Source organism: Humulus lupulus, chromosome 2 (assembly GCF_963169125.1).
Source record: "Humulus lupulus chromosome 2, drHumLupu1.1, whole genome shotgun sequence".
In the NCBI taxonomy this organism is placed as follows: Eukaryota; Viridiplantae; Streptophyta; class Magnoliopsida; order Rosales; family Cannabaceae; genus Humulus; species Humulus lupulus.
In genome coordinates this window covers 11,402,131-11,546,309 of record NC_084794.1, presented here as the reverse complement: position 1 = coordinate 11,546,309, position 144,179 = coordinate 11,402,131, and the positions used below count along the sequence as shown (strand labels likewise).

General features: G+C 36.6%; 4 protein-coding genes across 4 annotated transcripts; 2 read left to right on the top strand and 2 right to left on the bottom strand.

The window, feature by feature from the left end:
* Positions 1 to 28,985: 28,985 nt before the first annotated feature.
* LOC133817282 (callose synthase 7-like) lies at positions 28,986 to 85,198 on the top strand. Its single transcript, XM_062249754.1, has 41 exons — positions 28,986 to 29,169; positions 29,299 to 29,399; positions 30,892 to 30,983; positions 34,001 to 34,088; positions 34,827 to 34,949; positions 37,628 to 37,759; positions 39,558 to 39,647; positions 49,004 to 49,092; positions 49,502 to 49,625; positions 50,089 to 50,229; positions 50,724 to 50,794; positions 50,889 to 50,979; positions 51,672 to 51,791; positions 52,584 to 52,704; positions 55,084 to 55,355; positions 55,476 to 55,531; positions 55,766 to 55,826; positions 56,453 to 56,537; positions 56,643 to 56,692; positions 56,788 to 56,877; positions 63,135 to 63,242; positions 63,426 to 63,544; positions 63,650 to 63,731; positions 63,817 to 63,980; positions 64,107 to 64,230; positions 64,346 to 64,446; positions 64,621 to 64,705; positions 64,791 to 64,942; positions 65,321 to 65,430; positions 65,530 to 65,634; positions 65,716 to 65,787; positions 65,923 to 66,097; positions 66,212 to 66,326; positions 67,336 to 67,458; positions 67,568 to 67,686; positions 81,617 to 81,726; positions 82,481 to 82,701; positions 83,167 to 83,997; positions 84,096 to 84,146; positions 84,500 to 84,679; positions 84,810 to 85,198. The coding sequence occupies exons 1-41, from the start codon at positions 29,004 to 29,006 to the stop codon at positions 85,047 to 85,049; spliced, it is 5,550 nt and encodes a 1,849-aa protein (XP_062105738.1). The 5' UTR covers positions 28,986 to 29,003; the 3' UTR covers positions 85,050 to 85,198.
* A 29,926-nt stretch (positions 85,199 to 115,124) lies between these two features.
* LOC133813911 (secreted RxLR effector protein 161-like) lies at positions 115,125 to 116,479 on the bottom strand. The gene is made up of 2 exons (XM_062246941.1): positions 115,853 to 116,479; positions 115,125 to 115,148 (listed from the first exon to the last, which is right to left on the bottom strand). The coding sequence occupies exons 1-2, from the start codon at positions 116,477 to 116,479 to the stop codon at positions 115,125 to 115,127; spliced, it is 651 nt and encodes a 216-aa protein (XP_062102925.1).
* Positions 116,480 to 120,980: 4,501 nt separating this feature from the next.
* Positions 120,981 to 121,954, top strand: LOC133817280 (chlorophyll a-b binding protein of LHCII type 1-like). Its single transcript, XM_062249752.1, has one exon. The coding sequence runs from the start codon at positions 121,051 to 121,053 to the stop codon at positions 121,852 to 121,854; it is 804 nt and encodes a 267-aa protein (XP_062105736.1). The 5' UTR covers positions 120,981 to 121,050; the 3' UTR covers positions 121,855 to 121,954.
* Positions 121,955 to 122,905: 951 nt separating this feature from the next.
* On the bottom strand, positions 122,906 to 142,981 carry LOC133817281 (callose synthase 7-like). Its single transcript, XM_062249753.1, has 42 exons — positions 142,309 to 142,981; positions 140,748 to 140,848; positions 139,557 to 139,669; positions 139,369 to 139,456; positions 139,150 to 139,260; positions 138,889 to 139,048; positions 137,796 to 137,881; positions 137,586 to 137,677; positions 137,339 to 137,462; positions 136,543 to 136,677; positions 136,380 to 136,456; positions 136,217 to 136,304; positions 135,696 to 135,818; positions 134,609 to 134,726; positions 134,003 to 134,334; positions 133,467 to 133,519; positions 133,117 to 133,177; positions 132,220 to 132,301; positions 132,071 to 132,120; positions 131,880 to 131,966; positions 131,569 to 131,676; positions 131,303 to 131,397; positions 131,102 to 131,183; positions 130,843 to 131,006; positions 130,575 to 130,698; positions 130,360 to 130,460; positions 130,077 to 130,188; positions 129,846 to 129,997; positions 129,021 to 129,130; positions 128,827 to 128,931; positions 128,673 to 128,741; positions 128,357 to 128,546; positions 128,150 to 128,261; positions 127,291 to 127,413; positions 127,088 to 127,206; positions 126,894 to 126,977; positions 125,471 to 125,583; positions 125,153 to 125,382; positions 124,003 to 124,800; positions 123,861 to 123,911; positions 123,543 to 123,728; positions 122,906 to 123,383 (listed from the first exon to the last, which is right to left on the bottom strand). The coding sequence occupies exons 1-42, from the start codon at positions 142,520 to 142,522 to the stop codon at positions 123,144 to 123,146; spliced, it is 5,763 nt and encodes a 1,920-aa protein (XP_062105737.1). The 5' UTR covers positions 142,523 to 142,981; the 3' UTR covers positions 122,906 to 123,143.
* Positions 142,982 to 144,179: the final 1,198 nt, after the last annotated feature.

Sequence of the window (144,179 nt, the reverse complement as noted above, 5' to 3'; positions counted from 1 at the left end):
CATAAAAGTCTTTTCCAAGGGAAGAGAGAGTGTGGTGGGTAGCAAGGCTATGCTCTTGGGCTCTCAACATCCTATGACACCTACCTAGGGGAAGAGTAGGAGCCTTACCCCATTCACAAGTTAAACCATAATCATTTTTCTCTTACAATATTAATCATTTTCTCTCAAGAAAACACTATCTCTTCCATTCCCTCTCCAAAACTCAAAACCCTAAAGCCCTCTACCAATCCATTGCTGCAATCTATTCTCTCCATAAGCCAAGCACACTAATCCCCCATTGAAGAAGGGAGAAGCTCAATGTGGACGTCAAGAAATACTTCTGGGAATTCCTTTACAATGCGGACGTCTCCGACCTTTAGTGGTGTTTCCTTTACCACATATGTGACGCTGGCTAAGAATGTGTGACATCTTTTTTCTATCATCCTTTGAGCTGTGAGAGATGAAATAAGCGGCGTACGTAGTCCTGAAACTTTTCCCATAAAGCATAGTCTCTGACCGTCAGGAGTCTCAAATGTTACTTGATTACGTCTGCAGTCGATGGTTGCGCCATGTCTTGCTAGCCAACCCCTGCCCAGAATAACGTCAAAGTCTTTGATCTGTAGTTCTATCAGGTCTCCTTCTAGTTCTACGTCCTCAATATAGGACTACTTCACCTGAAGGTAATTCGGTTACAAACCTAGTTCTAAATCTTTCACAAGGTTTGTCTAATTTCTCTATCATTCCTAACGAGATATACGAGTGAGTGGCTCCCAAATGAAATAATATTGAACATACATTATTGAGGATAGTAATCTGACCTGTGACCACTTTATTGCTAGCGTCAGCTTCTCCGTGGGTTAAGGCAAAGACTCTGGCAGGAACCATCTTGTTGTCCATTTTCTCCTCTTCCTTGAGCTGGGGACATTGCCTCCTTTGGTGACCTTCCTGACCACAGTTGAAGCATCCCTTGGTGTTTGCATGACACTCACCAGGATGTTTCTTTTGGAACTTAGAGCATTGCGAATATTCTACATAACTCGACTTATTGCCTCCATTGTTTGTCTATGCTCTTTTATTGTTGTTGGACTGCTGGTTGTCAGGATGCCTTCTCTTCTGACCATTATTGATGTTATGTTGATGGCTGTTATGGTTGTTGTTCTGACCATTCTGAGGTTGACTCTGTTGCTTAGATTCTGGCTTACTGGCCTCTTCTTTACTAACATTCGCTTGAAGCCTTTCTACTTCTATTGTTGTTTCTAGAACATCGGCATAAGTAGTATTTCCCGGGTTTGTTAGCTTAACCCCTAGCTCAATCTTTGGTCTAAGTCCTCTAACGAACTTGGTAACCCTTAGAAAGTCAGTTGGAACCAACTCTGGTGCAAACTTGGCTAGTCGATCGAACTGCCAAGCATACTCTGCTACTGTTAAGTTTCCCTGCTTCAGACTAGTGAACTCCTCGACCCTTGTAGTGATGATTGCCGAGTTGTAATACTTTTAGTGGAACAGCTCCACAAATCTGGTCCATGTCATGGTGGAGACGTTGTGAGTCTGCTGAACTAAATCCCACCATATTCTAGCATCCTTCTTTAGTAGAGATGAAATGCAGGATATGCGGTCCCCGTTGCCAAGATTCATGTTCACTAGGATCGGCTCTACATTTCTGAGCCATTCTTGCGCCTCGAAGGGATCGGTTGTCCCTTCAAAGTTTGGAGCGTGTTGCTTACGAAACTGCTCATAGATTGGCTCCATGTGTTGAGCTGGGTAGGGCGCATTGTGACAGTCAGAATCCAGTGATCCATAAGGGGAAAGACCGGGTAAGCTGTGCAATCCCACACCGCCTGGGGAAGGTCAAGTGTGATGATTCTAAGACTGTGTAGGTATGAGACTACATAGTTGAAGAGGGCTTAAATGGATTGATGGGTACTACCTATATCAACAAGATGCATCTTCTTTTCGGTAGCCCATAACTTGAGAACTCCAAAGTTAAGCGTGCTTGACCTGGGGTAATCTAGGGATGGGTGACCTCCTGGGCAGTTTTCCTAGGAAGCATGTGAGTGAGGACAAAGCATGCTGAAAAGACTCGTGTTGGTTTGTAGGGCCAGTCGTCATTCCAGAAAGCATCCATAGTGACATGGGGCATTACACGCATAGTTTGCCATTTGTCATCCCCCATAAGGACCTATTTGATGGGGTGCTTGAGTCGCTTGCGGAGGCTGCGGTTGCGGCTAAGACTGAGGGTGAGTCTGAGGCTATGGTAGAGCCTGTTGTTGCTATTGCTGCAGCAATTCCTCCACTTGTTATCGTAGTCTGAAAATTTCAGTGGTGTTGTCAACCTGCGGCGGTGGCGCACTTCAATTAGCAGCAGTAGTGGTAGCACGCGTTCCCCTTCTTCGAACTTGAGGGACCTCGTTAGTATCATTGGTGGCTTTGGAGGCATTGCTAGCTGTGCGTGTGGACCTTTTGAGCGACATCTTCAGCAAAGTTGTAACAGTTGAGAACAACATGTTAGAACTTACCCTAATAGGCTCTAAGGCAAAAGCTTAGTCTAAGCAAACATTACTCGGACCTATTAGTTATGATTTCTTATGAAAAATTAGATAATCCTTCTTTATCATTAAGGTATGTTGTCATAATTAGAAAAATAGCCATCTTTATTATTTTCTAAGTCTGTTTCTAACCATCCTATATGACTTAATTCTCAGGCTCGAAACTCGTCGTCGTTCCAAAGTTAACCATATTGAGGGATGGCTGGGATCAGTAAAATCGTTCCCACTACTATGGCTCCCTAACTCTCAATATAGAACCCGGTCCAGTGATTTGTATCCACCCTCACCGAACTTTGTCATTATTTATTATGATTGTAAAAACCAAATTCAAACATGTCATTCAAAAGTAACAATAACATAAATAGAAATAAAATATGATACCATTTCTAACACCCCACGTCACTATGGTTGCTTCCTGGAATGAAGACTGGCCCTACAAACCAACACGAGTCTTTCCAGCGTGCTTTTTCCTCACTCGCACGCTTCCTGAGACTACTCCAGTTCTAGCACGCTTAACTTTGGAGTTCTCAAGTGATAGGTGTTATATTATTTTATAATATAATATAATGTAATATTATATTATTTTATAATATAATGTTTTAGATTAAATAAATGTGACATAGAGTGTCACATATTGTAACATATAATAGAGAGTTACATTATTTGGATATATGTGAAATATCCAAACATGTAACATCTTTGGTGTTACAAATTCATCACAAATTTGTAACTCCTAAATATCACCCATTATTGTGTAGATTTGTTGTTACACAATATTGAGATGAATTTCTTAAAGACATATGAGAAATGGCTGATAGGGATGTGATTTTAACTCCCATATTGTGTATGGAAGTTACAAAATCAAGTGGGAATAAATTGGAACGTTTTGGAAAAAAACTGAAAAAATGTGTTGCTGAAATTGACTGAGGGCCGCGGCGCCTGGAACTAGCGACGCGGCCCTAATGGCTGACAGCTTCTATAATTTTGGTTTTTTATCCAACTTTGAACGATTCCAACATCTTAGTAACTCCCAATTCTCTATTTTAATTCCATAAAACACCCAATTAATCATTGGTAACAGCCATGGGGGTTGGTGGAATTTGAAATTCAAAGGGTGTCTCTAAACTCTATAAATAGGAGCCTAATGCTCACTTGTAAGACACACCATTTCTATCCACTAAAGCACTTGGCTAGAAACACCTTGAGGCTTGATAATTCCATAAAGCATTTCCAAAATCTGAGAGAGATCCCTTAGTGCTTGAGTTAGGGGGAAATAAGCTTTTGGACAAAGGTTTTAAACCTTGTTCAAGTTGGTGATCCCCAATCCTCTTCACTTAGGTTGTGTAAGTGAGAGTTTGTTTGTGTTTTATGTTCTTCCTTTTATTCTATTGTTCTTCTTCTTATTCTCTTGTTTTATTTACTTGTATATTTTGTTTAAGAGTTGTAATCTCTTCATTTGGTCCAAACACTTTATTTTATTTGTAACTTTTGTTTTGAGTTGTATTTTACTATTCTCTTCTTCTTCTTCATCATCTTCTTCATTTCCTTTGTTTTATTTGTATTTTCAGTTATAGAGTTGTAACACTTTATTTAATCAATCTTGTCCATTGTAATATTTTGCATAGAGTTGTAACATTATCTTACCATTTCCATTGAGGCAATATTATTTTTCCTAACAATAGGCTGTCGAAAAGAAGATGCATCTTGTTGGCATAGGTAGTACCCATCAATCCATTTAAGCCCTCTTCAACGATGTAGTCCCATACCTACACAATCTTATAATCATCATACTTGACCTTCCCCAGGCGATGTGGGATTGCACAACTTTACCCGGTATTTCCACATATGGATCACGGGATACTGACTGTCACAATCACCCTCGCTTAGGGGTCCGATGTCCCCGTCGACCACACTTCCGGCTAGGTCAAGGCTCTAATACCAACTGTAACGACCCAACTATTTCTTAGACCTTGGACCGTTAAAACTACTAAACATAAGTACTAGTTTTTTAGAAAACTTACATAAGAGATATTCATAACTTTATTAAAAAATCCAAAGTAAATATTGAAATACATAAATGAGCGGTATGGGATCCCATAGTTTTAAAAATAAAACATAACTTTAAATTAAATAAAATTGTTTACAAGGCTAAATGCGAAAAATACATAAAAACATAATTTAAAGAGACTAAAAATAATGTCATCCTCGAATCGTTCACCCAGTCCATTGAATCCATTCATCCTTAACACACAAGCCAAACTGCCATGAATCCTTCTGCATTCCGTATTTATTTTCCTGCATCACACTAAAAGTAAAGGAGCGAGCCTAATGCCCAACAAGGAAAATCTATCAAAACATACATCATAAGACTATAACATATACTATGAAACATATGGCTATCCAAAATATATATCATATAAGACTACAATGACCATCATACTTCTTGGGGCTTGCTAGCTAGGCAAATCATATGCCCATAAATTTTCAAGGCTTGTTATCTAAACATGTTATATAAATTTGTGGGGCTTGTTATCTGAACAAATCATATGCCCAAGGGTTATAAAATATTCTTGTGGCTTGTTATCTAAACAAGTCATATGCCCAAGGACTATAAAACATACTCTATACATATACATATCATACATATACATATCATAAAATAAACATATCATATAAGCACATAAAATCTATCCTATTTTCCTTACCAACACCGGGATATTGAGGACAAGGACGGGATTTGGAACACTCCTAAAACCAACAATAAGAATGGTGAGCATCTAAATAAAAAGAGATGAAAAGAATAGAACTAAACCACGAAGAAGAAACTTACCAAAAAGAAACCTTAAGTTCAAAGAACTTAAATACCTAACCAAGAATTAAAAAAACGAGTTAGGATCTGAATAAAAACTAAAGAAACTAAAGAACCATATAGAAAGGAACTTAAGAATATGAATACCTTGGATGTACTAGAACCGATCTACACCTCGATATTGAAAACACACTATATCTTACTTCCCAAGTGTTTATGAAAGCTTAGAATGATAAAGCTTTAATCCCAAACCCAAGTGTATCTCTCTATAGTAATCCTAGCAGCTTGAAGGCTCTGAACACAGGTTGAAAAATGAAGAAAATGGTTGTGCACTAGGTCCTATTTATAGAGTTCAAGGAGTGAAACTATCTCCTTTTAGCTTGAATAAAATAATGAATATTAATTGAAAAATATTTGAATATTCGTTCAACAGGTGATCAGAACTCGGTCAAATCATTCAGAGGCAAGTCAAGAGGTTAAGGCTATTTCTAAAATCAAAAACTGAATTTTCAAAAATGGATATATGGGGCCGATATATCGCCCCCTATAGGCGATATATCGCCTCCCCCAGTATTCCCGAGGCTTATTTGATCGTTCGTGCAAAGTCGACGTGTTTTTTGTATCTTTCGTAGGCGATATATCGACCCCTATGCTGCGATATATCGACATACGTTGATATATTAAACACGTATTTACACTTTTTCAGCATAATTGAATTGGATAAATAGCTTTGACTGAGTCATAATACGACCATAACAGCTGCTGGAATGTTCTACAGTTTCTAGATCTTTCTTTTATTAAAACTATTCATCAAAATACTTAAATCCTCAAATAAACAAGATTGTGACAAGTGTCATGCTCTTAAAATTCTATCTAAAACCTTAGGTTAAAATAAATAATATTTCTATGTCCAATAATATTAATCAAACCTTATGTTATAATTAATATTTCTAAACTATAGGTTAAACTTATAAAATCCTTAACTGTTGCTATGAGTTTCCAACTAAGTCCCGACATGAATCAAAATCCATGGTAACTAACATACTACTGCTGCTGATGCTGCTACTACTGTCTAGCTAGGCTAAGTAAATATTCTGGGACTCTACATCTTAGCATCCTTATTCAGTGTATGTGCAGCACAAGAAACCTTTTCCCTGTCACTTAAGTGCATAAACTCAAAGATGTCTTCTAAAGAACTCTTCTAGTATTGTGCGTCAAGTGGGTCAGTGCTACCTTTAAATAATGGTGGGTGTTATTTTCGGAAACGTTCATATAGGGGCTTGTGGAGGTGGAACTTATGGAGATGGAGGTGGTGGTGTTGGAGTTTTAGTAGGTGGTGATGGTGCTTGTCTTTGTCGTAGTTTTGCTAACAATTTCTCAATTTGTTTAGCTTGTTTATTCACTACCGCTTGAAGTTCAGCCACTTCTTTTTCATATTTATTAGTGCAAGAGCCTTCAGTAGCCCCCACTGCATGTTCACGATCCATCTGTGTTATTATATATATCTTAAGACAAAATGTCCATAACTTGTGTCATTTAGCCAATAATGCACATGAGGCATGCAACCAGCACATAATAAATGCACACATAAAACTTACAGGTGAACTAAGCATTATCATTTCCTTAATGTGTACATATGAACGGTCTAGAAGAACATTTTAACCATAGCTCTGGTACCAACTTGTAACACCCTCACTTATTTTAGTTAAAACCATATCTGAGGTGTTACGTTTTAAAACTGTATAATAATTACTTTTAGCAGAAGTCTGGATTTTTTTTTTGAAAACTTATTTCACATTATTTACATTAAACATAAAGTGTGTCTCAAACATATTATACATAAATATTAAATAACCAAATTTGTTTTCAAAAAATAACTTCACACTTTATTACAAACATACACACTGATAAATTGAAATAACCCACAAAAGGTCGATATGTTCATATGTATAAATCAGGGTCAGGACCATACTTCACTTCTCCTTTGTCATTCACTCATTTCTTTCTCTCTACCTACAACACAAGACAACTGTGAGCCTAAAGCTTAGTAAGTAAAGTAATGCATGCAATACTAATGATTACTCCATGTCAATGGGCATACACAACTTATTTTTAAATTTTGGGCCCCTTAATATTGTGCACACTGTTTGATTAGGCCAATGCCTGCAGAGCTTGTTACACATATAATATAAAATCTCATAGGTTCTCCTCTGGCTAACCATCACCACAGTAGAGCGCATTAATAACCTTATTCTATCGTTGCCTCGCCGGGCTCAAGAGTTAAGTCGGCCACACACTGTGGTGTCAATACATATAACAATAACTCATATGAAGGAGAAATAAAAACGGGAACATGACAAACAATATAATTGGTTCACTAAAACCTAGCCCAAATTATTAGGATGCCACTATGAGCCTAACTATAGGCCTCCATTTACACTTACTTACACTTTCATTTTTCTTTTCAAAACAGTGGCATTGAACTTAAACTTCTTATTACAACTTACTTTTATGTTGCATAAAACTTGCTAAGGCGTCACATAATTAATCATCATAATATCATACATGTTCTTATATCATGCAATAATTCACCATATCACTATTATTCCATGCATACAAATTTATGATGAAGTGTCAATGTATGTTTGTAGAGTCCAAGAATTTTACTTAGCTAATTATTTAGTAGTATTATAGTATGTATAGTATTATCTTTGTAACTGTGGATTTTTGGTTCAGACCGGGAATTATTTGGACACTCATAGTAGTACTTATAGATTTTCTAAGTTTAACCTATAGTTTAAGAATATTAATGTTAGCCTAAGGTTTGATAATATGACTGATATTAAGGATAATATTTATTATACTATAAGGTTTAGATAAGGACCAATAGGATTTTAAGCACATGTTATGAATGGGTGATTAAGGATTAAGTATTTTGAGGATTAAATTTAATAAGGGTAAAAGTTTGAATGCAATAAGGTCAGTCAGCAGCTTTGAATACGTTGAGGGCTTAGTCAAGGCTGTTTACTCCATTCAAACTTAGCTAAAAATGTGTAATTTCGTGTTTAATTAATCAGCGTGTGCCAATATATCGCAGCTATAGGAGGCGATATATCGCAGCACGTAGATACGGAAAACACGAGACGATGCACGACTGCCTCGGGCATACTGGCCCAGGCGATATATCGCCTACAGGGGGCGATATATCGCCTCCTTTAGTATGTTTTGAAAGTTTTTGAATTCTTTTTCCATTCAGCCATTCAACCTCTTGATAAGTCCAGCATCTTTTTGAACGAGTCTTCAGCCTCTGCTGAACGATTATTCAAATTATTTTCACCTAAAAAGCTATTATTTTTATTCAAGTAAAATCAAGATCCTTTCATTCCTAAACTCTATAAATATGACCTAGTACCCAGCCATTATTCATCTTTTGCTCTAAGTTCAGAGGCTGCAAGTGCTAAGTGAGTGTGAGAGTGTAAACACCTGGTTTGGGGAAATCATAAGCTTGATCCTCATAAGCTTATCAAACACTTTGGGAAGTAAGGTTCTATAGTATTTTGGTTTGTGGTGTAGACTGGTCTTACAAGTCTTTAAGGTAACCCAAAACTCTAGTTCATTGGTTTTATGTTATTTTCTTTCTCATAGCCTTCTACTCAGTCTTCTAACCTCATTCTTATTTTGGTTAGGAAATTTAAGTTCTTGAGCACATAAGTTTCGGTAAGTATGTTTCTCAATGGTTTAGTCTTCCCATTCCTTTTCATCTCTTTTTCTTCATTAGACTCACTCTTTTTCATAATGGTTATTAGGAGTGTTCCAAAGTCCCAACGCTGTCCACATAACCCGGTAACTTTGGTAAGGAAAATAGGATAGAATCTATATGTTTTATGCTAGTGTTATCTTATGTGTTATGTTATGAAATATGTTATAAAATATGTTATGAATATGTATGTTTGTAGGCTTGGGCATATGACCCATATGACTAGCAAGACCCCAAATAGATTATGGGCATATGACCTACTTAGCTAGTAGGACCCCACTAATCTCATGGGCATATGACTTGTTTAGTCTATGGGACCCCAAGTAATAATGGCCATTATAGTATGTGTATGTAATAAGTGTTATGAAATGTCTTTATGTTTATTGTGAAATTTATGTTTACGAACTATATGTTAGATTTTTCCTTGCTGGGCATTAGGTTCATTCCTTTTGTTTATATGTGCAGGAAAATAGATGTAGTGGCGGTAAGATTCGTGGATGCTTCGAGATTATGTATCGGTGATGAACGGATTCAAGGAGTCGAGAGTTCGATTTCGAGGATGTAGTCGTTTATTTATGGTCTTTATATGTATTTTCCGTACTTACTATGTAATCCCTTTATTTTATAAATCATGTTATGTTTTGTTTTTCAAACAATGGGATCCCATATCCTTCTTGGTATTTATGTAAGTAACTCTTATTTCTATAAGTTTTCCAATAAAATTATGGTATTTTCGCAAATGTAAGTTTTAGTAAGAATTTGTATGTATAGTTTCGTTAATGGTCCAAGAGTCTAGAATAGTTGGGTCATTACAATGTTAATATCACTTACTCACAAAATATTCATATAATGCATACTTTCCATAACATGTAATTCTTGTGTTGCAGCTGAGTACTTTATTTACCTTCTGTCCAAAATATATTTCACCGTGTAACAAGTGGTGTCTTAGGTGTTGATGTGCTTATCCAGAAAATGGCATGCATTTCACATCATAATGAAGACAATAAGGCATTGAACTATCATTTAAAAATATCCATAAAATATCATATCAAATTTCATATCCAAATCATGCCTAAAATGCCTTAAACCACTTAGATCGAGCGTTAGATTTAGCTTAGACAGTTTGAGAAATTTTGACAGAGCTTCCCCTTAATTTTAGCTATCCCCAAATATCAAAATCAATCAGTAATCATCATCAATTAACTTGCCATAACCACATATCTCAGATATCAATATAATTCATCCCAAAGTTATCATATACCGATTTTGATAAAATTCTAATTTCCAAGATCAACACCCAAATTAAATGAGTCTCCACATATATTCAAACATTTATAAACATATCTACCCTTTTATAAACTCAATCAAATAACCAAAAATCAGTTTGTACTCCAAGAACCACAAAAACCTCATAAAAAATTTAACTTACCAAGCAGCTTTTCTAAACCTCAAACCACTTGGAAACCACCAAGAAATATCTTAAAAAAGATAAAACACCATAGATAAGCTCTCATAAAAATTCAAAAACGTGGTTTAACTTCCAAGTATAAGAACTTACCATAAAAATGCCAAAACTAAGCTTAATCCACTTCTTTGGATTTGATTTAACTTGGATCTCCTTAGAATCTCTTCAAGCCAGCCAAGAAATTGTTTTTGGTTTTCTTTTCTCTCTATTTTTCAGAGTCTTAGTCGTGGGAAAGTGATAAGGTTGATGAAAATCCTTTATTTTCAATGATTTGGCCTTATTGTATCAAAATTTGACACATTTCACCTTATCATTTCACTTTTTGACTTATGAAAACCCTATCACTTCAATAATTTCGACTTAATAATCTGCTAGGCCTATTCTCCTTATGTGTAAAACACTCACACCAAACCTTAGATCCATATGATTTCATACCCAATAGTTATGCTTACATGTTTGAGTGTAGCGCAGTTATGCTAAGCTCGTTTTGACTTTGTGTCAGCACCACTGATTATGTATACCTCCCATCAAGGCTTGATCTAATGGTTATAAAACCATTTTTACTTCATCAATGAGACCTTAATCATACCTCAATTATATTTTTAAAATCCACTGATACTCAATTTTACACCGAATTACTAGTAATCAGCATTATATTATTTTTCAGCGCTTAAGATCTTTTACCTTCTATATCTCACTTTTCTCACTTGATTACATTCCTTGTCCATATTTTTCATACTTTCTTATATCTTTAGCACATCAAACACCCATAAAAGACAACTCAAACATCAGAAGGTTAATAATTGCAATGCCCAAAATTTCCTAATAAGGTTTAGGACCTTAATTAGGAGGCCGGGAGGGCCATAATTGATTTATTATGCTATTATATGATAATATGCATGTTTAGGTGTATTAAATATGCATGTGAACCCATTTCTGAGTAATTGGATGATTTCATATTTTGGCCATTTCGGGCATATTTGGCATATATGTGATATGTGTGTAGTGCTTTATTATTGTTTGGTTATGCTAGGGTTACCCAGCACAAGACGATCCTAGGAGGTAAGCTAGTGGGAAAGCCATAACGGGATTTGTTCTCGACTCGGAGTGAGTCAAGGGGTATTTAGAGCATTACCAGGTTATTGGGTAATGGGAATAAGAATTTGATGATAAATTGGGAATTAGTAAGATCAGGGGGAAAATCTGGGGGTTTTGAATATTTTGCCCCCGGGGATATTTTCGGGACCCCGAGCGTTAGGATTTGGTTGAAGCTACTTAAGCTTTAAGTAACCTTTTAAGAAATAAAAAGAACGTTCTGTACGTTCTCTCTCCTTCAAGGTTCCATTTTTGTCTCCCGATCGCATTTTCGAAGGTAACTTGAGTTCTAGGACTCGGATTCAAGTAAGGATCGAGGCATAGCGATTCTAGGGAAGATTAGAAGCTTATTAGCCGAAGGATTTAGTTGGAAACAACTCAATTAGAAGTAATTCAAGTTTTAAGTTTTTAAGCTTGAATTGGACTTTGTGTTTTGATGAGTTTGTGATTGAATTGAAGCTTGGGTTTTATGGGTTTTGGATCATGGGGATGTTTGGGAACTTTGATTTTTGGATTTAGGAGTGTTTAGGTATGTTTTTGGAAGGTTTCGAATGAAGAAAATTGAAGTTTTGGCTGGTTTCTGGGTGGGGGCTGCGACCTAAGCTCGAAGAAGTAGTTGGTAGAGTTTGGCCTGTGCTGGGTGCCGCGGCACTGGGTAGTGGGCGTCGCGGCCCTTGCTCCTGGTGTGGCTAGGGGCCACGGCTCAAGGTGCTAGGGCCGCAGCTCAGGTAGGTTTTTAAGGCCGTTTGAGTGTTTTGATCTCGGGAACTTGGTTTTAGGCCTCGGGATCATCCCTACTACTCGGATTAGTGGGATTTGATGTCTTAGAGGCTAGGTCTTAGTTCCGGGATTGGTTTTAGAACTTGAACTCATTGGATCACCGTTTATGATTGTGACTAGGTTATCACTAGAGGCTTGAAGTAAGGATTGTGCTTGTGGCTCGTTTATTAGTAACATGTGCTTGGACCAAAGGTAAGAAAAATGCACCCCATATGTGACATGCATGGTTATTCTTGATGCATGTTGGATGTTTAAATGTGAATATTGATAGCAATCTTTCTTATTTGCGTATGGTTATTATTGAGGCATGCTGGATGATTAAGTGTGATGGATGTGATGCACGAGAAACATGTGATTAAGGCATGCCATGCATATTTACTATGAGACTGATCAGAGCTTGAGTCTCTGTGTTTGTGTGTGATCATAATTGTGCTAGCAACTGTTAAGTAAGCATGTTGAATGCCCTACGTTTGAATATTCAACATATGACATATGCTTGGTAGCATTTCTTACTTGTGTGTGGCACTGACTCATTAGTCAGAATTGGCAAAGGTGTTAGCATCAACTGTGAAGCTGTGACTCATTAGTCAAGTTCGGTAGTGGTACTGGGCACTGGTCACACAGTGTTGACTCATAAGTCAAGAACGGCCTTAGCGTATTCAATGCAAACCAACAAAGATTAGATCTAATCGACATCTGCATTAGATGACTCAACAAGAGCATTAATGCCATACCGACCTCAAGTTCGATGAAAACTAAAAGCGCTTGTGTGACTTACCCATGAGTCACTCATCTGTTTAAGCTAGTGACTACCCATCAGTCACGCATCTGTTTAAGCTAGTGACTACCCATCAGTCACTCATCTATTTAATCTAGTGACTACCCATCAGTTACTCATCGAATTAGAGCCATTGCAGGAAAGCCCAGGTAACAGCTTCGTTACACAGCTATGGGCACCGAGCCCCATAGTGGCTTGCTGGCCAGTCACTCATTATGGTTTAACAGAACCTCAAAGTGATATTCACTCATCTATTCAGGGCTATAAGCTCTGTATGATCATTCTGATCATCATTTGCATGGCTTTGGGTACTGAGCCCCGTAGTGACTTGCTTGTCGGTCACTCACTATGGTTTACTAGAACCTCAAGTGTTAAATCACTCATCTGGTTAGGATTGACTTGATAGTCATCCAATCAAGAGAGCAGGATTTCTTATCCTTGATTCCCCAGCTTTATATGAGATTAATTGCATGCTTGAATGAAGTTATATTTGCTAGGCATGCCAGATGTGATTTGATATCATGATATGATTGTTCATGAGCATATTGAGTTTTCTTGCTGGGCTTCGGCTCACGGGTGCTATGTGGTGCAGGTAAAGGAAAAAGAAAGCTGGAGCATCCTTGAGTTCGAGAGCTTAGGTGATGATGTGTACATATGCAGCTGCTCGACCGCCACAGCCGAGGTTTGAAGGAAAGAAACTAGGGTTAAACCCTGTTTTGCCGCTTAGATCGGCTGGTTGTAAATATTTTGTTGTAATAAACCTTTAAATTATATTTTTGGGATCCCAATGTATACAGTAAACATTCTAATGAAACGTTACATCTTAACCGAAATTTTTAATCCCTAAACCGCTAATCATATATAGTTACACGATTTTGGCCAAATGACTCGATTAGCGAGTTTAGCACTGTTTTCAATGTGCACCCTAACGGTCCCTAGAGTTTAGGGCATTACAATAATATTGAACATACACATAGAGATCATATACACAACTTTTATACATCTACATGAAAATACTTATAAGAATGTGCATATGCTCAAATTAGACATATTGTATGATATGTAATGCAATGAAATCATGTGATTATTGGTTATATTATATCAAAATAATGTGGGTGCTACACTCCTCATGTGTAAACCATAGTTGATAGTGCCTTTGAGGTACCTAAGCAATCGCTTGACAGTTTTCCAATGAGCCTCTAAGGGGTTTTTCATGAACTGGCATACTTAGTTTACAACATATAAGATTTCAGTTCTAGTTATAGTGACATATTATAGTGCACCAACTAGACTGCGGTATAGGTGAGGATTCTGTATTGGACACTTCCCTCTGAAGAGAGCTTTTCCCCTTATCATGGGAGTAGTGAGTCCATTAGCATACTGCATTTTAGCTCGACAAAGGAGGTCTAAAATGTACTTCTTTTGTGAGTGGAAGACCCCATCAATAGTGTGCTCAACCTGAACTCCTAAGAAGTAGTTGAGTTGTCCAAGATCTTTAAGAGCAAACTTGGAGTGAAGGGATTGAATAAGAGAAGAAATCTTAGATGGGGAAGTTCCAGTGATGATTAAATCATCAACATACACTAGAATGTATGTAATATGTTGAGAAGTGACCCTTACAAATAGTGAGTGATCTGCTTGAGCATGATGAAAGCCAAAGGAGATAAGAGCAGATCTCAATATATCAAACTAGACCCTTGGGGCCTGTTTCAATCCATATAGTGTCTTGTGTAGTTTGCATACAAGATTAGGTGAAGTAGAATCCTTAAAACCGGGTGGTTGTTGCTTATAAACCTCTTCTTGCAACACACCATTCAAAAACGCATTATTAATGTGTAGTTGATGGATCAGACAGTTCTTGGACAGAGCAATGGTTAAAATAACTCGAATAGTAGTTGGTTTTACAACAGGACTAAATGTGTCAGTGAAATCAAAACCATATCATTGTAAGAACCCTTGGCTACTAAGCGAGCTTTATGCTTGTTGACTGTGCCATCCAGGTTTTCCTTGAGTCTGAAAACCCATTTACAACCAATAACTTTTATGCTCTGTGGAAGAGGAACTAGAGTCCAAGTCTAATTAGCCTGTAAAGCTTGAAATTCATCCTTCATAGCAGCTAACCAGTTAGAATTTTTTAAAGCATCCTGCAAGGTTAGTGGTTCCATTAAAGAAATATAAACTTTGGGTTTATAAACCCCAACCTTGGACCTAGTAACCATACCATGTGTGTTGGTGATGGTGGGAACCAGAGTAGAGGAAGGAGTGGGGTGTATGGAAGCAATGGGATTGGGAATGGTAGACACAGATGAGGGTAATAAGATGTAGTAGCATCTGGAGTAGGGTCATGTTAAGAAGAATGAGAATATGAAGAAGAAAAAGGAGAAGTAGCTGAGATAGGAGGAGATGATGATGAGGAAGAAGTGGAAGGAATTGATGGAGATAAAGGGGGATCAGAAAAGATAGAGATAGTAGGAATATGTATTGTGGTAGGTGAACAGAAGTGGCTTTAGATGGGATAGAAGACTGAGAAGTGGTAGAGTAAGGGAAAGAGTGCTCATTGAATATGACATCTCTAGAGATGTATATTCTACCAGATGGTGACAAACATTTGTAACCCTTATGTTTGAGGTTGTACCCCAGAAAAATGCATTCCTCAGATCGAAATTGGAGCTTATTTTTGTTAAATGGCCGAATGTTTGGAAAGCAGGAACAACCAAACACCCCAAGTTGAGTGTAGTCAGGCTGAGTGCTAAGGAGTTTGTAGTGAGGAGAATGATTTCCTAGGACAACTGAGGGTAACCTATTGATCAAAAATACGGAGGCTCTAGCAGCCTCATCCCAGAATTTCAATGGAAGGGATGCTTGGGCTAACAAGATCAAGGCAGACTCAATTATATGTCTACGTTTGTACTCAACCACTCCATTTTGTTCATGAGTGATTGGACAGGAGACACAATGAGAAATACCACAAGAAAAAAATGTATTTTGAAAAGCTAACTCCCCTCCCCAATCTGACTGAAGAGTCTTAATCTTATAGTCGAATTCATTTTCAACCTAAAGTTTAAAATTCATAAAAGTCTGTAAGGCATCAGACCTGTTTTTGAGAAGAAACACCTAGGTATAACGTGAAAAGGCATCTATAAAATTAATATAATATCTATATCCATTTGATGAAAGCACAGGAGCTGGACCCCAGAGGTCCTAGTGTATTAGTTGGAGAAGTTGAGTATATTGTGTCTCAGAATTTGGAAATGGCAACTTATGAATTTTGCCTTGACAACAAGCATTGGAAAAATTAAATGGAGTTTTATTCATATGAGGAATATTACAATGATTAAGCACATGTCTAATAGTTTTTGCACTGGGATGACCCAGCCTATTGTGCCAAATGGAAAATGAATCAATAGCTAAAGCATTACATGCGGTAGAGTTTGAAAAATTCCAAGTATTATTTGAAACAGTGGAAACAACATTATTAGCAATTGGAGAGGAAACAAGAGACACGATAGATGGTGGAAAGAGGCAGAGACCATTAGCAAGCTTGCCCTCTATCAGAATGAGTTTGGAAACCTGATCTTTGACAAAACAAAAATCAGGGTGAAATTCAAAGAAAACCAAATTATCTTTTGTAAATTGGGAGACATTGAGAAAATTACGAGTAATTTGTGGCACATGAATAAGCTTATTAAGAACAAGAGGAATTAGAGGAATTAGAAGATTGGAAAAAGGATTTACCAACATTCTGGATGATTAACCCAGCACCATCACCAACATGGATTTGATCAGGACCAGTATACTCCTGTTTGTGCATCAGATTGCTTTCATTCAAAGTGCAGTGATTGGTGGCTCCAGAGTCTGGATACCACGAAAGATCATTAACTGTATTTACAGAGGCAACCATGGCCTGCATATTAGGCTGAGGCTTGTCAACATTCTCTGTACCAAGACCTGGAAATTCCATGTTGAAACACTGATAGTATTTAGAGGAAACATGACCAAGCTACCACACAATTGAGAAGTTGGTCTAGAACTAGTTGGAGCAGAAGATGGTCCTCGAGATGAACCAGTAGTGGAAACACCATTACGACCACTAGTGGCATAGGGATTCCAAGAAGCACTTCTGTAACGCCATGCTAATTAGGGTCCATTACCAGGTGTGTTTTGAAACCAGTGCTGGACTTGCTAACAAGTCATTTGGACTAAACATGTGATTAAGCCACTAAGGATTGGGTATTAAAACTTTTGATCAACGTATAAGTATTTTCATTAAGTTAAAAACATATTCTTTACATGGGATCCCAAAAACATTAGTTTAAAATCTTATTACAATACTCATATTACACAATAAGCCAACCTAGGCGGCAAAAGCTAGATTAAACCCTAGTTCCTCTGAGCATCTCAATCGTGGTGGTTGAGTGGACTGCATATGTACATACCACTTCTAATGCCCTCCGACTCATGGCTGGTTGAGCTTCTCTTTACCTTTACCTGCACCACAAAGCACCTGTGAGCCAGAAGACTTAGCAAGAAAACATATTCAACAGTTCACAGAATAAAACAACCATCAAACAGTAATAACTAAAACCAGTGCAATCATAAAACCCAATTGGAGACCATAAAGTCACACAAGTGCATGTCGCACTTTCTTTCAAGTTGTTGGCATCCGAGCCAGTCAAGTGCGTGTCGCACTCCCAGGGTGTCCCAGCCATGGTGGCCTGCACTCCACGTGCATTACACCAATCTTAGCTTATAAACTAAGTTCCTTAAGCCCTTGACTTATAAGTCAAACCACCACGTGCCTCCAACTTATAAGTTGAAGCCTTGGGATTCTCAACTTATGAGGCGAGTTTCCCAGAGCCCATCATATTTTTAACTAATAAGTTGATCCCCACTTAACACCCTAATAATACCCTAGTTTATAAACTAAGCTTCACAGTCATAACAGACAGTCACATGTTTCATATAGCATACTTATCAACAATCACAATGCATTATAATACATTCACATAGCAGTCATAAGCATAATCATAATTATGCACGTTACAATGTACCTAATCTGATATTCACAAACATAATTATAATCATGTTCATCACCTTGACTAAGCTCTAATCATGCCTTCACATAACAGGTACAGTTTTCTTACCTTTGGTCTGTAGTCGAGTTATTAGCGACAACCCTCCGAGTACGATCCCCGATTCAAGCCCTTAGCGAAAACCTAGTCATAACCGTAATAAGGAAGTTCCATCAACAACATGTAAATAAAAGCTTCCAGACCAAATCTTAGCCTCCGGGTCATCGAATTCCTCTTAACAAGGAAGTAGGATCGATCCCTAGCCCAAATGGTTAAGTTCCCAATCTAAAAATCCCATTTAAGCCAATTTTCCCCTTAAGGGTCGCGACCCCTCACACCCGAGCCGCAGCTCGCCTCTAAATCCAAAGGCTCGTCCTCCCTGGAATCCAATGCACGCCGCGGCGTGCCCCTGAAGTGTCGCGTCCCGCCCCTACCTCCGAGCCCTGCTGGCTCGAAATTCCCTTCGCAAGCCGCGGCTCACCACCATGAACCCAGAAATTTCTAGGTTTTTCTTCAACCGAACCCAGCCAAAACTTAACCAAATCCGTCCCACACCTCCAATTCAATTCCCACAACATATATACTCATTCTCACCAATAAAACTCAACTAATTATCACAGTAAAGTTCATGAAACTTACCAAACCCAACCTCTCAATTATCAAGCATGCATAGACATCCTTACTCTAAATATTCAGCAAAACTAACCATACAATTTCAGTTCATAATTCTTACCTCAGCTGTGATGAAACACTTGAGCCGAGCCTCTATTTTTCCCCAAGCCTAACACCTTGATTTCCCAAGCTTTCCTCTTCAATTTTCCTAAAACTACTCCAACACCCATGGAGCATAGAGAGAACGTGAGAGAGAAAGAGAGGGCTGCTGAATTCTTTTCTTTTTAATTCCTTATAATTTCTCAAACCTTCTCAACATAATTCAGCCAGCCAAGTCCTAAACCCCAAATGGAATTGAATAATTTGCCCCTTGCCCTTAGCCTATTCAACAAGTGCTCACAAGGGAAATTTTGTCCTTTGCCTCAAATCCCGCTATCCACAATTTACATCCTATAATTCCCGCTACTTCCAATATTCCCACTCGGTTACCAATAAATTCCCATTACCCACTAAATCCCAGTAATGTACTAAATTACTAAAATACCCCTAAGCTCACCCCGAGCCGGGTATTAAGACCCCGTTGTGACTTTTCCGCTAACTTGCTCATCGGAATCGCCTCTCGTTGAGTAATCCAAATATATCCACATAATAATGTGGTCTCAATCACACAAACACATATCTGCATTTATACCCCAAACGGGTTAAATTACTAATATACCCTTCTTATAAGAAACAAGCCCACGTACACATATCTAATATCTCTAACATACAAGCATGATTATATTATAATATAATCCACATAATAACTCAATTATTGCCTCCCGGCCCCCTAATCAAGGCACTAAGCCATATTAGGAAATTTGGGATATTACAACTATCCCCTCCTTATAGGAATTTCGTCCTCAAAATTTTACCTGAATAGCTCGGGATACTGATCCCGCATAGTTGACTCCAACTCCCAGGTCGCCTCCTCGACCTTGCTGTTCCTCCATAATACCTTCACTAAAGGTATAACTTTATTCCTCAGGACCTTGTCCTTCTTTTCTAATATCTGGATTAGCTGCTCCTCGAAGGACAAATCTGACTGCAGCTCCAGATCATCATAACTCAGCACATGAGTCTCGTCAGAAACATATTTCTGTAGCATCGAGATATGAAACACGTTGGGCACAGCCGACAATGCCGGAGGTAATGCCAACCTATAGGCTACCCGACCGATCCTTTCCAGGATCTCAAATGGTCCTACGAATCTAGGGCTCAGCTTGCCCTTCTTGCCAAATCTTTTTACCCCTTTGAACGGTGAGACTCTATGGAAGGCATAGTCTCCCACCTGGAACTCCACGTTCCTACGCTTTGGATTCGCATAACTTCTCTGTCTACTTTGCGATGCGAGCATTCGAGCTCTGATCTTTTCTATAGCTTCATTGGTCCTTTAAACTACCTCAGGACCCAAGTATCTGCGCTCACCCAACTCATCCCAATGAATTGGCGATCTGCATTTCCTACCATACAGCATCTCATAAGGTGCTACTCCTATGGTCGCTTGATAGCTGTTGTTGTAGGAAAACTCTATCAGGGGTAAATACTTACTCCAAGACCCCTCAAAATCCAGTACACATGCTCTCAGCATGTCCTCCAGTATCTGGAAAGTCCTCTCGGACTGACCATCGGTCTGAGGATGATACGCTATACTGAACTTTAGTTGCGTGCCCATTGCTTTCTGCAAACTTCCCCAGAATTTGGAAGTAAAAGTAGGATCTCGATCTGACACGATCAACCTTGGAGCTCCATGAAGGCGTACTATCTCTTTAACATAGAGATCCGCATATTGGTCAACGCTATAAGTTGTCCTCACTGATAGAAAGTGAGCTGATTTAGTGTATCTGTCCACTATCACCCATACTGAATCATGCTGACCCACCGTCTTAGGCAATCCCACCACAAAATCCATTGTGATGTCTTCCCACTTCCACTCCAGAATGTCTAAGGGTTGTAATTTTCCCACAGGTCTCTGATGTTCAGTTTTGATCTGCTGACACGTCAAACACTTGGCTACATATTCAGTTACATCACCCTTCATCCCCGGCCACCAATACAAAGTTCTTAAGTCCTGATACATCTTGGTGGTACCGGGATGCAAGGAATACGGGGTGGTATGAGATTCTTCCAAAATCTCTCGTCTAATAACAGCATCCATCAGAACACAGATCCGACCCTTGTATCTTAGCAGGCCCATGTCAGATATAGAATAGTCCCTACCTACCCCAACTAGAACATCCTCTCTAACCTCCACTAACTGTGGCGCTTGTAACTGACTCTCTTTTATCCTGTCTAGGAGAGTAGACTGCAGGGTAATGTTGGCTAACTGGCCCACAACTAACTCAATCCCTGCTCTGGTCATATCCTCTGCTAACTCCTTGGAAATCTATCTCACACTATACAACTGCCCTGGACCTCTCCAACTTAAGGCATCAGCCACCACATTGGTTTTCCCTGGATGATAAAGAATATCACAATCATAGTCTTTCACCAATTCCAACCAACACCTCTGTCTCATATTCAAATCCTTCTGTGTAAAGAAGTACTTGAGGCTCTTGTGGTCTGTATATATCTCACACTTCTTCCCATAAAGGTAATGCCTCCATACCTTCAATGCAAAGACCACTGCTGCCAACTCCAAATCATGAGTTGGATACCTCTGCTCATAATCCTTTAACTGTCGTGATGCATAGGCATTCACCTTCTCTGCTTGCATAAGGACACAGCCTAGCCCCTGCCTTGAGGCATCACAGTAAACCATAAATTTCCCCTGACCAGTCGGAAGACTCAAGACTGGAGCGGTAATCAAACGTCGCTTCAACTCCTGAATGTTATTCTCACGTTTATCTGACCATGTAAACTTCTGGTTCTTACGTGTTAATTCTGTCAATGGAGATGATATTCTGGAGAATCCTTCCACAAATTTCTTGTAATAGCCTGCCAACCCAAGGAAGCTTCTAATCTCTGAGGCATTCCTTGGCCTTGGCCAATTCTTAACAGCTTCAATCTTAGATGGGTCCACCTTGATCCCATCTTTACTAACAATATGACCCAAGAATGTCACCTACGGTAACCAGAACTCACACTTCTTACACTTCGCAAATAACTTGTGTTCTCTCAGTCTCTGCAAGACTAACCTGAGATGTTGCTCATGCTCCTCCTTTGACTGTTAGTAAATCTAGATATCATCAATAAAGACGATCACAAACTGGTCCAGATAGTCCTTGAACACCCTGTTCATTAGGTCCATAAAAGCTGCTAGAGCGTTAGTCAAACCAAATGACATAACGAGAAACCCATAGTGCCCATATCTAGTATGGAAAACTGTCTTGGGTATGTCTTCATCCTTAATTCTCAACTAGTGATAACCAGACCGAAGATCTATCTTTGAGAATACCATTTTACCTTGCAGTTGATCAAATAAGTCATCTATCCCTGGTAGAGGATACTTGTTCTTGATGGTCAACTTATTCAGTTCTCTATAGTCTATACACATCCTTAGCGAACCATCCTTCTTCTTTACAAATAACACCGGCGCACCCCATGGTGAGAAACTGGGTCTAATAAAACCCAGATCCAAAAACTCCTGTAACCGTACCTTGAGTTCCCTTAACTCAGCTGGGGCCATTCTGTAAGGTGCCCTAGACACTGGCTCAGTCCCTGGTGCCAGCTCAATAACAAAATCAATCTCTCGATACGACGGCAATCCCGGTAGATCCTTTAGAAACACGTCCAGAAATTCACAGACCAACCTAGTCTCTGATGGTCCCACTGGCATGACCTGCGTGGTATCCACCACACTGGCTAGGAATCCTATGCAGCCTTTCTGTAGTAGGTCCCTAGCCCTCAGTATCGAAATCATAGGCATTCGGGGTCCATGCACAGTGCCAACAAATACAAAAGGTTCCTCACCCTCAGGTTCAAAAGTTACCATCTTCTTTTTACAATCAATGGTTGCTCCATATCTAGTTAACCACTCCATCCCCAAAATCATGTCAAAATCAGTCATGGCTAACTCTATCAAGTCAATTGATAGCTCTCTACCATCTACCAACACTGGTAAAGACCTAACCCACCTCCTGGAAACCACCAACTCCCCAGTGGGTAAAATGTCCCAAATCCCCCAGCATAAAACTCACATGGTCTACACAAACTATCAACAATCCTACTAGATACATATGATTGTGTAACACCAGAATCAATCAACACAGAATAAGATATGCCAGCACTAGAAAGATGACATGTGACCACTGAAGGCCTAGCCTCAACCCCAGCTTGTGTCAATGCAAATACTCAAGCCGGAGTCGCGCTATCTGGCTTCTTAAGTCCTTCTTTCTTCAGGCTTGGGAATTCCTTCTTAAGATGCCCCACAAGTCCACATACAAAATAGGCCTTCGCCCGACACTCACCCAAATGATGTCTCCTGCATCTGGCACACTCTGGATATGTCTTCCAGTTCTCATTGCCGCCCTGGCGGCCAATCTGTGCACCATATGGCCTCCTATCAGATCTAGGAGCCAAACTAGCATTCTGGGTCTTTCTTTTCTGGTCACTGGGCCTCCGCCCCTGCCAACTCCTAAAAAGGGAGGTCACGTCCTCCTCATATCCCTCCTGGCTGTGTTATCACGCCAGATCTTATTCTCAGCACCCTCTGCAGTAAGGGCTCTCTCCACTACCTGAGCATAAGTTGTCACTCCAGGTACAGTGGTAATTCTAACATCCTGGGTTATCATAGGTTGTAGCCCCTGAAGGAATCTTTCCTTCCTTGTCCCATCAGTGGGCACCAATTCTGGAGCAAACTTGGCTAATCTATCAAATTTCAAGGCATACTCAGTCACTGACATATTCCCTTGCAAAAGTTTACTAAATTCCTCGGCCTTTGCAGCTTTAACGACCTCATTATAATACTTTTCATTGAAGAGGGTTTTAAACTCTTCCCAACCCATTGTAGTTACATTTCTAGTTTGGGACACCACCTCCCACCAGATTCGGGCATCCTCCCGAAACATTTACGTGGCACAGGCCACCCTTTCATTGCCCACAACTCTCATAAATTCCAAGATGGACGTAATCATAGCCATCCACTGCTCTACCTTAAGTGGATCTGTGCCACCCTCGAATACCGGAGGGTGTTGCTTCCTGACCGCTCATATACCAGTTCCCAACGATTCTCCAACTCTGTCTGCTGCTGTACGACCGGTACTGAAACAGCAGATGGGGCCCTTGAAGCAGCGTTCCCAGCGGGAACCTGCTGTTGCCTTAGTCGTAGTATCTCTTCATTCTGCCTCTGTAGTTGAGCTTGCAAGCCTGCAAGCACCTGTTGCCAGTTCTCAGGGGCTGGCGGAGGGTTCTGACCCTAATCATCTGATTCCTAGTGTTAGCTGGCTCATTGGATTGCCCTGGAAGCATACTTCCAAGTTTATCTGCAATCAATGACTCAACTTATCAAGCAGTAATAACAGTATATCACATCAACCCACGGTTCAAAACCGATCGAATAAGCATCCACATGCATTGACAATGCTAATAAGCATCCCAATATTTCACATTCAATAATCATGCTAATAAGCAGAGAGATTCATGGTATCACCTAAACAAGATGCTGATAAGCATATTCTTTGGCATGCATAGCCACTTAACAATGCTAATAAACATTTTCCTTAAACACACTATGGCGCTGATAAGCATCCTCTATCCAGGGTACACATATAACAGCGCTAATAAGCGTTTCTGACATTCAGCAAGTTCAATGACGCTAATAAGCAATCCTACAACATTTACAAGTATTAATCATGCTAATAAACACATTCCCAACCTACATACAGTAGTCAAGGGCCAGGCCCTATCAGAATAACTCATGCTTCTCATTTTAACTAGCAGATAAAGCACACATAATTCATTTGGAAAAATATACACATACCTATATTAATAGTTACCCAACCCTGAGTCAAGCTTGTCTTTAGCAGTGAATGTACATGCCCAGTCCAACGTCAGGAACCCTTAAACATTGGCTGCTCTGATACCACGTTGTAACGCCCTGCTAATTAGGGTATATTACCAGGTGTGTATTAAAACCAGTGCTGGACTTGCTAACAAGTCATTTGGACTAAACATGTGATTAAGCCACTAAGTTTTGGGTATTAAAACTTTTGATCAACACATAAGTATTTTCATTAAGTTAAAAACATATTCTTTACATGGGATCCCAAAAACATTAGTTTAAAATCTTATTACAATACTCATATTACACAATAAGCCAACCTAGGCGGCAAAAGCTAGATTAAACCCTAGTTCCTCTGAGCATCTCAATCGTGGTGGTTGAGCGGACTGCATATGTACATACCACTGCTAATGCCCTCCGACTCATGGCTGGTTGAGTTTCTCTTTACCTTTACCTGCACCACAAAGCACCTGTGAGCCATAAGACTCAACAAGAAAACATATTCAACAGTTCACAGAATAAAACAACCATCAAACAGTAATAACTAAAACCAGTGCAATCATTAAACCCAATTGGAGACCATAGAGGCACACAAGTGCATGTCGCACTTTCTTTCAAGTTGTTGGCATCTGAGCCAGTCAAGTGCGTGTCGCACTCCCAGGGTGGCCCAGCCATGGTGGCTTGTACTCCACGTGCATTGCGCCAATCTTAGCTTATAAACTAAGTTCCTTAAGCCCTTGACTTATAAGTCAAACCACCATGTGCCTCAAACTTATAAGTTGAAGCCTTGGGATTCTTAACTTATGAGGCGAGTCTCCCAGATCCCATCATATTTTCAACTAATAAGTTGATCCCCACTTAACACCCTAATAATACCCTAGTTTATAAACTAAGCTTCACAGTCATAACAAACAGTCACATGTTTCATATAGCATACTTATCAACAATCACAATGCATTATAATACATTCACATAGCAGTCATAAGCATAATCATAATTATGCACGTTACAATGTACCTAATCTGATATTCACAAACATAATTATAATCATGTTCATCACCTTGACTAAGCTCTAATCATGCATTCACATAACAGGCGCAGTTTTCTTACCTTTGGTCTGTAGTCGAGTTATTAGCGACAACCCTCCGAGTACGATCCCCGATTCAAGCCCTTAGCGAAAACCTAGTCATAACCGTAATAAGGAAGTTCCATCAACAACATGTAAATAAAAGCTTCCAGACCAAATCTTAGCCTCCGGGTCATCGAATTCCACTTAACAAGGAAGTAGGATCGATCCCGAGCCCAAATGGTTAAGTTCTCAATCTAAAAATCCCATTTAAGCCAATTTTGCCCTTAAGGGTCGCGGCCCCTCACACCCGAGTCGCGGCCCGCCTCTAAATCCAGAGGCTCAGCCTCCTTGGAATCCAATGCACGCCGTGGCGCACCCCTGAAGCGCCGCGGCCCGCCCTTACCTCCGAGCCTTGCTAGCTCGAAATTCCCTTCACAGGCCGCGGCTCACCACCACGAACCCATAAATTTCTGGGTTTTTCTTCAACCGAACCCAGCCAAAACTTAACCAAATCTGTCCCACACCTCCAATTCAATTCCCACAACATATATATTCATTCTCACCAATAAAACTCAACTAATTATCACAGTAAAGCTCATCAAACTTACCAAACCTAACCTCTCAATTATCAAGCATGCATAGACATCCTTACTCTAAATATTCAGCAAAACTAACCATACAATTTCAGTTCATAATTCTTACCTCAGCTGTGATGAAACACTTGAGCCTAGCCTCTGTTTTTCCCCAAGCCTAACACCTTGATTTCCCAAGCTTTCCTCTTCAATTTTCCTAAAACTACTCAAACACCCATGGAGCATAGAGAGAACGTGAGAGAGAAAGAAAGGGCTGCTAAATTCTTTTCTTTTTAATTCCCTGTAATTTCTCAAACCTTCTCAGCATAATTCAGCAAGCCAAGTCCTAAACCCCAAATGGAATTGACTAATTTGCCCATTACCCTTAGCCTATTCAACAAGTGCTCACAAGGGCAATTTTGCCCTTTGCCTCAAATCCCGCTATCCACAATTTACATCCTATAATTCCCGCTACTTCCAATATTCCCACTCAGTTACCAATAAATTCCCATTACCCACTGATTCCCGGTAATGTACTAAATTACTAAAATACCCCTAAGCTCATCTCGAGCAGGGTATTAAGACCCCGTTGTGACTTTTCCGCTAACTTGCTCATCGGAATCGCCTCTCGTCGAGTAACCCAAATATATCCACATAATAATGTGGTGTCAATCACACAAACACATATTTGCATTTATACCCCAAACGGGTCAAATTACTAATGTACCCTTCTTATAAGAAACGGGCCCACATACACATATCTAATATATCTAACATACAAGCATGATTATATTATAATATAATCCACATAATAACTCAATTATTGCCTCCCGACCCCCTAATCCAGGCACTAAGCCATTTTAGGAAATTTGGGATATTACAACTTCGATTTGATGGCTGCAAAAAACCACCACGCATAGGTCCAGATGAGTTGGTTTGAGAATTACCAGAGGCTGGATCTTGAGAAAAAGATCGATTGCGAAAGGCTCCTCGATCGTGAGCTAGATTAGCAGCTGGATTTGAATCCAGTTCTTGATTGTGCTTATCTAGTCGATGCTCCTAAGAGAGAAGTAAATATTCAATTTCTTCAACAGAGTAAGCTTCTTTGTGAGAGTTCACAGAAATGATGAAAGATATCATATTCTGGAGGTAATCCATTAAAGATTGCTACAACATGTTCTTTGACTTTGACATGATGTCCAACAGATCCAAGCTTGTCAACAAGCAATTTTAGACGAAGAAGATAATCTGAGATTGATAACGATCCTTTCTTGAAATGGCGAAGTTGAGTCTGAAATTGGTCCACCTTGGCCGAGGTCTGAGAAGAAAATTGTTGATCAAGAACCTTCCATACATGAGCAGAGGTCTCACAGCCAACAACTTGTGTAAGAAGATTTTCAGCCATTGAGGATAAAAGCCAAGCATAAAGGAGTTGATCTTGTTTCAACCAAAAGGAATATTGAGGATTGATATTACCAGATCTCTGATCTATCTCAGAGAGATACTTCACCGGAGGAGTGTAAGTTGCAGAGATGTAGTTAGAGAGATCATGGCCAACAATGGCAGCAAGAACTTGTGGCCTCCAAAGTAGATAATCTTTACCATCTAATTTGACTGAGAGTTTGTGAGAAAAAACTGATCGGAGCAGCAATAGACACCGCCGGAGATGAGGGAGTGGTAGTCGACATTGTGAAACAAACAATGAACATGAATCAAGAACAAACAGCAGAGTTGTTGTGAACGAAGAAGGTGATCGGAAAAACGAAAACCAATGAATGAACGAAGAGAGAATTAATACTATGATACCATGTTAAACATTTAAGATTAGGTAAAAGTGATTCTCATTAAGTGATTGAATTGTTGTACAAAGGGTATATATATACTGTACAAATCTAACTAACAACAGAATTAGACAGATGTACAATTAACTAATGTAACAACCATAACTAATCACTAACAATGTTTACTACATTGTAACTTGTAATAACTCTGAGTTTTGTTAGTGTATTTGTTTCACCTCTCGACAAGATCCTATGAAGTAGATTGTGAGAAATCATGACTGAATCATGTAAAAATAAATGTGTCATCTTTATTTTTCTACACATTTTCTTAAGCTAAATCTGATTTTTATGTGTTCATTAATTAAAGTGGGTAAAACAGTAGTAGTTAATCAACTTTCAAATATAAGCCAAAATAAAAAAAAAGTAATGTTTTAGCTAGCTCACGGAAGAATAATTCATATATACGTTTGGATAAAGAAAGCATGTAAAACGTGTGTTACTTGATAAGGAAGAAAGAAAAAGCAAAATATTATTCTTTCTCATCAGATTAGATCACTCCGCCTCATCAGATTTCATCCTACGGTCCATATGATCTCTTTAGATAAAGAAAAAGAGAAAGAAAAAGAAAAAGAAAAATGATGCTAATTAAGGATTTAAAATTAAGGCGTGGCATGGCAAAAGAGAGGGAGAGTGGAGATCTGGTGGCGTATGATGATGGGGAGCGGGAGGAAGGATGAGCTTGCGAAGAAGCCTATTGTCGAGAGTGATGATGATGATGAGGTGATCATCCCTTCCGCAATCGCATCTGTTGTTGGTCCTATTTTTAGGGTGGCAAATGAGATACAACACCAAAACCCCAGGGTCGCCTACCTATGTATGCCACACCACACCACACTCTTCCACTTACTCTTACAATAATTCAACAACATATAATCTTACTCACTTACTTCATCCTCTCATGCATCTATATATTTTTTTTTAATTTGAATATTATTATTATTAGGCCGTTTCGTGGCGTTTCAGAAAGCACACGAGCTGGATCCTTTATCACGTGGTGTTGGTGTTTCCCAGTTTATGAAAAATCTTTTACGCAGGCTTGAAAATGTGAGTATAAATTATAATAACTATACATACATATATATATATATATGTAAGTAAATATAATATCAACCATTAAATTGATGTTCCATATCCTGCATTATAAAAAAGGCGTGATTGATTCTCGTGTAGCCAATACTTAGAGTATTCTTGTTGGCTTCTTTACTATATTATTTAAGAGAGTCTGATTGGAAATAATTGTGTAATTACTAGGATAGTAATTATATATCTCGGGTAATAATTATATTATATTTTAAAATACAAAATATATTTGAATGTCAAGTAGTAATTATTTATGAATTTTTATATATGTTCATCATGTTTGACAAAACAGTTAATAATTACACAAAAAAAAATGTAATAAATATATTTTAAAATGAGTTTATACTGTTTTGGATCATGTGTGTTTGACAAATGATTTTTAGGACCCTGAATTTTATAAAATGGTTCAAATAGAACCATAAACTCAATTTTTATCAAAATTTTATGAGTTAAAATTACAAATAATTCACTAAACTAACAATTTAAAACAAAAACAATATTATTTTGTCTAACAACTGTGTTGTTATATTCAATTTTTTCTTTATCAAAATTGAGCTTAAGGATCTATTTGAACTATTTTACAAAACACATTGTTCAAAAAGTAATTTGTCAAAATATAGGGTCCAAACAGGTAATGAGACAAAACACAGAGTCCAAAAATATATAAATCTTTTTACAATTGATAATAATTTGTAATTACCCCCAATTCTCATTGGGTCTATGAGAATATTTGTATAAATTTATAACAAAAATATACTTAGAAAGAATTAATTAATTAATTAATTAAGAGGAGGGATAGAGAAAAAAAAGTGTAAATATAGAAGTATTGTTTAACTAAATATAGGTAAACCTTTTGTTTTATTTTATAATAATATAGGTAAAATTGTTTAATAAAATAAGTAAATTGCCTAAAATACTTCAAACTCTCTAGAAGCTGCTAACACATGAGTTTTAACATTAATTGTGAATGGCCTCACAAATGGAATGAGAATTCTTATACAAAAGCTATTCTAATGTTTGGTTTTGTTAATTAAACAATCGAATCATAATGTCAAACAATAACAATATTGTTCATTGGAAAGCTCATTCTAACTCTCTACCAATTAAGAACTTAGTCTATAAAATTAAAACAAAAAATAAATTATCAGCTCACTCTTTTATTTTTCTTATACTAAATTGTCTTGGTCTATAAAATATGAATAATTCTGCCGATATATAATACTAATTCCATTTTATTCCAACATCTAAAAAAAACAATAATTTTCATTTTAAAGTATAATTATTCTCATTATATATTCTTCTTATTATCATTCTGACTCCAATATTTTACTTTACTACACCAAAAAAATATCAAAATGGCTAGCTATTGGAAATTTGGAATGTATTGAAATTCAGTAAAAATGAAAAAATTCTGAATATTAGGAGATTAATAATTACGCTCTGTCTGTCTCCACAGGAGGAAAAGGAAACAATACCGACTAAAAGTGATCCTGTGGAAATCCTACAATTTTATTGTCACTACTGTGAATCAAATTTGGTATTGGTAGGGTAAGTACAAGTGTTGTGAGGCTTCACTTCATTTTATTATACTTTGTTCAATTTTAAGCTTCATTTCCTTTTAATTAATTATTAATGCCCTCAATTATTATTATTATTATTATTATTGGAAGAAAGGGAATTTAAATTTTTCTTTTTTTTTTGTGCTGAATAAACCTCCATTTGATTAAGCAAAAAAAAAAAGACTTTGCAACAACAAAAGAAATAATCTAATAACTTCAAAATGCAAACAAAAGCTGGGTAAACTCCCCCATTGAATGGCCACTTTCCTATTCTGAAGTGCCTTACAGTCTGAATCTGCTTTTGGTAACTCCAAAACTAGAAGGATCACCTTAAACTCAGCTTCTATCTTCGACTGAATCAATCTGCTTGAGACACATGAAAGGCCACTTCTAGATTATTGCTCAGATCTGGTTGCCTTGCCACTGCTAATTCGGGTTCAAAACCATTTAAAAATAAGGCATTTGCACGTAAAACTATTGCATCAACCTCACCCTACCCCTTCCAGATCATTGTCAATCTTTCCACAGTTGCCCTCTCAAGGTGTAGAATTCAGTATATCTTGGAACATACCCTCCCTTTTATTAGGGCCGGTTTGGTTTTGTTTTCTGTTTTCAAAGTTATGAAAATAATTTTTGTAGTTTTCAAAAAACAAGAGGTGTTTGGTTAATGTTTTCTCAAAATAATTTTTTAGTTTTTTTTAAATCTTAAATAAAAATTAACAAAGATAAAAATCTTTTAAAAGTTTGTAATAAATAATGAGATAAAATAATTTGAAAGAAAAAATGATGAAAAATAAAGAGTGAGAAATAGAGATGTAAATGGGGCAGGTCGGCCTTGCCCCGCTAAAGATCTGCCCCAACCCATCCCGCCCCATTAAGGCATTTGATACGGGTCGGGTCAAACCCGCCCTGGATGTGATGGAGCGGGTCAGACCCGACCCGGTAAGGTTTTTTTGTTTTTTTTTTTTTTGGTTTTCTTTAATAAAAGAAAGACTGAGTTTTTAAAATATGTTACAATATAAAAATAAATGGCAAAAAAATCTCATACTATACATAAATGAGCAGCTTCATTTTTTTTATAAATGGTCTTGCATACTAAAATTAAAAAAAAAAATCAATATACTTCAAAGCAAAACATCAATTTTCTCATATGCCTCTCTTAAATATATTGTCTTATATATATATATATATTTGAATCGTTGATCACTCTAAATAGTGGCAGTAATTATTTTTTAAAAAAATTATTTATTACAAAAAAAAACAACAACAACTGGGTCGGGTCGTGATCCGACCTGCTTCAATTACTAGCGGGTCGGGTCGGATCTCGACCCACCTCGTTATTTCCCCGGTTATATTCGAATCAGGGGCGTCCCGTCGGGTCGGGGCTTCGACCCGCCCCAATCCACCAGGTTTTTTTGCCATCCCTAGTGAGAAAGTAAGGAAAGAAAAGTTGAAGAAATAGAAATTGAGAAGAGAGAAATTGATCGATGCAAGAAAAAATAAGAGAGAATGTGATGAGAAAGAAAATGAAGAGAGAGAAGTAAGTAGAGAGAGAGGAAATGGCGAGGGAGAAAAAATAATGAGAGAGAAAATGAGGAAATATTAAGTGATGAGAGAGAAAATGAGGAAATAGTAAAGGATGCAAGAGAAAATAAAGAGATAAAAAATGATAAAAGAGAAAATAAAAATGCAAAAAGTGAGAAGAGAGAAAATAACAAAAGAGATAGTGGAGAGAGAAAATGTAAGAAGAGAGAAAATGTAAGAAGAGAAAATAAGGAGATAGAAATTGATGAGAGAGAAAGTGAAGAGAGAGAAATTAATTAGAGAGAAAATGATGTGACAATAAATGATATTAGATAATAATAATTAAAAAGTGATGTGAGAAAAAAAATAGACCAAAAAAATTTGAGAACAACAGAAACAATTTTTTCCTGTTCTCAAAATTTTCTATTTTTCATAACTTTATTTTTAAAAATTATTTTCTGAATACAACGTCTATTTTCAAAAAACAATTTTTAAGTTTTAAAATTAATAACAATTTTTTAGTTAAGTAATGAAACACCATCTTAATTTCTCCACCTCCGCATTTACATCCCATCTTTGTGTCCCTTCCACAAACAAGTCAGCCACTTTAGTGAACGGGTGTACTTGGGCATAATGAAAATCCTCACGAACTCCCTGAGGTTTCACCCACACGATTTGGACCATAAGTCCACATTGCCTGCAAAACTATAATACTATTTAGAGTCTGAACTCTTTGTCTCAACAATGCAGAAATCCATAATACCACAGTATTATTTGGTAGTCAAAATATTCACTCAAGGCCTAGTCTCCTTTTATATCATGGCCCATGCCAACTTTGATAATAAGGCCATATATATCCCCAAACCTCCATTCCTCTTTGGTTGACAAATATAAAGGGAATTCAAACTTATTTACTTTTGAGTAATTATTCACAGTAAAACTCTCTAATCTTTACATTTTCTGTCACACTGTAATTTTTACATTTTGTTACACTTAAACTTTCAATCTTTATTTTTGGTGGGTAACCTCCCAAACTACCATTATGATGACAAATTAACAATCTCGTTAGTTTTATTTTGTTACACACATGACCATTTAAAACCAATGTCACATCATAATTCATTAATTACTCTTAAATAGCGGCAAAATTCTTTATCTTTACAATTTCTTACACTTAATCCCCTATATGGCCACGTGTACCCATGTTAGTAGATAACTGAATGAAACTAACAAGATTGTTAATTTGCCAACGATGATTTAAGAGGTAGTACCACTAAAAATAAAGATTTGAGGATTAAGTGTAAAAAATTGTAAAACTTGGAGGGTTTTGCTGCAATTATACTCTTTTACTTTTTGTGGAGATAAGTGTAATTAGTACCACAACACTATGTCTATAATTCCGCAATTATTATGTTAAATGGTAGTTATATATATTATATGAGTTAATAATAATTATTATTAATATTTTCTCAACCCTCGAAGGGAGAAGTTGCGAAAAAGTCTTTACACAGCATCAATATTGTATGAGGTGTTGAAAGAAGTAGTACCTCCAACGAAAATAGATACAAAGGTATGTTCACAACCAAATTATTTCTTATATAATTTTTAGTAATGCAGTCATAATTAAATTTATTTATAATTTCCGAAAACACTCACAATATATACTTTTCTTGTATAATAGAATATTTTTGAAAATATAAAAAATTATTTTGAAATAGCACTTCACCAGATTTAGCATTATACAAAATTTCTTTTTATATTTTACTACAGTACTGCTCTAAATTTATAAATTACTATTGTAAGTAATTTTAATTAGTTTCTCTTTCCTCTATTTTTTTAAAAGTATGATATTTAAACTATATATAAAAAAAGTAACTTTGTAAAAATTAGTATTATTTAAAAATTAAAAAGGTGAATTTTGGGAATATATAATTTATTAAATGAGTGATTGTGAGTGTTCGTCCCTTAACACATATTTCTTAATAAGTAAATATTTAAAAACATACTACTGGAGCAAATCTAAAATCAAAAGCTTTTTTCCAAATTTTATTATATCTTTACTAAAATTAGATAATTGTTTGAATAAATTTACTTAGAGAATATTATAGTGAAGCAAGTGTAAAGAACACATAACTTGTAATTTTTCAAATGAACTAGATGATCACAAAAAATAAAAATAAAAAATACAATGTATGTTCAAGAATAGTTTATAAGACCAACTTATTAGAATATGAAAGTTTACTGTATTGCATTTTTCCGCTAATCCTTTTTTAATTTTTTGTAATTATCTTTTTATTTTTTGTTGTAGACAAAACAGAATGAAGAGTATGTACGGAAGAAAATAGAAGAGTACGAAAGTTATCATAACATTCTTCCATTGCATCTATATGGGATTACTGTGATTAAATCAGCCATAATGGAACTCCCAGAGGTGTGTATATGTAAATAATACACATTTATAGAATAAGGATAATTAAAAAAAAATTCAACTTTTTGGCTCTGACTAAATAAATTAGAATTTAAATCATTATTTTTTCCAAAAAAAATAAATCAATAATTTTAAAAATTAAAAAAATTCTCCGATATTTTAGTCATAAGATGATGGCTTTGGTTGGCATCACTTGTGTTTTTTGTTTTGGGCTTCTCAAAAAGCTCTTCTTAGAGAAGCACCAAAGAGTTGTTTCGTTGGGAAGAGATTTTCCACTAAAAATTTCCGAAAAATTTCATGCTTTAAGCATATGATAAATAGACACTAATTCTAAAGCTACAAAAAAAATCTTAGTTTTAGTCACAATAAATTTAGTCATCTGTGACTAAAAAAAATTATCATACATATGTGTTATCACTAAAAAGTCCGTAGCTAAAAGTATTAGTCACAAAAATCACAATTTGTTGTCACTAAATGTATTTTTAATCACTAAAAATAATAGGTTGTCACTAAAACTATACTTGTGATTAAGTATAATTTTTTAATCACAAATAATTTTTTGTTGTTACTAAAAGTGTCATTTAGTCATACAAAATATATATTTTGACTAAAAAGTTATCGTTAAAGGTTACATTTATTAGTAGTATATAACAAAATTATGTGGCATCACAAAAATAGACTTTTGTGATATCATTATTGTTTGAAGTTTTGTGACTATATATAGTGTCTCTCTCATTAATTCTTCTCTCTCTCCACGGCGACACCACTACCACCACAACCACCACCACTACTTCACCATTGAACCTTTTTTTCTCACTCAAAAAACATCTCTCTCTCTCTATCCTTTCTTTTTCGGATCTCTACCCACAATTATCCACTTGGATTGAAGCACCATTGAATCACACAAGCCCATTAACACTTTCATTATTGAAGCACTCATCGAAGTTGTGTGTTCTCTACATCCAAAATTTAAGGGTTTATGTGATCTAATACTGTCATACATTGTTTTAATTCTGGACATATTTTGGCTCAAAAAATATTTGTTTAGAAAATGTAATTATTATATGAGACAATTTTGAAATTTAAAAACCTAATGGTATAGTCTAATTAAGTTGAAACATAAGTAGTAGATTTTCTTTTGTCATATAAATATCATTATTCAATATACATCTCTACTATATGATGCAGCCATCCATTACAAAAAAAACGTTATTTTTCAGTGATAACTTTTTAGTCGGAACATAAATTTGTGAGTAAAATGTTACTTTCAGTCACATTTTGTTATTATTGTAGTTTTACTCATAACTTATTATATATAGGTATAAAATTTGTTGGGACAAAAAACACATGTAATCGCAACAAATTGTAACTTTTGTACCTCTTTAAAGTTTTAAAAATTATTTCCGTGCTTTCTTAAAATTGTTAGGGATTTTTTCAATAATATACTTAGGATAAATTTTATTTACAAATCAATTCACTTTTTTCATTTACAAAATTGACCATCTTATTTAAAAATAATACATTCAATTTAAAAATAAATTATACCAGATTTTGAAGAAAAAAACATTAAAGTTAGGTGCACATCCAACAAAAGTGGGATTTTTTCCACCTCAATGTGAAAAAAGGGGAAGCCTAGTCACCACCCATTTTTCTTTTTTCTTTTTTTTTTTTCTTTCAAAAGCTACATTTTGGTTACTTAAGATACTGATTAGTTATCTTTAAAAATGACTTCAATTTTAGGTTATATTTTGTTACCTTATTTCAATATGCATTTTGGTTACCTTAAGATACTAATTAGTTACATTTTAAACACATGACTCATTTTTAGGTTAAAAGTATGATATCTTATTATCTAGTATACTTTTTTATTATCTTAAAGTTTATTTTGGAAACTAATAAGTTATTGTATAATTTATTATAATACATAGTAATTTTAAAATGAAAAACTATAAAACACTTTTTAGTTACCATGTATTTACATGAGAATAATAGATTTTTTTTTGTATTATTATTAAAAATTAAAACTTAAAAGTTACTTTAGAATTATAGCAAACAACACACCAAAAAGTATAACAAGTTATCATATAAAATGATAAAATTATGAAAAACATCATTAAATTAGTACACATATATATATATATTTAAATTAAACTATATATTGTGTCAAAATTGTGATGGTGCCTTAGTAGCATTATGTAAATTTACAATTTAATTGGGTAAGCATATGAATACATAAATAACTGAATGTTTGCATAATGAAAGGGCTAGAATCACAGTAGTGACTAAAAGGTATTTAAGACATTCACTCTCAAATACTATTTTAGTACAAATTAGAGTATTTCCAGCGGTGATTCTTTCTAAAATATTAATATTTTTATTTTATCTTTCATCCACGTAACTAAAAATATTTGTATATATAAAAAAAATAGTATTGTTGCCAATTTTTGGCAATCTTTGTAGGCCATGTTCTGATTTATGGACCCACAAATAATCTATAATACCTCCCATAGCACATGTATTATGATGTTGTAGCGATCGATTATTACCCAAAGTAAACATCTAATTATGAAGATTAATACAAAATGCATAGAGAATATACATCAAATCAAATCCTTATTTTTACTTGGCTTCTCATAATCAATTAACTCATTTCATCATTTTGTTTTTTTTTTTCTGTATAGATCAAAATAGCTGTTGAAGCCCTGCAGAATTTGGAAAATCTTCCAGTGCCCATGAAACCATTTCAGACCTTGAAACTTGAGAAACCTATCGATGACATCTTTATGTGGCTTTCCTCTATATTTGGTTTTCAGGTAATAATTTTTACTTTTTAAACATGAAAGAAAAATATTAAAGCATGATCGATCGGATGGAAGCATCCAAATTGGCTTTTATTATCAAACATCATATAGCTGACATTGAATTATTAATATATATTTCAAATGTTGTATATTGTACAGTTTAAATACAATTTAAATATTATATATCATCATCTAGTCCCTAATTATTATTACTTGTCTCAAATAAAAGATAACAAACCATTCTGAATTAACCAGCTCATTAACTATATAGATTTAGTGAGTTAGATTTGTTAGATTAATAAAATAATTACTTCTGTCATTAATTATTAAATGTGTTTTTTTCTTTTTTATTCACTTTATTATTATTAATTAGTATCTTATATTAAAAAGAATAAAATGATAAAACACTCATTATTTTTCACTGCATGCACTAAAAATTCACAAACTATGAAGATTTAATTCATATCATTTTATCACACAAGATAAGACCACTCTTAAAATTAATAGATATCGAGCCAATAAGGCCCTACTAAAGTATATGATCTGAATGTATGTGTAATGTATGATAGGATTTAACAATAATCATAGCTCTTATATATGTTATAGATAATTATGAACATATATATATATATATAATAGTCTTTTTCCATGGTTTGTCGCAATTATTATTATTAAAAATATTATTTTTCCATATATAGTTTAGCTAAATATTAGATTCAAATCTCAATTTTTAGAAATTACAATAATAATCTTCTCTTTTATATTAATAGAAAATTAATATAAATAGAATTAAAAAATTTATAATGTATATTTTAGCAATTTAAGTAAAAAAAATAAAAATGTAATAATTTTATTTTTTTAAAATGGAGTGCAGTAGAATTAAAACTATTCATTTTCCATTTAAATTAATTCTTTCTAATCTCTAAAATTATATAACAACACAATAATAAAATTTTCTTATTTAAAAATTATACAATGTAATAAAAATAAGTTTAATTAGTGTATTTTTTAGATTAATTTTTCATAATTTGTATTTAAGATTATTGTATTAAACATGATTTTTATTTAATTATCTATTTTATTAAGAAAATTTTAAATTTATTATTTAAAAATTTTAATTTCTTATTTTTAATAAATAATATGCATAATTTTTTTTTTTGTAAAATAGGTGTACAATTAATTCAAGACCTAGTATAAGAAATACACATGGTCTAATTATAAACAAATGTACTTTTCTTTTTATGAAATGTGTGGTATAATTAGCTTGAGGTGCATATATATATTTGTGGGGTATAAATATATAGCTCCCATTTTATAAAAAAATACAAAAATTTAATCCTGATTATAGTCAAATATCTTTTAAATTAGACATTTTAACCCTCTTAAATAATTAATTCATATAATAAATAAATTTTACTATCATATACGAGATCTGTGAAAAAATAATATTAGTTTAAAACTATATAAAATTTTATAATTATAATAAAACAATGTAAATATATTTTGTTGAAAAAGGTTTTAATATAAATCAAGTATAGCTTTAATTTCAGTAGATTATATGAACTAGGCTCATCACTATAATTTTTTCAAAACAGAGGATTAAATCTAATATTTAGCTAAATGCAGGAGACAAAAATGATAGTTTTCTTATTATTATTTATGTTAAATTATTAATAATAATTATTTTAGTTTTACTTGACGTTAGGTTTTTTTTTTTTTTTTTTCTTTTGAGGGGAGACGTTAACGTACTTTATTACTGATATTTCTATGTGATGTTGTTGACCGAATATACCTTTTACTATATGTGAAGAAAGCAAATGTGGCAAATCAGAGAGAACACCTAATATTACTTCTTGCAAATGCTGCTTTAAGGAAAATGATTCCTGAAGCTGAGACCAAGGTAATCAAATCTATAATTTATATATTTCTATATAGTATATGATAATTAGTGTATCACCATATAAATATACCTATGATTGTTTTTCATTTTTTTTAATCTATTTAGCATGTTTTATATAGTATTTAATAATTGAAAAGTAATATGACATTGTATGTAAATTATTTACTAAAATATTTTAGGTTTCCAATATAATAAAATAATTTATATATATAATAAGATAATCTTTTTTTATATATTAACACATACAATAGGGATCATTTGTAACAATCTTACACTACACGGGTAGGGTCTAGATTATTTTGTAGGGCTCATTGCCTATTAAGAAACTCTATAAAATATGGATCTCTCACCGTCATTATTTTCTGATGGCGCACTTTACATACAAAACCTTACTGAATTGTATTCTCTCTTAGGCTTAGGAAACTTAGTTGAATCTTGTACTTCTCGATCTTAAGTCGGTAACCTTCTTTGATTAATAAAAGCGCAAGTGGACGTAGGTCATTACCAACTCTTGGGGCCGAACAACTATAAATTCTTTGTGTCGTTTATTTGATTCTAGTTCATTAAATAATTTACTGTCGTTCATATTGACTCAGTGTCGTTGACCAAAACGCTGGTCAACATAATCTCATCTGATTGGTCATCATTTCTTAGTAGAAACAGACTTTGTCGTATCAAAAATAATGATCCGTCTAAAGAAAAGCAAGACTACAAATGCCCAACTTTTGAGACTGTCAGACTGGTTCAACAACTACTCATTTGTTATTAAACACATCCAAAGCAAAAATAATATTGTGGTTGATTTCTTATCCAGATTACCCCTTGCTACAAATTTAGCCTCATGGTGCTCACCAAAAATCATCCCTATCATCCCCCATAAATCATCCCATACCAATTCACTCATACTCATGATGACTTCCTCCTCTTCTTCTAGAAGCAATTAATCTTTTTCCCAGGATGCAAAAAATATCATTTCAAAGAAGTCCCAGAAATCAGCAAAAGAAAAAGTGATTCACAGAGCAATATTTTTTCAAAATTTTATGATTTCCAAACTCAGACCTTCCATACAAAATGACTTCAGAATCCATCTTATGTATCCCTTTGCTCAAATACTACCTCTTACAGACGTTATCTTTACACCAAAACTAGTAGTCCATCTCTTCTGGTACCTGGATAGTGTTTTTACAATAGTTATCGAGGTACAAACCATGACATAGCACACGTTGATCAAATCATTCTTGGATCAAGAAAGGTTCAAACCAGCATACCAAGTCCAAATGGACATTTTTTTCTGGTTTGCTCCATTAAAAGAATGGAAAAAAAGAACTATCATCTGAATGGAAAATGGTCTAGAATGATAAGCCTACTTTTATCTACCCACCAAGCTCAAATGTTGCTAGCTTGATGAACTACTATATTGTTCTCTTTCTTAGCCTTAATGCCAAGCTTGATGAAGAATATAATATAGTTAGTAATCCAACATTTGAAGTCTAGGGGTCAAAAGAATAACCATTATACGGTCTTGAGGGCCAAGAATGCATGGACATCCAAAATAGTATACTTGAGGAAAACCAGATGCCTCCTGAGTTATGGCACAAGCCAGAAGAAGATGCTCTTTGGGAGACGTTCCCTTCTTATTACACTTGCAAAATAACAAGGACCCTTGAAGCCAATCCACATTGCGAAGAAGGAGACAATTTAGGCCATCCAAATCAAAGAAACTCTAGAGCAAAAATATCCATCACTATACAAGATAACCAACATTGAAAGGGCAATTTCATGAAAAGAGTAATTATTTTGAAGATTCTCAAGACCCACATGTCGACACTCCAGATTCGCAAGACCCTTATCTCTTCTATTATACAAGAAATGAATGGGATACCATATACACAGACTATGAGGCATGCCCTCCAACTGGCAATGATCAGGTTGAAGAGCCGACATGAAGGGACCCACTCCACGAGGATCCAACATATAACTCTAACTACGGTGCCAGCCATGAAACAATATTTAAATAAGTGCTCTACTTTGTCGTCTAGTGTGTAAAAGAAAATTTGGTATTTACTTTATTTCCTTTATGGTTTGTTCAGGTAATTTTATCCCTTATTTATAGATAAGGTTAGGTGTCTTTACTTTAATATTTGTTCAAGGAATCTTATCCCTTACTTATAGATATAATTAGATGTCCAACTTTAGTTGGATAGGCTTAACACTTTATGCTTGGGTTCTACCTACATAAGGCCATCCCCTCTCATTGTAAAAATCAAGAAATTACAAAGCAATAAAATATCAGAGTGTTTATTATCAAAAAATTTCTCCTAAATCCTTCCTTAATAAGAGATTTCTAAAGTAGAGATAGTATGCATTGTGGATCTTATCTAAAGATAACTATATTGTTATTAGTTAGATTAACCTTCAAGTTAATTGATCTAGCAATCTATCTTGTATGATCATAAGTCATGCATTGTGGATTGTAAGTCGTGCATATCCATGTGAGAAATTGTTGGGTTATTAACACAGTGATTTGTCTAGCTTGTAACAGGAACCTCGAATGATATTAGAGCCATGCTTCATCCAATCCTACCTAAGAGTCTCTACTTTTTATTATCATGGCAAATGAAACCTCAACCTCTAGTTCTACAAGCTCTACTACTCCTATTATATCTCATTTGCCTCTTACTTCTTCTTCATCTTTTCGCAAGTCCACATCAAACAAACTTGACTTTCTTTATGAATTATCATATGTTCCAGAAGAAAACAATATCACCACTGAAAACCTTCATCTAATTAACCTAAACCTGATTTTCCCAAAATTTGTTACTCCTTTTACCTGATTCATTAAAGCTCTCATCAAACCCTCTTACAATGCCCCAAAATAATATATCCAAGCCTCCACATTTAGTGAGTGTCAAATGAGGCCTACTCATGAGGTCCAATTGTTACTTTACAAATCCCTCCTGAACTTATTCCCCGGTGGATTGTACATGGACTCACCCATATTCATTTTGGTGCCATACACTTTGCTATTACCCCTTCATGGCAGAAAAGGTCTTCCGATCGGTTGTCGAATGGGTCTGCAAGACAACCGCATGAGAAAATGTAAAGACCCAACTACTCTAGACTTTTGGACCATTAACGAAACTATACATACTAATCCTTAATAAAACTTACATTGTGAAAATACCATAACTTTATTAGGAAACTTGTAAAAATAAGAGTTACTTACATAAAATGTCAAGTAGGATATGGGATCCCATTGTCTTTAAAAACAAAACATAATTTAAAATAAAAAGGAGTTACATAACAAGTGCGGAAAAATACATGTAAAACCATAAAAACAAGACTACATCCTCGAATATCGAACTCTCGACTCCTTGAATCCATTCATCACTGATACACATCCCCCAAGCATCCACGAACCTTACCGCCACTATAGCTATTTTCCTGCACATATAAACAAAAAGGAATGAGCCTAATGCCCATCAAGGAAAATCTACCACATAGTTCATATACATAGATTTCACAAGAAACATAAGAACATAACATAACATAACATTACACTTATATCATACACATACTATAATGGCTATTATTACTTGGGGTCCCATAGACTAAACAAGTCATATGCCCATGAGATTAGTGGGGTCCTACTAGCTAAGCAGGTCATATGCCCATAATCTATTTGGGGTCTTGTTAGTCATATGGGTCATATGCCCAAGCCTACAAACATACATATCATAACACTTATCATAACATAAGAAACATAAGATAACATATAACATATGAATTTCTATCCTATTTTCCTTACCAAAATACCAGGATAAGAGGACAGAGGTGGGACTTTGGAACACTCCTAAGAACCATTTGAAAAAGAGTGAGTATAGTGAAGAAGAGAAATGAAAGGAATGGAAGGACTAAACCTTTGAGAAAAATACTTACCAAAACCTTTTTGCTCAAGAACTTAGATTTCCTAACCAAAATAAAGATTAAGGTTAGAGGCTGAGTAGAAGACTATGAGAACTTAAAATAAGATAATACCAATGAACTAAGGTGTAGAAATACCTTGAAGACTTGTAGACCAATCTAAACCTTGAACCGAAATACTATGAAACCTTACTTCCCCAAGTGTTTGATAAGCTTATGATGATCAAGCTTATGATTTCCCCACCTAAGTGTTTACACTCTCACACTCACCTAGCAACTTGCAGCCTCTGAACTTAGAGTAAAAGGTGAATAATGGCTGGGTACTAGGTCCTATTTATAGAGTTTAGGAATGAAAGGATCTTAATTTAACTTGAATAAAAATAATGGCTTTTTAGGTGAAAATAATTTGAATAATCGTTCAGCAGAGGCTGAAGACTCGTTCAAAAATGTGCTGGACTTATCAAAAGGTTGAATGGCTGAATGGAAAACAAATTCAAAAACTTTCAAAATAAGCTGAAGGAGGCGATATATCGCCTGGGCCAGAATGCCCGAGGCAATCGTGCATCGTTTCGTGTTTTCCGTATCTACGTACTGCGATATATCGCCCCCTATAGCTGCAATATATCGGCATTCGCTGATTATTTAAACACGAAATTACACATTTTTAGCTTAATTCAAATTGAGTAAACAGCCTTGACTAAGCTCTTAAACGTATTCAAAGCTGCTGACTAACCTTAGAGCATTCAAACTTTACCCTTATTAAATTTAATCCTCAAAATACTTAATCCTTAATCACCCATACATAACATGTGCTTAAAATCCTATTGGTTCTTATCTAAACCTTATAGTATAATAAATATTAACCTTAATATCAGCCATATTAATCAAACCTTAGGTTAACATTAATATTCTTAAACTATAGATTAAACTTAGAAAATCTACAAGTACTACTATGAGTGTCCAAATAATTCCCGGTCTGATCCAAAAATCCACAGTCATAAAGATAATACTATAAATACTATAATACTACTATCTAACTAGCTAAGTAAAGTTCTTGGACTCTACAGAAAATATCAGCATGCAAACATTGCAACCATAAAGACTACATTAAATGCAGGAACAATAATAACTACATTGTTCCCTAACTTTAATATGTCTCTTAGAGACAATCAATTGTCTGATGCTTGAAGTCCAATTGGTTGTAATTAACCAGGACCTCAATTCTATAGGAGCTACTCTTCACTACCAGATGACATATAGACTCCAAGATCACGCTCTAAATCTTTCATTGCCAACAGCTGAAGAAGCATTGCTGTCTCGGTAGACTCTACCCAAGTTCCAACATGCACTCATACTCCAAGGCAAATCTCTACAGATGATCATCTCATGAAGATTTTGCCCAATTCGTGGATAACAAACTATGAGATTCTCCACCAACCTCAAAACATTGTCCAAACTCTAACTGAACCATCTTATCACAAAAAAGAAGATGGTTCTATTGAGATAATCTTTGACCGAACTCAAACAAAGACTCACAGTTGCTTCAGCACCCAGTACATGATGACTTTTGTCACACCAACTGATCTAGAAATCCAATCTTTTGATTCTCAAGGCATCCCTATTTATGCTTTCGAATCTTCGGACAGACATAAGTATGAGGATGTTAGCGACTGCAAAATCTGTCTAAAAAAAGAAGAAGACCTCCCAAAGCGACGTCCTAACTTAGGAAAATGACTTAAGCAACGATTAGAAAATGGAGAAAAGAGAATAGGGTTTTTGGGTCAACCTTCTGGAAAGTTTGACTATATTGTCAAATATTTTGCTCCTAAAGACTTATCTGACCCTGTACCAGAACCAACTGGATTGGACACAAATTTTACTCTGCCAAGCTCTCAACAGTCTCCACCTCCAGCTCCTCAACAGAATACCCTACCGTGCTATAAAAAGCAGCAAAATGGATGCAACATCATGGAGAGACTTTTCCTACTTAAAATCAATTCCAACCATTCCACAAGGTTGTATGATGACTACCACTGATTATAATTCAGATTTTCCTTCTCTAAAAAAATTTGATAGACAAGAGGACCAAGAAGAGGTTTCTCACCAACCAAAGATTCAAAACCCCACAAGCAGGAATGTTGATGGGTCACTCAAAAAAGTATCTCCAGCCGAAGAGGTTCTCAATTGGAAATCAGAAAATATGATTGCCCATAACAAGGTCTTAAAACAGGTCGAGTTACAAAATACCAGAATAGAGACAACAGTTAACCAATCCCAGACTACGGTCTTCGATAAACTCACTACGAAAAATCCAACTGAATCATGAAGAACTTTTGATCAACATAAAAGCGAACACAGTCCCAATGTCAATCTTCTTAGGAAAAAGAAGTCAAGATAAAGAGCCTGAAACTCAATATGAATCTCTCAAGAACCATTTTTGTCAACAAGAACCCACAAAGGCTCCTTCCTCTAGCTATCTAGGCAGTGTGTCCCATTTCAGGATAACTACGACGCCAATTTCTTGGCAGTTTGCTACAATGCCAAAACCCTCCCAGCCTTTTCTTATTACTGGGTCTATACAGGAAGACTCTGTTGTACGACTAAGACAAATGATTTATGAAAGTCAACAATAGAAGACAAAAAAAAAAGGAAAGAAGAAAGAATCATCGATCAACTGACATAAGAACCTAAGACTCTTATGGTTCACCCAGCCACTAATCCTCTATCACAGATGATTTGATATACAAACACCCTCCACATCGTAGAAAAGAAACAGACTCAGAAGATCGAGGCTCTCCTTCTAGCTCAAACAAAGCTTCAGAAGACTGGTCTCAAGAAATGAGTTCCACATATACTGAGACCATGCCTAGTGATACCCAAAACTTATTCAGTGATGATGAGGCCTTTACACACTTTATGGTTCAAGCCTGTTGATGGATCAACCTCACAAACTGAATCAATTATCACAAGTGAAGACGAAAGTGGAAATAAATCTACATCAACACATGTCCCCCAACGATAAAAGAGTAAAAGCTCAAATTTTTAAACTTTTACTTTAGATGTCCTCCCTCCATCAAAATGGCACGAAAGGTTCCAAGAATTTCAAGCTTGGCTCAGCCAAGAATCCCAAAAGCCAGAAGCACAGACAAGGACGATTCTCCTCAATTTTGTCTTTCTTTTTTATAGGCACCTTACAACATTGGTGGGCAAGTCTAGGCGAATACAGACAAATGACGATTTTACAACTTTCGTCTATCATAAGCCTTGACCTATCTGTATATTGAATTCTGTGGACAAGGCGCTCAAGTCACAGAAAGACTATGCGAAGAATTCTTTAAACTAAAATGTTGCTCAATGGATAAAAGAGATTTAGAGAAGTATTACAAGAAGATGACTCAATGGTTCTACCAAATAAGTGGAATCGATGATCCAAATCTAAAGTAAGCATTCATCTCTTCCATACCAGAACCATTAGAAGAAGAAACATTCAGACTCTTTTCGGGAACAAGAAGAACCCTAATTGATGCTACAATTGGAGAAATATATCAGCTAGTTCTAAAGGCTTTGGAAAAGATGTGCCCCAACACAAATTCATCCAAGAATTCATGAAACAATCCATGAGGTTCGGAAAGGTTTGTAGCCAAAATGACCTACTGATAAAATGTTCATCGGAATCAACATGTTCATGTCCTCCAAGAGAAAAGAAATTACGAAGCAATAAAATATCAGTGTTTATTGTCAAAAATGTTCTTTTAAATCCTTCCTTTAGAGATTTCTAAAGTAGAAATAGTATACATTATGGATCTTATCTGAAGGAAACTACTGCTATTAATTAGATTAACCTTCGAGTTAATTGATCTGACAATCAATCATTTATGATCATAAGTCACGCAGTGTGGATTGTAAGTCGTCCAGATCCATGTGAGAAATTTATGGGTTATTAACACGGTGATTTGTCTGGCTTATAACAGGAACCCCAAATGGTATTTTCTCTATATTCACTTATAAAAAACCATTTGAGTTTCTGATTTTTTTTATGTTTTACAAGGGACAACTATATAACACTAGAGTTGAATCGAAATGTATAACATCGCTTCTTTTTAAATATTTTAACAAGAAACTTGCTCATAAATTACACTTATGCACGTGTAATACATATAAGTTGCAAAGCATTTTCGTTATTATTGAGTTATTAGATACAGTAAAACATTTACGTAAGAATAGTGTTAGGACCAAACTAATGGTATAATAATTGAGAGGTTAAAAATATCAACTTTAACAATAATAACAGTAAAAATTCCTTAATAAATATTATTTGAAGAATATTTATATAAGTACAATTAATCTCATACACAATAAATAGAGGCTAGGAAGGACACTTGATTATTTATATAATTATTACTATATAGAGGTATACTTTCTTATAAGGTACTGAAAAAAATCTATAACTTATTGCAATTCAAAAGTTATTCCTATTGATAACTTGTCCAAGTTGGAACCAAATAGAGGTCTTGTTGGAAATGAGTATAAATTTCCCAGTTCAAGAACTTCAGATGAATCTCGGTAAACCAGAGATGAATCTAAGAACACAAATCAGTAAGACTAATTATCAAACAATTAGAAAACGAAAAATATAAAAGCATAAATCAACACAAGTATATATACTGGTTCAAAACAAGATCAATGTGATCTTGAACCTAATCCAGTTTTAGGAATCACTATCTCTTCTTTATTCAATCAACGAAATGAGTACAAGACTTCAATGGAGCTTCTTGGAACAATCTTGGATCAAACTCTCTAAACACTCAATCACACAGGTGTTTTCCTCTCAATCCCTAAGTAAGCACTTTCCCAACAGTTGTGCTTCTCAATATAGTTCCTCAAACCCAGCTCTCACAACCTTTCTCAATACTCAATCTTGATTTCAACACTTGAGCTCTCTCGTCTAATCTGGCTTTTCTGTTGTTTCATCTATGTAGTGATCTTCAATGTGTTCTCTCTTCGTTTTTCTCTTCTTTGTTTTGTGTCTACCAACAAGTGAATCCAACATGTCCTTTTATAGACCAATGACTAAAAGTTAATGAGGTTGTTATGATAGTTGAGAACCAAACAACTCATTAACAGAATTAGTTGGGATTTGAAGAAACTACTCCCACAGGTCTTATATATAAATTATTCATATGGAGGTTTTACTGTATAAGAAAGTCGCATATTATGTTTTTGTTATCAAATAATAAATGAGATGAAAAAGGAATCCAATGCATCGTAATTTTATCATATTTCTAATTAATTAGTAAGATTTAGTAGAACAATGATGAAATACACTATCATCATAATTAATGTATTTGTTTTTATTTGGTGTTTATTATATGTATTCTAATTGCTTGATATGTAGTTTGTGAAGGCTGATCATTATTCTAACCTTATTGTAGTTGGAAGTATGTGTAAAGAATTTGGAGAGTAAACTTTTTGAGAATTATATTTCATGGTGCAACATTTTGAATCATGAATCAAACTGTAGGTGAGTTTAGTTTTCTGCTCATTTCAAAATACAAATACAGGTTATGGTCCACTTTTATTTTATATAATATATATACTTATCTTATTCATGGAATAATATGTAGTACATATATTTATATTTACAAATAGTTGGTGAAATATACTTTTTTAAACAATATTTTTTTAAAAAAAAAACCTATGTGTGTAGTTTATTTTAATTTGCAATTAGACTTATAATTGACATAACACCTTGTCATATATAATAATGCTACTTTTTAATTAATGTTTAACAAAGATCTTATCACAAAAACATTTTGAAAAGAAATAATTTGCAACACATGTCTATACTATATTTGTACACCTTGTATTAAAAAAACTTGAATATTTAACTTTTGTTTGCTTCTTATTTTTTTTATTCTTTTACTTTCCAGGTTTCCCGAGGATTATAACAAAACACAATTGTCTCTTATTTACATTTCACTTTATCTACTTATTTGGGGGGAAGCTTCAAATATTCGGTTTATGCCTGAATGTTTATGCTACATCTTTCATCATGTATGTTTAATTTAAAATTTTATATTTTGAAAATCTCAATTTGTTTACATGATGGTTTTGCTTAATTATAGGTTATTATATTTGCATTACAAACTATATATTTCCAATCATTGCATTAATTTTCCAATAAAATATTTTGTTTGTAATTGATTTATTTAGCTACCATTAAATGCAATTTTAGGAAAAATATGAAACACTTATTATTTAATAAAAATATCATTTTGTACAATAAATCACGAATACATAAAGGGATCTCATCAAATCAAAATAGACTTATAAATGGAGAGAGTGTATACAACTAAGCATACATATACATAGAAATAGTTTATTAGGGTTATTAACATGATATATATGATTTAATCTTATATATATATGGTTAATTAATTAAATACTTTGATTTTGAAATAGTTGTTACTTTAATCTTTGATAAAATAATATGATTTGTCTTTCCTAATTGTGGAAGATGGCTATGGAGGTGTATGTGATTCTCCATACAAATGTTCATCCTGTTAGTGGAGAAGCTTATGAAAGCGAAATGGACTCACGTGATGATGAATACTTTTTGAGGAATGTTATAACTCCTATTTATGTTGTAACACAACAGGTAATTAATTAAAGTAGGGCTTATACTTTTTTAGATCGTGTGTTTTGACTAATTATTTGTTTGGATCTTATATTTTGGCAAAAAAAAATTTTGAACTTTGTATTTTGTAAAAGGGTTCAAATAGACTCATAAACTCAATTTTTATAAAAGTTTTTTAAACTAAAATCATAAATAATTTACCAAACTAACAACTCAGAACAAAAACACAATTATTATGTCTAACAATTGTGTTGTTATATTCAATTTTTTATTCATCAAAATCAAATTTAGGGTTATATTTGAATCATTTTACAAAACACAGGGATCCAAATTAAAGTAATTTGTCAAAACGCAGAATGCAAACTTTTTTACTTCTCTAATTAATTTTTTATATTTATTCATTTTTTTTAGTTTCAATCTCAACCTTAGATTTATATAATTTTTTTAAAACTATTCGATTACTGGCTAATTTATTTATATGTTTCAACAATTTTATGGAATTTTGTTCGATGCAGGTTGCAAATCGAAGTGATCAAGGAAGTAATTCAAGATTGAAAAACTACAAAGATCTTAATGATAAATTCTGGCAAGTATTAATTTTTAACATTGACAAATCCTGTTGAATTTAATCTTTTTGTAAATTGGAAATTAAATGGTTTATTATTATATTTTTACCTTAGGTCTAAAAAATGTTTTAGCCGTTTGGGATGGCCGATAAACTGCAAGTCGGGTTTTTTTGGACATTCACATGAAAATCGAATTACAAATAAGGTACACAGTTTTTATTTATTTGATATTTTTTTTTCTTGCATTAATAATTGTTTATACTTGAAAATAGATCTATCGATATATCGTAAAACATATAGGATGTTGGCCAAAAAATGATAAGCATAATGAAAAATGATAATTTAAAGAATAAAATTCAGCTTAAGATGTCGATCGATACTTGTATTTAATAGGCATGCTATACAACGTGATTCTCTCTAATTAATAACTTACAGTAGAAATTTCTAAATTAGAAAAACATAAATCTTGCTAACTTTTTCTTTTTACTATAATAGATCAACTTTCTATCACTTAAACTAAGTAATTAAGCATATTTAACCAAAAAAAAGTTGCATAGGTTTCAATAATATTCAGTAATGTCGTGGAATAAAACTACTTGTTCTATTGATCAAACAAGTACTATATGCTCATCTTTTTTAATGAAAATTTCAATCTTTACTCGGATTAAATAATATCTGTCAACATTTCCATGCTCATCTTATTTTCTATATTCCTCTACGTTAAAATCCTATTTCAAGTTAAATCATCAATTTTATGTATAAACATTAGAATTGATAAAAATTATATATTGGTGCAAAGTTTTGTAGAGATATGACTATTTGATATATATATATATATTTATATAATATCATATTACTAAGCTTTAATTCATTTTCCTATTGAAATAAATGATACAGATCATAAAACAAGCTAAGGAAGAAGAGGAGAACTCAAAAATAAATTTTGAAGAGAGTACAATTTGGAATCTTTATAGAAATTTTGATCGAATGTGGATTTTCTTTACGTTGTCCTTCCAGGTAAATTAGCCCAAATCCATGTATTAATAATCCTATAATTATAGATAAATTATTAATATTCTTTGACAAATGAGTATTCTTTATTTGATGAGTAGAGTTTTTTTTTTAAAAAATTATTCATACTTTTATTTTTTTTGTTGTTTGAAGATTTATATATACGCGTAAATATTTCTACTTTTATATATTTGATAAATTATCATTTTATATTCTGTTCAGATTATCAGTATACTTAATGACATATATAACGACATTATTAATTTAGTACCAGCTCACTTATTTTCTAATATCTGTCAACATTTCCATGCTCATCTTATTCGAATATTATATACTTTAAGAGGATTATTAAATTTTAGAGCAATTCTCTAGTGATCCCTTTTAGAAGGGGCTATTATTGTACCCTTTTTAGTTATAATCCTAATTTATTTTTATATATGATTGTATACATACAAATTTTTAGAAAATTATGAGGCACCGAAAATAGAGTTAAGATATTTTTGTTGCAATGTATGTGTTTTTTTATAAGCAGGTGCAATATATAATATTTGAACTTTAATCTATTGTAAAAAAATTGGAATTATAACTATTTATGTACTAAAACACAAAGGATACATTAATTTTCTTTAAGGTGACCTAATTAAGAATTACCCTAAATTTTATTCTATTAAATATTGATTTTTCCACGTTTTTCGTAGTGTTTTAGAATAAAAATAGGAATAAATAGATTTATTGTCAAATAAAGCCATTGGGTAAGTAATTACTCTTATATTAAATATGTGAAATAATTTATTTTAGGCCATGGTGATTGTTGCATGGAATAGTCCTTCCAGATCCGTTGCTGCTTTGATTGATGGAGATGTGTTTCAAAGTATTTCAAGCATATTCATTACTTTTGCTTCGATGAAGTTTCTAAGAGGTAAATATCAATGATATCTTATATTAAACAAATTCCCTCAATCTTACCGTGTTAGGTTTTGTATTTTTGGACTACTCGTAGTTTCTTTTCCTCCTTTCAACACATTGATAAGTTGTAACGTTGTAATTTACTTTATATATATATATATATATATGATGGTATATAGTATAGTTAGAGGATCTCTAGAAATTTTCAAAAAATTCTAGATAATTTAAAGTGTCAAAGTCAAGATTCAAACAATTTGTTACATATATATATATGTCTGTTACATGCATGTAATATGTTGTTTGAATCATGATTTCGACACCTTAAATTATCTATAATGTTTTGAAAATTTATGGAGATCTCTATAATTTGTTATATTTAAATATATTTCTATTGAAAACAAATTTTATTTTTATATACAAAAGTTTGTTACTAAAATTATATTATTGATATCTTGATATTAAAATTATATTAGTGAAGCATATAACTTATTAGTATTTGTGACTAAGAAGGATATATAGTCATAAACATATAATGTTTTTTTTTCTATATGAATATAAATAAGGTGTTATAAGTTTATTTTATTTGTCATTTTTTAAAAATTAAATTCTTGTTATATTAATATTATTTTAGTTGTTTAAAATATATTTTAAATAAGATTAAAATAACATTATGTATTTGCCATTTTGTATGTGAGAAAAATGGAGGAAACTTAGTGTAAATTTTATTTTAAATAATTAACTAAAGTATCATTGCACTAAAAATCACAAGTGAATATATAATAAAACAAAGTATGCTTACAAGTTCTCATTTAGATTTAATTTATTAACTTAATAAAATCTTCATTCAACTAAATTTTGATCAATTTAAAATACATTTTTACTTAAACTTGTTGAATAATATTATTATTTTTATCTATTTTGGAAAAGAAAAGAGATCTATCAAATACTAAGAAAGGTTTATTTATATAAATAACTCTTAAAATCTCCAAGCTTTGTATCACTTATGTCCTTATTACTTATGTGCATGACATGTGGTATTTAACGTGTTTGACATGAAATTATTTTATGTAGGTATATTGTTTTGGTATTGTTTTCTGTTTTTGTTTTCAAAGTTGTGATTTTAGAAATGAGAACAGAAAACAATTTTTATAGTTTTAAAAAAACAATAGATATTTGGTTAATGTTTTTCTAAAAACAATTTTTTACTTTTTTTATTTGTTAAAAAAATAAAATATTAAATAAAAAATTAATAAATATATTTATAAAGAAAAAAATATTTTAAAAGTTTGTAATAAATAATGAGATAAAGTAATGTGAAATAAAAAGTGATGAAAAATAAAGCGTAAATAAATAAGGAAAGAAATAGTGATAATAAAGAAATTGAGAAGAGAGAAAGTGATGCGAGAAAAAAATGATAGAGAAAGTGATCAAAGAAAAAAAAAGGAAATAGTAAGTAATGAGAAAGAAAATGAGAAAATAGAAAGTGATGAGAGAGAAATTGATGTGAGAGAAAGTGAAAAGAGAAAAACTAATGAGAGAGAAATTGATGTGAGAAAAAGTGAGGAGAGAGAACTGATGAGAGAAAAGTGACATGAGAAAAAGTAAGGAGAGAGAGTGGTGTGAGAATAAATGATGTGAGATAATAATAATTAAAAAAAATAATGTGAAAAAAAAAGATGTACAAAATAAAATTTGAGAACATCAGAAAATAACTTTTTTTGTTCTCAGAATTTTCCGCTTTTTGTAACTTTGTTTTTAAAATTTGTTTGCTGAAAACAATGTCAAACACATCTACTTGTTTTCAAAAAATAATTTTTAACTTTTAAAAACAAAAAACTATTTTTAAATTAACGAGTCCAACACCATCTTAGTATGGGAATCCAAATGCAACTCAAATTAGTTTAGGACATAAAGGATACACAAATTAGTTTATTGTATATATTGGAACCCACATACTATTTACCCTAGATAAATAAAATTTTATAAATATGTGTGGATCAATTTTTTGTAGGGTTTATGCTTTTTTAGACATTGTGTTTTAACTCATTGTTTGTTTAGATCATGTGTTTTAAAAAATTAATTTTTGGATCCTGTATTTTCTAAAATAGTTCAAATAGACCAATAAACCTGACTTTGATCAAAGTTTTTTGAACTAAAATCACAAATAATTCATCAAACTAACAACTCAGAACAAAAATATAATCATTCTACCTAAGAACAGTGTTGTAATATTCAATTTTTTGTTCATCAAAATCAGGTTTAGGGGCATATTTGAACCATTTTACAAAATACAAGTCCAAAAAATAATTTGTCAAAACACAGAGTTCAAACAGTTCATGAGACAATAAACTCTTTTTATTTTAACTGTATTAATTGTGCCTTCTGAATGCAGCCACTCTCGATATAGTTGTCAGTTTGAAGACATGGAAAGGCATAAAAACAACAGAGATAGTACGATACCTCTTGAAATTTTCAGTGGCAGCTTTATGGGTTGTGCTTATGGCGATGGGTTACTCCCATAACTTAAAAATGGTTGCTGCTTTCTTGCTACCAAACATTTTGGCTGCGACACAATTCATATTGCCTCCAAACTTGCATAAAGCCATGGCCACTTCTAACTTGTGGATAATCACTTTAGTTAAGTGGTGGACTGGCATTGATGAGGTATGAAGATCATGATTTCATTCAACATTTTTTTTTATTACTTGCTATACATATGCCTTTTTCTTTTTCTTTTTCCATTTTACTAATTGGTGTTATTAATTATTTTGGACTATTCTTCAGACACAATTACACATAGGAACAAACATGTATGATGAAGACATTATTTCAAAAATGAAGTATGAATAATCTCTATCTTTTTTTTTTCTTTTTTATGTAACCTTTCTCTATTTCCATATTCTGAAAACGGGGGTGCGCAATATGTATAGCTTTAATTCCTAAATTTTCTTCTGGGTATACTGGTCATTATTATTTTACAAATATAGGAGTATATATGATATATGCTATTATAGATATAGATATAGATATATATATATATATATATGTAACATGTAATGGTTTGATGTGTTCAGATATACATTGTTTTGGGTAGTTCTGTTAAGCACCAAGTTAGCATTCAGCTACTATGTGGAGGTATATAAAATTTCTTTCTCAAATCATCAATCAACTTCACAAGCAATATACATACATATTATGCACAACTTATGCATACATGCATGCATGTGCAGTTTATTCTCTTATACAGTTTATGCATGTATAGGGTAGTATAAATTTCTACACACTACAATGAAATCAGGTTCTTAATAAGGAATTTCGTTTTCAAATCTAATCCTTTTCCATTATATGTAGCTAGTGTTGAGAGTAATCTGGTGGTACGTAATGTCATGATCAACTTGTGGTCATTAACTATTAAGTGTTGAAAAGGAATTGAAATTTCTTGTCTCACAAAATTAAGTCTCAATACTGTCACTTCTCTTTAAATGCCACATCACTTATTTGTACTAATAGATAAATAATTAATACAGCAATCAATATTGATCACTAATAATATTGAGATAATGTGTTATTTTTTAGTAGGCATTAGGACAAGTTAAAGATACCAAATTCTGAGAGGGGTGATTTTCATTAGTTGAAAAGTGACTAATATCATCACATTTCTTGTAGTTTTTAGAATTACTACTTTATAATATTATTATTATTATTATTATTGTTGTTGTTGGTGGAATTTTCAAGATTTGGTTAACTCGTTTTGTTGACAGATAGCACCTCTAGTTGAACCAACAAAAGATATCATGAATATGTCTACTATTGATAATATTCAATGGCATGAAGTCTTTCCACATGGTTCTACTTTAACCTTTCTTTTATTTGTTTTCATTAATTGTAACATTAGCACTTCAGTTTTTACTGACTGATTTCTATAATTTATTTTCTTTCTTTTTGCTGCAGTAAAGCATAAGATTTGTGTCATCATTGCCACTTGGGCACCGATTGTTCTGGTGAGTTAAATGTAGATGTACATCTTACTCCTACATTGGCTATAATTTATCCTGTATTAATTATTTATGTGTGTATCAATTATTGATGTGTATAGGTTTATTTCATGGATACACAAATATGGTATGTCATATTTTCTAATCTATTTGGTGCAATACGTATTGGAGTATTCAGCCGTTTGGGTGAGGTTAGTAGTGAGATTTCTTCTCATACATCGGAAACTTTTGTTGCAATGTTCTTGATATAATAATATTGGTGTTTGAACATGTTAGGATTATACTTAGAGACAATAGATGAAAGATGAACACAATAAACCAGTATAAAAACATAAACACACAACACCAAAATTACTTTGTTTAGTAGACAAAAGCAATATGTTTTTACTACCTACATTCAAGGCAGGGCAAAATCCTAAACAAAATTTACTATGAAAAATAGAAGAGATTACAACCACTTGTAGGAAATAAAGATAGATTTCCAAGTTCATGGACCTCAGATGAATTTCAGTGAATCAAAGATGAAACTAAGAACACAAATCAGTAAGATTAATTATCAAGCAGTTAGAAAACTAAAAGCATAAATCAACACAAGTATATATACTGGTTCAAAATAAGATCAATGCGATCTTGAACCTAATCCAATTTTAGGAACCACTATCTCTTCTTTATTCAATCAATGACATGAGTACAAAGCTTCTATTGAGCTTCTTGGAACAATCTGGATCGAACATTCTAAACACTCAATCTTGCAGGTGTTTTCCTCTCAATCCCTGAGCAAGCACTTTCCCAACAGTTTTGCTTCTCAATATAGTTCCCCAAACCCAGCTCTCACACACTTTTGCTCAATACTTGATCTTGATCTCCACATTTGAGCTCTCTCTTTTGATCTAGTGTGTTGTTTTAACATGTGGAGTGAAATTGTCCTTTACTAAGGATTGATTTAACACTTAAGTCAATGGGGTTGTTATGACAGTTGAGATCCTAACAGCTCACTAACAGAACTAGTTGGGATTTGGAGAAACTATTCCCACACCACCAATGTAATTTACAGAGATCTAAAGAACCACTCTCAAAACTCCAACTGTGTATAAAGAACAATTAGAAGAAAGTTACAAACCCTAGAGATTAGTTCTCTCTCTCTCTCTAAAATCTCTCTCAATTACAAAATGCACTCTCTGATTCGATCTGGTTCATTCTTGTTAGGGAGTAGTTTTTGTGTTAGTTATTAGTGCTTGTATTAGTTTGTTAAGTTGTTAGGTTCGTTATTGTTCTTGCTTAACAACTTCTTTCTTTTCAGTTGTAACTAACTATCTCTATTGCTCGTATATAAGGAGTGATCATTCTTTAATCAGCTAAGTCAATACAATACATTTTTTCTTCAGTTCACTCTTTCTTTCTTACAAATCTAATATGGTATCAATTCCCTCTCTTTGACTCATTGTCTTTCTCGATCCTTCTGCTTCTTGATCACCAACGGCTCAAGCTTCAAATTCCACCAATGGCGGTGCCTCTTCTCAAGCTGCTTCCGCTACTGTCACTATTCCAAGAACAGGACTCGTTCAATTCTCGCATTATTTCCATTCGATTAGATGACCACAATTTTCTTCCATGGAAACACTAAGTCTTTCATGCCATCTGCGACAATCATCTTCAGAAGTTCTTGGATGATTCCAACAATCCACCAAAGTTTTTGACCGATGCTGATAAAGCTGCAAATCGTCTCAGTCTAGAATATCAAGATTGGGAGCAACATGATAGCTTGCTCATCACTTGGCTTCTTTCTTCAATGTCTAAGAAAATGACCAATTGGATGATCGGAAGTGATTCCTAAACCCAGATCTGTTCTGCCCTTTCCGATTATTACACATCTCAAAATCGAGCCAAGATAAGTCAATTTCGAACCCTTCTTCGCAATACTCTTATGACTGGTTCTTTAAGTGAATATCTACTCAAGAAAAAAAAAACCATTGTTGATACTCTTACCTCCATAGGCCATGTTACTTCTTAACAAGATCAGATTGAAGCCATCTTTAATGGCTTACCCAAAGATTATGAAGTTTTCATTACCTCTGTTGACACTTGAACTGGCCCCTATATTGAAGCTCTCTTGATGGCCCAAGAAGTTCGGATTGATAAAGGAGCTAAGGAGCTCTATATTGTCACTGCTGAGGCCAATCTTGCTTCTCAGTTTCGACCGAACAACCTTCGTGGAGGGTTCTTCAATGGAGGTTCTCGTGGTGGATACTCCAGAGGAAACTACCCTCAATATTTCGATCATTCACCCTAAATCCACAACCAAGGTGGTCGTGGTTCCTCTTACTCTGCTTGTGGTACACCTCATTTTCCCTTCAGAAGTGCCAAAAGCTATCCAAGTGATGGTCGTGGGTCTTACAATACTTGGGGACATGAACTACATTGTCAGCTCTACCACAAGCAAGGTCACAATGTCAAAACTTGCTTCTACAGGTTTGACAAATTGTTCCATGGCCTTGAATCGTTCCAGAATTTTTCCCCAAATTCTTCGAGTGGTGATATGCAAGTTATGTTAGCTACACCCAAAACTGTATCAGATGGCAGCTGGTATCCAAATTCCGAGCTACTCATTACCTTACTTCGGATCACAGCAATGTCATCCACACATCTTAATACTTTGGTGAGGAGCAGATTCACATGGGTAATGGTACAAATTTGTATCTTAAACATGTTTGGCAATCTTCATTTCATACTCCCCTGCACCCTAAACTCCTTTACTTGCGCAATTTACTTCATGTACCCAAAATTACCAAAAATCATCTTAGTGTCTCTCAATTTGCACAAGATAACCATGTATTTTTTGAGTTTCACTCTGATTTTTGTTGTGTGAAGGACCAAGCTACATGGAAGATCTTGCTGGTTGGGAGGCGCCACAAGGGTCTCTATCGCGTTGATCCCATTCAGCTTGCTCTAATTGCTTAATCTCCACAATTTGTTTCATTAGCTAGTTTCTCTTCTCCTCCTCAGTCAAACTTTCATGAAATTCTGATGTTACATGCCTAAGTAGCTCCATTTCTGTATCCCCTAGTGTGTTTAGTCTATGGCATAATCGCCTAGGACACCCATCCACAAAGATTGTAAAATTTGTACTTAACTCTTGTACCATTGGTTTTAGTAATAAAAATGTTTCAAATTTGTGCAATGCTTGCTGTCTTGGCAAACATCATAGGCTGTCCTTTCCTCTTTCTACCACTGTCTATACAACACCTTTACAATTCTTGCATTCAAATTTATGGGGTCCTGCCCCTGTCACATCTTCTAATGGCTATAAATACTACATTGGCTTCATCGATGTATTCTCTAGACACACTTGGATCTATTTACTAAGAACCAAATATGAAGCCTTACCCACTTTTATCAAGTTTAATACTCAAGCTAAATTACAACTTGGTTTTCAAATGAAAGTCATTCAATCCGATTGGGGGGGGTAAATATCGTTCTTTTACACGTTTCCTTAAAACTCATGGCATTATGCATAAACTTTCTTGCCCACATACACATGAACAAAACGGTATTGTCGAGCGTAAACATAGGCACATAGTGGAGAGTGGCCTTACCTTGTTAGCTCAGTCATCTATGCCATTGAAGTATTGGGATGAAGCATTTAGAAGTGTTGTATTCTTGATTAATCGAATGCCCACACCTGTCCTTCCTAATGTTTCTCCCATGGAAGTTTTGTTTCAGGTCAAACCAGATTATTCAAAGCTTAGAGTGTTTGGATGTCTATGTTTTCCTAATCTAAGACCTTATAACAAGAACAAGCTCAAGCTCAAGCTCAATCTCAAGCTCAAGCTCAATTATAGGTCCACACCGTGCACATTTCTTGGTTATAGTTTGACTTAAAAGGGGTACAAGTGTCTCTCAAAGGAAGGTTGTCTATATCTTTCTCGAGATGTACTATTTCAGGAAGATACTTTTCCTTTTTCCCCCTCCCATATCCCGTTGTCTTCCTCCCCAAAATCTGCACCACCGAAAATGCCATTTGCCAAGCCCCCAACTATGTCTATCATTCGAAAATTTGCACCTCCACCCACTACAGCCACTACTCCCTCTTCCCCTTTAACAACTCAATCTACTCCTCCATCTCCAGTAGCTTCTATATCATCTATACCTCCCACGCCCCAAGCTGACCCACCTATACATGTGTCTATATCCTCACCACAACATGATGTTGCCCAACATCCTTTAATATCTAATCATGTTTCAACTAACAATCCTACTATGAATGCTACTGATGTTGTTGCAGGTACAAACACATACCAAATGGTTACTAGAGCTAAAGTTGGGATTCACAAGCCCAAAGTCTACATTGCTGCAGCTGAACCAAGGAGTCTTAAAAATGCTATGTAGACAACTCATTGGCATGAGGCTATGACAAATGAGTTTCATGCTTTACAAAAGAACTCTACTTGGTCTTTGGTGGATTTACCTGCTGGAAGAACTCCAATAGGTTGCAAATGGGTGTACAAAGTGAAAGAGCATCTGGATGGTACCATCCACAAGTACAAGGCTTGGCTTATTGCTAAAGGGTTCCATCAACAACAAGGTTTTGACTATAATGAAACCTTTAGTCTAGTTGTCAAGCCAATTACAATTCGGATTGTGTTGACCATTGTTCTCTCTAAAAGATGGTGTATTCGTCAACTCGATGTAAATAGTGCTTTCCTCAATGGGGATTTGCAAGAGGAAGTCTATATGACACAACCACCGGGGTTTGAAGATAAACCACATAGAGTTTGTCGATACTATATGGTTTCAAACAAGCACCAAGTGCTTGGTTTAAAAGGCTCTCTACTGCACTTTTCAGCTATAGTTTTGTATCTACTAAGATGACTCTTCCTTTTTTGTTTGTGCTACATCCACCCATTGCACCTATGTTCTTGTTTATTTTTATGATATTTTGATAATGGGCAGCTCTAACATCTTCATATCTTAACTTATTTCTAATATGAACTCCTCGTTTGCTCTAAAGGATTTGGGCCAAATAATCAACTATTTTTTGGGCATTCATGTGACTCCCACAACTAATGGTTTTCACTTGTCTCATAGGAATTATCTCCAAGATCTTTGTAGAGCTAAAATGCAAGGTGCTAAGCCGATTACTACTCCAATGAATGTTGGTTTGAAACTCTCCAACTATGGAAGTGATCCTGTCCAAGATGCCACTTTGTATAGGTCCATTGTTGGTGCTCTACAATATGCCACAGTCACAAGGAGATTGCTTACTGTGTAAACAAGGTAGCTCAATTTATGCACAATCCTCTTGCTTCTCACTCAATTGATGTCAAAAGGACATTGAGATATATTGTTGGAACACTTGATCATGGACTACATATGCAAAGGTCCTTGCATTTTCAACTTGAAGCCTTTAGTGATGTTGATTGGTCTTCAGAACCTGATGATCGCAGGTCCACAATTGGTTTTTGTGTCTATTTTGGAGACAATCTTATAGCTTGGCAGTCTAAGAAGCAAATCACCATATCTCGGTCTTCTGCAGAAGCTGAGTTTCGAAACTTAGCTTGTGTTGTCACTGAATTAACTTGGATTCAATCCTTACTGTGCGAGCTTCATGTCTCTCTTGGGGAACCACCAACAGTTTGGTGTGACAATCTCAAATTGGTTATGCGTGCTGCGAATTCTATTCTCCATGCTCGAACCAAACATATCAAAATTGATCTCTGCTTTGTTAGGGACAAAGTATTACAACATCAGATTTTGGTCAAGCATGTTCTAGCACTAGATCAGGTTGCGGACTGTCTAACCAAGCCCATTTCCCGCCATCGCTTCTCAGATTTGAAGGACCAACTCACTCTGGTTTCCTTATCCACATTGAGTTTGAGGGGGGTTGTTAAGGAGTAGTTGTTGTGTTAGTTAGCTACTAGTGCTTATATTAGCTTGTTAAGTTGTTAGCTTCGTTATTGTTGTTGCTTAACAACTTCTTTCTTTTCAGTTGTAACTATCTCTACTGCTTGTATATAAGGAGTTGACCCTTCTTTAATCAGCTAAGTCAATACAATACATTTTGTTCTTCAGTTCACTCTTTCTTTCTTACAATTTTAATAATTCCGAACAAAATGGGTAAATATAGTTCTAATAAAAGAACATGTCACATCACCAAATCTCGTAAAAACTGATTTTTTAATATAAAACTCAGATATATTGAGACATCTAAAACCGCATGTTAAGACACGGGCTCAGGCCGCGGCCACTAACATTCCTCGCTGCGGCCACTGCTCTCTGACTGTGAGGCCGCGGCCACTGTAAATGTGAGGCAACTCTTCAATAGAACACTATCAGTATATAACTTCATTTTGGATTTGAGGGTAGTTAGAGCTTTCTTTTTGTAATGATCGAGTTTGCACTAAATTACTCTCTATTGATGATGATAATTATTCTATATTAATGTTTTTAGATAACAACAATTGGTATGTTGCGGAGTAGATTTCAATTTGTGCCTCTAGCTTTCAGTCGTCGTCTCATTCCATCAACTACCAAGGTTGCCCCTGAAATTAAAAACTGGGTAATGTTAATTTTATTGAAGTTGTGTTTATTGTGTCGTGTGATACCATATTGTATTATATAATATTATATTAGATTGTATAATATATAAAAAAAATTAATGACTGATTGACTATTGAAATATTATTTGAACTTTCCATCTGGCTCTTTCCTAACATGTTTAATTTCATATATTTGGCTAAAGAGAACACCTTTGAAAAGACTGGATCCATCACAACTGCCAAAGAATATTGCGAATAATTTCATTCAAGTGTGGAATGAGTTCATAAATTCTATGAGAGAAGAAGATCTTATCAACTATAGGTTCTGATAGCTTCTTTCTCTCTAAGCTCTGCTAAAAAGAAAAAGGAAAAAAAGTAGAAGATTTAAGTTTCTGATTATTAGTTTCTTTTAATGAAAATTGTCCAGAGACAGAGATTTGCTTTTGGTTCCTTATTGTTCAAATGAAATTTCTACTGTCAAGTGGCCACCTTTCTTGCTCGCTGATAAGGTATTTTATTTTATTCTTCACTTTCTTACTAAGATTAGTCATTTATATTCATTTTTCTTTAATCAATCTTTTTTAAATGTGACAGGTTTCCATAGCATTAGATATTGCAACAGATTTTAAAGGAACAGATGATGATGAATTATTTAAGAAGATTAAGAGTGACGGCAACATGTACTCAACAGTAATTGAATGTTATGAGTCACTTAGGGATGTAATTCATGGCCTTCTGGAAGACAAAGCTGATAAGATGTATGACAAAGAAAATTTTCAGTATCAAGCTTTTTTTTTTTGGACGTCACTTTTTTTTTTTTTTGTGCAAACTTAACCTCCTGTAATTAAAAGTATCATCAGTTGATTTTTGATCTTTTGAGACAGGATTGTAGAGCACATATGCAAGGAAGTAGACGAAAGTCTACAAAGAAAAGTTTTTTTGAACAATTTCCGCATGAGTGGGATGCCTTCTCTCAGTGAGAGAGTGGAAAAATTCTTGGGCAAATTGGTAACACATTTCCTCAGTAACTTTTTAATGTTCATAATGCTACATATCATGATCAGTGATTTGATATATATGACCTACATATGCCGCTGAATACTTTAAGTTTGTATATTGACAGCTATCTGATGAAGATGATGAGACCCTTCTACCTCAGTTAATCAATGTGCTTCAGGATATTATGGAAATTATCACACAGGATGTTATGATTAATGGACATCAGTAAGAACTGAAAAACATATAAACTTACTTGGGCAAGGGAAAATAATTTTTTTTTTTTTTGGATTTTGGATCTTTTTGTTGTAGCTTTGTTTTTGTGAAGTTCCCTTTTCCAAATTGTATTATTTTCACTTCAAGTTGTTTGTTTTTATGTGGTTTTGCTCTTCACCATCACAGTTTAAGTGGTCAAAATGTCAAGAAGGAGCAGAGATTTGAAAAGATTAACTTATTTCAGAGATACAATAAATCTTGGAGGGAAAAGGTACATTTAAAATAATAATAATAATAATAATAAAAAAGTTATTGAGATTTTTTTGGTCTTATTGTCTTCCATGTTCTCACTGTAGGTTGTCAGACTTCATTTGCTTCTGATAGTCAAGGAATCTGCCATAAATGTGCCTCAGAACTTGGATGCTCGCCGACGTATTACTTTCTTTGCAAATTCTCTCTTTATGAATATGCCAAGGGCTCCTGAAGTTCGTGACATGCTATCCTTTAGGTTAGTTGTAATAGAAGAACTGACTTGGTTTAAACAAAAAGCTATTATGATAAAAACTCTTAATAATGAACGGAATCTTATAAGTCAGAAGCAACTTTCGAAGATTGTATAATTTATTATGAAGAAAAGTTATCATATAGCTATGTTACTATGCTCTTGTATGACTTTTTTATATTACAGCTTAACTACTGTACAGTACAGAACTAAAGGCAGGAAAAGAAAAAAAAAAGTCAGTTTGTCTTTCACGATAAAATCTCTTCTCTAAATAATGTTTCATCATATGATACATCCTCTTTATTAATATATTTTTGTTTTCTTTTTGATGGGGTCCTCTTTCTTTTAGTTAAATTAAACATCTGTAATTTCTGAATTCATTAGTATTCTGACTTCACACTACAAAGAAGATGTCCTTTATACTGATGATGATCTTAAAAAGAAAAATGAGGATGGGATAACAACTTTGTTTTACCTGCAGAAAACATATCCTGGTGAGTCTTGATTAGTAGTTTTACATATTGAACTATATATTCTTATTGTTTCTGAGTACATATTCTAACATGCTTCAATCATTTGAGTTGTCAATATAGATGAATGGCTTAATTTCTTGGATCGGATCAGAAAATCTCATAAGGATAAATCAGAATTAATTCGTGAGTGGGTTTCTTACAGAAGGCAAACGCTTTACAGAACAGGTCTGGGAAAATCTCTTTAAAACTAATCAGGCCCCTTAAGAAATCTAAAGTTAATAATTTTTCATGCATGTGTTCTTCCAGTGAGAGGGATGATGTACTATAAACAGGCTCTGGAGCTCCAGTGCTTCCTGGAATTGGCAGGAGATCATGATTGTAAGTGATATTGTATTATAGAACTGTTCGTTTACTAGTAATTATTTCTCTTCAACATTATGTTTATATTTGGGTTAATAGATATTGAAAATGTTTTCGGGGTTTCATATACGTTTGGTTTATTTTTCTTTTCAGCCTTTTCCAGTGGCTACCGAACCTTGGATCACAAGGCTTTTTCTGAACGTGCACAAGTTTTAGTCGATTTGAAGTTTACCTATGTTGTGTCTTGCCAGTTTTATGGTGTTCAAAAGGAATCCAATGATCCCAGAGATCAAAATTCTTACACAAGTATCCTCAAGCTAATGCTAACGTACGTATGTGATCGAGTCAATTGTACATAATAAAATAATGATGTATCCTAATGACGATATTATACATGATTGTTAATTAATTATGCCCTTTTTTGAATATGTGAAATGTCCAGATATCCATCATTACGTGTCGCTTACATTGATACCAAAGAGGAAACAGTGAATGGAAAACCTCAAAAGGTTTATTATTCTGTTTTGCTCAAGGGAGGGGATAACAAGTTAGATAAGGTAGGTATGAGAGAAGTATATACTTGTTTTATTCTCAGTTATAAGCGGGTGTTTGGTATGGGGATTTAGTTTTGTGGGAATAAGAATGGGAATGTCAAACCTAACTTATGTTTGGTAAATTTATTTTAAATGGGTTGGAGTTTGTGTTTACAAGTGAGTCTCATTTTTAACTTGATTTGAAAGAAATCTTAACATTTTAAACACTTAATTTTCACATTCTCTTAATCTAAACTTCACCTAACTCTACTCCCACAAACTCATACCACGTACCAATCAACCCGTGTATATAAACTTCTATTTTAGTTTTACAAGGAGACCAGACTCAGAGATAGAGTTTGGTGAATAGAGATTTTATTTATTTTCTTTGCATAAAATCATAAACATTTTCAAATAATCATCACATGCATCTTCGTTACGCACATGCTAATATATATGTTGAGTTGATTTATGGTCTGTATATGTGACAACGCTGAGCTTGCTTGTCTGAATGAGAATTTGTACGTGAATGTGTTGGCATATATTTAAATATATATATATATATGAAAGACTTCTCAATGGTTAATACCAATAAATGGATAGTAACAATTATGATGATGTGGCAACATAGTAATTTGGTAGAGCAAGTCACCAACAAATAAATATTTTTTTTAATATTAATTTCGAATTTAGTTATTATTTTTTTTTTTTGTCATAATGTTATTTCCAATCAATGAGAGACACTAGCTATATTTTAGAAATTGGCTTGCATTTGAAAAATGAAAAATTTACAATATTATATTCTTATAATAAATATATGTTTTTCATCAGGCAACCCTTTCAAAAATTTGAAAAAATTAAATTTTATTTTTAGAAATATTAATTAACAACTATAAATATGGACCATTGATTTTAATCCAATAGTTAATATTAAAGTAACTATCCATAGATAGTAACTATTAAGAGTTCTCCTCAAATTGGTGTAATAAATTCCCTCGTTTACTCACTTACATGAAACTTCTTAAATTGCTAGGAAATTTACCGCATCAAGCTTCCAGGACCTCCAACAGGAATCAGTGGAGGAAAACTCGAAATTCAGAATCAAGCTATTATTTTTACTCGTGGAGAAGCCCTTCAGACAATAGACATGAACCACGTACGTACCATTTCATCTTTTTTTTACTTGTTCGTTTAAAAATACATATATACAAAGATTAAAACAAACTTAAATTATTATATCTTGTCAATCTGTTTTTCTTTTTTAGGATAACTACTTTGAAGAAGCTTACAAAATGAGAAATGTATTGGAAGAATTTATTAAGCCTTCTCATGGGGATAGGAAGCCTAAAATATTGGCTATGACAGAGCATAAATTCACTGGAAGGTTAGTAAATATTATGCTCATTTGAAAAGTCTCTCAAGAAGTTATTATTCTACACGTGTTAGATCCAATTATATAGGTTGTGTTTGTCAAAAATTTTATTTTTAAATTTTTTAAACACAATAATAAAAATATATTTTTGTTTTATGTTTTTTTATTTATATAAAATAAAAATGTGTTTGGTAACTATTTTTGTTTTTTGTTTTTAAAAAATAAAAATACTTTTGATAGAAAAGACTAAAGAGGAAGGAGAAGGAAAACGTTTAAAAAAATTAAAAGTAAGAAAAAACTGTTTTCAAAATTATGCAAAAATTAATTAAAATTTTAAAAAATAAAAAATAGAAATAAGTTTACCGAACATATTTTTATGTTTTGTTGTTACATTTCTATTCAAATAAACATAAAATTGTTTATTTCAATGTTACCGAACAAGCCCATAGTTAATAATAACTTCTTTCCACTCGATATATGAAAAGTAGTTTAATGGGTATGCAAGATTATAAATACTTCTGGTATCTAGGTATTAGAAAAAGAAAAACACTAGGATGATCAAGTCATTCTCAAAATCTTACAAAGGATAAATGTGAATCTAAAAATCAGCTTCTCAAATTACGCAAGAGTAAGGGTGTGTTTGGTTGGGAGTAACAAAAACAGAGGAATATGAATATAATAATGAGAATACGAATAATAATAAAACGGAATAAAATTTAATATGAATAAAAGAAATTTGAGATAAAAATTATTAAAAAAAAAAACTTATCTTACATTGGAATAGTTTTTCATCTTTTTTTTAAGAAATAACCATTTCACCAAAACGGTAGAAAAGTCATTCTATTGAAATAACATTCTAATACTTTTAAATGCAACTAAACAAAGGAATGAAATGAAAATTGGTTATTTTTCTTTCTATTCTACTACATTCTATTACCCCAAACTAAACATATATAACCTGAAATATAATCATAAATAATTTGAAAACACCTTCCAAATAATGATAATTAATTAATCAATTAAAGCACATACTTTAAGATAATTATTTCACTTCAAAGTACTTGTCTGAGTAAAAGAAATAACAAGAGAAAGAAAGACTCAACGAATCACAACAAGGAATGAATGGAACTCTCTCTCTAAACTGAGAAAACAAGAGAGACACTATATTGTATTTATAGTCGTGCAGAGTATTACAAAGGCATAACAGAAATCTCTAACAGAATTTTAACAACCCAGTGTACTGAACACGATATCTAACAAATTTGTTAGTTCGCTATAACTAATTCCCAGCTACAGTGGCTGAGTTGTCATGGTTCGTAACATTCCCCCTCAAGTGAAAGGGAGATACCACGACTTGAAGCTTGTCTCTGAATCTAAGAAAACATTGAATTGATAAGCCCTTGGATGAGAACAGCAGCCACTTGATCTTGCGTAGGAACATATATAATTTCCACTAACTTTTGTAAAATCATATCTTGAACAAAATGCACATCTATCTCTATGTGCTTGGACCGTGCATGATGAACAGGATTAGCTACCAAAGTCGATGCTCCTAAGTTGTCACACCAAATTATGGGCTTACTTCATGTGACTACTCCCATCTCTTGAATAATAGATTGAAGCCATTTAACTTCTGCGGTAACATGTGCCAAAGCACAGTACTTCGATTCTGTGCTTGATCGAGCAACTACAGTCAACTTCTTAGAACTCAATGACACCAGATTTCTTCCCAGATACACACAGTAAGCACCAGTTGATGTAACGCCCTAAACTCCAGGGACCGTTACGGTGTGTCTTATAAACAGTGCTAAACTCGCTAATCGAGTCATTTGGCCAAAATCGTGTAATTAAGTATGATTAGCAGTTTAGGGATTAAATTTTTTTATTAAGATATAACATTTCATTAGAGCGTTTACTGTATAAATTGGGATCCCAAAAATATTATTTAAAGGTTAATTACAAGAAAATATTTACAACCAGCCGATCTAAGCGGCAAAACAGGGTTTAACCCTAGTTCCTCTTTCAACCATCGGTCATGGCGGTCGAGCAGCCGCATATGTACACATCGTCACCTAAGCTCTTCAACTCAAGTATGGTCCAGCTTTCTTTTGCGTTTATCTGCACCACATAGCACCCGTGAGTCGAAGCCCTGCAAGAAAACTCAATATGCTCATGAACAGTAATAACATGTCATCAAATCATAAGGCACACGCCTAGCAAATATAGCCCTATTCAAGCAGGCAAATAATTTCAAGTAATGATGAATATAAAACATCAACCGATGATCATAATAAATGTCCAGGACTTATAGTCCTAATCTGATGAGTGACACATGTATAAGTCACTAACATGGGATCCGCACCTTATCAAATGAGTGATCGAGTTACTAGGTTTAACAAAATATGTGACTGATGAGCGAGTCACCAATGTAAACCAAGGGAGTGACCATGGAGTCACTACTGTGGGTTCTGTACCCTTTAGCCATGTGATGATAGGGTCACCTGGGCCTTCTAGCCCTAGCTCTAAATAACTAGTCATAGAACTAGACAAGCGCTTTTAGTTTTCATCGAACTTGAGGTCGGTCCGGCATTAATGATCATGTTGAGTCATCTAATGCAGATGTCGATTAGATCTAATCTTTTATCGGCTGTACGTTCATGACGCTTATGCCATTTCTGGCTCTTAGGTCAATAACATGCGACCAATGCCAAACCTGAATGGTCAGGGTCACGCACAAGTAAGAAATGCTACCAAACATATATCATAAGTCAAATATCCAACACAGGGCATCCAGCATGCTTACTTAACAATTACTAGTACAACTAGGATCATGCACAATCACAGAGACTCAAGCTCTGAACAGTCTCATCTTCAATATTCATGGCATGTCCTAATCACATGTTTCTCGTGCATCACATTTAATCACTTGACATGCCTCAACAATAACCATGCATGTCACATTTAAACATCCAACATGCATCAAGAATAACCATGCATGTCATATACACAGGGTGCATTTTTCTTACCTTTGGTCCAAGCACAGGTTACCAATAAACGAGCCACAAGCACGATCCTTAATCCAAGCCTCTAGCGATAACCTAGTCACAACCATAATATAAAACCTCATCAAAATAAGTAAATAAATACTTCCAGACCAAGTCCTAGCCTCTGAGACATCGAATCCTACCATACTGGGTAGTAAGATCGATCCTGAGCCCTTAGGTTTAAGTTCCCATGACTAAAAACTCATTTTGGCCACTTTTCCCCCTTTTGACCCGTGGCCCCCCAAACATTAGAGTCGAAGCCCCACTCAAGTCAGGCCCAAAAATCTTCTCTGACAGCATTAGAGCCGCAGCTCTACCAAATTGAACCGCAGCTCAAATAGCCCAGTAGCCCCCAAACCACCAGCCTCTTCAAGCTTGAGCTGCGGCGCCCAAGAATAGAGCCGCGGCTCAACCTTGAACCCAGCCAGAAAACCTCTATTTCTTCATTTAAAAACCTACCCAAACATATCCAAATCCCAAAATTAAATTTCCCAAACATCCCCATGATCCAAAACCAACAAAACCCAAGCCTCAATCAAATCAAAAACTCATCAAAACACAAAATCCAATTCAAGCTTAAAAACTTTAAAAACTTAGAATTTAAAACTTGAATTACCTCTGATTGAGTTGTTTCCCAACTAAATCCTCCGGCTAATAAGCTTATAATCTTTCCTGGGATCGCTATGCCTCGATCCTCGCTTGAATCTGATCCCTAGAACTCAAGTTTCCTTTGAAAATGCGATCGGGAGACGAAAATGGAACTTTGAGGGAGAGAGAACGTTCTGAACGTTCTTTTTATTTCTTAGAAGGTTACCTCAAGCTTAAGTAGCCTCAAACAAATCATAATGCTCGGGGTCCCGAAAACACCCCCGGGACAAAATAGTCAAAACCTCCTTAATTTCTCCCTGATCTTACTAACTCCTAATTTATCATCAAATATTTATTCCCATTACCCAATAACCTGGTAATACACTAAATATCCCTTGACTCACTCTGAGTCAAGTATAAATCTCATTGTGACTATCCCACTAGCTTACCTCCTAGGATTGTCTCATGCTAAGTAACCATAGCATAACCAAATAATAATAAAGCACCACACACATATCACATATATGTCAAATATGCCAGAAATGACCAAAATATGAAAATCACCCAATTAATCAGAAATGGGTTCACATTCATATTTAATACACCTAAACATGCATATCATCATTTAATAACAAAATAAATCAATTATGGCCCTCTCAGCCTCCTAATCAAGGTCCTAAACCTCATTAGGAAATTTGGGGCATTACAGTTGACCTCCTGTCATCTGGGCAGCTAGCCCAATCAACGTCTGAGAAGCCTTGTAGAGCAAGTGAATTGGGTGATCCAACTTTGAAACTTACACCATGAGTGGTCGTATGTTTAAGGTATCGTAACACCCTTTTACAAGCCTTCCAGCGAGATGAAGTAGGTGCACTAAGAAATTGACTAAACTTTGAAACAATGTAAGCTATATCAGGTCTTGTTATCGTCAAATATTGAAGTGCACCAATTGTACTCTTGTATAGAGTTGGATTGTCCAATGGTTCCCCCTCACTTCAAGACAGGGTTTGACGTGGTGCTGCAGGAGTAGTGGAGCCTTTTGCTTCGGTCATGTTGAGTTTGGATAGGAGATCAACAACATATTTGGCTTGAGAAAGATACAAGCCAGTGGAATCTCTAAAGGTTTCAATCCCTAGAAAGTAATGGAGTGACCCAAGCTGCTTAAGAGCAAACATTATGTTAAGATTTGAAATCAACTTTTGAATGAGAGATGAGGATGACCCTGTAACTAGTATATCATCAACGTACACAGGAAGTAATATAGTTTGAGACTTCTTTGTATACACAAACAATGAAACATCAGCTTTAGATTGAGTGAATCCCCAACCTGTTAAAGCCACCTTTAGCCGTTCAAACCAGGCATGTGGGGCCTGTTTGAGTCCATATAGAGCCTTCTTCAGTTTGCACAAGTAATGGGGATAAGAAGGATTGATGAAGCCCTCTGGTTGGGCCATATATATAGTCTCTGGTAAGTCTCCATTTATAAAAGTATTGTTAACATCTAGTTGTTTTATATCCTAACCAAAATGTACAACAAGAGATAGAAATACCTGAATGGTTTCTGGCTTGATCACTGGACTATAAGTCTCATGAAAGTCCACTCTTGGGGTTTGATGAAACCCTTTGCAACAAGGCGTGCATTGTGGCGAAGGATTGAAGCATCTGGATGAAGCTTCAATATAAATATCCATTTGTTACCAACTACATTTTGTGTCATGTTTGGAGGAACTAAATCCCAAGTGTTGTTGGCGATTAGAGCATTGTACTCAGAGATCATGGCTTGCTTCCAATTATCATCTTGTAAGGCATGTGCAACAGTTCTTGGTTCTTGAGGACCAATAGTAAGCTTAAAAGGATGCTTAGACACATTCAAGACTTTGGGCTTCACAATTCCTAACATTAGTCGTGTTTGCATAAAGTGTGTTGATAAAGGAGCTTGTCTGTAGTGAGCAGGAGGGACTTGACTAGTATTAGTCGTTGGTGGGTCCTTTGTTGCGTCAGTATTAGCTGTTGTCACTTAATCAATATGAGGCATGGCTGAATTGTTGTCATTTGTAGCTGACATAGGCGTGGTGGAAGGACTAGCTATCTGAATGGGCTCCACGTTGGTAGGTTGAATATATATATATATATATCTGTGTGTGAGTTTTGGAGTGTAGTGTGAGGAGTACATGTGAAGGTGGGGAAAGTTTGACTTGTATTTTGTCTTTTATGAGAACTTGGAAACAACTCATAATAAGGAAAATCATTTTCATTAAACACACAATTCCTTGAGACATATATTCTATTAGAGGGATGGAGACATTGATATCCCTTATGTGCTGAGCTATACCCTACAAATAGACACTTGGTACTCCTGCACTTAATTTTATGGTTACTATAGGGCCTTAAGTATGGGTAACAAGCAGGCCCAAACACTTTGAGAAAAGTATAATCATGCTTAGATTTAAACAGACATTCATAAGGAGACTTTCCAGTCAAAACTAGAGTTGGAAGTTTGTTAATGAGGTAAGTGGCAGTGCGATAAGCATCCCACCAAAATTGGTATGGCATCTTAGCTTGGGCAAGAAGGGTTAGGCCACTCTCAACAATATGGCGATGTTTTGGTGGGTGTGAGGACATGGTTTTATAAACCCAATTCCCTGAGACAACAAAATTTAGCAAATGGTCTAAATTCTCCACCCCAATCACTTTGAAACAACTTTATTGAGAGACCAAAATATTTTTCCACATGTATTTTGAACATTTGAAAAACAAGTATTTTTTCAGATTTGGGTGTTAGAGGATAAATCCACGTGTATCTAGTGTAATCATCCAGGAAAGTGACATAATAGCTATAGCCTAAAGTATATTTGATTGGGGTAGGACCCCACAAATCCGAATGGATCAGTTGTAAAGGAGTTGTGTTTTTGTTTTCAGCAAGCTTAAATGGAAGAGAATGCATTTTTCCCATTTGACATGAATCATAGAAATGAGTTTTATTGATCTTGGTCACATCTTTACAGCCTGGTAATATAGAGGCTAAACTGTGTAAGATTTTAGAACTAGGATGGCCAAGTCTCTTGTGTCATATACAAGGTGTAGTTCTAAAGGCAGTAAAATAGTTGTGACCAAAGATTTTATTACACTCAATTTGGGGTGGGATTGGTGACTGTCTGGGTATGAAAGAGTAAAGCACATCCTTAAGTTGTCCTTCAAGTAGCAGCTTTCTTGTTTCCTTGTCCTTGACATAGCAGGCATAGAGTGAAATTCAACAAACACATCATTGTCAGCTGTGAGTTTAGAGATGTTAATCAAACTCTTAGTAATATTATGAACACACAGTGCATTATGTAATTTTACTGTTTTATCAGGAGTGTTTGAATAAAAACAAGTGCTGCCAGTTTTGTGAATAGGGAGAAGCTCACCATTTGCGACCATTACCTGATCTGGTCCCTGGTAGGTGTTGTTGATGTTCAGATTTGCTCACTCTGTGATGATGTGGTCTGTGGCATCACTATCAGCATACCATACGGGATTGACATGTGCTTCAGACGCAGCAAGATAAGCAGCTTTACTAGTATTGTTTTTTCCATGTGGTGGAGAATTAGTGTTGCTTTCCTCATCATGTTTGTACCAGCAGGTAACAGTTGTATGGCCCTGGCTTGTTGCAAATCTAGCAAATTGGTCGTGAACCATTGCCTTTGAATGATCCCCGCTGTCGTCCCCTTCCACGAGCAGATCCGCGACCACGCATCGGGCTAGACAGTCAACGTCCCCTGGTAGACCTCTGAGCGAAATGAACCGAAGGTGGCTGAACCTCAATAGTTGCTGTGGAAGACCATTTCTGAAGGCGATTTTCTTGGCTCAATAAAAGATTGTTGATTGGTGACTTGGCTGCCTGTGTGGCATTGCTGAGCTGTCCTATGATTTGGGAGTAATATCATCAGAATATTTCTTGTGTACTAATCGTACAAATTCTGTTATGATTTTGTTAGCATTGTTTTATGTGCTATATTCCTTTTGTAATCTCCCTACACCTGTCAATTGTACAACGGTCTAATCCTGAGTTGTAACCCTTAAATATCAATGCAATTGCCTCATGCTCATTGAGCTGAGTTTTTCATCTTCTCAATACTCTGTTTTTATCATTTCTTATCTTGGTATCAGAGCCTTGTAGGCCAATGCCATGACAACAGATGATTCTTCTCAGACTCCGGTGACGACTCCAGGGCAAGCTTCACTAGCAGTTGGAGGCACAGCTGCTTCAGGAATCCACACAGCTGGATCCAGTTCGACTAACTCAACGATGCCAACCCCCTTCAACAACACGCTCAGCCAACCATTCACTGTGAAGTTAGATCGCAACAACTTTCCTCTATGGAAAACAATGGTTCTAACCATTATAAGCGGGCATCGTCTGGAGGGCTTTCTCAATGGTTCAAAACCATGCCCAACAGAGTTTCTCACCTCTGGAAATGGTGTCGAGGGAGGAATCCCCATTGCAAATCCAGATTATGAATCATGGATTACCCATGACCAGCTTCTAATGGGCTGGCTCTTCTGATCTATGACTGAAGGCATTGCCTCCGAAGTCATAGGATGCCGATCTGCAGCTAGCTTGTGGACAGCTCTTGAAGACTTATATGGAGCTCACTCCAGAGCCAACATGGAGGATCTCAGAACCAAGCTTCAAACTATTCGAAAAGGGTCTCAGTCTATGGCAGAATACCTGAAGCAGAAAAGACTGTGGGTAGACACTTTAGCTCTGGCTGGTGAGCCATATCCTGATAATCTGCTTAGAGGTAATGTCTTATCTGGTTTGGGTGCTGAATATCTCACTATTGTGGTACCTCTGGAGGCTAGAACCACCATGTCTTGGGAAGAACTTTCAAGCACTATCCTCAGCTTTGACAGCAAGCTTGAGAGGCTAAGCTCTTTTTCATCTAATTCCAAACAGCTGGACAATCCCACAGCCAACATGGCACAAAAACCATTTGGTCCTGGTTCCAACTCAAATCAAACCAGGAGATTTGGACACAACTACTCTCATGGCCGTGGGAATCCACAACATCCCTCAGCACCTAGAGGAGGAGGAGGATCACGTGGCAGAGGTAGAGGAGGTAGACACAGCAACTCCAAACCTACTTGTCAGGTGTGTGGGAAATATGGTCATTCAGCTGTTGTGTGCTACAACAGGTATGATGACACCTACACTGGTCATCCACCAAACACAGATCCTCCTCAAGACAAACAACAACAGTATGCTCTAGTTGCTACACCTGAAATTCTCCATGATGAAGGATGGTATGCTGACAGTGGGGCCAGCAACCACCTTACATCTGAAGCTGGAAAGATGACAGGAAAAAGTGATTATGGTGGTAAGGATAAAGTCACTATAGGTGATGGCAGTCAGTTGACTATTTCTCAAATTGGAAATAGTAAACTGAACACCTTATTTGACTCTCATTTAATTTTAAAAGATGTCTTACATGTACCTGCTATAACAAAAGATTTTATTAGTGTTTCAAGATTAACACATGACAACAATGTATCCATTGAACTTTTTGTTGGTTCTTGTTGTGTGAAGGATCGAACAGGGAAGGTGATTCTGAGAGGAGTGCTTAAAGATGGACTCTACCAGCTTGGAAATTCTTCTTCATCTCCTTCCAATTCCTGCTACCAGTCACATGTCAGTACCTACTCTACTCAAGTTCAGCCATCCAGAAATGCAATTTCAATTTCCCTAAAGGATACCTGGCACAGAAGGCTAGGGCATCCATCTTTACCTGTTCTAAATCAAGTGCTAAAGTTGTCAAATGTCAAAAGTTCTATTAATGAAAAACCTTGTTTTTGTGATGCTTGTCAATTTGGGAAATCACATGCTTTACCTTTTAACAATTCCACTAGTAGAGCAACTTCCATTCTTGACATAATACACACTGACCTTTGGGGTCCAGCTCCAATTGCATCACACACCAATTATAAATACTACATTCACTTCATTGATGATCATAGTAGGTTTACATGGCTTTTTCCCTTGAAACAAAAATCTGATGCTTTACCTGCCTTTAGACAATTTAAAGCACTTGTTGAAAACAGATTTGAAAGAAAAATTAAAATGGTTAGAACAGATTGGGGAGGTGAATATGAGGCATTTTTAGATCTGGTTATTGAGTGTGGTATTGAGTTTCAACACTCTTGTCCTCACACCTCTGCTCAAAATGGCAGAGCTGAGAGGAAACATAGGCACATAGTGGAAATGGGGTTAACTTTATTAGCTCAAGCTCATATGCCCTTGAAATATTGGTCTGAAGCTTTTCAAACCTCTGTTTATTTGATTAACAGACTACCAACTGCAGTTTTGAAAGGCAAGTCTCCTTATGAGATCATTAATGGAAAATTACCTGATTACAAACTGCTAAAAGTGTTTGGAGTATCTTGTTTTCCTTGCATTAGACCATACCAAAAACATAAATTCCAATTTCACTCCATTAAATGTGTAAATTTGGGGTATAGTGAAGTTTACAAGGGTTATAAATGTTTGAGTCCACATGGTAGAATTTATATCTCTAGGAATGTCATTTTCAATGAAAATGAATTTCCTTTTGAATCAGGTTTTCTCAATAATTACAAACCAGAAACAGTTCTTACCATGCAAACTCCTCACTCCTGGTTTGTGCTTCCTAATGCCTCTGCTACAACACAATATCAGAACTCTGACACCATATCAAACACTGCATCTCCATCTGAATCAAATGCACTCTCCTCAGCATCATCTTCTCAATCCTCTGCACAATCTCTGGTGAGTATCCCATACAACTCTGAAACTTTTCCCATGACACCTGCTGCTGATTGTGATATAGCAGATGCAAGTTCACCATTGTCATCTGCTGCTGAAGAACAAGAATAGGTTGTTCAGCAGCCAACTGCTCCACCAGCTCACCCCATGATCACCAGAGCAAAAGCTGGCATCTTCAAGCCAAAAGTCTATATGGGCCAGGCCAAGTTTGATCTCACACACCATGAGCCTTTTACTGTTGAAGCTGCTCTTCAACATGAGGGGTGGAATAAGGCAATGAATGATGAAATTCAGGCCTTGAAAAGAAACAAGACTTACCATTTGGTACCTTATTCTGATGCATACAACATTGTGGGTAACAAATGGGTTTACAGGATCAAATACAATGCAGATGGCTCCTTTCAAAGATACAAAGCTAGACTCGTGGCAAAGGGGTTTCATCAAAGGCTAGGCTTGGATTTTGGGGAAACTTTCAGTCTAGTGGTAAAGGCTCCAACAGTGAGAGTTGTGCTCACTCTAGCTGTGACTAAAGATTGGGTGATTAGACAGCTGGACATCAATAATGCTTTTCTCAATGGCATTTTGGAAGAAGATGTTTATATGATGCAGTCACAAGGTTTTGAATCTCCTCAGTTTCCTAACCATGTGTGCAAGCTAAACAAATCAATTTATGGCTTGAAACAAGCTCTCAGAGCTTGGTATGATCAGTTCAAGAACATACTTTTGCAATGGCAATTTGAAAACTCCAAGGCAGACACTTCCTTCTTTATTCTCAAAAGACCAAGGTTTGTCATAATGCTACTGATCTATGTTGATGATATAATCATCACTGGAAACAACACAAATGAACTGGATCTGTTCATAACCAAACTTAACAAAATGTTTTCTCTTAAGGATCTTGGTCCACTGAGTTATTTCCTGGGTATAGAAGTTTTTCGAGACAGCACTGGAATCTATCTCTCACAAGGAAAATACATAGCTGAACTCTTGCAAAAGGCAAACATGGAAAATTTAAAACCGAGTCCCACACCAATGGTAGCAGGAAGACCACTATCACTGAATGATGGAGAACCTCTGAACTCACCAACAAACTACATAAGCATTATAGGGGCCCTGCAGTACCTAAGTCACACCAGACCCGATATATCCTTTGCAGTCAACAAATTGAACCAGTTCCTAAAAGCTCCTACAACAGCTCACTGGAATGCTACAAAAAGAATTCTGAGGTATCTCAAAGGTACCATGTACCATGGATTGCATATATCTCCTGGTGAACATCTGAATCTAATTGGATTTTCTGATGCCGACTGGGCATGCTGTCCAGATGACAGAAAATCTATTACTGGTTATTGTGGTTTTATGGGAGACTCTCTCATTTCTTGGTCATCAAAGAAGCAAACCGTTGTAGCCCGCCCTAGTACTGAATCTGAGTACAGAGCATTGGCTCAACTTGCTGCTGAACTATCTTAGCTGCAAGGACTTCTTAAAGAAATGAAAATACACTTGTCTGCAACTCCTATTATTTGGTGTGATAATATGAGTGCAAAGGCCATGACTGCCAATCTAGTGTACCATGCAAGAACTAAGCACATAGAGCTTGATGTGCATTTCATTAGAGACAAAGTAATGCAAAGGCAGTTAGATGTTAGATATGTTCCCTCTCATGATCAAATAGCTGACTGCTTGACCAAGGGATTGTCACCAACCAGATTTCACTTTCTGAAAGACAAACTTCAGGTGAAGGAATCACCCTGCCGTTTGAGGGGTGGTGTCAAGAAATGATTGGTGACCTGGCTGTCTGTGTGGCATTGCTGAGCTGTCCTATGATTTGGGAGTAATATCATCAGAATATTTCTTGTGTACTAATCGTACAAATTCTGTTATGATTTTGTTAGCATTGTTTTCTGTGCTATATTCCTTTTGTAATCTCCCTACACCTGTCAATTGTACAACGGTCTAATCCTGAGTTATAACCCTTAAATATCAATGCAATTGCCTCATGCTCATTGAGCTGAGTTTTTCATCTTCTCAATACTCTGTTTTTATCATTTCTTATCTCCCCGCTGTCGTCCCCTTCCACGAGCAGATCCGCGACCACGCATCGGGCTAGACAGTCAGCGTCCCCTGGTAGACGTCTGAGCGAAATGAACCGAAGGTGGCTGAACCTCAATAGTTGTTGTGGAAGACCATTTCTGAAGGCGATTTTCTTGGCTCAATAAGAGAGACTGAACCTCCTGTACATTCAAGTTCTTCTGGCTCAGTATATTGTTTATAGCTCCATCATACTCAGTTGGCAATCCATTAAGGATGCTCATGATGAGTTCGCCTTCTGGAACTCGGTATTTAGCCAGGAGCAGAGTATCGACAATGTTTTCCATCTTTGCAACATACTTCGATATGGTCTGTGAGCCCTTCTTCATGGTTTGCATCTAATCTTTGAGTTCCATAACACGATTCTTGCTATTATTGGAGAACTGAGTTTCGAGAGCACGCCATGCTTCACAATTGGTTTGACAACGGACCACCTGGCTCAAGATCGAAGGTGTGAGAGATGAGAGGATCCAACTCAGAAGGAATTGATCTTCACTGATCCATAGTGTGCACTTCGGATTCACGATCGCCACCAATTCTCCTTTCTCATCCATGATCTGAACTATCCTTGGAGGTCCTGGAGTTTTTCCGAACACATAGCCTTCTAGAACGTAACCTCTTATGGTAGGGACGAGTTGTGCATGCCAAGAGACGTAGTTGTACCTACAACAATTTCAGAGAGATGGTGGAGCAGAGAGTATTAGCGAAAGGAGACAAGCCGACACGTGAAGCTGTTGGTGCGGTCACGGTTGTTGTTGCCGAAGTCGCCGGAGCTGGAGCCAGAGTATTGGAAGAAGACGCCATGGATGGATCATCGTTGTCTCTGATACCAAGTGAAAGAAATAACAAGAGAAGGAAAAACTCAATGAATCACAACAAGGAATGAATGAAACTCTCTCTCTCTCTCTGAACTGAGAAAACAAGAGAGGCATTATATTGTATTTATAGTCGTACACAATGTTACAAAGGCATAACATAAATCTCTAACAGAATTTTAACAATCTAGTGTACAGTACACGATATTTAACAAATTTGTTAGTTCATTACAACTACTTCTCAGCTACAGTGGTTGAGTTGTCCGGGTTCGTAACAGTCTGGAAGTCTCTTTGTTTATTCCTGAATCTTATAGGCAGAATGATTTGCTTTCATGTTAGGGTGAAACGTGATCATGTGAAAGTTTTGTGTCTTGTTATCAATTTTCCATGACACAATTAATAAATTGTTTGTGTGGCTTTTTCTTAATTATCAAGTTCAAGACTTGTGTAATATATGATGCATATATACAATTCTCCAAGCCCAACCACTTTTTCCTGACCATAAGCGTTCGTAATTTAATCAAATTTATTTTTCTTTAATCTGTACGATTTATTTTATATTACTGTCATATATATATATATATTATTATGCATATTTCTTAATATTATTTCTTAACTTACAGGGACCAGTTCCATTATGGCCACCCTGATATTTTGGATAGAATCTTCCATATAACAAGTGGGATAATTAAAGCATCAGAAATAAGAACATTGAGTGAAGATATATTCGCAGGTAATATTAGTTAATTATAAAATCATTTGAGTATATTGAATTGCACGTTATCTAAATACAACTCTCAAAGTTCTTATAACACTACCAGAAACGAGATTTTTCCCAATGCATTTTTGCATCATTAAAAGTACCTGAAATTCATTGGGAAAGCTCAAAACTCTTTTCCGTTGCATTTTTGCGTCGGCAAATGGCATCAGATAAAGTAGGCCACTAATGAATCTTTTCCTAGCGCAAAATGACATGTGTTAGCACAAAATACAATCACCGACGAGTTAAAGCCACGGAAAATTGATATCACCGGTAAAAAAATGTTGTGGAAAAGGCTTTTACCGGTGCATTTTTGCACAGAAAAAATTCTTTTACGACGCGTCATGAAAAGTGTATCGATATGCCTAACAATGGAGACTTTTCCCAAGGCAAAACTGCGCCACGAAAATATTTTCAGTTTTTTTTTCAATTTATATTTTTATAATTTAATCTTTAAAAAAATAAAATAATCAATTTTAAAGAAAAGTGAATTAGAATTAAAAATGTATAAACATTACAATGGTGTCTACTTTTAAAACAAACAAAACTAACACAAAATTATTAAATTGTCTTTCAATCAAATTTTAATAGTCAAAATAATCCAATAATTATTTATATATTTATTTTTGGAAGCTAATCCAATAGATTTAGATGGATAATATTTTGACAAGATATTATTTATGAATTAATTGTTAAGTCCAATATTAATTAATTTGTAAAACTACAGGCTACAATTCAACTTTGCGCGGAGGATTTATAAAAAATAACGAGTATATCCAAGTTGGTAAAGGACGTGATGTGCGTATGAATCAAATTTCAGTATTTGAGGCCAAAGTTTCAAATGGAAATGCAGAACAGACAACTGATTATCGGCTTGCACGTCATTTTAACTTCTACGGAATGCTATCATTTTACTTCACCAGTGTTGGTTTCTATTTTAGTTGTATGGTAAGTAAGTAAGTTGAACTTAATCTATATAATGTTTTTTATTTTAGTAGTATATGGCGCTAATCTGGTGCAATTCAAGTGTCCTGGCAAATAATGCATGCATAGATAGTAGTTTGGTGGCAAATTCTGGAAATATATATCTACATTCTTAGACCAAATGTTTTTATCTTTGACGTCGATAAAACCGATTTTGGCTAGGTTAAGTTAGTTAAATAGATCATCATATAGCAACTATACTTGTGGCATGTTGTTATTTCAGCAAATAGTTTAAAAATGAATGAAATGCAAATGAATTGTCATATTTGCAATGATTGCTATAGTTCAACTTTGTTTTCAAATTAACTTGTCACATTTAAAAGTATTACTTTCAATAATTCATGTCATGGTGTACGTTGATAGTGGATATACATATAGTGTGCATTTTTAACAATGTACCCAAATGTGACATTATATATGTTGTCTCAGGTAACAGTGGTAACTGTATACGTGTTCTTATATGGACGTCTGTACATGGTTTTGAGTGGAGTGGAAAGGGAGATCCTAAATAATCCATCCATAGTCCTACATAATTCAACCATAGATGATCCAACCATACTTCAAAACAAAGCTCTTGGAGACGCCTTGGCTACCCAATCTGTCTTCCAATTAGGCCTGATACAAGTGTTGCCAATAGTCATGGAAATTGGCTTGGAGAAAGGGTTTCCAACAGCATTGGGAAGTTTCATCATCATGCAGTTGCAGCTAGCCTCTGTGTTCTTCACATTCCAAATGGGAACAAACGCACATTATTATGGGACAAAATTCTTACACTATGGAAGTTCTAACCGTGAAACTAGTCGTGGCTTTGGTTATTTTAATGCAAAGTTTGGCCATAATTATCGTCTTTACTCACGTAGTCACTATGTCAAGGGGTTGGAGATTTTGATCTTATTAATTGTGTATGAAGTCTATAGGGACCCTTACCCTACTTCAAAACTCTATTTGTTCATCACTTTCTCTATGTGGTTTCTTGTTGCTTCCTGGTTGTTTGCTCCATTTGTATTCAATCCTATTGGTTTTGACTTGAAAAACACTGTGGATGATTGGAGGGATTGGAAGAGGTGGATGGGGAATCGTGGTAATATTGGCATCTCACCTGAAAAATGCTGGGACGCATGGTGGGATGAAGAAGATCACATCAAACACATGGATATTCGAGGAAGGGTGCTTGAAATCCTTCTTGCATTTCGCTTCTTTATCTATCAATTTGGAATAGTGTATCACCTTGATATAGCTAACCACAACAAGAGCTTAATGGTATGATCCTTTAACACTATTTTTCTCTTAGGTCTTATCAAAATTTAAATTTGATGTTTAAGGCTCAATCTTACATAATTTGATTTGATTTCGTCTAGGTTTATGGACTTTCTTGGCTAGCCTTGGTAGTTGCTCTTCTTGTTTTCAAGGTAAGTCACTCATTTTATGTTCTTTCTATGGATTAATGTTAAGAGGAAACGTAAGGTGTCCAATACTATATGAAATGCAATTTAATATTAAGTCTCACATATTTTAGTTTAATAAATAATGATGGATGTACCTCTAACTACTTAGAATGTGTCACCTCATGTAGTATTGGGCACCTTAAAGTGTCATAAATAAACACTCTTATTCATGTAAATAATTAATATATCTGGGAAAATTATGTGAGTGAGTAACTCAAGCAGCTCATTTGGACTCACACAAACAAAGCAAAAAAAAAAGCAATGTTTTATGTGATCTGGCTTGCTTCTGCTCATCATATATAACAATTTTTAATCAGATGGAGCCCATGAGAAACCGTATATTTTGGACCGATTTCCAGCATATCATTTTCAGAGTTCTCAAAGCGCTTTGCTATACAACAACCATGAGTGTCCTAGTTCTAGTATTTGGCCTCACTATATCGGATTTATTTGCTGCTATGCTTGCCTTCTTGCCCACAGGGTGGGCCATTGTTCTGGTAAGTGTCACAAGCTCATGCCATTTGTCTTAGATAATTTGAATGTAGTATTAAGGGGAATACTTAATTATATCTAAGCTCAGTTCTATTATATTCTCATTGAATTTATGACCTTGTCTTTGTTGTTTAGATTGGTCAAGCGTGCAGGGGCTTGTTAAAGAGGATAGGACTATGGGAATCATTAAAGGAGCTAGCAAGAACATATGATTATATAATGGGACTGATAATCTTCACGCCTAAAGCCATTTTTTCATGGTTCCCATTCGTATCAGACTTTCAAACTTTCTTTCTCTTCAACAAAGCATACAGCAGAGATCTCCAAATTTCAGCAATTCTTGCGGGAGGAAAAGAGAATACAGACGACAAATAATTTAAGAGTTTACGTGGAATTGAATAGTGCAATTGAGACTACTATCTCCATTATATAGTTACAAAAGAGCCGAACTAATACTTTATGGATAATTTTAACAAAAGAACTGAACTAATACTTTATGGATAATTTTAATAAAATATAGGAAATTTTGCAGTGAAACTTCTTATTTAGTTGTTTTTATTGCCCTTATTTAGTTGTTTTTATTGCACTTAAATATTTATTTAAATAATGTGACAACAATACTACCTAGTAAGTGTTTATTTTATTGCGGATGTTATTTCACAACAATACTACCTAATAAAGGGTATGTAAGCAACATCACGTAACTCCAAAAAGTGTCATGTATTCAACTAAAATCTAACTGTCCCAAAAATTCAACTTGGACTTTCGTATCGTCTTCCATGTACACATGCTGCTCCAAACTACTCGGTCTTCTTCGACTTGTCACTGCCTGCAAGGAATTCGTGACATGAATTGTGGCTCCAGTATCTAACCACCAAGTATTTGAGGACACATCAATAATATTGGACTCTAAACAAACCATCACAAGACAATTATTTTATGTCTCTATGTGAGCTTTGAGCTTTCGACAATCAGCTTTCTTGTACCCAAAGTTCTAACAAAATTTGCACTTCCCTTTGAAAAACCCATTCTTATGACCAGTATAGGATGAGTCTGACTGTCGATTCCATTTGGAACTAAATACTTTCTTCTTAGGAGGCTTTCGGTCACTAGATTTATTGAGAGTGAACTTTCTCTTGTGAGAATTATTTGGATTTGCCACCATGGAGAAGCTTTTTGCCCTTCCTTTTCTCATGTCCTCTTCTTCCTTGGCAAGAATAGCAGACATCTCCTCAACTGTACATTGCTCTTTTTGAGCATTGTAGCTTGATCTGATCGTATCAAATTGAGATGGAATGGTCTCCATCACCAACCATACCATGTAGTCCTCAACTAGGTCCATAGCCATAGCCTTAAGTTTGTGATAATAGCCCATGAGCTTGTCAATGTAAGCCCTATTGTCACTTAATTGAACCATCATAAATGGTGTGATGGAGCATGTTCAAGTGTTCATTATTCTCATTCCTTGAGAATTTCTTGTACTTTTCCTTAATGGCAGCAAGAAAATCCTTTGCATTTTCGGACTTAAGGAATACTATCACGAATGGATTCATTCATGGGATATCTCATGAGCATATCAAGCAACAACGATTGGAGTGTTCCCAGTCCTCATAGGATTTCTTATCCTTCTCAATCATCAACATGCTTAGATGGTGCATCAATTCTCAAGGCCAAGTCCACTTTCATGAAAACCAAGTTCATCGTGATAGATTCAACCCACTGCTTGTGGTTGGTTCCATGCAGTGTCAAGATGGCAGGGATATCTAGGAATGCTTAAAGCTGTATGAAAAATAAGAACAATAATCATTAAATGCATGTTATAACAGGGTCATGTCATTTGTGTTCTTTTCTCACAAATTAATTATCTCAAAACAACAAATGATCATTATATATGCTAGAGTTCTCAAATACATATTAATTTACTATCGAGAAGGTAGACAAATTGTGGTTAATAATTTTAATTGATTTTCTTTACCATATTAAGCATCCTTACCAAGAAATTATTATCGATAGGATAATTAATTACTCATATGGATCTTAATATAATTTTGAAGGAAAAAACACAAAATTTAAATAAATAAATATTTAAATGTTCCTCATCACTAAATAGTTTAACATGCTTAATCTTACGACAGGCAAGAAAATAAGCATTCACTATTGTTTAACAAATAATCATGTTTATGCCACAAAAAGATTAAATACAAATACAATTATGAAATGAAATTCATGGATTAATCTTGTGCATAAACATATGAAAATGATAGGATTAAAAATTGAGTAAAATGGGGAAAAATTGGTCCAAAATGGACCTCCCACGCGCCCCCACACACCAAAAAAAAGTTCCTTTTTTAAAAAAAAAAATCATGCACTTACGACATGTCGTTTGCATAAACAATAACCCTCTATAACAATGAAAATGATATGTTGTTTTGTCTTACAGAGACAAAAATGACATGTCATTTTGTGTCATCCTTGAGCTTCAAATGGGCGAGCGGGTCAAAATTTTGACCCGGTTTTTTGCAGGTTCGACCCACCTGGAAATGGCGTCTCCGGCCACCATTTTGGCCGACGTCGATTGGGTTTTCATCCCCTTTCCATTGTCGTTTGACCTCTAATCTCCATTCCACCCATTTCTACTCGAAAATTAACAAGAGAACTATGAACCCAAAAATGGGTTTCTCCATTGTTGAGCTTCAAAAAAGCTCGGTAATTTAGCAAACCAACACAAAGAAAAATCCCAAAATCAAGTTGAAACCTGTAGTGGGAAAATTCTGTCTACATGATCCATGAAATTAGTCGAACTACCAACCAGGCCCAACAAGCCAACCAAACGCTATCTTGAGTTTATATTTGTATACTTTATCTTAACAAAAAGAAGGGCGACAAAAAATAGGCCTTATTATTAACTTAACATTCCTTTGAGACTTTTGAAACTTCTAAGGCAGTCTCTACGTATTTTGTTTGTACTTAATATTTTCCGATTATACTTGAAATCTTCTAATTATTAAGAACTTAATTGGATTTATTATTTTATCATTGGTCTTGGATCAAAAACCTCTTTTGACTCTGCGTCAGTGATTCTACTATTATTAGTGAACAATAATTCCTTTATAGAAATCGATGACATAATTCCAATGGATATAGTAAGTCTCGCGTGGGCTGCTTTAATGGTAGTCTTTACATTTTTCCTTTCACTCATAGTATGGGGAAGAAGTGGACTCTAGAAGTACTACTAATTGAGTTAAGGAATAAAACTCTTTCAATTTTTTAATAGATCGTTTTTTTGGGAAAAGCCTTTACTTTTTTTATGTCAAGATTTGCATTTAAAAATGGAATTTGAAAATATTTTCATTTCAAAATTCTATTGTATTGGATTCTAGTGGATAAATGTATTCTATAAATAATATAGGAACTCTTTCAATCAAACAAATATTGTAATTATTCCTCTGTTCGTATTTCAAGAAGTAAAAGGACTACAAACGGTCAGAAAATTATTCTAATCGAATTATTCATAAATTTTCTACATGGACAATAACGAAGAACAAAACCAATTTTACTTTTTTCTGGATCTTCTGTCAACTGCTCAATCAATTACTTCTTCATAGAATTATAACAAGAAAATTACTTGATTTTCTTTTATTATATTATCCCCATACCTTTCTTTTTTCCTTCATTAATTTGATTCTTTCTTTCAATGGATATCGAAATTCCATATAATTCGAATTAAAAATGAAAAAGAAATCTAAGAATTAGAATCGTAGGAGTAAGAGTTGTATTGCGATCATTTCAGATTGATTGGAATCAAGAAAAATCAAATAGATGAAGCAAAGAAATAGAATTGAGACATACTACTATGTACATTATATATATGGTGTTATCCCCATTTCCTGTCGTGGGCCCAGGACGATGGTCCAGGCCCATGGTCTGAGCGATTGGATATGGGCCCAGCCCAGGCCCACTTAGTACGGGAGTAACCAAGGACGACGGCCCAAGTGTGGTTCTGGACCCGGATGGTGTCCAGGAAGATGATCCATGACAGTCGCCCGGGAGACGTATGGCCAGTTAGGGATACGGTCAAGGTATACGCAAAACGATCCCAGAGCCTGGTAAACGGTCCGGGCCTGTGGTAAACGAAGAGGGATAGAGGTAAACGAACCCGGGTCATGTCCTCCAGGTTGACAGGAAAAGACATCCATGACCCTGAAGCCGCCCCACGACGCGTGGGAGCTGTCCCCACTTTTCACCTGCGTGAAAGGCCACCTCGGGATTGTACGCCGCTGGTTCAGACCTGCGCTGCCAATGCACTGCCTGATCTTGTCTCCTGAATCTGCTTCATTATTCGGAATGTCCAAACCAAAAGCCCTATTTTGTCAGGCGGAGCATAGGCTTTGGGCAGCCCCAGTGGGCTTCAGTCTCTCTTCATCTTTTGTATTTTTATCCTTTGTATTGGGCTTCCATTAGAGAAGCCTAGGATATTTATCCTTGATGGGCCCAGGTCATACCCGGCCCAAGCCCCGTGCTCCTGTGAGCCTATAAATACAGGTGGCAGAGCACTGGAGAAGGGATCTCTCTTCGACTTGTATACAGTTACTCTGTCAAAACATAGAGAGAAACTCCATTGTAAAAGACTTTCCAAGCTCTAATACAACTGACTCGTGGACTAAGGCTCATTAACGCCCCAACCACGTAAAAATCCTGTTTTTATCTTATAAATTCCATATCATTAGTCTTACCTAATATTCATTAATATAGTTTCCGAAAATCTCGGTAAACATTTTGGTGCTTTCATTGAGAGCCTGAGAAAGCTAGTGCTAACACCAAACCCCTACTACAATGGTGAATACAAGACACACCACTTTCGACCCTAGTAACCCAGAGCAGGGCAATGGAGATCAGTTGCCTTCCCAACATCTTCCTCAGAATCTGCCTGAGAACGCTCCTCCTCAGACGTCTAACCTTGACGAATCGCAAGACTATGAGGGTGGAACATAGAACGAGGAGGATTATTATGAACAGGAGGAAAACAAGGGGGAGTACCACGACGAAGCTGCGGATCCCGAGATCTCTAAAGGAGAGCCCCACCAGCAGGACCTGGAGGTGACTAGACTGAGGCAGCAAGTCCTGGACCAAGAGGCCAGGATTGCTGAGCAGGCAGAGGCGCATCGGCGGATGCAAGAATCTTTCCAAGCCCTGCAGGCATTCATAGCGCGCAGGGTCCGGCAACCAATCCCCTAGCTGGCCCACTTCCGGGAGCACAACAGCCTGCTTCGCAAGCCCGAGTCGGGGTCCCCGAAGAAGCGAGGCTGACCCCTCTCTCGGAGAAGTTTCCTGAGCCAGCCCCAGGAAATCCGGACAGGGAGAAAAAGAAGGCCAGTGGAAAGACTTGAGAAAAGAACACCCCCGTCATGAAATCCGAGACCCGTTCCCAGCCGCTCCCTAGGAAAGAGAAGGTGCACCCCGTCCTAGGACGGGGCCACCCGATCGATCCGCAGGGGACGCGGCCGCGGAACGCACGGCCGCAGTACGCCCCAAGGCGAGACGAACGAGAAAGGTCTTTGCACCCAAGCGCCTCGGTAAACAAAAATCGTCGGGAATGGCCACGCAATGAGGAGCGTCATGCCCTTAGTTCAGGGGACGACACGTCCCAGGTAGACCTATGCGACGAACTGAACGCTCGGAAAGAGCGGGCCTGAAAGGAAAAGATCCTCCCCCGAGGTGGCGACCTTAGGAACAACATCAACGACAGAAGGAACGAAAGAATCCCCCTGGAGGATGGCACGGCAAAGCAGCTGGCTGCTTTGAAAAAGGTCACGGACCGTTTGGTCCGCAAGCAGAAAGGAGCAGATACCGACTCCGATGAGGAGGACAAAGAGCCATGTGTGAGGCACATCCTGGACGTTGTGCTCTCCAAGGGGTTCAAGATGCCAAGCCTCACCGCCTATACCAGAAACACCGACCCCAGGGATCATCTGTCCCGATACAACTAGCTTATGACAGTGGCCCACGTCAGCGATGACGGCAAGTGCCTCTGTTTCTCGATCACTCTAGGTGGTCCCGCCGAGAAGTGGTGGAAAAGACATAAGCCGGGATCCATCCAATCCTGGTCAGGGCTGTAGTCGGCATTTCCCAAGCAGTTCATGGCCACCATATGGATGGACATGCAAATCAACGCCCTCACAAATATTAAACAGCTCCCTGCAGAGACACTGAGGGCCTACATCCAACGCTTCACTGAAGAATCCTCCAAGACAAGGTGGACGACGGACAACACCTGGTGGCATTGCAGTCTGGGATCCGGGCCGGGTCCCCTCTCTGGGATGACATGCAGCGTAGCAAGGCGGCTACCCTGGAAGAGTTCATCAGGAGAGCCCAAGGATTTATCAATTGGGAAGAGGCTCAGATCCAGGCTTTCGGATGGCCTCCGGACCCACAGCCAAGTGCCCAAGCGTTCCCGGGGTACGGGGTGCAGTTCCCGGCGCAGTCCTACGTCACGCCCCCAATCGCCCCGGGACCCGCCGTTACGCCTGGAATCACCTACACCCCTACGGTGTACGGTCCTGCCTCTTCAAGATATGCCACGATCCAATCCGCCCACTTTTCTGGGTACGAAGTCGCGCCAGCGGGTCACAGCGTTGCCCTCGTCGAGGCCCAGCAGTCGCAAGCGGGAGTAACAGAGGCAAACGTAAACCCCTCCCGGGGGAAGAGATTTGGCAAAGGCCAAAATCGGTCTGAACCGGCTAAAAAAGGAAAAATGGGCTACGAGCCCTAATATTCATAATACACCAATCTGGTGGACACCAGGGAGAACATCTTCCTGGCCACAGAAAGGGCGATCCACTACCGAAAGCCTAGCCCCATGTTAAGAGGGGGGAGAAATCCGAGGGATACTAACAAACGGTGCGCCTACCATAAGGACGTGGGCCACACGACCGAAGAGTGCCGGCAACTCAAGGACGAGATCGAGAATCTCATCAAGCTGGGGCATTTCCACCAGTGGGTCAGGATGCCCGTGGGAGTCTCGGGCTTGTCAGCAGGTCCCGGACAACCCACGGTCCCGGGAGCACCCAGGGCATACCCGCCTCAGGGAGGGTATGCACAGGAACCGACGGCACAGACCCCTCAGGGGGCCCCTGTCGCACAAGCACCCAGCCCTGGAATGCCTTATCCATCCAGGACAGCACCCCCTCGTGTGGACGGACATGTAGCCACCATCTCGGGCAGACCTCACCTGGGAGGGTCGTCCAGGAACGATCAAAAGCGTTACCTAAGCGAGTTCGACCATGATCAGGAGGTGTGCGCCCTTGTCCAGGCCCCGGCTCAGCGCCCGAAATTGATGAACCTCCCCATCACCTTCACAGAGGACAACGCCCGCAACGTCCATTTCCCGCACCATGACCCGCTGGTCATAGATGCGCAGATCGCCAACAAGTTGGTATCCCGTGTGTTGGTAGATGACGGGAGCTCCATCAACCTCTTGTTCAAGCCCGCCTTCACCGCCATTGGCTTGACTGAAGCAGATCTGACATCGTGCCCGACCCAGATTTACGGCTTCAACGGAGACGCACTACTCCCCATGGGGAAGATCCAGTTGCCCGTAACGTTGGGGAGTGAGTTGCAGCACTCATTCAAGTTCTGCACCTTCGTAGTGGTGGACTGCCCCTCTATCTGTCACCTCTAGTCGAGTTCAGGTCCATCACCTCTATCTGTCATCTTTGCATGAAGTTCCCTTGCGACAACGGATGGGTGGGGACTGTCCGGGGAGATCAAAAGAGCGCCCGGAAGTGCTACCACGTGTCTGCCCGGCAATATACATGGTCCGGGACGAGCCCTTTGAGGACCTCATCGACCCGATTCCTTCCCCACCTACTGAGAGAATGATCCGGGAAGAAGACAACCTGGACCCGAGGATAGGGGACGACCGCATCCTGGAGCCAATGGACGAGATTGAGGAGGTGTGCATCAGCGACACCGATCCAACCAAGGTCATCCAAGTCGAGAAAAATCTGCCGGCAGATGTTCGGGTCGCCATCATCGCCCAAGTTAAGGAGAACCAAGATATTCTGGCCTGGTCTCACTCGAATATGATGGGGATCGACCGCAACATCATCTACCACGCGTTGAGTATCGACCCGAACGCGACCCCGGTCTGCCAAAAACACAGGCCTTTGGGAACGGAGAGAGCCGAGGCCCTCAAGCTGGAGGTAGAGAAGTTGTCATCAATCAACTTCATACGCAAGGTTGTATACCCCGTGTGGCTGGCCAACCTCGTTCTGGTGCCGAAACCGAACAGAGCATGGAGAACGTGCATCGATTTCAAAAATCTCAACAAAGATTGTCTGAAGGATTGTTTCCCGCTCCCCAGGATCGACCAAATGGTGGATGCAACGTCCGGGTACGAGATCTTGAGCTTCATGGACGTGTATTCCGATTACAATCAGATATCCATGCATGTGGCGGATCAGGAACACACCAGTTTCCAAACTGACAAGGGGATATACTGCTACATCGTCATGCCCTTCGGACTGAAAAACGTCGGGGCAACCTATCAAAGGCTCGTCAATCGAATGTTCTGGGCCCAGCTAGGGCGAAACATGGAAGTCTATATCGATGATATGCTAGTCAAGTCCAAGACGTCCGGGAAGCATTCGGACGGCCTGGCTGAAGCTTTCTCAGTCATTCGGAAGTACGGGATGAAGCTGAATCCCAAGAAATGCACTTTTGGCGTGGACTCTAGGAAGTTCTTGGGCTTCATAGTGAGCTTCCGGGGAATTGAGGCCAACTCGGATAAGATCAAGGCACTGGTTGATATGCCCTCTCCCCGGAAGCATAAGGACGTGCAAAGTCTGACCGAGCGGATAGCCGCTTTAAGCCGTTTTTTCTCCAAGGCCACCGACAAGTGCATCCCGTTCTTCAACGTCCTTCGAGGAATCCAACATTTCGAATGGTCAGCCTAATGCGAAGAAGCTTTTCGAAAACTGAAAGAGCACCTGGCCCAGGCGCCGGTCCTGGCAAAATCGGTGGACGGGGGGCCTCTATACCTCTATCTGGCAGTGACCGAGCATGTGATCAGCGCCGCATTGGTATGGGAGGAGGAAAGGACCCAGCTCCCAGTGTACTACGTGATTAAGCGATTGTTGGTCCCTGAATCTCAGTATCCACTAATCGAAAAGCTGACCTTTTGCCTGCTGATGGCATCCCAGAAGCTCCGGCCTTACTTCCAAGCCCACGCCATAAAAGTCTTGACCAACCACCCCCTGCGGCAAGTGTTACAGAAGCCCAAGTCATCGAGAAGACTCCTAAAGTGGGCCACGGAACTAAGTTAGTTCGATATAGCCTACATCCCTAGAGTGTCCATCAAGGGCCAAGCCCTGGCCGACTTCATCGTTGAGTGTTCCGGGATATCCCAGGAAGATGATCTTGAGGCCCCCGTGGCACCTATATGGAAGGTCTTCGTGGACGGGGCCTCGAATGAGAATGGGGCAGGGGTCGGGATCATTTTGGTATCACCCCAGGGACACCAGTTGCAAAACGCCCTGCGCTTCTAGTTCAAGGCATTGAACAACGAAGTTGAGCATGAAGTTGTGCTGGCCAGGCTGCGCCTGGCCCGAGAAGTAGGGGCCACGAGACTAGAAATCTACAGCGATTCCCAGCTGGTCGTCAGGAAAATCTCGGGGGAATATCAAACCAAAGGAGAGAGAATGACGGCTTATGTGACTCAGACGAGAGAGATGCTGCAACGGTTAAGAAAGCACTCCATCCACCAGATCCCCAGACAGCAAAACGTGTTCGCGGACACACTAGTAAAGCTGGCCACCGACGCCGAAGCTGAACTGGCCGGGCTAGTCCTCGTCAACCATCTCCTTATCCCAAGCATCCGGGCCCCTGCGGTTAACTCCATTGACCACTCCATGTCCTGGATGGGACCTCTTATCCGCTATCTGACAACCGGTGAGGTGCCGGACGATCGAGCCGCAGCCAGGAAGCTTCAGTACCAAGTCCACCGATATGTCATGATGGACGGAAAACTCTATCACCGGGGGTTGTCCATGCCTTACCTCAGGTGTGTGTCCGGGTTAGAACTAAGCGCCATCATGCATGAAATGCACGAAGGCTTTTGCGGAGATCATACAGCCGGGCCCAGTCTATCCAAAAAGATCCTGAGCCAAGGATACTTTTAGCCAACCATGAAGAAAGATTGCATCGGCTACGTTCGCAAGTGCGAACAGTGCCAGAGATACGCAAAGGTCCCGCGGGCCCCCCCGACAGAAATAACCTTGATGACAAGCCCCTGGCCTTTCGCGGTGTAGGGGATCGACCTAGTAGGATCGCTCCCAACCGGGAAAAGAGGAGTGAAATACGCCATCGTGGCCGTGGACTACTACACTAAGTGGGTTGTGGCGGAACCCATGAACACGATCACTTCGAAGAAGGCCTTGGATTTCGTCATCAATAATATAGTGTGTCGATGCGGCCTCCCCTACAAAATTGTATCTGATAACGGGAAGTAGTTCGACAGCGCCCACTTCACAGACTTTTGCGAGAGACATGGCATTGTCAAGAGCTTCTCCGCGGTCACCAGGCCCCAAGCAAACGAGCAGGCAGAAGCCGTGAACAAAATCTTAAAAGGGACGTTAAAGAAAAAACTCCAGGCCTGCAAGAGCAAATGGCCCGAGGAGCTGCCCCGCGTGTTGTGGGCTTACCGGATGACCGAGAGGACATCAACCGGCCACACTCCTTACTCCATGGTCTATGGATGCGAAGCCATCATCCCCATCAAAATGACCATCCCGTCTCACCGAAGAGACACGTATGATCCCGCCCAGAACCACTCCCTACTCCAGGACTCGCTAGATCTCATCGAAGAGATCCGGGAGCAGTCGCAAGTACAGCTGAAGATGTACCAAGGCAAGATCGCATGTCATTTCAACTCAAAAGTAAAAAGCCAAAAGTTCGGAACCGGCAACTTAGTCTTGCGAAGAGTCTTCCCTGCTACTCAAGACCCGGGAGTAGGGGTTCTGGGCCCGAATTGGGAAGGACCATACGAGGTCCAACATGAAGTGTGCCCCAAGACGTACCGCTTAAAATGGCTCGATGGCTCGGAAGTCCCGCGGGCCTGGAATGCGAAACATCTCCGTAAATACTATCAGTAGCCAGGAGAGCGTGTTCCAATTTTTTATGTTCGTTGTAAATAATGTACGCCTCAGGGCGACCCCCTTGAATAATAAAAATGGCGTGTGCAAAACGCCATAAAGAAATGTTATCAAACAAATGAAAATCTCACTTAAGTGACCCCAGACCAGTCTCCGCTCACTTGTGGGGGGTATCCCGGGTATGCGAAAATACCCGGCGGGGTGCAAGCTCAGGCTAGTCCTGGCCCGGACCAACGATGTCCGGGGGATACAAACCCCGTGGGACCAAGCTAAGGCTGGTCCCACCCCGAACAAACGATGTCCGAGGGTATAAATTAAGAGGGTCGAGCCTAAGGCTGGTCCCACCCCGGATGAACGATGTCCGGGGGTATAAATTAAGAGGACCGAGCCTAAGGCTGGTCCCGCCCTGGACGAACGATGTCCGAGGGTATAAATTAAAAGGACCGAGCCTAAGGCTGGTCCCACCCCGAACGAACGATGTTTGGGGGTATAAATTAAAAGGACCGAGCCTAAGGCTAGTCCCACCCCGGACGAACGATGTCTAGGGGTATAAATTAAAAGGACCGAGCCTAAGGCTGGTCCCACCCCGGACGAGCGATGTCCGAAAGAGAAAAGCATCTGGTATGCCCCAGGGCAAAGCCGTGCCCTGCGACTGGTAGAGTGGGGGGACTAGGTTCCACAATAAACTATTTAAACCTCGTTGGCTCAGGCCGTTGGAACCGGGATCGAGAATTAGGCGGGTAGGACTGAGAACTTGACAAGCTAGTCAGTTGGTCTAGTCCAGGCCGTTGGAACCAGGACCAAACCCTCGGAGTCAGTTATGCATGGTGACAAAAGGAAATTTCCAAAAGGAATAACAAAAATAAGATAAACCGGAGAAAGCAATACAAATTCTCTTGGACGCATACGCGTCCGGTAAAAGTTATTACAAAATTAAAAGAGGTAATGCGGAGATCCGGGCCTAGGCTTCAGCCTCCAGAAGCTCCGCGTCTTCCTTCTCTTTGGCCTCGAATTCAACCCTCTTCGATTCCGGGTCGGGGAAGACCAGGAGGTTCATGCTTTGGTCCTTGCGCCAAGCCATGTAAATGGCCTCCTCGAAAGTGACTTCCAGCATGTCGTCCGCCTCCTCCTTTTCGCGGCAGGCCTCCTCATGCACCCTCTTCTCCTCACGAAGAGAGTTGTCCAGTTCGCGGACCCGAGACGTCAAGTTCTAGATCTCCTCCCTGTCCCTAGCAGACTAAGTCGCGGCCGCCTCCAGAAGGGCTGCCCTCTCGTTGGCCTCGGTTTCTTTCCGGGACAAGTCCTCTTCCAGCCCGGCCTTGACACGATTGAACTCTAGGCTGTCTCCCTGGCCAGGGCCTCCTTGGCGGCCTCCCTCTGGTTCACTACCGCCTCCAGCTCCAGCTGGATCGTCTCCATCTTCATGGCCAACTCGGCCACCAGGTCGGCACTCTGATGGGACAACAAACCAACCTAGAACAAAGCAAAGTCAAGAGGAATCCTTATAAACAAATAAGAAGAGGGAAGAAAAAGACACGAAGTAAACTTACTGCAGTGGCCTGATGGCGGAGAGCCTGGGAGATGAAAAACACGTCTGGGTTGGCTATCGTGGCATAACGCTTGAGCTGGAGGTTAGACATGGTGTTCCCCACCTGGTCCAACAGGTTCGCCGCCAAGGGGGTCATGTCTTGCCCAAGCTTAGGGCGAAAGCTTATCTCGGCAGCTGGCCGATCCATGATCGGCTGGGGGGCGCTAAACGCCACCAAACGCTCAGCGAACTCGACCTGACAACGGATCGTCAGGGCCTTGTACGTCTCGTCTCTCCAGCCCCGGCCATTCTCCCAGATCCGGGCAATCAGCCGGGACTACTCGTCCCGCACGACGGCTTCCCCCTCCTCTAGTAGTGCTGGACGTATGGGGAGGGCCAGAAGTGCGAGAATCTCCTTCGCGGCGAGCCGACTCTCACCGTGCGACTCGTCGACCGAGCCAGCCCGCCTCGTCCGGGGCCTCTTTTTCCCGGTGCTGGCCTCCTCAGCGCCCGCGTCCAAGCCCCTTTTCCCGAAACTTCAGCTTGCCGCGGTTCCCGTCTCCAGATCGATCACCATGTGTTGGGTAGAGTCGGGGACTGCAGCCGGGTCCACGGCCTGGATGGGAACCGCGGCAAGCGCACCCACACCGGGTCGAAGTTCCGCCCCTGGCACCTCCTTGTTGAGGGGTGGGTCTGAGCCTGCCGCTTATGCTGTCTTTCTAGCAGCCTTCTTGGCCGCTCGGTCCTTGAGGAGTTGCCTCAGTTCACCCGCGGGGGTAGACATGTCGGAGTCTCCTGCAAAAACACAGAAAAAAGAGTTAGTACGATTAACCAAGAGAATCAAAATCAAAACTAAGAGTGACCCGGGACGAACTCTCATCTAAGCCCCGGGCGTGACTCAACTCATCTAACGCGAAGGAATGGACTCGATCCCCCATGTCGTCCGGGTTCAAGAAATTCCCGTACTGAAGGAACCCGGACAAGAACATGAGAACCTCTGAGCCTAAAGGGACGGGAGACGAAGGTCTCATCTCCCTGTCAGCCCCGAACGCGAGGCCTCGAAGTGCTAGCCTATCCCTAGCTAAGTCCCCGACTTGGGGAGCATAAGTTAAGAGCAAAGGTGAGTTACCTCGCCCCGATACGCTAGCCCCGGGGTCCCCCTGTTCGGTAGGGCATCCTCGAAGAGGGCTTCCAGCTCCTCTGAAGCGGCCGCCTCCGTCTGGGCCAAGTCCCTCTTCCTCTTGGCCGCGTCATCTCGCGCCGCTTTCTCCACCTCCGCGATGTGCTCCAAGGCCAGCTGTTCCCTGATGGTGACATTCTTCTCGCACTAGATTCCCCGAAGGTTCGGGATGACAATAGTCTGGTGGGCTGCGAGCATCCCGACCAGTCGGAGGTTGTACGTGTTGACGTAGCCTCCTACGTCCAGGTCCTCCATGCTCAGCCCGGAGTAGAACCTCCTCCGTTCCAGGATGAACTGGGTGAGAGGAGTCTGGGCGAAAGGTCCTGCCGCCCAGAGTAACATGATGAGAAATGAAGAAAAAGAAAGAAAAAATAAAAAAGAGGAAAAGGATCGGGGAAGCACTTACCCACTGTAACGCCCCAACTCCAGGGACCGCTACAGTGCACATTGCAAACAGTGCTAAACTCGCTAATCGAGTCATTTGGCCATAAACGTGTAACTAAGTGTGATTAGCGGTTTAGGGGTTAAAAACTTTGGTGAAGATATAACGTTTCACTAGAACGTTTACTGTATACATTGGGATCCCAAAAATATAATTTCAGAGTTTATTACAAAAGATTATTTACAACAAGCCGTACTAAGCGGCAAAACAGGGTTCAGCCCTAGTTCCACTTTCAAACCTCGCCCAAGTATTGGTCGAGCAGCTGCATATGTACACGTCATCACCTAAGCTCTCCAACTCAAGGATGGTCCAGCTTCCTTTTGCCTTTACCTGCACCACAAAGCACCCGTGAGCCGAAGCCCAGCAAGAAAACTCATATGCTCATAAACAGTCATATCATGATATCAAATCATATCTGGCATGCCAAGCTATCATAGCTCTATTCAGCATGCAAATGATTTCAAACAGATGCTGGGGTATCCAGGATAAGAAATCCTGGCCTTCTGATTGGAGGACTATCAAGTCAATCCTAATCAGATGAGTGTCGTAACACTAGAGGTTCTGATAAACCATGCTGAGTGACCGACAAGCGAATCACTAACTCAAGTTGAAGGGTGGCTGTTGGGTAAGCCTCTAACCTTCGATAGGTTCTGGTAAACCATACTGAGTGACTGACAAGCACGTCACTAATTCAAATGGAAGGCTGGCTATTGGGTAAGCCTCTAACCTTCAACAGGTCCTGGTAAACCATACTGAGTGACCAACAAGCAAGTCACTGGGGCCCCAGCGCCCAAGCCATGCATATGATGATCAAAATGATCATGCAGAGCCCGTAGCTCTGATCAAATGAGTGAATATCACTTTGAGGTCCTGGTAAACCATACTGAGTGACTGACAACCAAGTCACTAGGGGCCCAGTGCCCATTCCCTGCAATGGCTCTACATGACTAGCCTTTGGCTAGATAAATGCTTGTTTATATTCATCGAACTTGAGGTCGGTCCTGCATTAATGCTCTTGGAGTCATTCAATGCAGAGGGTCGATTAGGTCCAATCGACAGAGCTTGCACTACTCACTAGGGTTGTCATGTCTAGTGAGACAGCACAATGTGGCCAGTGCCCAGTACCACCGCCGAACCTGACTAATAAGTCACAGCTTCACAGTCGATACTAACACCTTTGCCAATCCTGACTAATTAGTCAGTACCATGCACAAGTAAGCAATGCTATCAATGTGTATCATATGCCAATTATCCAAGAACAGGGCATTCAGCATGCTTACTAAACAGTTGCTAGCATAATTATGATCATGCACAAACTCAGAGACTCAAGCTCTGACCAATCTCATTTTCATCATTCATGGCATGCCCTAATCACATGTTTCTCGTGCATCACATGCATCACACTTAATCATCCAGCATGCCTCGACAATAATCACATGCAAATGGGCAAGATTGCCAAGCATTCATTATGCTATCAATGTTTACATTTAAACATTCAACATGCATCAATCATAACCATGCATGTCACATATGGGGTGCAGTTTTCTTACCTTTGGTCCAAGCACAGGTTACCAACAAATGAGCCACAAGCACGATCCTGATCCAAGCCTCTAGTGTTAACCTAGTCACAACCACAAATGATGATCCAATGAGTTCAAGTTCTAAAACCAACCCTTGAACTAAAACTTAGCCTCCAAGACATCAATCCTCTCTAATCCGGGTAGTAGGAATGATCCCGAGGCCTAAAACCATGTTTCCGGGGTCAAAACGAGCAAACGGGGTGAAAACAGGGCAAGGGATGCGGCCCTAGCACCTTGGGCCGCGGCCCCCAGGGTTCTCTGAGGCAAGGACCGCGGCGCCCACCATCAAGGGCCGCGGCGCCCAGCAAGGCCAAATCCTGGCACCTGCTTCTTCGAGCAAGGGCCGCAGCCCAACTTCGGGGCAGCCATTTTTCCTTCGTTTTAACCTTTTAAAACCTCCCAAAAACATGTCTAAACATTCCCAAATCATTAAATCAAAGTTCCCAAACTCCCCAATGGTCCAAAACCACCAAAACCCAAGGTTCAAACAACCTAAAAACCCAACAATTCACAAAGTCCAATTCTAAGCTTAAAAACTTTAACAACTTAAAACTTAAACTTGAATTACCTCCGATTGAGTTGTTTCCAACTAAATCCTTCGGCTAATAAGCTTCTAATTCTCCTTAGGATTGCTATGCCTCGATCCTCGCTTGATTCCGAGTCCTAGAACTCAAGATACCTTCGAAAATGCGATCGGGAACGAAAAGGGAACTTTAGGGAGAGAGAACGTACAGAACGTTCTTTTTATTTCCTTAAAAAGTTACTTCAAGCTTAAGTAGCTTCCAATAAAACCTAATTCTCGGGATCCTGAAAACACCCCTGGGGACATTATAGCCAAAACTTCCTGAATTTCCCCCTGGTCTTACTAACTCCCAATTTATCACCAAATGTTAATTCCCATTACCCAATAACCCGGTAATGCTATAAATACCCCTTGACTTACTCCAAGTCAAGCTTAAATCCCGTTGTGACTTTCCCACTAGCTTACCTCCTAGGATCGTCTTGTGCTGGGTAACCCTGGCATAACCAGATAATAACAAAGCACCACGCCCATTTCACATATACGCCAAAAATGCCCGAAATGGCCAAAATATGAAAATCACCCAATTAATCACAAATGGGTTCACTTGCATATTTAATACACCTAAACATGCATATTATCATTAAATAGCATAATAAAGAAATTATGGCCCTCCCGGCCTCCTAATCAAGGTCCTAAACCTTATTAAGGAAATTTGGGGCATTACACCCACTCGCTGGAAGTCCAGCAACAGCGTGGGGTTCTTCTCCACGAGGAACCCGGACGTCATGAACCAGTAATGACGGATGTCTGGGGGATGCTTCCAAGAGCTGGTGGGAGCGGGGTAGTTGTTATATTATTTCATATAATATAATATTAGATTAAATAATGTGACAAAATGTGATTTGTCACACCTTGTAACATATTATTGAGAGTCACAAAATTGGACACATGTGTGTGCCCAAATGTGACATATATTGGAGTTACAAATTTGTAACTCCCAAATATTACCCAATAATGTGTATATTATATGTTACACATTTGAGATTGGATTTCATAAAGCCATATGAGAAATGGCTGATAGAGATGTGATTTTAACTCTCATATTGTGTATGGAAGTTACAAAATCAAGTGGGAATAAATTGGAACGTTTTGGAAAAAACTCAAAAAATTGGTTGCTGAAACTGACCAAGGGTCGTGGCGCTTGAAACTAGCGTCGCGGCGCTAGTGGCTGACAGATTCATACTAAGTCAGTTTTTATCCAATTTTGAACGTTTCCAACAGCCAAGTTGCTCCCAAATCTCTATTTTAATTCCATAAAACACCCAATTTATCATTGGTAACAGCCATGGGGGTTGGTGGAATTTGAAATTCAAAGGGTGTCTCTAAACTCTATAAATAGGAGCCTAATGCTCACTTGTATGACACACCATTTTTCATCCACAAAGCACTTGGCTGAAAAATACACCTTGAGGCTTGATTATTCCAGAGAGCTATTTCCTAGAGAGATCCCTTCGTGCATAGATAATAGGGGGAAATAAGCTTTTGGACAAAGGTTTTAAACCTTGTTCAAGTTGGTGATCCCCACTACTCTACACTTTGGTAGTGTGAGAGTTTGTTTGTGTTTTCACTCTTTCGTTCCTCTTGTTCTTTCTTATTTACTTGTATTGTTATAGTATTGAGTTTGTAATCTTCTTCTTCTACATCTTTTGATTTACTTGTATTTTGAGCAATTGAGTTGTAATACTTATTTAATCAATATTATCTTGTCCATTGTATTTTTGCATAGAGTTGTATATTGGTTTTTCCATATTTCCATTGAGCAATAATATATATTCTCTAACAATCAAAAGCTTAATTTCCTTTTCAATGGAAGGAGAAACCATGGAGATCATATGAGGATCCAACTTTGAAAAGATGGTAAGATAAGGTAATGCTTTTCTTTGGTTTTCTTAGAAGATCTAATGGTTTTCATATAGTGATAGAAATGAGAAGAAGAAAAGTTTATAAATGAGATTCATTGTTTTCTAATCTCCTTTGTTTTTTAGTGGTTAGATTAGAAGATAATATAATATCTTGAGTTTTTGTGATATGTGATTAATATGTAAATAATCTAGTAAATTATTGGGTAGTATGCTAGCATGTCATAGAACTTATTTTGTGTTAATGGGAAATTATTAGAATGACAACTATGAGTTTATATGACATGTATAAATATATATTGATTTTGTGAATCAATAGAAATGTGAAATCATGTGTGTATGATATTTGTAATTCATGTTTTCATATTAATAAAGAGCCATATTAGTATGATATTAGTCATGTATGTTGACAACTATGTGAAATCATAATCATGCAAACATTTGTGAGATGTTAATATGTTTATCCTATATTATTGCAATGTGATGAGTTACCATTTATTTGGTAAATAAAAGGAATTATTTGAGAAATGAGATTTCTCATTTAAGTGTATACCATCTCACTTTATGAGATAAGAAAAGATGAAACTAAGGGGTTACATCTTTTAATGGTTGTGTCTTGCCAATGCAAGAAAAATGAATCAAAGTGGATTCAAAAATTGTGGGATGACATATTGATTCAATAGACTTATAATCTATAGTGTGGTCAAATAAAATATATTTGAGAATCATTTAGTGACAATAATTCTTAAATATTCAATGATGAGACATTACAAAATTGGAGAAGCAATTTTGAATCTTTACACCAATGGTGAATAAAAGAGAACTTTATTCATTTTGGTTAAAGACGGTGATATGTTTAAATTAATCTCGATGAGGAGATAATTTTAAACAAAAACATAAGAAATCAAAGTGTTTAAATAAATCAATGAGGGTTTATTTTCTTTGATTTAAAGTGTTTAGAAAATTGACATTTTCATTTTGATTTTGATAAGAAAATCAATGGATGTCAAATTGATGTTTTCAAAAAAATCTCAAAGAGACTCTTAGAAAATACACAAAAGTTGTTTAGACAACTAAAAGTAAAAGTTGCTTTGAAAGAAGTGTGCCTTGTTTTAGCAAGTAAATAAATCAAGATAAACATTGAGGTTTTATCTTGAGAGTTTATCATGTGGCATAGAGGACTCATGATGAACTTTGAGAATCATAGGTCTAGATTTATCTTGGTGGATAAATGACTTACTAGAAATGAAGAGATTTCTATTTCAAAGTGATATTTTATTATCACTATGTGAGAAATGTGGGGGTGATGCTCCAAAGTTAATCAATTTATTTTGTTGTTAATCAATTGATTAATTTGGTCATCCTATCAAATAGGTGATTTGGAATTCCACATTTTAAATCACATTGGCTCTATGTGTATAGAATGGATAAATCTAGACATGCTTGGTGTCTAAAGTTACAGTTTGTAATATTTTGATTCAAGAAGGAATCAATTTAAAAACATAAAGGAGAATTTTAGAAACAAAGAGATTTCTAGAATGAATATTCAAATGTTTATCTTGGATATTAAACTATAAAATAGTGGGGGTGTTGACTATGGTCAAAATCACTATTTTAAAGGGGTAACTATTTTAATCAAACTATGGCTAGCAACAAAGTTTGAACAAAATAATGGCAGTGTCTAAGTATGCATACATGAGAAAAGAAATGATTCAAATGGAATCAATTTTACATCTCAAGAGATGGGACTTAGACTCCCTAAAGAGATTCACGGTTGATGGTAACCTACCTTAATACTAGTAACCAAACTAGTATTAGGTTCAATAGGTAATAACAAGTCAATCAAGTGAATAGATAGTAGTACTCAAATTTTATCCCATCTGAGATATGAGTACTAGTGTGTTACCAAAATGAGGGTTAAAATCGAAAGGTTTTTTAATAGAACTTAGTCTTGAGAAGACAAGTATTTTAGGGTAACAAAATACTGTAAGAGTTCTATCTATATAGACCTAGGGGTGGTGCCGCCCTTCATGAGAATTGGGAGTCATTCTCAAGAAAAGTCTATGAATGGAATGTGCACATGGCCATTAACGGTGCAAAAGCGAGACATTGAGGTCTCAAGTGAACATAGCAAAAGTGTGTGTGTTATCACCGGTTTATTATCAAGGGATAGTGGTTCAATGCTTCGGCAACCAAAATTTCAACAAACTTTGTGATAATTACACTAAGGTAAAATTCAAGTTGAAAGACATTTTACTTTATGCACCAATGCAAAGGTTTCTATAGAGAGTGATTATTTAATCAAGTGGGGGAATATTATATTTTAATATAATCTTTGATTGATTAAATAAGTGTTACAAAAGTGATTATTTAATCTAGTGGGGGAATGTTATATTATTTCATATAATATAATATTAGATTAAATAATGTGACAAAATGTGATTTGTCACACAAATGTGATTTGTCACACCTTGTAACATATTATTGAGAGTTACAAAATTGGACACATGTGTGTGCCCAAATGTGACATATTTTGGAGTTACAAATTTGTAACTCCCAAATATTACCCAATAATATGTATATTATATGTTACACATTTGAGATTGGATTTCATAAAGCCATATGAGAAATGGCTGATAGAGATGTGATTTTAACTCCCATATTGTGTATGGAAGTTACAAAATCAAGTGGGAATAAATTGGAACATTTTGGAAAAAACTCAAAAAATTGGTTGCTGAAACTGACCAAGGGCCGCGGCGCTTGAAACTAGCGCCGCGGCACTAGTGGCTGACAGATTCATACTAAGTCGGTTTTTATCCAATTTTGAACGTTTCCAACAGCCAAGTAACTCCCAAATCTCTATTTTAATTCCATAAAACACCCAATTTATCATTGGTAACAGCCATGTGGGTTGGTGGAATTTGAAATTCAAAGGGTGTCTCTAAACTCTATAAATAGGAGCCTAATGCTCAGTTGTATGACACACCATTTTTCATCCACAAAGCACTTGGCTGAAAAATACACCTTAAGGCTTGATTATTCCAGAGAGCTATTTCCTAGAGAGATCCCTTAGTGCTTAGATAATAGGGGGAAATAAGCTTTTGGACAAAGGTTTTAAACCTTGTTCAAGTTGGTGATCCCCACTACTCTACACTTTGGTAGTGTGAGAGTTTGTTTGTGTTTTCACTCTTTTGTTCCTCTTGTTCTTTCTTATTTACTTGTATTGTTATAGTATTGAGTTTGTAATCTTCTTCTTCTACATCTTTGGATTTACTTGTATTTTGAGCAATTGAGTTATAATACTTATTTAATCAATATTATCTTGTCCATTGTATTTTTGCATAGAGTTGTATATTGGTTTTTCCATATTTCCATTGAGCAATTATATATATTCTCTAACAGTAGCTACCTCGCGGCTTCAGTCTGTAGAAGCCGTCCAAGGTGTAAGTATGGGCTAGACCGTAGGGTAAGCAGGTAATGAACAAGTCAAAAGATTTAAATAATATAATTAGCAGAATATTATCACTCAGAATTAAGATCGACTTAATATATGTTCAACGTTGTGACATTGATTAGATTTGATAACAACGATACTTATTTATCAATCAATAATCAATATCGGTCCTAGTTCGATGTAACTAAATACATCTGATCTTATCTACTTGGTCGAAGCCTTGGACAAGACATCACACCCTGAATGTGTAAGTAGATCATATGGTAGATTGCCTAATCAGTGAAAATCCAATGCACTGATCTAATCTTAGGACTCGTTCTTTTGAACATATAATTACAACTATAATCCACTGTGACCTAGTCACTATAATTGTAACTATCCATATGTTCGGGATTTTATAAATGTTTGTATTATTTCAATAATCATGTAATAAAACAAGCAAGCAACACGGTTTTCAAACTAGATGATTTCTACTACTTTTATTGATAATATGAAATCATGCTACATGTCCGACATGGTTTTATAAGGGCATAAAATCCAACATACGCCCGCTCCTCTATCCTGGCCAGGCGATTGTGGAATAGTCCGGGAGTGGACTCTATGCCCAGGCGCTTCTCCAGGATATACATCATCCGGTAGTTTCGGAACAGGTTTGGCAGCACGTCCATTTCCCATCTGTTGCCCGTGGGGCTCCTGGACCCGGAGAGGACGACTGGGCCCTGTTGACTTCCTCCTCTGAATGAAGGGTGATGCCCATTGCCATGACTGATGATCTGGGAACAGAGAAAAGAAACCAAGCAGTCAATACCAAAACCCAAGAAAGTCGGTTAAGGTACGGGGGGTCTCCTACGGACTGCTTGGAGTCCCCTCCGGATCGGGTCCGGGTTCACCAGGGAACTGCGAGACCCAGATCGGGAATGAAAAAGGGCCTACTAAGTAGGCTCCACCGTCTGTCCAAGAAGCATCCAGACCCGGAGCAACCCGGACCAGGCAGCCTTCTTAACAATGTTCCTAAACGTAAGCAAATTCTAGCAGCCTAAGCATATGAACTAAAGAGCAGCCTATGTTCATGTATTCACCAAGAAGGTCAGAAAGACTTACCGTGAGTAGTTGGCCGTAAAGGATGGTGGTTATCCGACGGTAAGGATGGCAGAACTTCGTTCTTGAACTGGTGAAGCCGATTCAGCAACTCGTCGATAGGGCAGGCCCAGGACGTGCGCTCAGGCGGAAGGGCAGACACTGAGACTGTTGGAAATAGACGACGGCGTAGAATAAGCAGGCGGCGAAGGATGTCATCGGCGATATCGGACATACACAGCTCCTCAGTTCTTGAAATGGCTCGAGAGTGTAAAAGTGTCAAATGAATGTCTGAGGAGTATTTATAGAGACCCAAGTCCTGGTCTCTGATCCAGCGGATTAAAATTCCACCATCCGACAGTCGAAAATCATGCAGGGGCTTTTATGAGTACTCGGGAGCTGGATCCTAGCCATTTCAATCCAACGGCCCAGGAGAGGCGAATGTCAAAGGTCGCCCCATCCCACGGTCCACCTCAGCGCAGAAGCATTAATGAAGGACCCCCGTGCGGATGGGACGCTTCGAAATCTGTGCTGACACACTAGCCTAGGCCTAGCGACCCTTGAGGTGGTTAGGTGACCTTTCGAGGTCAAGTGCCATCTTTGCAGCAATCGCCTAGCGACACATGTATCCCTGCCACGAAGCGGGACTTAGGTAAACATACCCGGACACTGGTAAATGGTTCAGCTCAGCATGCGGCCAGCGTCACTGCCCTTTGCCACGGACCCACGATTCCAAGCAGGAACTGGGAAGGCAACCGTGGAGTATCCGGGAACAAGGCAAGCCTCCACCTTGAGGACCTAGGCGAAGGCTTGGGGGGTAAATGTTATCCCCATTTCCTGTCGTGGGCCCGGGACGATGGTCCAGGCCCATGGTCTGGGCGATTGGATATGGGCCTAGCCCAGGCCCGCTTAGTACGGGAGTAACCAAGGACGACAGCCCAAGTGTGGTTCCAGACCCGGATGGTGTCCAGGAAGATGATCCATGACAGTCGCCCGGGAGACGTATGGCCAGTTGGGGATACGGTCAAGGTATATGCAAAATGATCCCAGAGCCTGGTAAACGGTCCAGGCCTGTGGTAAACGAAGAGGGACAGAGGTAAACGAACCCGGGTCATGTCCTCCAGGTTGACAGGAAAAGGCATCCATGACCCTGAAGCCGCCCCACGACGCGTGGGAGCTGTCCCCACTTTTCACCTGCGTGAAAGGCCACCTCGGGATTGTACGACGCTGGTTCAGACTTGCACTGCCAGTGCACTGACCGATCTTGTCTCCTGAATCTGCTTCATTACTCGGAATGTCCAAACCAAAAGCCCTATTTTGTCAGGCGGAGCATAGGCTTTGGGCAGCCCCAGTGGGCTTCAGTCTCTCTTAATCTTTTGTATTTTTATCCTTTGTATTGGGCTTCCATTAGAGAAGCCTAGGATATTTATCCTTGATGGGCCCGGGTCATACCCGGCCCAAGCCCCGTACTCCTGTGAGCCTATAAATACAGGTGGCAGAGCACTGGAGAAGGGATCTCTCTTCGACTTGTATACAGTTACTCTGTCAAAACATAGAGAGAAACTCCATTGTAAAAGACTTTCCAAGCTCTAATACAACTGACTCGTGGACTAATGCTCATTAACGCCCCAACCACATAAAAATCATGTTTTTATCTTCTAAATTCCATATCATTAGTCTTACCTAATATTCATTAATATAGTTTCCGAAAATCTCGGTAAACATATGGAATTGATATATATTCTAGATATATAAAGATAAAAGAATAATGTTGATTGATATATATTAAATTAATCTCTATCTTTATAGAGAAAACTTTATAGAGTACAATAACAATACTAGTATAGTATGGTAGAAAAATATTTTTTTCTACCATACTAGATAGTATCTCATCGAATATTGTTAATTCTAGTTCGCTCATTTCATTTAAAACATGAAATTGGAATCATTTTATTGTATTTCTTCTCTTCAATCATTGATGAGAACTAAAAAGTCACAAGTTTAATTCAAATTAATCAGTTTGACTTACTGTTTTTACGTATATTATAAGTAAAAAAGCAGGAACTAAAATGAACAGTGCAATAGCAATAAATGTGAGAATATTTACTTCCATAATTTCATCGTTTCATTTTTCTTTAATTCGAAATAACTCATAATTTAATCCCATAGAGATAATAAATCTTTTGTGTGTAAATTCGACGGGATGAATTACATTTCGACGTAGTCGAATTGGATCAATACCATGAATAACAATATCTGACAAATTGATTCATCGTCAAGAATTGAATAGTATAACATAGGAAGATCTAGTCAGGCCCAACCCAACGTAAATGGACTCATGTATACCAAATGACCCATCTGATTGATCAACGGATATCCGGACCCGAATCCAGAGACCTTGAAACAGTCAAGGTATACGAAACCCCTCCCATGAAGATCGAGGGGGGAACCACCAAGAATGGGTCAGACGAATCAGGTAGGTGGAACAGAAACGGTAAGGAAAATGATTATAAAGAAGACCCTCAGGGGCTACGAGCGGAGGATCTAAAAAACTGATTACTCTAAATACTCTCTTTGACTAAGAACACTCTCTCGAATATGAGCTTGTGAAGCAAGTCGAACAAGTCAGGCTGACCTGACTGAACCCTAATCACAAACCAGTCAGACTAATCTGACCAGACCGTCAAGCTCCACCGTCACCTTGACCATTCTTCTATTCATCCATTCATCATTATTTATATTATTGTTTTACTATTTTCAATTAACTGTTACTACAATCCAACCGACTTGAGCATTAGAGTCTCTTTGGCTGACACCCCACCGATGCTCCCCATTTGAACTCTTGTCTCTCTCTTTGTTATTGACAGGTTGTTGGTGCTCATTTAATCAATTTTAGGAAATCACATCTACAAAACCCAATAAACATTATCAAATCCAATTTCTAACATCATCACATCATTATTTCAAATTTATTTGTGCAAAAATCATATTTGAAAAAAATGGGTTTATATGTCGAAAATGCAAGCCCTAAAATCAAATGACATTGTTCATGATACCAATTGTTAGTTTTAGAAACATATTATGAGCATTATAGAATCACTAATCAGATTTAAGAACAACAATCAATGCTCATTTAACAACCAAGATCACATTCTATTTATGGCATTAATTGCACAATGATAAACATATACCTCCTAAGTTTTACATTGAGTCTCTAATGCTCATCTTCATCACTTTCAATCTATCCAAAACAACAACAATACACAAGATCAAATACAAAATGCAAGAGAGAGCTTATGGAGAACAAACACTTACCAAGAATCACCTTACAACCCAACTACACATATGAACTATATGTATCTTATGCATTTCTACCCTATGTGGTATATTGGGCCTATTGGGCTCATATTGTTAGAGATGGTGGACTATGGTTTAATGGGTCAACATATAGTCATTAGGGTACTACCACGTGCCTCAAAAAGTTTAAATATATGATTTTATGTGTTTGGAATCCACATAAAATCTTAGAATTATTTTAGAATATCAATTTGTGACTTTTTCCCTAAGAGTCTATGATTAGCACAAGATGAATCATATGGGATTAAAGTGGTGATTTTATGTTGAAAGGATTCACATAAAATCATAAACATAAATTTAAGCTAAAGTGAGACATTTTGGTATTTAGACTATAGTTTTTATTCAATTATTTTTTAGCTATAGTTTAATGCATTTTCTGAACAAATGCATGGGTTCGGCTGCACACACATATTGGCGGGATTCTTTTTTAATATTCAAGGCATTTTTTAGAGGTTACTAGGGAGGGATTTGGAACCACTTTCCTTCCTCATTGGTTTCAGCCGTAGTTTCAAACTTGAGAGAAACTGGGAGAGGTTAGAGATGAAGAACATTTTGTGTTCTTATAGAATACGACCACTTCGGGTCCAAGAAGGAGAAGTCAAGATGAGTTTTTCTTTGGTTTTTCTTTGGGTTACAGACTTTAGACACATCCTTAGAGCCTCTGTTTTGATTGTAGAAGAAAGCAAGAGAAAGAAGGGAGTGTTATAGGGAGTTTGGTACAAGAGTAGTCAGAAGAAAAACGTAAGTCCGAACCTACCTTTGCGTTGATTTTTCTCTTAGATTCTAAGTACCAAATTCATGTTAAATGGTTTTGTTGTGTTCATAGTTTTGTCTACTAAGATTAGGAGAAGAAGAAACCACCAAGAACTGGCCACAGTAAGAGGTCTATATTCATAGATTTCCTTCATAGTTTTACGTTTCCGATTTTTCATCTTTGTTTCTTAGGATGGTGATGACTTTTTTTGGACTGTTATGTATGGTTTTAATCAGTGTCTTGGGATTAGAAACACTCATTATGGTCTTGGAAATAGTATAATATATGTGGTCTTAAGATTTGAGAGGGTTTGGTGGTGGTCTAAGATTGAAGATGATGGCTGGCCGTGCATGGAAGTGCCACTTTGAGTGGTCACGGACGGAGGCCGATGGTGATGAGGGTGGTGGTTGTGGTAGCCGAATGGTGGTCATGGTGGTTAGGAGTGAAACCGTGACTGCCTAGGTGAGAAAAGATGGAGACGTGTATGGGTTGGGAGAGAAATGGCTGAATGTGTACAAGGAAGAAGACAATGGGAGTGTTCACGTGCATGTTCATCCATTCAGCAACAAGTTACTAATGATTACTGATTGATAACCAAAGGGATCAAAAATGGTAGTTGGTCCCAAAACTTTTGAATTTTTTTGCGAAGCTTGGGATTAGTTACCCCAAAGTCTACAAACTGATATTTGAGGATCGAGGTTTAGAAAATTTATCTAAGTAATATCTAAGATTAATAATTTGCGAGCTAGGCTCGGGAATTATTATTTAAGCTTCATGAAAAGTTCTAGGTTCGAGAATAAGCTTCAAAGTTTAGATTTGATGACTTGGAACCTACAAAATATTTTCAAAGACTTGGAAAATATGTTAAAAAGTACAATATTACCAATTTTAAGCCTCAAGATCAAGAAGTGGGCTTGGGGCTCGTGAATTGGACTCGAGCATCGGAAAACAGAATTTTAAGAAATAATTGGAGTTTTGACTTGAAGTTTCGAGCATGGCCTAGGATAAAATTATTATTGGAAATAATAATTTTCTAAGTTGAGTTTGGGATTATGAGAGGGGTATTGTGGTCATTTTACCCCAAGGGCTCGGGTTTGGGCCAGGGTCAGGAATTTCAGTTTTTTTTTTTTTTTAAATTCCCTTATATATTTTAGAATCCTCACAAAGGCATAATTCGCGAAAGCTAAGGACAATAGGTAAGGAAGTATACACCAAGAGTAACTTAGCTTGTTGTGATCTTAGTGAATTGTTTGCATGTTTGTATACTGCCGGTTAAATTCTAGTTCTATATATATGTGTGATTATATGGCTGGATGCGCATGATAGTACCCATCAATCGGGTTTGAATGTGCTTAGTGCAGTCAAGTTATCATGAATGCATGTGCAATGTTTGTGACGGTCAAGGGAAACCTTGTGAGGGTGGACCCCATGCAACCGTGTAGTGGGGTTAGCCATCAAGTCAGTAAATTCATCGGGTTTTATTGGAGTTTACCCCTTTGGCACGGGAGGTGAGTATTCTCTGGACCGCGGAGGCCACCCGGGGATCATGACCCCACAAATAACTCGATGGCTTAGTACAAGGCCTTGTGAGGGCGGATCCCCATGCAGCCCTACAGTGGGGTTATCCGCCAAGTCAGTAAAGTCATCGTGTTTTAGCGGAGTGTACCCCTTTGGTACGGGAGGTGAGTATTCTCTGGGCCGTGGAGGCCACACTGGGATTAAAACCCCACAGATAACACGATGGCTCAGTTATATGTTTTTAGTATGTTACGCAACACTTTGACTTATGTGAATATGCTAGACGTGCTGCTCAGTTTGCAGTTTCTAGATATGCATTTCTGTTATGCAAAGTTTGTTTTGGATAATAGAATCATGAGTTGTAGCTAGCTTCCTTACAGAGCGTTATAGCTCATCAGTTACTCTCTGTGTAGGTAAGGGCAAAGCTTAAGGAGCAGTGCAATGAGCTGGAGGGGATTCTGTCTGAAGTATGCATACTGTGAAACAGCGGACCTGCAGGGTTGCCAGGGTTCTCTTAAGTTTTCCGCTGAGTCCAGTAACAGTTTTATCAATTTAATGTTTACTATTTTATTTAAAGAAAGCCATGTGGCTACAGACTATTTCTTAAGTTACGTTTAACTACATTTTGTTTTTAAAACTATGGGATCCCGTCCAAATACTATTTTATTTCAAAGTACTCCAATGTAAAATTTTCTAAAGTTTACTTTAAAGTTTATTTAGTTTTTTAATGTCCGATTTTTAACAAAGTTGACCGTAAGGGTCTAGTTGACCTCGGATAGTCATAGTCGCGTTTCAGTGGGACTAGTTAAGAAAAGTCAGGTTGTTACAGTAAGTGTTAACCATTCTATTATGGTTATTAACCATTAGTAGGCACTCCAACTAATGGTTGTGGTTATGAAATTATGTTTGTGATTCTATTAGTCTATATAATAATTCTAACACCTCAGGCTTAGCAAAGCTAAAGAGTATTGTACCGTAAAGGAAGCAAAAGGGAGATCTCAACCATTTGAAGAAGAATGGAGTGCCATCCGATGGTTAGATGCTTCTTCTTAGTTATGAAGGGGATTTATTGGATAAGAACGAGGGCGGCTGATTTAATTAGTTTTACATTACAGGGCTAAGCACCCCCAATGAAGTCTTTATAATACACTTTCTCTATAATATTTAGTTAAAACTCACAAAAACATCTTCCATCAGTTTCTTTATACATATATTTATAATAGCTATACAGAAACTTCAATTAATCAATATCTACATTTACATAATATTTACATATACTTTATATAATATTTTAATATTATTATTTTTCTTTATAAGCTTTCTCTCTCCCATTTAGTATATTTTTTTTTCTTTTTCAATTATTTTATTTTACTTTAATTAATAAAATATGTTTAAAGATATAATATTTAAATGATGTAGAGAAATATATAGAGAAGTTGATGTATGATATAATGTAAAACTTAGAGGTAAAATAGAAAAATTTATGTTTTGGAAAAGTATTTTAAAAAATAGAGTAGAGTAGCAATTGGGAGTGCTCTAAAGAGCAAAGTGAGTTTTTACATTTGAAATATATGTCTCAGCATCTTTACTTTCACGTTAGTGTGCTAATCAATAAGTTAGGGGTTAATATTATGTTCTCACACTATTTTTTGTTGATATTTTGAAAAATGAACAATTTTGGTCGTGGAACCATATTTTCTATAGAAAGTTAAAATCGACATATGCTCAATACTTGCTTGACAAAAATATAATAAACTTCACGGCTAAATAGAATTCAATATAGGATTAATATTGGTTCGATCATGACTTGGGGTCATTATTTGAGATCATGAAAACGGGGTAAATTTTCTTGTGAGACATGTATTTTTAACTGAGTATACGTTTGAAACAATGTCTATTATTATGTGGTAAGTATTTGCTCTAATTTTCTTTTGACAATCATGATGATTAGAGCCAGTTATCGACAGCCTATAACGTGTAGGAGATATCAACCTGTATAGATTAGAAGAACAATACAACTAGGCAAAACATATGCTGTTAATCGAACTTAGAACACCAGAATCAATGAAATCAAAATTAAGAGAAATAAAAGGGCCAAAACAGAAAGCAAACGACACAGTGAGTTTATACTGGTTCACGATCAAAGATCAATGAGATCTTTGACTCTACATCCAGTTGAATACTATCCCTTTATTAATCAAGAACTTAGAAGTACAAATTTCAACAGTTAAGAATTATATCACCAAACAATGAGAGATTCAATGGTGAGTAAACTCAGAACTACTCAACAGCAACTCATCACCATAACACATCCGTTCATAGTGTTATGCCAGCTTCTTCTCTCCTTCTGTCGTGCATATACTTCTCTTTCTCTCTTTGTAGTTTCTAGTTCTCTTGTCTCACTTTCTATCTATCTTCTCTGTTTCTTCTAGCTCTCTCTTATTTTTTTTCTGATGAGCCGAGACCCTTTATATATATACTTCTTAAATGAATAGGCAAAAGCCTCTTTAACTAACTTAACTAACTTAACAGAGTTAGTTAATGACTGTTGGATTTGAATGAATACCAATACCACAAATTCCACCTTATTCTTTCAAATCTCAACAGTATCTGGCAGGGATAGTATTCCAACCTTGGTATTATTTTCCAAGGCTAAGCAAGTTTATACAGTACCTAAACTTGCTTACTGAGAGTACCTTGGTACCAACATCTGCAAGATTTTCTTCAGTCCTCACTTTGCTTAGTTCAATGACACCTTCTTCTATCTTTTCTCTTATCCAGAATAGTCTAATGTCTATGTGTTTGCTTTTCTCATGATACACCGGATTTTTGCATAGATGAATTGAAGATTGACTGTCCGAGTAGACTGTAACCTTTCCTTTTAGAACTTTCAATTCAGACAGTATCCCTTTTAGCCAAATTGCTTCCTTGAATGATTCTGTGGTGGCTATAAACTCTGATTCAGTAGTTGAAAGTGAAACTACTGATTGTTGTTGTACCTTCCAGCTTATGCAATTCTGATTAGATAGAAACATGTAAGATGTGGTCGATTTTCTGGTATCCTTGTTGGCTGCATAATCTGCATCTACAAAACCCTGTAATTCCATTTCATCTTCAACTCTCTTGTAAATCAAACCATGATTCCAGGTGCCTTTCAAGTATCTAATGAGCCATTTTAGAGCCTTCCAATGTTCTTGACCCGGGTTTGACATGTACCTACTTAGTACACTCAATGCATGAGCAATGTCTGGCCTTGTACTGACCATAATATACATGACACACCCCAAGGCAGTAGAGTATGGCACCTTACTCATTTCCTTCATTTCTTCATCACTAGAGGGACATTGGTCTTTAGTTAGCTCAAATTGGCCTCCTAAAGGAATGGAGGTACTTTTAGCATCTTGTAAGTGAAACTTTTGAACAACCTTCTGTATGTAGCTCGACTGTCATAAGTACATCCTTCCTTCATCCCAATTTCTCACAACTTCAATGCCAAGAATCTTTTGTACTTGCCCCAGCTCCTTCATTTCAAATTCCTTTTTCAGCTTCACCTTGATGTTGTTGATTATGGCTTTATCTCTGCTCAAGATAAGCATATCATCAACATATAATAATAAGTAAACTGCAATAGAGGAGTTTAGACCTTTGTAGTATAGACAGTGATCAAACTGAGATCTAGTGAACCCGATATCTTGCATGTAGGTGTCAAATCGTTTGTTCCACTGTCTTGGTGATTGCTTAAGACCATATAACGATTTTTTCAGTTTGCATACTAACTCCTCATTGTTGTGTTCCACCTTAAATCCTGGGGGCTGTTTCATATAAATGTCTTCTTCTATGAATCCATTTAAGAAGGCTGTCTTCACATCTAGTTGCTCCACTTCTAAGTCTTGTTGAACAGCTAGGGACAGCATTAGTCTTATTGTCTTATACTTAACAACTGGTGAAAAAAATTCTGTGTAGTCTGTCCCTTCTACTTGAGTGAACCCCTTTGCCACCAGTCGTGCCTTATACCTTACTGAGTCTTCATTTGTTGTTCCCTCTTTAATTTTGTAAATCCACTTACAATCTATCACCTTTTGCTTGGCTGGTCTAGATACAAGATCCCATGTTTTATTTTTATTTAGAGACTCCATTTCTTCCTTCATAGCCAGTAGCCACTTGTCCTTGTCTCTTCCTGAAATAGCTTCTTCAAAGTTGTTTGGTTCAGGGATTTCAGACTGCTGTACAACAGACAAGGCATGTGCAATCAAATCAGCTTCTGCATATCGTGATGGAGGATTAATTTCTCTTCTTATTCTGTCCCTTGCCAGTTGATAATCTGCCAAACTTTCTTGTGTCTCATCACTGTCTTGATCATCCTTTTCAGGTTGTCTTTGAACTTCATCATCCCTATCTTCTTGCTGAGTTTGGTCAATATCAGTTTTGACTGTTTGTTGTGTGCTTTTGATACCTGAAATGTCAGAAAGCACACTGCCTTTCTCGGCTGTTAAGTGGGGAAAATCATATTCATTAAATACAACATTCCTAGCAATTATGATTTTGAGCCTACCCTTTTGATTAACACAAATTCTATAGCCTTTTGTGCCTATTTGATAACCAAGGAAAATTCATTTAATTGATCTAAGCTCAAGTTTATCTATAGATTGATGTACATATGTTGTACATCCAAATACTTTTAAATGTTTAAGACTTGGTTGTCTACCATACCACATTTCAAAAGGTGATTTCAAGTTTATGGATCTGTTTGGGCTTCGGTTTATCAAATAACAAGCTGTTGCTAAGGCTTCTCCCCAATAAACTTTTCCTAATCCTGAACTGAGTAACAAGCATCTGACTTTATTCAATAGGGTCCTATTCATTCGTTCAGCAACCCCATTCTGCTCAGGTGTATTAACAATAGTCCTATGTCTTGTTATGCCACTTTCTTTACATAAAACATCAAACTCATGATTAACAAACTCTAAACCATTATCTGTTCTAAGAGTTTTTATTTTTAAATCGATTTGGTTTTCAATCTGAGTTTTCCAAGTTTTAAAGTGATCTAAACACTCATTTTTAGTTCTCAATAGGCAAGTCCACACACACCTACTATAGTCATCAACTATAGAGAGAAAATAGTGTTTACCTGTATTTGTTGGAATCTTGTAGGGTCCCCATAAATCTGCATGAATGTACTCTAAGATCCTCTTTGTGGTATGTCGGGCTTGAGTGAACTTGATCTTGTGTTGCTTGCCAAGTATGCATACTTCACAAAATGGAAGAGCACAAGTTTTTAGTTGTTCAATGATCCCTTGTCTGTGTAGTTCTCTTAGTCCTTGTTCACTTATATGCCCGAGCCTTTGATGCCACAAAGACATTTCATTTTCTTGTCCTTTTACAGTTCCAGCTTCAGCAGTGGGAACTGTTTCACCATCCAGTACATAAAGGCCATTTATTTTCTTGCCTTTCATTATGAGTAGGGAGCCCTTAGTTATCTTGAGAACACCATTTGTTGATTTGTAGGAGTAGCCTTCATCTTCAAGAGTCCCTAGGGAGATCAGATTTCTTCTCAAATCTGGAATGTGTCTCACATCTGACAGGATCTTAACTTCTCCATTAAACTGTTTGACAGCAACTTTGCCAATACCTGTGACCCTGCAAGAGACATCATTTCCCATTAGTACTTTGCCACCATTAACATTTTTATAATCAAAAAATGATTCTCGATTTGGACACATGTGATATGTGCATCCAGAATCGAGTATCCACTCCCTGTTATGTGCAGTTTCTGAGATGGTAAATGCATCTCCATCAGTTGACCACTCATCATTGTTCTCCTCGGCTACTGCAGCTGTGTTTCCAACTGCCTTAGGATCACTTCTTGGCTTCTGATCTTGTTTAGGATGATTAGAATGATGTGATCTGAAGCTTGCTTGTTGTTCTTTGTACTTATTACAGAATCTTTGAATGTGTCCTGGTTTGCCACAGAAATAGCACTTTCTGTCTCCTCTTCCCCGAGATTTAGACCTTGAATGGGAGTGATGTTGCTGGTTTCTTGAGGAACTTCTTCTTGGAGTTCTTCCTCTGGCCATGTACACTTCCTCTTTCTTTGATTCCCTTTCCAGTTGCAACTCAAAATCTTTTGACTTAAGAGCACATAGAACATCTTTTAAGGAAATCACATCCCTGCCATATTTGATAGCAGCCTTAACTTCTTGATAGGCAATCGGTAATGATCTCAGGAGTATTATGGCTTGGCTTTCTTCATCTACAACATGCTCAATATTGGCAAGACCTACAATAATCTCATTAAACTTGTCAATATTTTCATCTAAAGACATAGTAGATATCATTCGAAAACCATATAACCTTTCGAGCAAGTTTATCTTGCTGGAAATTGAAGGTTTCATATACAGTTCCTCCAATTTATCCCATATTCCTTTTGCTGTCTTTTCACCAGTTAGCTTCCTTCTGACTGTGTTTGACAGATGCATTATTATCGTGTAGTAAGCCATCTCCTCCATTTCTGCTATTTCTTCAGGTTTCTTTTCAGCCAACAATTTGGTATCACCTAACACCTTGGCTACCTTCTGGTGAACTAGAATGTCTTTAAGACTCTCCCTCCAAAGAGCAAAGTCACCTGTTCCATCAAACTTTTCCAGTTCGAACTTAGCCATTGTTGCAGTGTGTTCTTTAACAGCTTCTTGATCAGTTTCTTGTTTGTTCTTGTAGCGGAAATATCAGTTTCTTGAATTGTTCTTCTTGATCAGACCTGGCCTCTGGTACCACTTGTAGGAGATATCAACCTGTATAGATTAGAAGAACAATACAAGTAGGCAAAACATATGCTGTTAATCGAACTTAGAACACCAGAATCAATGAAATCAAAATTAAGAGAAATAAAAGGGCCAAAACAGAAAGCAAACGACACAATGAGTTTATATTGGTTCACGATCAAAGATCAATGAGATCTTTGACTCTACATCCAGTTGAATACTATCCCTTATTAATCAAGAACTTAGAAGTACAAACTTTTTACAGTTAAGAATTATATCACCAAACAATGAGAGATTCAATGGTGAGTAAACTCAGAACTACTCAACAGCAACTCATCACCATAACACATCCGTTCATAGTGTTATGCCAGCTTCTTCTCTCCTTCTGTCGTGCATATACTTCTCTTTCTCTCTTTGTAGTTTCTAGTTCTCTTATCTCACTTTATATCTATCTTCTCTGTTTCTTCTAGCTCTCTCTTATTTTTTTTCTGATGAGCCGAGACCCTTTATATATATACTTCTTAAATGAATAGGCAAAAGCCTCTTTAACTAACTTAACAGAGTTAGTTAATGACTCTTGGATTTGAATGAATACCAATACCACATAACGTTACCTCAACATAGTAAGTAATAACGTTTTTGAACTTGTAGAAATTTAAAATTTAGTTAGTTTATATTGTCCTTTAATAATTTCACGCTATATTGGTGTTGTGTGGTCTACAACAGCAACCAAAAAAAGAAAAGAAACAAAAATGGTATCTCTTAAAGAATCCGACTGATATCTCTTTCCTTATCCTACAAGACAACTTCAACTCATAAGAAATCTCCTAAAGACACGTGGATAAATTATATTGGCTACTCTTAAACCTCTAAACTTTTGTCAAATAGACTGGTGGATAGCAGAGAGTAGAGAGTAACAATCAGGGGGAATGAACAAAGACAAAATCTATTAAAAAAATTGAAAAGATAATCAAACAAATCGATTAATACGAATGAGAATAGAGATAAAGATATTCAAAGATAAAATGACTCGTCACCCAAAAAGCTATATATATACTATACCAAAGATATTGCTAATCATCCCAAGGAGAACAAAGCTTGAAACTTCTCCTCTCTTTCATTGCTTGTAAATCATAATGGCTTCTTCAACAATGGCTCTCTCCTCTCCATCTTTTGCAGGCCAAGCTGTGAGGCTTGCTCCTGCACCATCTGATGTCATGGGCGAGGGCCGAATCACCATGAGAAAGGCTGCAGCTAAACCCAAGAAAGTTTCATCTTCAAGCCAATGGTACGGCCCAGACCGTGCCAAGTACTTGGGCCCATTCTCAGGTGAGGCCCCATCCTACCTCACCGGAGAGTTTCCCGGCGATTACGGTTGGGACACAGCTGGGCTTTCGGCTGATCCCGAGACCTTCGCCAAGAACCGAGAGCTGGAGGTGATCCACTCGCGATGGGCCATGCTCGGCGCTCTGGGCTGTGTCTTCCCCGAACTCTTGGCCAGGAATGGAGTCAAGTTCGGTGAGGCCGTATGGTTCAAGGCCGGGTCTCAAATATTCAGCGACGGTGGACTTGACTACTTGGGAAACCCAAACTTGGTCCATGCTCAGAGCATTTTAGCGATTTGGGCGACTCAAGTGATCTTAATGGGAGCTGTAGAGGGGTACAGAATTGGAGGTGGGCCACTTGGTGAGGTGACAGATCCTTTGTACCCAGGTGGAAGCTTTGACCCATTGGGGCTTGCTGAGGACCCAGAGGCTTTTGCTGAGCTGAAGGTGAAGGAACTCAAGAATGGGAGATTGGCTATGTTCTCTATGTTTGGTTTCTTCGTTCAGGCCATTGTTACTGGAAAGGGTCCTATTGAGAACTTGGCTGATCACTTGGCTGACCCTGTTAACAACAATGCTTGGGCATTCGCCACCAACTTTGCACCCGGAAAGTGAGAGCCTTGCTCTTTCCATACATTCCTTTGTTTGTAACTCATACAGATGTTGTAAACTTGTAACTTCGATGGAAATGAAAACGTGCTTTATTTTGACCCTACTTTCATGAACAGACTATATATATACATATAGATTAAGTTTTCAGTAATATATATTCCAATATTAAAATTTTACAAAATAGTATCCTCATGTATCAAATATATTAAAATAAAACTATTAACATGTTGTCACCAAATATATTAACAGTACACTTTAGAACTATATAAAACATCATTTTAAATATTGTGTACACACCTACAAACAATATTCATAAGGATCAAATGTAAAAATATTTGGAATGATAATAATTTATTGTTAGAATTTTTATCCACAATAACCTAATTAAAAGGAGCTCGAGCAGTGTTATTATTATTATTTAATTAATTAAAACAATAATAAGATGGTCAAGTTAACAAACTATATTTGAGACACATAGATGCACCAATCTTGATTACTAATCAAAGCATTGGTATAGATCCACACTTAGACTAAAATACTATATTTTGTGCTCATTAATGAAGGAGTATATTGCTTATAACACACTTGAGTCCGATATATTTAAGTGGTTGAATATAAGGATAATAAGGATGAATGAGTGAGAGTGTGTAGCGGGTTAGCATCAATGTATCCCTCTCCTTCTTCCTTTTTCAGATTATAGACTCCAAATCACCATAAGGTATGTTTCTAATACAAAACTCCATTGGTATACTACAATATTCTATAAAGTTTATTTGCATTGTGTTTAATCTTGATGAAATATAGTTGAATATAATTCTATAATCATTTATCAGAAATTGAGTATCATCAAAAAAAAAAAAAAATCTTTTGGTAACCAAATGGTTGCCAAATTGAACATTTCTTCCACCGATAATGTCACTATCAAAATTTTAAAACTATTTTGAAATGATATTTTCACTCTTTTTTCTTTTTTGGCTAAAATGTAATGATGCCGATCGTGCCTAGTTGCTCGATTTTATAAGATAATTTTTTTTCATTTTTAAGGTATAGGATCTGAAAGATAGATAGATGTGATAATACTTTACATAATTATTAAAGTACATTGTTTTTTCACTATATCTTTGTAATTATGTTGTTATACAGGTATAGATATGTAAAAATCTCAATGTTATATCACAAAGATAAATAGCACTATATTTGACTCTAACCTGAACAAAAATCAAGTCTGTAGTAAAATCTCAAAGAATTATATATGGTTCAAACTAGACAATAATCATTATATGCCTTCTGTTTTATTTGCCTTCTGTTTTATCTTTCCTTCCAGCAAGAATCATTGAAATTTGAAGGCCTCTACTGAATGCTTGGTTGAAGAGCAAGCGAGTTTGGAACTCTGAGACAAATGGAAACCATGACAAAACTGCTGTAGGCATGAAGATTATCAGTCCCATTATGTATTCATAAGCTCTTGCTAACTCCTTTATTGATTCCCATAGTCCTATCCTCTTCAACAAGCCCCTGCACGCTTGACCAATCTAAACAACAAAGACAAGGTCATAAAGTCGGTGAGTAAAGTAGAAGAGCTGAGCTGAAATTAGTTGATTAAGTATTCTGCACTGCTTTAAATTGAATAGCAAGGAGTCCAAAATTAATTTAGTTTGCAATAAATAGAGGAAGAATATGAAACTACTTACAAGAACAATGGCCCACCCTGTAGGCAAGAAGGCAAGGATAGCAGCAAATAAATCTGATATAGAGAGGCCACATACTACAAATAAGACAGTCATGACTGACATAAAACCAAGAAACAAAAGCGCCTTGAGAATTCTGAACATGAGCTGGAAATCGGTCCCAAATCTTCGTCTGCCCATCGATACCATCTGATAAAAATTGGTTATACATTAGCAGAGCAACAAACCAGATAAATTATGCATTTAAATCGTTGTTAACCAGGAATATTAAACTCCAAATGTCTAAAGGAAAAAAAAGGTTGCACTTTATACCAAGCTTACCTTTAAAACAAGAAGACAAGTTACCATGACTAGCCAAGAAAGTCCATAAACCTAGAAGAAATTAAATGAAAAGCTTGTAAGATTGGGGACTAAACATAAAATAATTGAGAAACAAGATAAAATTTAATGTTCAAAATCATACCAGCAAAGTCTTGATGTGGTGAGCTATATCAAGGTGATACACAATTCCATATTGGTAGATAAAGAAGCGAAATGCAAGTAAAATTTCAAGCACTCTTCCTCGAAAATCTGTGTGTTTGAGGTGTTCTTGTTCTTCATCCCACCATGATTCCCAACTTTTGTCAGGTGAGATCCCAATGCCACCACGATTTCCCATCCATCTCTTCCAATCCGTCCAATCGTCCACAGTTTTTTGCCAGTCAAAACCAGAAGGATTGAACACAAAAGGAGCAAACAACCAGGAAGCAACAAGAAACCACATGGAGAAAGTGATGAACAAATATAGATTTGAGCTACGGTAAGATTCCCCATAGACTTCATACACAATTAATAAGATAAAAAGCTCCAACCCTTTGACAAAGTGACTACGTGAGTAAAGGCGGTAATTATCAGCAAACTTTGCATGAAAAACAACAAACCCACGACCAGTAGCTCGGTATTTAGAACCTCCATGCAAGATTGTTCTTCCAAAATAATGTGCTTTTGTTCCCAGTTGGAATGTGAAGAAAACAGAGGCTAGCTGCAACTGCATGATGATGAAATCTCCCAATGCAGTCCGAAACCCTTTCTCTAGGCCAATTTCCATGACCATTGGCAATACTAGCAACAAGCCCAATTGGAAGACAGACTGTGTAGCCAAAGCCTCTTCAAGGGCCTTGGTTTGACGTATGGTTGGATTCTCCAAGATCTCCCTTTCCACTCCACTCATAACCATGTACAGACGTCCATATAAGAACACATATACAGTTAGCACTGTTACCTGAGACAGCACAATGTCACAATTGGGCAGTTAATGCAAAGTCCACGAGCACCAGTAGAAATTATTTTAAACAACAAAGGCAAGTTTGAAATGGAAATAAATATTCTGCATTGAGGTTGTTGAGGGTGGATCCTTAAGTTCAAAATTTACCTTAAAACATGATAAAAGAAAGTCCTCAACACTTTCTGAATAGCCCTCACCAAGAGTGTGAGAGAGAACATTAGTTCTTTTTTTAAAAAAAAAAATCTACAAAATGTGCTAAACTAACTGACATACTATCAATGCAAATAAACACAGTATAAACACATAAACTACATAGTTAGAAACCAATAGAGTATTTCAGCTTACATACCATACTACTAAAGTAGAAACCAACAGTTGTGAAGTAAAATGAGAGCATTCTGTAGAAGTCAAATCGTCGTCCAAGCCGATAAACATCACGACTTAATGTTTGTTCTCCATTTCCATTAGCAACCTTGGCCTCAAAGTTTGAAATCTGATTCATACCCACATCACGCCCTTTGCCCACTTGGATATACTCGTGATGTGTTATAAATCCTCCACGCAAAGTTGAATTGTAGCCTGTAGATTTACAAATAATCTTCTAAACTTAACAATTCATTTGTGTAGTATATAATACTCAGAGCTCTTACAAGTAACCAAATATTACCTGCAAATATATCTTCACTCAAATTTATTGTTTTTGAAGCCTTGCTTATCCCACCTCTTGTTAGGTGGAAGATTCTATCAAAAATATCAGGGTGGCCATAATGAAAACGTACCCTGTAAAGTTAGACAACATTATTACAAAATTATGAAAGCAATATAATATAAGTTGTCATGGTTAAAGGAAAATATCTTTTACTAAATTGCAAACACGTATCATCATGAAAAAATGGCTGCAGATGCACCTGTGCCCTTTCTAAATATCATAACCATCAAATTTTAGATAAGCCCAAATGCGTTACTGAACTTAATAAAGTCTGTAGAATTCCTAACGTAATTATGAATAAGCCATACAATCGATTATTGTCCTACACACTACTTAGAATGGAAGTTGAGGACAAGACACAAACTTTCACATCAGGTTTCACCCTAACATGAAAGTATATCATTCTATCTATAATTAGACAATCTCGACTAGAAAGAAGCAGAGACTTCCTGTAAGATACTTGAAGTGAAATGATCTCAAAGTATGCTTTAATTAACCAATTCTCGTGAATCATTATGCAAAAATCATATCTATTTACATTTACAATATCTAAGCTTTTCAGTTTCATCAATGTTTTCAAAATTAGGGGAGGCCGCAACACTTTATACATCAATACAACTACTTCCATGGATCTTGTTAAATGTTGTATTTAATGTTGTTGTTAGTAGTTTAAAGTTGAAAGAAAATGAGTTCCAGCCATGTAATGACTACTAAAAGAACTAAAGTCAGTTGTACAAGAAGAATAACATCTTAAAGATTATCTAGCAATCATATCTTCCATGAGACCTCCAACTTAACCACCAACTGAAAACTAAAACCACTATCTGCTCTTGGTTTGTGTCACACAATAGTCCATGTTCTAAGCTCATTTTGTAAACGCACCTCAAAATTTAATCTTTCCAATCAGTCTTCATCACTGGATATTCCAAAATGATATTCAATGTTCTTTCTTAGACTATTTATAGTCTTGTTAATTTGAAAAATATAGAATCGTTTCCCGCTACTTGATACTAGCTTAAGTAGTTGGGTTGGTGATTGTGTGTGAGAAGTTACTGTCTGATCTAAAAGTTGCTCGCCCATAAAATGTTTGACAAGAAACTTATTTTTAATTCTCTTAAATTCCGGACATCTACATGTTTGAATATTATTGTTGAATATGCTTGATTTTTGGAAAAATTTCATCATTTTACTTTAATGTCTAACTGACCAAGTATGTGATGATCTTCTAAAAAATTTATATATATATATATATATATAAATACACTTATCGTAATCCTTTATCCAATACAAAATACTGCTCTACAAAAATAAAAATGAAATTCACTGTAAAAATTTAGTTAGTATAAGATTACAGGACAAATAAAATGAATATTAGACTTACCTAAGAGGATTTGCCAAAATTCGTTGACCAATAGTGACAAAACTAGTCTCCTGATTAGACATGAACCATGCGAGCGAAGAAACACTGTAAAATAAACAAGCAAAAAATTTATACCTTATCAATTGTGCGATGTGCATTACAAAACATCAACTAAGAGTCAACCTATCATTTAGAGATAGAAGAGAAAAGCTAACCTTCCTGTGAATATGTGCTCTCTCAGACCCAATATTGTGGGTTTTCGATCCCCATGACGAGGCTTAATAAATTCTGCCAATACATTTCTCATTTTGAAAGCTTCTTCATAGTAATTATCCTGAGAAAGAGGTTAGCAAGATCATAATTTAAGTTTTTTTTTTTCCTTGCTGGTATTTTCAAATGAACAATGAAGAAATGCTACCTGATTCATGTCTATTGTCTGCAGGGCTTCTCCACGAGTAAATATAATAGCATGATTCTGATTTTCAGGCTTCCCTTCGCCAATGACTGTTGGAGGTCCTGGAAGCTTGATGCGGTATATTTCCTAGAAATTCAAGAAAGTTTCACATATTAGGTAGTAGAGATTGCATTCAGCAGTGGAAAGGCATGTTCATCACTTTGATGTTACATAATCTACACAAATTCAGATATTTCGTCTATTCTTACATGTCACCAATTTGAAGACATTCAAATATAGGCCAACACATCCACGAAATCTCATTAACTTAATGCATCAACCAAAACATCTAATTCAAAGAAGTAAGCTAAGCATTGTCAATTTGATATATATTGATAATCCGCACATGGACGACAAATTAACTCAGTATAAAGCATTTTCATGTGCAAAACAAGATGTGATGATTATTTGCAAGTATTTATGATTGTATGCATCGAACCTAAATGAAATGTTTAATCAGCAAATTATCTGTCTTCTTATAAAAGTAAAATAGAATCTGTCTCCTATTCCTTTCATCCCTCGGCCTTTGTCTGGTAAGAATTTTGTCTAGCCTTCACTTCATCTACTCTACTCCCATCTAGCAACTCTATTTCTCATGCATAAGTTTGCTTAACCAGCCTCACCCACATCATTTTCTCTTCATAGTCACTCCTTGCAACTACCTACACAACCATTTTTTTTTGTGCTCTCGAGGGGCGTCATTAGCCTTAGCCTAAGCTAATTAAATTCTTTTCTCCGGAAAAGTTTGAAATTAAAACAACCACTTCTAATAAATTACTGAATTTAGGAGGAAAATGCAAAAAATCTTTAAATTTTTCCATACCTCATCTAACTTGTCCCCTCCCTTGAGCAAAACAGAGTAATAAACCTTTTTAGTTCCTCCATTCACCGTGTCCTCTCTTGTATCAATGTAAGCAACACGCAATGATGGATGTCTACACAATTGACATTTTGAAAAAGGACATCAAAATTTAGTGCAACATTTTCGAAACTGCATTGAATACATCATTTTATATAATTGATGACTCACGCTAGCATTAGTTTCAGGATACTAGTGTAACAGCTTTGATCTCTAGGATCATTGGATTTCTTTTGAACACCATAAAGCTGGCAAGACACAACATAGGTAAACTTCAAATCGGCTAAAGCTTGTGCACGGTCAGAAAAGGCCTTCTGATCTGCGTCACTTAATTCCAAGGTTCGGTAGCCACTGAAAATAGCTGAAAAGAGAAAGGGAAAAAAAATCAATTAAACAAACCTCAAAAACATATTCGAAATATATTAACCAAAATATACATAAGTTGACAAGAAATTAAATGAAGAATTTGTCATATAACACCACAAACCATTATCTCCTGCCAATTCAAGGAAGCATTGAAGCTCCAGAGCCTGCCTATAATACATCATCCCTCTCACTGGAAGAAACATCAGCAATTCTTTAACTTAGATTCTGTAAGTGATTAGCATTAAATAGATTCCAGATCAAACAATTACCCAGACCTGTTCTATAAAGTGTTTGCCCTCTGTAAGACACCCATTGACGAATTAAGTCTGACTTATCCTTATCAATAGTTTTTATCCGATCCAAGAAATTAAACCATTCATCTAAAAAATAAATCAAATGATTGAAATATGTTAGAACTTTTCCCCATAACAAAAAGAATAATGCAACGTGCAATGAGGCTAAAACACACCAGGATATATTTTCTGCAGGTAGAACAAAATTGTTATCCCATCCTCATTTTCCTTGTTAAGATCATCATCAGTATAAAGGACATCTTCTTTGTAGTATGGAGTCAGAACACTAATTCAGAAAGCGCAAATGTTTAATTTAAGGAAAATAAAGAGAATAAAACACTATCTAACCTGACTACTACTGCCTGGAAAAAAAAGACAATTATACCATACATTGTTGATCAACGCATGCAACACCATTCATACAATATCATAAGAAGCCAGTAAATGAGGAGGTTCGGGAAAGAAATAATTAAGATATTACATATTTAGTTTTTTTTCCCTTAGTAAGAAACAATAACTAATGTATATGAAAAACATATTTAAGATTTAATATTGTTAAGAACATATTTAGGATTTATTTTTCTATTTGTGTTTAACTATCTATCTATAAATAGACATATCTATGTTATTACTTAGAGAAGACTTTTTTTTTGGCTCAGAAATTATTTAGAGAAGATTTAATTGTGAAACACAAACTATTCACACTTTTTGCCTCTACTTTTCTGTAAAATTCTCTGCTCTCCTCTAAATCCCTTCTTTTTTTTCTCTCCTCTCTTCAGTTTTCTCTCTCTAGTTCTGTGCAGTAAGTAGATAAGCTAATACAAAGAGTGAGATAAGTCATACAAGAGCATAGTAACATAGCTATATGATAACTTTTCTTCATAATAAATTATACAATCTTCGAAAGTTGCTTCTGACTTGTAAGATTCCGTTCATTACTAAGAGTTTTTATCATAATAGCTTTTTGTTTAAACCAAGTCAGTTCTTCTATTACAACTAACCTAAAGGATAGCATGTCACGAACTTCAGGAGCCCTTGGCATATTCATAAAGAGAGAATTTGCAAAGAAAGTAATACGTCGGCGAGCATCCAAGTTCTGAGGCACATTTATGGCAGATTCCTTGACTGTCAGAAGCAAATGAAGTCTGACAACCTACAGTGAGAACATGGAAGACAATAAGACCAAAAAAATCTCAATAACTTTTTTATTATTATTATTATTTTAAATGTACCTTTTCCCTCCAAGATTTATTGTATCTCTGAAATAAGTTAATCTTTTCAAACCTCTGCTCCTTCTTGACATTTTGACCACTTAAACTGTGATGGTGAGCTGTTTCCAAGATTCTACAAAGAGAAGAGCAAAACCACATAAAAACAAACAACTTGAAGTGAAAATAATACAATTTGGAAAAGGGAACTTCACAAAAACAAAGCTACAACAAAAAGATCCAAAATCCAAAAAAATATTTATATTTTCCCTTGCCCTAGTAAGTTTATATGTTTTTCAGTTCTTACTGATGTCCATTAATCATAACATCCTGTGTGATAATTTCCATAATATCCTGAAGCACATTGATTAACTGAGGTAGAAGGGTCTCATCATCTTCATCAGATAGCTGTCAATATACAAACTTAAAGTATTCAGCGGCATATGTAGGTCATATATATCAAATCACTGATCAAATATGTAGCATTAAGAACATTAAAAAGTTACTGAGGAAATGTGTTACCAATTTGCCCAAGAATTTTTCCAATCTCTCACTGAGAGAAGGCATCCCACTCATGCGAAAATTGTTCAAAAAAACTTTTCTTTGTAGACTTTCGTCTACTTCCTTGCATATGTGCTCTACAATCCTGTCTCAAAAGATCAAAAATCAACTGATGATACTTTTAATAACAGGAGGTTAAGTTTGCACAAACAAAAAAAAGTGACGTCCAAAAAAAAAAAAGTGACGTCCAAAAAAAAAAGCTTGATACTGAAAATTTTCTTTGTCATACATCTTATCAGCTTTGTCTTCCAGAAGGCCATGAATTACATCCCTAAGTGACTCATAGCATTCAATTACTGCTGAATACATATAGTCGTCACTCTTAATCTTCTTAAATAAATCATCATCATCCTTTCCCTTGAAATCTTTTGCCATATCTAATGCAATAGGAATCTGTCACATGAAAAAACAATGACTAAATAAAAAAGAATAACGACATATGGGATCTTGGTCAGAATAAAGATAGATAAATCATGCAAATCAAATACCTTACTAGCGAGCAAGAAAGGGGGCCACTGGACAACAGAGACTTCATTTGAACAATAAGGAACCAAAAGCAAATCTCTATCTCTGGACAGTTTCCATTAATAGAAAGTAATCAGAAACATGAATATTTGAACTCGTTCCAAACTTGAATAATAATAAAAATCTCAACTGCAATAGTTTAATGAGAAAGAGGCAATCAGAACCTATTGCTAATAAGGTCTTCTTCTCGCATAGAATATATGAACTCGTTCCAAACTTGAGAGAAATTGGCAATATTCTTTCGCACTTGTGATGGATCCTGTCATTGAAAATCGTTGTCTTTAGCCAAACACATGAAATATAATAACATTTAGGAGAGAGAGACATGGAGTTCAAATAATGCTCTATAGCCAATCAGACCAAAAAAATAAAAAAATAAAAACTCCATATAATTGTACATATGTTTTTCTATTTTTTGTAATTGCATTACCAAAATTTTCTTTTTGGATGGACCCTTCTCTGTTGATGGCATGAGACGACGACTGAAAGCTAGAGGCACAGCTTCAAATCTGGATCGCAGCATACCAAGTGTTCTTATCTAAGAAGATTGACGCAGATTGACCATCAGAACCAAATTATTGAATCCAATCAAGCCAATCATTACATAACTACAAAAAGAAACTTCCCAAACCGAAAATGAAGTCATATGCTGATGGTTAGTTTTCAACAAAACAGTGTTATTTAAATCAGTTAATTGCAGCCAATTTTCCTTATAGTATGAGAAGAAACTTCACCACTAACCTCACCCAGATGGCTGAAGGCTCCATGTATCCCGCCAAATAGAGTAGAAAATATAGCATACCATATTTGAGCATCCATGAAGTAAACCTATACGCCAATCACACAAGATAAAGCCAATAATGACAGGGGCAAGTGTAAAAAGGGAAAAAAAATTACCCAACACAAAAACACAAGATCTACTTTTAACTCACCAGAACAATCGGTGTCCATATGGCAATGATGATGAAAATATTATGTGGTACTACAGCAGGAAAAAAAAATCAGTCTCATGAATCAGTCAATAAAAAATGTAGGAACATATTACAAGAAAAAGAGAAGGAAGTTGAATTATCGGTATAACCATGTGGAAAGAATTCATGCCATTGATAATTATCAATATGCATCTCCATGATCAGTTTTGTCGGTTCAACTAGAGGTGCTATCTGTCAACAGAACGCATTAATCAAACCTTGAACAGTTCAAAAGATCTTCAAAAATGCAAAAACTGAAATGTGGTAGTAGAAAGTTAATGGCAGAAACCACAGGAAGGGTTTTTTTTTTAAGTAAACAAAATCCTTAGTCTAACCTTAAATGAGTGAAAGATGGAATTGCATTTCCGGTATTATTAACAAAATAAATCAATAATAAATTTAATATCTTGAATTACAGCCAGATACTCTATTTCCAAACTAGATACATATACTTGGTATCACATTACAAGGTTTTTCAGTATTAACTTTAAAAGCCTGCTTCATCATTTATTGCAAATGTTTATTTAGTGCTATGATTGCTTTCCATGTACAGATCAACAGTTATAATGAGTAAGGGTGAAGTTAAATGTTTAGTTAGACTAAGGAGGACTGCTAAGCTGACTTAGAGCTTTGTACAAGTACTCTGACTTGTATTTATTTCAGTTATCATCTTCTATCCTAGTTACAGTCAACAAGACTCTAAGCTGCAAAGACTCTAAATTTCCTTCTCTCTCATTCTGCCTCACCACACACCTCCTAGGACTTTCTGAAACATGATTTAACTACTAATCAGTTATGAAAGAAAAGAGAACTTTTGCTGGTATTCCACTTAAGTAAGCATCTTAATCTGAGATTTTCTTTTTCTTTGGTAACTAATCAATTAACTAAGTTGCTGAAACAACATTTCATGCACACATCTGTGATTTTAGACAAGAATAAATAAGCATAAAACCATAGTTCACAAATAAAATTCCTTTAAAATTGTAAACTTCTAAGAAAATATTCACCTCAACGTAGTAGCTGAAGGCTAGCTTGCTGAGCAGTAGCATGATCCAAAATAGCGTATACCTGATCACATCAAAACCACGTGAATTATACAGCAGCATAAACAGATACCAGATCTATAGTCACTTGAGGCTAGCTCAAGTGGTTGGGTGTGTGTGTGTTTGGAAGGGAGGAGGGGTTCTAATCCCCATTGTATCCAAAAATAAAAAAACAGATACCAAATCTACTTAAGCAGTCGTAGGAAGCCAAACAACAAAGTCAAAAAAAACACCCCCACTTGCCCCAACTAGCCCTCTTTTAGAATATCTACACACACACAAACAAAAGTAAAAAAAAAGAGCTTCTTCCTTACTTCAGCAGTGATAACATGTCTTCATGCATGCCTCTTCCAACATACAACTTTGGCTGCAAAGTGATAAATATATAAAATGCTTAGGTTGAGTCCAAAAGGAAGAAAAATAAGTAACAAAAAAAAAGTGAAGAAGAATTTTATGTACAACAATGCTTTGCGTAAGAAACACATATTGCTAATAAGAAAGAACAGAAAATTCAACATAAACATGAGTACAGGAATCCCTCCCGAAAAAGGGACTTCAAAGTTGACACGGGACGTAGTAATTTTCCTAAACTTTACCACAATTATGTTATAATGTGTTTTAACTTTTCATAATTTTTTCTTGTTTCCTGTTGCAATTACTTCCTGATTACTGCTTCTGTAGTAACTATTTAAATTCTGGACAATAGTTTGTATTATTTCACAAATAATTATAAGTTCACAATAGCTATACAGTAAGTTTCTTGTGTTTTCAAACAAAATGCATACCCACTGCAGCAAAAGCAATGAAACAAATAGAAAAGCTAAAACTAATTAATGCTAGGCATGCTTACCTGAGCCCACCACATAACAAGAGTAGTGATCCGCATGTTAGAACGCTCCATGGTTCTTCGTAAGGGTGGAAGGACAAAGAGTAAAGCAGCCAATATATTGGGCAACAAATAAATTGCAATTGCATAATCATACAATGAGTGGTTACTCCAATCCCCAGCCCAACTCCTGAAAAATTTTACAAGTCCTGTTGGGCTCTGCACAGAACCAGAGTAACAAATTGGCAGAACCACAACCCAGAAAGCTGCTACCACAAATTTCAAGAGGTATCGCACCACCTGGGTTATTTTTAAGCTTCTCCATGCGTTGAAACTAAGAACTATATCCAGAGAAGCTGCAGGAAATAAATGGAGATTATAAGAAATCTTCTGTATGGTAACAAGTATACCTGTAGCAATCAACTAGAGAAGATAGTGCTAGGACTCATGTAGTTGATACAAATGCTTATGGTCGATTTAATACAAACTATGTAATTTTTTTTTTATTTTGGCCAGTAGCTACATAAAGAAGTCTCTCTCTTTATTAGAATCATCCACAAGAATTAGCACCATTAATTTTATATCATAAGCAAATAGATTACATACACAAATGTAGGATATCATATCTACCTTGGAGAAAATTGAGAAAAGCAGAAGTAATGAAAATGCTTAAGACACTTCTGAATACATCTGCATCAAAGAAAGCTGCTATGGATCCAGAAGGGCTCCATGCAACAATGAGCATAGCCTGAAAATAATATATTAAAAGGTCAATCCTTAAGAAGAAAAGACTAAAGCTAAAGCAGAAAATTACACCAACCTCCTTACATTTTAAGTTGAACCTCACTAGAATCATAAGTGTCATGCAAAGATTCCAGCATGAGCATGATTCATGGTAGGAACATATGAAAAAAATTTATGATGACCAAGATGACATAATTTCTCAGCATTAATATATTCCTACCAATTTTTGGGAATTCCAAATGCGTCAATTACAGCAATCAAGCGTTGTTCCTCTACTTATTTTAGATGCTGACAAATGTTTTCAGGAAATATATAAATGTTTACTGCCATCTCAAGGCTATACTTACTGTCTATAATCCAACCAAAAGCACCAATGCTTCTCACAAATATAAATATCAAACTATTACTTTCCATCATTCTCAAGTCCAATGGCTTCATTCAAGTGTAGGTTGAGGGGAAGTGGGAAATTTTTTTATTTTTTCTGATGGTGTGCTTCTACATAAATGTATATATATTTATACATGAGGAAAACTTTTGTTACCATGGAGATATATATATTTATATATGCATTTAATATTTTTCTTCCAATTTAAAAGATCAAGTGCAGATTATAACTAGGGTTTCTTATAAGAGGTTTTAATCCCCATGACAACTGAAATGCCACAGTATTTCCACCATCACAATTCACCATTGGTGTCCTCATCAAAACTTCATTGACCTAATTGTAAATGTTTTTGGTCCAGCGGCATCAATCATAGTATGATAGAATTTTGGGAACCAGTGTACTCAATCTTCATTGTTTGTATTTCAGAAATCTTGAATCATGGCAACAAGGGAGAAGTAAAGTTTCTCTTAACCCCCAATGACAATGAACAGGAACATACACCCCATTCTACTTTCATGAGGGAGACGTACTTAGCTACTGGAAGTCAAAGTCTTAAACTTGTACAAAAACTCAAAACATTAAGCTTACCTGGAAAGCCAGTATAAAGAAAACCCACATCCGATCGAAATTTCTGTACAGATGCAAGAATGTTCGGACTTCAACAAAATTTGTTTTAGGTTTTTTTGCTCCCGACACAGCTTGGTTTACTCTCTGTCAAACAAATAAGAGGATCATCCCCTTTTCTCAGGAATAAGATAAGGTAAGATATGACTGGTTATATCAATACCAACATAAGTATAATTGTATGTTTTCATGTATACAAAACATGAACATAAAATTAGGCATGAATATACATACAATTCATTGAGAAAAAATTAAAACAGTTTTGAATCCATCCTTTTTAAAAACCTTACCAGATAACCCTTTTTATAATAAACATAGATTGTAAATTAATAAGAGATGATAAGATATCATCCAAATTACAATATAAAGTGCCAATAGTAGTCTACTGTGTCTAGTAACCAGATAATACTTCTTGTACTAACCGGACAAGGCACTCTTCCTTTCTCTTACACACACGCACACGGGTGCAGAGAGAGAGACAGTACCTCATTAGAAGGTTGTGGAGCATCTGAATGCCTGAAAAAATCTGCCTTAGGATTCATTGGCCATCCTAAGCTAAAACATTTCTTGGACCTAAAACGGAAGAATAATTAGCCATTTACCATCTGCAGGAAAATATACACAGAATTATAATTCAAAGATACTCACCAAAAGTACTCATTCAGATCATCATAGTTTCTCCAATTTGAATGACTTGCCTTGCCATTATTATTCCTCTTTGCTTCCTTTGGAAAGAACGAATTTCATTCAGATCAAAATTAAATTGTAACATCAAGTAATAGTGATGCATACCATCTAACATCATTTTTACCTTGTGCAAGACATCAAAGATGGGGGTTATGACTGTCTCCAAGAAATACTCTTCATGACGTGCTTCATTTTGATAAGTTTCTCCGATAACATTACGTGCATTGCTATAGAGAATCCCATACACCTCATTGGCCATCTTGAGTTTAAATCATAGTCAAACCAATTTTGTCAAATGCCAAAAAAGAACACAAATACTTCAATTTGGAAAAATGACACTATATATCATATACAGATATATTTTAATGACGATTACATAACATATTGATTAAATTCCATCAGTCAGTTCAATAACTAAAGATAAGGGAGACTAATATCATTTTTTTTAAATGCAAAATAGACACTTGAGCCTAGCTTAAGTGATTGGGTGTGTGTAAGAGGCCTAACGTTCAAACCCCAACTGGGCTAATTATATCAATGAAGAAAGCATGTGATGCTTTCAACCAAACTAAAGATATGTAAAGTAAAATGTTTGATAATATGAAGCCATAACTTCACTAGTGGAGCTCAACTTCCCTGATTCATTCTTCAAACTTTTCCAAAATATCACACCTCTACTTACAAAAAAAAATTTTAAAAATAAACAGGGAACTATATTACATGGTTGAAAATATTTGCAAAGCAAGAAAGATATGATCCCAATATCTCCTGGGTAAGAAGGAACAATATTAAATGGTTGAAAATATTTGTAAAGCAAAAACGATATGATTCCAATATCCCCAGAGTAAGAAGAACAATGATTATAAGAAATTGCCAAATACATCAAATGGCTAAAAATAAAAATAAATAAAAAGACATACATTATGAAAAATATAGCATAAGCATTCAGGCATGAATCGAATATTTGAAGCTTCACCCCATATCAGAAGATAAAGTGCAATGTAAATAAGCTCCAGTTGCTGTCTGTCTGTAATTTGCGGAAACCTGTGAAACAAGAGATAAGAGAAGACACCACATGGTTAAAAAAAAACAATGCGTGGTCTCAAACCTAATTTCTTACACACTAAGAACAATAACTTTGTATTTGAAAAGCAGCCAGGTTCTTACCTAAGATTTGATTTACAATGCAAATACTTACACCACGAGCGGTAATTTTTAAAGAATTTGTCCAGCAAATTCTGTACAGTGGCACCTGCCAACTGTAATAAGGTTATAACAATTCAGTTTGTTAAAAAAGGAACTAAGTTAAAATTGCTATCAAGCAATTTGAGAGCATAAAACTCAACAAAATAAATGAAAGCTTGATCAATGACTTACTTCGGTCTGATGTCCAGGATTCCTATTCCTCACATCAATATTTGCAAGAAGCAATATGAGGTGTTCTCTCTGATTTGCAACATTTCCTTTCTTCATATCCCAAGATTTCAGCATGAAAAAAAAAATAGAGAAATTATTGCTCCCTTCTTAAAACAATAAAATATGATTTCTTTTGGAAACTAAAATTCTACAAAATAAAGTCATAAGAAATTTAAGTTTAAACCAACTAAATCCAGCTAGGAAATGTAACATTAGAGAATTTCAGACATAACATCATAGTCAAATGAGATGATTTTTGAAAAAACTCAAGCATAGAAAAGCCAAGTCCATTGTCAGAGCATAAAACATGACAGGCAGCTGTACCACAAAACAACAATTAAGACTTCATTTGCTTCTAGAAGGTGAGTTTACAAGTAAACTTTTCAGAAGGCAATTAACTCAACGACCTTCTTCACTGGTTGTCATTCTTTTTTTTTTTCCTTAACTTTAAAATCAAAAATTTTGAACATTTGACAACAACTCAATCACAAAGAAATCATAAGGAACGAGATGCATAGGAAGCATATACATAGATCATTTTCAAAACTATCTGTTTTATCTAGTCCATAAATTCAATCACATTATTTGAATACGGATACAAATAAATCTGTTTTATTTATCTGATCTACCAAGTACCAAATCTGACTTGAGTAAATTCAAGTTAGACATCTAAACTTGTTCTCCTGGGCATTATTTTGCAAATTAGTTTCAGTTTTATTTTTGAATTTGGATGAACAGATTTTTCAGGAAACGATTATTTGCTCCTAACTTACAGCAGAGAATTCATTGCTAATTAGCATTTTGATCAGATTTTGCATCTTTAAATAGATCTGTCAGTTAATGCAGGAGCAGCGAGGATTTTCAATCCACATGCTTTATTACTCTTTTGGCACTAGTGCAAGTTGTTTAAGCAAGTCAAAAGCAGTGCATAAGAAGCTCAATACAGTGGGTGACATTTAGTGTTAGGCAATTACCACAGCATGGTACGACAGGAACCCAATAAGAGGCATCTGAAGGAAGATGAAAATTAAACTTAATGCATTCATTGAACAACTTGCCTGAAACCCGAATATAGCAGAAAGCCAGTCAAGTATATCATTAACAGGTTGAACCCTTTCTGTAGGCACATTGTCATCAGATCCAGCAGGTGTAAGTTGAATTCTAGGTTTTGGAAGATTTTCCACATTACGTAGAGCATGAAGAGCTGCTTTGATCTATGCATTTCAGGTGAAAATGAAAATTAACAGTAACCAAAAGAGAAAATTTTATTAGACTTATCCAGAAAAATCAAATTTACAAACATTGGTTACAGTACCTCAGGAAGTTCCATAATTGCTGGTTTAACCCCAACAGCATACAATGGAAGAATGTTATAATGTGCATACTGCTCCCGCTTTCTATCAACATCCTCGGAAATTCTTTTTGTCTAGGATGAAACAAAAGTTAATAAATTGTCAAAGATATATTTCCTCAGTACCTTTCACAATAATTGTTAAGATTTGGACCTACAAAACCAAGATTAATGAAATCAAACCTGGGCATCTATCTGGTTCGGAGGTACCACTGTCTTCAGCACCTCATAGAGTACTGTTGCAATCTGACAAATCTTTGCCATCTCCTCCCTTTAAGTGTTGAAAAAGAACGACAAAATTATTTTATAAGAAATAGTAATAAACAGTCAGCTAAATCTGGATGTGTAAAGACTAGAAAACCAAGCCTCACGGTTTTTTGGTATATTCTCCTTCTTTGATATTTCTTTCATAGAATTGTTGGTAAAACATCAGAATTTCCTTTGGATCACTTCTAGCAAGTTTATGAACTGCTTCGTCCTCTTCCTGCAACAACATTCAAAAGTAATTTAAACAAATTTTTAAGATCTGAGAAATTAGGTATGTATTTTAGCATCTTATCTTAGAAATTTGTGACAAGTCTCAATTATAATAGTTTGATTCAATACAACTTGATTTGCAATTGTCTGATCCTAGTCTACATGTTTCTTTCTTTTTTTTTCTGGAAAGCAGAAACATCAGATACTAACCTAAGATGACAGCTAGAAAAATAAAATTGTGTTGCTCCCACTTCAAAAAATAAATAAGATTTCATGTGCATAATGCTGAAATGCCTTTAGATATTGCTTGAAAAAGAACTAAATTTAAATCACCATAGTTTCTATTGTACATTGTCATTGGCTAAAGGCTTATAAGGACACCCTAGCTGTAAGGTGTATCACGCATGATTCGAGGAACCAATATCTAAAGAGAAGATACATTAATACTCCACATTTTCATCCATTGTGCATTCACAATGAATATATGTTCTAGTTTCTTCACTCCTTCAACAACCAGTGGTGCATGCCAAATAGATGTGATGAATTCATTGTCCAGCTTGTGTCAGTGAATGTAGCTAAAAAACTGCTATGGAGGACAGGGACAGTGGCTGTCTGGCGGGCAATTTGGTTGGAAAGAAATAAAAGATTGTTAGAAGGGGTAGAAGATAGTGAAGAAGCCATACGGGATAAAGTGAGATACTGGGTAGCTATTTGTTGTTCAATGTGAAAGAGCTTAGAAATGTGCCTTTCTCTGATTAACGTAGGGATTGACAGGTCTTCTTGTAATGCTGTTGTATAGTTCCTGTTTGTGTTTTTACTAGAAACTTTTTTTGATTTTGTACATTACTCTGTACAGTGGGTGGTACAATCTTTATACACCCTTTTACTTCTTGTATTACTCTACTTATCAATAATACAAGTAGTGGTGTTTTGCTTCCCAAAAAAAAAACAAAAAAATGAATATCAAGCACAATTCCTTTCTTCTTGTAAGAAAGAAGAAAGGAGAACATTATACAAATTATTAAAAACTAGACAAGTCTTCAGCTAATATGAAAGAATTTATGCACCAACAATCAAAGGCCTACCTTTTCAAGCCTGTGCAGGAGATATGTCTTAAACTGTCGAACACCGCGTCCACTAGATCTTGGATCCATCGTATGGGCCTTCTCAAATGCATGGAAACGGCCTAATGGAACCAAATAGCAAGGTCAAAAATCAATCAACCATGCTGAAAACAGTGCACATTGCAAATTGGTCCATTATGAACCACAAGAAGCAGGAATAGTTGACAAGGAAAAGTAAAGTTAGATATCCAAGTTGCACAGAAGCTAGGTGGAAAACTTCTTTGGGTTTAATATGCTATTCAATTAAAAAAAAATTGAAAAAAGAGACAGAGGCCTTTGTCTTAGATTGACCTCCTCTCAAATATATAAAAACCCTCACTTTTGACAGAAGAAAACAGAAGACCCACAAAATAAAAGAAAAGAAAACAGCAGGACTATACAAACAAAAAACTACTCACTAATCCTTAGTGAGGTCTAAAAAAGATCCCCTCAAAACATTTTGTAAGATACACCCAAGTGGCTACCCAGAACTTGACCCTCTCCCAAATTTGATCGCACGAAGATGACTTATCATAAAAAATTCTACCATTCCGCTCTAACCAAACCGCCCAAAACAAGTCAAAATAGTAGATATCCAAAGATGATTCAAACGCTTATTCCCCACTAACCTACAACCAATCAACTGAGGACAAGAAGCCAGCATACACCAACTCAACCCAAACTCTCCCATAACTCTTGACAATAAGAGCCGAGCAAAATCACATTCCAATAAAAGATGACTGAAAGATTCAGCCTCCCTTTTGCAACAAACACACCAACTGGGGGACAAGCACTATTCAATTAATAAAGATTTGAGCCATCAATTTACTCACAGACTGTGGCATTATACTGTGTAGTTACTAAGATACTCAGAAGGTATGGAAATCATAATTTTTTCAAAATAACATTTTACATACAAGTTTTGAAGAAGAAAAAAACAGAAAAGCTACTGTAGTGTTACTCACTGAAACCATGGCTAGATGATTGTTGAACAAATTGAATGAACAAAATGTTCATAGATCAAAGGCTACATTGAACTACACCTTGAAAACAAAAGGTTCCGGCTACTAGCTTCATTCCTACTTTTATCATGTGGAGCTTTAATCAACTCAAATGTTCTCAAGACAATAACACATGCTCCAAGCTTTTTGTGCCAAAGGTAACCTAATAAGCACCGTGCAGAATTTCAGCAGCATCCAAAGCTTATTTTCGGTACCTATTGATCGTTACAAACACTAAATCCAATGTTTTATGCGTTTTTACTAAAACGGAAAAATTATACATTCATCGATGACCATCAACTAACTCCACACTAGTCTCTTTGTTTATATGTATTGCCAAATTTAGACACTTTCAACAGAGAGACAAAGTTCATATATATTAACATATGAGAATATAGAATAATTCTCCACAAAAGTCCAACATACACAATTCACACACATACAAACTGATATATATACATGCCAACATATGAACACACAGAATTAAAAACAAAAACAAAAAAGTTATAAATGAATTATAGTGAGAGAGTAAGAGGATTTACATAGATAAGCGACCCTGGGATTTTCATTCTGAATCTCATTGGCGACCCTAAGAATCGGAGCAATAGAGGCGAGAGAGGAAGGAACAAGCTCACTATCAACAGCAGTGTTGTCCTCATTGCCCAATTCCACGTACCGCGTGGGCATTCTAGTCATCCCTCTGGACAGCGTCCTGGGCGGGGCGACATCGTTCTTCGTCCCGCTGGAGCTCGCCATTCTCAGCGAACACTCCTCTCAAAACCACCACAAATCAAACACTTCTTCTTCTTCTTCTTCTTCTTCTTCTTGGACTGAAACTCGTTCTTGGTTGGATAAACTTGAGCAGAAGAAACCAAAAGAGACTCGTTTTGGCGAACATCTTTTCAGATATCGGTGGTCAGAGCTTATATATTTTTGCGAAAAAGAAACGAAAAGAGAAAGAAGATACTTTGGGCAAGAAATGGGGCAAAGCGCAAAGCGAGATTTTTTGATTTTTTTGCTGAGGTTGCAAGAAAAGAATGTGCACTCAGAATTTTCTATTGAGCCAAACAAGAATATGAGTGCTTTTGCTTTATTAATAGTTTTCTTTTTTGAAGTGGTTTTAGGTAAGGGATAGAGATTAGAGCTTTTGCTTTGTTGGAGTTGGACTGAGATATGTGAATTTTGTTTGTACTTTTGTTCTTTTCTTTATGGGTTTAGAGAAGAAAGAAGAAGAAGAAGATAAATATAAATACTCTTTTGTTAAGGAAAGGAAAGGAAAGGAAAGCTTGACTCGGCCTCGAAGTTAGGGAGCGGCAACTTTTGTGTCCTATGAAATGATTAGCTTCTTCTGCTGGGCCCCACTTTTTATTTACACCTTTTTTTCTTTCTTAATTGCTAAGAAGATGTTTATCAAAATACAACAAATCAAAATCAACTTTTTGGTTTGGTTTGGTTTTGTGAATTTTCTTATTTTATTTGCTAGGTAATATCAAAATGAATTTAACTTTTTAATGTTATTTGTTTAGCTAGTAAGAATACTAACGAAATGAATTAAAAATTAAATGAGGGTATGGTGACTAAGATTGTTTCCCTTTTATTTTTTACCATCCTACTTAATTTGAATAATTCGTATAAATTGATCCGACAAAATTTGCAATTTGAAAATTCTGATAAAAATTTAACCACCTAATACTAATTAGTCTTAACCCGCCTAATATAACTTGCTTGGCCGATTAACAATAATTTTATTTTAATTTTATTTTATATGTATAAATAAATAAATAAAATATATTTGGTGGAAATGGATTTTAGACTATATTAATAATTTTTTTATTATAAGGATGATTTTTTATTTAATATTTTAATGGAATTCTATTAATACTTTAAAAACTTATTCAAATATACAAAATAAATTGGTTTTATTTCATTTTTTAACAAAAATTTCAAATATTATTTTCAAGCTTGAAAGATAAATTTTATATTTATATTAAAAGGAAAAAATTAAAAAAAATTAAAAGTAATTCAGTTGTCAGGTTAACCCGACCAGTCTGTCCAAATTAGTAAACGGATTAATAGAAATATATTTGAGTGGGTTACAAGTTGATTGTCCCATAATAATCTACCATGCAAGCCAAACAATCCACAAAATAATCCGATGTGTGCTATCTTTTTATATGAGTGATTGTTTATTAGTAGGATACGGTAAAGACATGAGAAATGAAGATAAAATATTTCTATTCAAATATTTCTATTTTTATATGAGTAATAAGAAAATTATTCTAATTTCTTATTATCCATTATTAAACTATTCAAAAATATTGGAAATTTTCTTTTTTTCACGATTGAATCCCCATCTCAGGTGAAAAGTATATATGATTCCCCTGAAAAATTATAATTCTTTACTACTTTATAA

Coding starts and splice junctions, on each gene's coding strand:
- LOC133817281 (XM_062249753.1), bottom strand. CDS start 142,522: ATGGCGAGCTCCAGCGGGACGAAGAACGATGTCGCCCCGCCCAGGACG. Junction 125,584..126,893: donor ATTTTGGCAAATCCTCTTAG/GTAAGTCTAATA, acceptor CTAACTTTACAG/GGTACGTTTTCATTATGGCC. Junction 123,729..123,860: donor CTTGTCTTCTTGTTTTAAAG/GTAAGCTTGGTA, acceptor AATTTTTATCAG/ATGGTATCGATGGGCAGACG.
- LOC133817280 (XM_062249752.1), top strand. CDS start 121,051: ATGGCTTCTTCAACAATGGCTCTCTCCTCTCCATCTTTTGCAGGCCAA.
- LOC133817282 (XM_062249754.1), top strand. CDS start 29,004: ATGATGATGGGGAGCGGGAGGAAGGATGAGCTTGCGAAGAAGCCTATT. Junction 49,093..49,501: donor AATCATGAATCAAACTGTAG/GTGAGTTTAGTT, acceptor TTTACTTTCCAG/GTTTCCCGAGGATTATAACA. Junction 83,998..84,095: donor ACCACAACAAGAGCTTAATG/GTATGATCCTTT, acceptor GATTTCGTCTAG/GTTTATGGACTTTCTTGGCT.
- LOC133813911 (XM_062246941.1), bottom strand. CDS start 116,479: ATGAAGGAAATGAGTAAGGTGCCATACTCTACTGCCTTGGGGTGTGTC. Junction 115,149..115,852: donor TTGCAGATGTTGGTACCAAG/GTACTCTCAGTA, acceptor TAATCTATACAG/GTTGATATCTCCTACACGTT.